General features: G+C 47.4%; 1 protein-coding gene across 1 annotated transcript; it reads right to left on the reverse strand.

The window, feature by feature from the left end:
• Window positions 1-10,567: 10,567 nt before the first annotated feature.
• GFOD1 (glucose-fructose oxidoreductase domain containing 1) lies at window positions 10,568-112,986 on the reverse strand. Its single transcript, XM_029242441.1, has 2 exons — window positions 112,004-112,986; window positions 10,568-17,615 (listed from the first exon to the last, which is right to left on the reverse strand). Exons 1-2 carry the CDS (start codon window positions 112,254-112,256, stop codon window positions 16,696-16,698), a joined length of 1,173 nt encoding a protein of 390 aa, XP_029098274.1. The 5' UTR covers window positions 112,257-112,986; the 3' UTR covers window positions 10,568-16,695.
• Window positions 112,987-144,179: the final 31,193 nt, after the last annotated feature.

Genomic DNA, 144,179 nt, shown 5'->3' on the forward strand with positions numbered 1-144,179 from the left:
AATGTAATAGGACCGTCAGAATAAAGGCTGCGTTTCTAAGCCTCGCCTGCAGGTAAGTCCGATCAGTAGGGTAAGCCCTAGCCAAAATATGTGAGGGGGACATTTGTGTGAAACTTTGGGTCACGCCCTTAAAGAGAAGGAACGCGTTCTCCCACGTCCTTTTTCCTGCCAGCTGGAATGCAGACACAGCTGTGAGCCATCTAGAACCATCCAGACAAACAACTTCCTAGGGAAGATGGAGCAACCGGGTAAAGAGACCAGGCCCTGACTGCTTGGCTGAGAACACCCACCATCCCAGCTTCAGCTGTTACGGAGAGAGAAAGCTACTCTTACCTTGTTTAAACCTCTGTTATTTTGAGCCTCTGTTTTATACACCTAAACATATCCAAATGAATACAGCATTCCAAATATGCCCCAAAGCAAGGAGAAGTTGTCTTGGAGGCTAGCTTGGTCTCATCAGGATTTAACAACAGTTAGAAGCTAAAACAGCCCCTCAATTAGTTTTTTAAAAAGTGAATCAAAGATGCAACCAGGGCTTCCCTGGTGGCGCAGTGGTTGAGAGTCCGCCTGCCGATGCAGGGGACACGGGTTCGTGCTCCGGTCCGGGAAGATCCCACATGCTGCGGAGCAGCTGGGCCCGTGAGCCATGGCCGCTGAGCCTGCGCGTCCGGAGCCTGTGCTCCACAACTGGAGAGGCCACAACAGTGAGAGGCCTGTGTACCGCAAAAAAAAAAAAGATGCAACCAGAAAATTAAACAATGTACAAAAATCTCTTTAGTCATAAAAGCAGTAGGAACTCTCAGAATTAGTGTGTAGAATCTACACATCTAAACCCTTACCAACTTCCCTGAGAAACTTCTAGGTGGCGTGATAGGACTGCAGACCTGGGATCCCGAAGACAGATCTCTTCAGCAGCGAGGGGAGCATATGGAAAAGAGAATAAAAGTGGTCACTGACCTTGATCAGAACACTTAGTGAAAAGTACGGCTCGTGGATGGCTCTAGAGACTGTCATGCAGAGAGAAGTAAGTCAGAAAGAGAAAAACAAATATCGTATATTAATGCATATATGTGGAATCTAGAAAAACGGTACAGATGAGCTGGTTTGCAAAGCAGAAACAGACACAGAAGTAGAGAACAAACGTATGGACACCAAGGAAAGTGGGGGTGGGGGGTGATGATGGTGGGATGAATCGGGAGATTGGGATTGACATATATACACTAATATGTATAAAATAGATAACTAATAACTAATAAGAACCTGCTGTATAAAAAATTTAAAGAAAAGCATGGCTCTAGGTCTTGGCCAGCTGCACCTGAGTATCCCAAATTCAAGCCTAGAAAGGGGTTCGGGGTTTGGAGCTGGCTGTCCAAGTCCCCCTTCCTGCACATCTCCTCGGGAAAAGGCAAGTTCTTGGATTATAGAAGTGGAGTAGGATGTAGACAAAGAATGGAAGGTGGATTCATATACGTTGAACACATCCAGAAATGTGCTGTCCCCAGGGTGACCCGGGCCACGGCTGGGAAGGCGTGACTGTATGTTCCGGCCACGTTCCTGGGTTCCTTTTTTAGTTTTTCTTTTTCCTCTCTGAAGGAATTCCTAGACATTACAGGTTTACTTGGCTAATTACATAGTACTGTTGATACAGTACCACCTGGAAACCATTTATCGTCTTCCCTCAGCCTCCTAATTGCATCACTTACTGTTGGAGCCAGGGGTGGGAGGAGAGGAAACAACCTATCTTGTTTTCTGGGAAGAAGAAAGCGAACATACCAGAAAAATTAAGGAAACACTTGACCGATTCACTTTCTCCAATCTGGCCCACTCTAGTTGTTTTTACAGGAGTGTGTATGTTGTCATGGGGGGCGGACAAGCTCCATGAAGATTCATCACGGGCGGATTATTGTAAAAATGTTTGCAGAGGCAGAAAAAAAAAGCGGGGGATAGGGGGAGAAGTTGGGAGGAAATGTGGGCGGCTGAGTAGAAGTGAAAAGAATCAGATGTCCATGAACACGGGGGAACTGGAATGAACATGAAAGTGGGCTGCCCTCCAGATACACTGCTGAGTGCCCACTGGAACATTCTAGGGCAGAGTAAGAATGCAAACCATTGTAATGGCTTCCTTTTTGCCATCTGTTTTTCTGAGTACCAACTCCTTTTAGACTCAACTCATTTGTAAACACTACAAAAACACAAAACTGACCAGCTCACAGTATTTTCTCCCCATCCTGGAGGGAGTAAAATCAAATATTAGCAATTCTATGCTGAAGACCAGTTCTGACCTTTTAAAAGCTCTTAGAATCTAAGATTAATTCTTCTGTTTGTTTCTTTTTTTTCTGGAAAAGACTTTAAGAGACTATCAACTAGCTCACTGACTTGAAGAAACGAAGGAATTATTCATCTAGTTTCTGTTTTAGGGATGAGGCAACTAGAGCCCTAGAAAGACGTGAGGATTTAATTCTCCTGAACTGAAGTCCAGCAGGAAATAAGATAGAGCAGGGTTTAGAAATCCAAGTTTCCCCTTCGGGCAATGCTGTCTTCCCTCCCGTTGTCTCTCTGGCTGATGAGTGATCGTGATGAGTTACAAGCAGTAAATTCCTTCTGTGCTGGGAGGAGGGAGCAGGGAACAAACAGGTGGTCACTTACAAGGCTGCTGAAATCTACAAAGAGAACAGTAGAAGCAGTTCTGGAGCCCTGGCTGTCCATTAGAGTCACCTGAAGAGTTATGATTGGGTCCTCCGGCAGGTGAGTTAAATCAGAGCCTGGGGCTTATGGGAGGAGCCAGGGTATCTATTTTGTGAAAGCTCCCCAGGTGATTCTAAGATGCAGCCAGGGCTGAGAGCCGCTGTCTAGAACTGTGATTCTTAATGGGGATAGATGGAAGACAGCCTCACCTAGGGCCATGATACAGTGAGCGTGCCTCACACTGGTCTGGAGGGCTCGCTGGGCTTAGGCCCTGTGTATCCAGGGTCTGAGGTGGGACCGAGGATTTGTGTTTCTAACAAGCTCCCTGCGTGATGCAGCTGAGCCAGGGAACACACTTTGAGAATCGCTGCTCTGCGGGTAACTTTTCAAAGTTATATGTATGTATATATGTAAAATTCATATATATGTAAAATATATATAAAGTATATATGTATGTATGTGTGTATTATATACACATCTGTCCCTAGCCCAAGAGTCGGCTGTACCCCCTAGAATGGACTTGGGGAGGACGGGAGGGGTAGAGGACAGTTCTGACTAAAAATCCAAGCAAAAATGATCACAGAGCACAGAACTCCCATTGTAGCTGGTGCCATCTCTCAGGTGTCCTGCAGGAAAACATTGCCAACTAGGAACCCAGAGCATAAAAAGCAGAATTGAATGCTGATTCTATTTCTTTTCTTAGCTGAAAGTCAAGTCTCTTGAAGCTCACCCTAGACTAGAACTAGTTAACTTTTGGGAAACAGTTCTAAAAAGGCTATAAATGGTCTATTATCAGGCATCAAGGGAAGCCAGCAACCGGGAGCAAGGGCTTTATCTAAAAAAAACCATCTCACCAGGAGATTTGGGGCCTTTTGACCTCCGTGGGGCTTGTTCTGGCTCCTTTTCTTCACCTTATAGGGTAATTGCCAGGACCTCAGTCACAGAATGAGGTCTGAGAGCAATCTGATCTCAGAGGAAAGGCAGCAGTGAAATGAAACACAGTGGATGTGTGATCACCCCCACAGTTCTCTGAATATAACAGCCAGGCCTCTGCGCTCACTGGATGCTCCAGCTCGAAGATGAACCATGCCGGGGCTGGGCAAGGCCCCGATGACTCAAAGAAATGATGTGTCAGCTGGTAAAAATCTGATCGAGGGGACATGGAATGGAGTTCGTGAATGTATGGACAGACAGTGCTGGCAATGGCGTGGGCGGGGGAAGGGCAGGGGCTGCACCAGGGGACCTTCCAGAGAAGCAGCCGTTAGTAACTCAGTAAGAAGTCGAAAACTGAAAAGAAATCTCCAATGAACTTGTAAGTTCAGAGCCGTGCCTCACCAAACCAAAGCCTCCTTCCGTGAAGTGTTGGAATGCGGATGTATGCAATGACACGGCAAAACCCTCCAGGGAGGTACAGGACATGGGAAAATCCTTATCTCCAGTACAGTCACGTCACAGGCAGGACCCTACTCATGAGGCTTGGACAAACTCCCAGAGCCAAGCTACTTGAATGTGGCAGGTACAAATGGAGGCTTTTAAAACAGAGTTTAAGTGATTCCTTCACAGGGAGAGACAAGAATTTGGTGTCACAGTAACTTTTCCAGGTGACTAAGGTAAGTGTCTGACTCAGTGCCCTGAGTCCGTCTGTAGCCAAGGCAATACTTCCCATGGACTTGATGTGACGCGATGGCCCAAGGCTCTGGGAGCATCTGCCTGGGGTGACAGTTCCAGGATGCTGTACTCTGGACGAGCTTCTGTTCTCTCTGATCTGAACCGCTCCAGAGTCCACAGACCAATGGAAGTACATTAAACCCTACGGATACCCCACACGGTGCTGAATTTCAGGGGATTTAACTTATCTGAACAGGCCACTGATGAAAAGGCTTTTTCTGAGCCCTTTAGCTGGGTCAAGGACAGCAAAACACCAGTGAAAAACAGTCCAAGGAGGCATTAGCGTAGACTTCTGGGGTTGTTTGTGACCAGGCTTGAATTGTTTGACGAGCCCTGGCCCAATTTCCACAAAGCTTTCAACACTGAGGATGAAGGACATTCCAGAGCTGAAAAGGATTCTGTCCTCACCAGAGCTGGGCCTGTCAGTGGTGATGCAGCTGTCTGCTGACTCCTGACAGGCTTAGGAAAGAACCTTTCATCCACTTACATTCTGGTAACACCCACCCGTGGAAAGGAGAGCTTTTGTTTCTGAAAAGAAATATGAACGAGAGAGCCCTGAATGGCAGCAAAGAGGGAAAAAGGAGTAGGGGTTTCCAAGATGTCGGGCTGGCCGACCTGAAGGGAGGTGGGGGGAGGAGGTAGGGTCTGGGTCTGCAGCTCAATTACTTGGGGAGCTTAACATTTTTTTTTAATTGTGGTAAAATATACAAAACATAACATTTACCATCTTAACCACCTTTAAGTGTATGGTTCAGTGGTCCTCAGAAATTCACATGATTATGCAATCATTACCACCATCTATCTCCAGAGCTTAAAAAAATTTCAGCTAGAATTCTTCATGTAGATTTTTTTCGATACATTCATGAAAAAGAATGAGGTCAGGGCTTCCCTGGTGGCGTAGTGGTTGAGAGTCTGCCTGCCGATGCAGGGGACATGGGTTCGTGCCCCGGTCCGGGAAGATCCCACATGCCGCGGAGCGGCTGGGCCCGTGAGCCATAGCCGCTGAGCCTGCGCGTCCGGAGCCTGTGCTCCGCAACCGGAGAGGCCACAACAGTGAGAGGCCCGCGTACCGCAAAAAAAAAAAAAAAAAAAAAAGAATGAGGTCAATGTTACATGCTGATATGGAAAGAGGTTAAAAATACATTACGAAAAAAAGAGCAAGACCCCGCCGTGTGTACAGTGTATATATAATACTTGTGCGGATGCTGGGATAATTTCAGGGAGAGGATACAAATTGTGGATGGCAGTTGAGCCTCTAGGAAGTGGAAATGAGGGTCTGGGATGGAAGGGATTTTAACTTTCATTGTATAATTACAGTGCGGGCTGTTTAATAGATGCCCGTGTTGTTCGCATTTAAAAATTTTCCAGCTACCTCTTCTGCCCCCAAATCAATGCAGGTGGTGAGGTGCAGAGCCCCCAGATCTGCTTATATTAAGATGACCCTTTTGGTACTGGTGCTCAGCTTTGTTTGGGAAACAGGGCTTTGGAGTAAGAACTTCCTCCAAAGGAAGACATGGGTTCGGACGCCCAGAAGGGGTCTTCGGATTTCAGAGTATCTCTTTTAAACTAATTGTGTCATTATTTAAATCGTATTCAATCACCATGGAAAAAGTTTATAGTTGAGAGTAAGGACCATGCTAAGGCTATTTCTACCATACTCGGAGGTTCTCAACTTTTTTGTGCCTTGTATATCTTTGGCAATCTGGTGGAGCCGATGGACCCCTTTTTGGAGTAATGTGTTTAACCCCACGGAATACTGTTTTGAACGTATAAAATAAGACACATATGACTATAAAGTAACAAATTATATTGTTATATGTACCCCCCAAATTTTTAAAATTGTGATGGGGCAATGTATGGGCTTTTAACTGCAGTATTAAATTAAAAGATCTGCTTATAGTATAATGATTTCCATAATTTTAGAGCAGTGATGAGTATGAATGATATTTCAAGATATCTGTAAAACCAGCGATAAGATCTGAAGACACATGTGATTCTTACCGCTGATAAAGTCACAGATACTGCTAATCGAACTGTAACTTGATACTACAATTGAAGAAAATGCTAATTTCAGGGAGAGTTAGTGAAAATTAAGATGCACTTTTTTGGTTTTTGGTTTTTTTCTTTCCATCCAAGTTCAAAGACTCCCTGAATCTATACTCTGGCCCAGGTGAAGGATGAATGGAGAGTTCAGTGGACAGGGAGAGGTTCCGGGTGGGGAATGAGAGCAGGCTGGGAAGGGATGAGATGCAGCCTTAGAAGGGAAAGATGTCTGCCTTTCCTTCCCCAGGCCAGGATGAGGAAGCAGGTCAGATACAACACGTGCTGGGTGATCAGGAAAACAGGTGGAGAGGCTCTCATCACATGACCTCCGCTCGGATGAATGGATAAATGAAAGCAAGAGGATGTTGTAAACAAGGAAGGGAAGAGCCTGGATTTCACAGGCAACCTGACGAGACCCAGGACAGATCCAAGGACTGAGCCAGGGGACTCAAGACAGCAGAAGCCAGGGCTGGATGTAGCTGACGAGCATCCGCTCCTGCTGGGCCGGGCCTGCTCCCTCGGGAGACTTTCTTCAGAAAAGCTCCAGTGCAAAAGGAGAAAATAGATTGTAGCAATGGCTTGGTGGGCAGGGTCTCTGAAAGCTGAGGAGGGATGAGAGATTCTGTGTGTGCAGAAAAAAACAAAAAGGCTACCTGGAAGATTCCTGAACGTGTCCAAGAGTCCCTGGAGGGAACTAAGGGACAGGGCAAAGTGGCAGCTGGTGAATCCTTGAAAACTTCAGGTTTGGGGGCGGGGATTGCAAATAAGAAAAGCAACGAGAAAGGAGGATGGGCTCAGGGTGCACTTGGGGTCTGGTGCTTATTTAACACAGAGGTTGGTATGGAAGTTTTTCTAGCAAATGCTGACAGTTGGATCGCCTTGAACAGCTCCCAAAGTGAGTCAGCCAGACTGTGCCAAGTTCTACAGGAATTCCTCCCTCGTGCCTTCTCATCCGCTCTCCTCCTCTCTCAAGCTGTCCTCAGAGCACAGATTAGGCCTGTCGGCCACAGAGGAACCACGTTTCAGTTATCTCGTGTAACATTTGCTTATCTACAGAAACTTCCATATCTCAAATGCATGCCTCTGCCCTTTCTCCAAGTTTTCTCCCTTCATCTCTTTTTTACCCTTGGCATGAATTTCCACTCCTGCTTCTGCTCTGTGTCTCCCCTGCCCCGCCTTGACCCCAGTTCCCTCTTCTCTTCTTTTCCCCATCTCTTCCCGCTCACTTCTTTCTTAGTGATACATGCGTGTCAGCATCTCACAGCTGTACTGATACGTAGCTGCTGGTCCCAGGCTGACTCTCTTCTGCTTCATGGTGGAAACCTGAGTGCCAAGTCAGATGCCTAAGCCCAGCACACTGAAGGGTGACTGACGCTCCAGGCTCCCTGTTAGCCACCACATCCCAGACAAGCAGCCTCAGAAGGCCTAGAAAGACAGCGGGGGCTCTGGCCTTGCTTCCCTCCCTGTAGTTTCACTAGCTATTATGCCTGCTTGGTCTTTGCTTTTTTGTTTCTTTTTTTGCGGTACGCGGGCCTCTCACGTTGTGGCCTCCCCCTCTGCGGAGCACAGGCTCCGGACGCGCAGGCTCAGCGGCCATGGCTCACGGGCGGCATGTGGGATCCTCCCGGACCGGGGCACGAACCCGTGTCCCCTGCATCGGCAGGCGGAATCTCAACCACTGCACCACCAGGGAAGCCCTGGTCTTTGGTTTTGAGGGGTCTGGAGTGAGTCACCATCCCCAAGACAGCCTCAAGCATCTTTGGTCCGGCTTCGGCCTGATTTAGACTCCTCAGGGCTCTTTAAAAGGGAGGTAGTGACTTGGATAGGGGGTGTTTCAAGACTGGGGACTCCCTAGGGCCTCGTGTGCTTTGTGGACGTGAACTCCACATCTGTCGCAGCCACTCACAGCCCTCTTAGGGTTCCTCCTCCCCCGGGTGTCCTGCTTCCAAGGTGCCGGTGGCCAATGATGAATCTGTCAGAGACAATGGGACTTCGGTACATGTAAATCCTAGATGGTAATTCTGGGATTGAGCCCCGTCAATATACAAATCATCCACCAAGAAAGGAATGAATCTGCAATTGCCCAAGAAGTTGCTTCATTTTCACTTGTGTCTAAAGGGAGAGTTTGGTTTGACCCAAGGTGATCGCAATCTATGTAACATTAGGAGAGAAAGGTGTTCCCTTGGTTAGGATATTGTTGGAGAAAGTCCAACAGCCAACTTAGATATGACTTCATCTTGTAGAGCTGTGGTTGGAGCACAGCAATGCTGCAAAGGCTGTCCTAGCTCAAGTCATCTCTCAGGAATTTACCCAGCAGATGGAGACTCAGAGATAGGATTCAAAAGGAAGCCTGAACCTGAATGAACAAGGTGAAGAATTTTGAATCTTTTGCATCACCTTCTTTGTAGAGCTTTTGGCTCAAGTAAGCTGTCGCGCTGTCTAGTTGGTTGTGACATGGCTCAGCTCTGTGAAGTGGCGTCTGTTCCATTTCTGTCCTCTACACTTCCTGGCCAGCCTTCCAGCAGGGGGCACTACTACTGACAAGTGCATGTAGGGACCGTCTAGGAATATCTAGGCAGAGGGATCTTTTCTGCTCAGGCAAGATTAAGGTAAATGTGTGTTGATAAAATGGGAGCATACAACTTAGAGTGAGGTGAAATTATTATTCTTTCGTTTGTATACAAAACTGTGCACACTTTGTAGATGCGTATTTCATTCTCATAACAATTGTAGCAGTCATTGTATCCTTCACGTTGTATCACCCAGACTTGTCAAAATAGGTGCTAAAAATGCACAAGATAAAAGGTGAAACTGGAAAATGGTCCTGTGTATCTGTGTGTGTGCGTGTGTATGTGTGTGGTGGGGTGGGAGTGGCGAGGGGGTAGATCGGCATAGGAGGAGACATAGATTCTTCTTCGTTTGACCCGTAAACTATTGATACAGCCTGAGTGACTTGCAATGTAATTGCAACTGTTCTTTTTAAACAACAGTTCAGAGACTACGAAAGCAATGTGATCATATCCTGTAATTTAGTAGGACAAGGCATAATCCCCGGTTTACGTAACAAGAAGTGAGCCTAAATTGAGAGAAACCAGCATCACGAAGAGATTCCAAATCTGTGAAGGAACAACTGGATTGAAAATGTACATAAAACGCTCAGGAGCGTGGAGTCTTCCATCAGGGGTTGGCTCGCAGGCCACTTGGCTGGAAGAAACTAGAGAAATGGACCTCATCGCAACCATATCTTACGTTTGGGCAAGTGGGGCTTTCAGCTCTGACAAAGCACTGTCTCTCACAGCCTTCTTCAGAACTGATCTTAAGGTGTGAGAATGTTATGTGTGCATTGTCATAATCCATGTGAATGCAGGGATTTGCTGCAACTTTGAATGGACAGGCTGTGTTCTGAATGCACTAACGTCGTGATCTGCTCATGAAGGAATGAACCATGGGATCTCAGCTTTTGTATTTTTCTTCCCAATTCTTAACTGTTTTTAAGTGAAGGGAAAGCATGGACCAGAAGAATTACCTGTGTGTTGTCTAAGACAGCAGAGGGTGGAAAGGAAAGACCTGCCCATCCATGAGAGACTTCATCCATGCGAATCTCAAGTTCGGCTGAGCTCAGTCCAAGATGCTGGCCCTTAAACACCGCTAAGAACGACATAAGCAAAGATGCTCTTCTAAAGAGGCAACTGAGCCTGTCTGAACGTGTCTTATAGGGCTTGGTGGGAGGTGTTAGGTTAAGATCCTGATATAATAGAGAATTCTAAAATGTGCTCCTCAATCTAAAGTCTATGTTATCATCTTTGTCTGGACTGGGCTTTCACACAGACACACACACACACCCGCAAGTGGCCTTAGGCAGGTTATTTCCCCTCCATGTCCACATTTCCAAAATTTGAGCCAGGATTTGAACCAGACTGCTCTAAAGTGCCTCCAGTTCTGACATTCAATATATCTACCATCAAAAAGCAGAAGGTCAGTGGATTCCATTGCTCTGTTTCATGGATGCTGACACAAGAACAGATTCCCCGCACTAGGCACACACCCCCCCGCCAGATGCACCACCATCATTCCCACCCCCATTCTTAATTCAGATCCCCCAAACTGGCCAGCTACCTAACTCATCAGGTAGAGCACCCAGGTGTAATAAACAGGGAAACGGCTGCAATTATATCTTCTCTTCAGTCTTTATTTGCTACTTCCATTCCTTTATCCCACCAACACCAACTGGGGAGGACAGCAGGAAGCCACATTTGAAGCGGCACATGCCCGCTGGCGGGGTGATGGTAACCATGGCCCCCTGAGCATTGCAGAGGTAACACGAGGCATCAGCAGCTCCGGGCCTGGAGCACAGACTGTACAGCCCGAGGGCCTCGTAGGGAAGGCCACCTCCCACAGCAGTTTGGCTTTTAAAACACTAAGAACAGGTGCGTTCATTGTCTTTTTTTTTTTTTTTTGCTTTAATAATAAAAAAAAGAAAACCCAAACCTTCTATAATTTATAAGCTATTTTTTGCTATCTACATTATATATAAAATATAGACTCTGTTTACTTTATAACACACATCTTTTTCCCTTGATAAATAACTCTTTAAAATATCTAGTATACATGCCTTGACTTTTTATATGTTATGTTTGTTTTTATACATATACATACATATATATACTCATGTTTGTAGAATAAACACACACTCGACATTGACCAAACCAAACAAATGCAATTTTTGGTTAAAAACAACAACAACACAATAAAATAACAGTAAAAGCACCAGGCAACCAACAGAAAACCATAAGTACTAGAAACTTCTCCCTCCCCTGGGCAAGGCACAGGGCAAGAATACTAAATATGGTTGGATGCCTGATGGGGAAGGAGGGGAGCAAAGGAGCGGGCAGGTCGCTTCCTTGGGTTCTGTTTCTTAGCCTGGGACTAGAATCAAATCAGTCATGGAGTTGCTGGGGAGAAACCATGGGGCTCATTCAACAACGTAGCCCTTGTGATGGCTGCAGGGGACAGCAGAGACCTGGACCTGGGTCAGTCTGGGGGCCCCGCTCACACCACCCAGGCAAGCATGATTGCCACGCCAAGCACGGAGCCACTGCATGTGCCAGGGCCTTGTTATTTGTCTACTCACTGCTGGTGTAAACAGAAAGGGGCAACAGATTCAAGAGTATTCAGTAGTGCAACACTTGAGGAGCCTGACAGAGCCAGACGCTTGGTGCCCCTCTCAAGAGCTCCAGCAAGTAGGGACCGTACATGGGGAAGAAAAGGTCAGTAGGCCACTGCCTTTCATTGCTAACTGGTGTGGAACTCAGGTGCGCGGTACTTACTGGCTGCACCTTCACTAACGCAGCACAGAAGGTCTACACTCCTCTTGGGAAAAGTTCTGAAGCCCCACTCAGGGCTCTTCCCTCAAACTTGGGGTACCCCCCAACCGCCCGCTTCTCTGCCCAGGATGCAACAGGCTGGGGTGGGCCCATGGGCTGCAGACAAGCACGGCTTTTATTTCATTCTGCGTCTCCCTGTCCCCGAAAGGGAATTGAAAGGCAGGGCTCGGAGAGTCGATTTTAAAAAAACAAAACAAAAACCTCCCCAGTGTCGTGACCTCTGCCCTATAAACTTCAGGATTTGGATGGCCGAAGAGGGAGGCGGTAGGTGGGGCAGGAATCCTAAACTAGTCAAGACCTAGATCTGTACGCAGAGGGCAGGGTAGAGCCCGGAAGTAGAGCTGGCCTCAGGAAATCCCAAAGGTGAGCATCTGAATGTATGTCCCCCATCCTTGCCAATAGAATACAAATTAGAGATAACTGTTCACATTACAGTCACAATGGGAAATTTTAAACAGCTAGTTTTCTGAGTACATTCAAGACATAATTGAGTTTTTAAAAAATTGATTCAGCTGCAACATCTCAGGGAATACTGTCAGTTGCAGGTCTGAGTTCTAACCGCAACTCTTGCACCAACTAGCCCTGCGATCTGAGACAAGTCATTTCACCTCTCTGGGCCTCCCTCTCCCCATCTGAGAGCTCTGAAGATGCAGGATGGGACTTGGAGTCAGAAAACTGGGATTTTAGTCCTGGCTCTACCACTAGGAAGCGGTGTGACCTTGGTCATCACTTAACCTCTTGGGGATGTAAAAATAAAGGAACTGAATATATTGGGCTCTGAAGTCCCTCCAGATGCAACTGGCTTTACTTTCTCCCCAGGGTACCCTTATCAACGCTGAATTCCTCCCCCGCCCCAAACCCACCAGAATAAAAGTGATGCAATCAGAAACCTACTTTGTGACCACAGGTCGCATTCAACAGCTGCCCCTCTGAGCCAAGATGAAGAGTTAAGAGAGTCTAAAGGCACAAATGCAACACACAGCTAAAATCCGAGTCACAAGCAAACGAACTGTCAAAACCCCACTCCCTGAGAAAAGACATTTTCCTATGTTATATACCGTGAGAGCAAAACCCAAGGCCATCCATAGTAATCGGCTAACGTTCTGAAAATCCCCAACTCTGTGGCTTGCCGCATCGCTTACGATCAGAATCAACTTAGGACGTTGATTTGAAAAGAAGCCGAGTGCTATTTCCATTTTGGAAGAGGAAGAAAGATCGACCCCTTCTGTTTGCAGCTCTACAAGGAACCTTCTGGCAGAACATCAAACGTGGCATCCTGCTCCACAGGCAGGTGTCGACAGCAGCAGAGGGGCACCCCCACGCAGGTCACATGGAACTCTAATCGCTGTTGCTCCACACACCCCGACAGGGTTCGACAAGAAGCGCTTTCCTGCCCGGGAGGAATAGCAGAGGCTCAAACCTTTCTTCGTGGGAGGCAACGTGGTTTGGAGGAGAAGAAAGGTTTGGATTCAGGTGACCCCACTTCTACTTAATAGTTTTGTGACTCTGTGCGAGTTCCTCTTCCTCTCAGCCTCAATTTTCTCACGTGTAAAATGGGACCGACAATACCCAATGCTACAGGGCTGTTTTTATGGATTAAGCGAGATAACGTACTTAAAATACCCTGCACACAGTAGATGATCAAGCAATGTGGGAGCGCAGAGGGTACTGGCGTGGCTCTCTGAGGATGGAGAAAGGGTCTGGGAGAAGTTCCCCTTGAGCTGGAGTCAGCCAAGCTGCCCTTAGAGTCCCGAGGTATCTGCTGCCTGTTGGGCTAAGGAGCATCTGTGGTCCCCTGCCACTCCTCTCCACCGGGGGGAGAAGTCGTAGGGGAGCTGACAGTGGCCATGAACTCTCTCTCCAGGAGAAAACTCAGAGAATCCAACCCTTCCAAATAAGCCCAGAGCATTCCCAAACACTTGTGGTTACCCTGACTTATACCCCCTCTCAGAATTTGGAATTTGGAACATTCTGCAGAGGACATCAGTGGCATGAGCCCAAATGTTCAGCATCAGAGGCCCCCTCACAATAACAGGAACAAATCAGGCAAGTGGGGACTAAATGTGATGACCCTAAAATGGAGCCTCCATTACTCTGGGTCCTTGAAACACATTAAACAAGGCAGAGAGGGCTGGGTTACTCCAGACTTCATCTGAGCTAAAACCCAGCTGATGGTACCCAGTCCCCTGAGGGGACTATTAGGGGTGCTGGCCTGGGACAAAGTCCTTCCATAGAATGTTGAAAGCTTCAGATTTCAGCTTTATATTGTGACTCCTAATCAAGTCTTTGCAAGTGATAGGACTGGGGCCCAAGGAGTGCTAAAGAACCCATTTACTGCAGATTTTACACTAAGAAAATGAACTATGTCTTTTCTTCCACTTGTTCCTGCATCTACCTATACATGCATTTCAGTAGACAGAATTTAAGAACACTTACTAAAATATTTTTCATGCTTCTTTTTAAGAATGTATATTCTTTCCATATACCCCAGCCTCAAATGAGAATTCCTGTTTTAGACACTAAATATTTATCACGGACCTCAGTGATCTTTGGGGAGAAAGTAGTCCGAAGTATTTTAAGTACAGAAACAAAACTGAAACCCCAGGAACAGCCCTACTTAGATTATAAATGACTTAGAAAAATGAGACTCATAGAGTCACTAGTTTCCTTTCTCTACATCCTGGATCACAGCCTTTCGGGGCCAACTAGAAAAAGAAAATATTCTTTCCACTCAGTTTCCACAAAAGCTATTTATCCAGAGGGGAATTTAGGAGAATCTGAACCAAAACAGTCCATGGCATGGCCCTCTGCTCAAATTCTTACTGGGAGACTTCCATTCTACCAAATCTCTAGTTTTGAACTGGTAGCTAGGAAAGCTGGCAGGCTGATTCTGTGAACGGAGCAGGGACCAATTGTACGATGGAGAGTTTTAGCTCACTAACCTTCCCACATTGTGGTAAGGGACCAGGAAGCAGGGTAATTCTTTCTAGGGAGGCGATCCCTACCCCTCCGTGCTAGAAAATACCATATTCCCGTGGTGTTTGGACACGGCCACGCAGTACCCACGGGCAGCCTGGGATTCAGTGTATTGGCCCTGGGAGGGGGAAGGAGGAAGCAACTGATCGCACGGTTCATTTGGGGACTTTGCCCACTCAGAGCCTGGGGTTCACCCTCAGCCCCTTAAATTCCCTTCCAGCTCCAGTGCGGGGCCATCTGAAAAGATGTCTAAATGTCACTTGTGTGCCAAAGACAACGGCTGGGTTTCTGTGACTGTGAACAAACGCTGTGTACATTTACAAGTAACAGTCTCCACAGCCAAGCTCGACAAATGTCCTATGTGGGATGAAGGATTAAGAAAAGATAACAAAAGGATAATTCCCCATTTTCAAAATGTATTTGACTTGGGCTTTCTTTCAAGACTAGGTCTGAATTTTTAAGAGCGATTTTAGTGACAATGGTGGTAGTGAGCATTTATAAATCCGTGTGTGTGTGTGTGTGTGTGTGTGTGTGTGTGTGTGTGTCTGGTTGTTCCCTTCTGGCACTGCCTACTCCAAGCCTGCAGTTTGCCATCTCCAGTAAAAGCCCTCCCTGTAAGCAGAGGATGACAAGACAAGAGAGACAGGAGACCAAGAGGAAGAAGATGTTTTTTCCTACATTAGCCTTCTTCAGCCTATGGGAACTATACACCTCAGAGGGTTCTCAAACCCCATTTAGAAACGCCGAAAATTATGTTGCTTGCTGTCCTTTTGTTCAATACCTATTCAAAATTTTTCTTTTTTTGATGCGTGAAAGCGAAGGTCCAAGCTAAGGAAAAGAGCCTTGACTATTTTTTTTTTTCTTTTAAAGGGGAGAGGATTATATCTGAGTGGACCTGAAGGCTTCCCTTTTAAAATCTACAAAGCTGGGGAGTCTCCTAAGAGCCCTTCCCCAGCTCGCTAGGAGAGATGGGTCCAGGGCTCACTTGCCCTCCTGCTGGGAAGTGCCACTGTGACCCTGGGGCGCAAGGCTGCCCCTGGTCCTGGAGGATAGCACAGGAGCCTGTGGTCAGACGCACACCTCCTTCCTGCTGTCTCCTCGTCCCCGTGAAAGGACAACCTCAACGCTCCAGTACCGAATCCCTCCTTCCAGGCCATTCCACTCCACCGGAAATGGGCTTTTAATTGCTGGCAGATCCGAAGGGATATTTTCTTCTCTGCCTCATCTGTCTCAGTGCAGGCTGTGCCCCTGCTCTCTCCTTTTGGCTCAAGGGAACCCGATTCTCTGCTTGCTGTTCCTGGCCCTCCCTTACCCTACACCTCAGGCCAGGAAAAGGGCACTGAACCAGTTAGGAAGACACTCCCTCCCTCGGGCTTCCTGGGAGGAAGACCAATCCATCCAGAAAGCTGTACACTTTGCTACCAAGTACTTTTTCCTTCAGACACTTGAAGTGGCTTCCTGGAATCTGAACTTTCTCTTTAGCCACTGGCGCCCCCCCCCACTCCCGCACACACACCTGCAGGCTTGCGTGGGCACGTGAAGATATGCCGTCTCCCGCCAGCCGAGCTCGCCCCTGGAAACAGGGCTCAGAGCACGCAGGAGTATTTGGCTTGCCAAGGGTGGGGGGGGGCGGATGGATGAGGGGCGGAGGCCGGCAACCCCTCCCGGCTTCTCACAGTAAAGGGCAGCTGAGGCGGCCGACCGCCTCTGTCTCAGCCGACGCCAGCAGGGACGACCTCAGGGACCGCGGGTCACCGTCCCAACAGTCTCGTTCGGGGCCCCTCACCGGGACAGGGGCTCAGCCTCCCAGATGCCATTTTCTCACCCTGCCTTTCCACTTCCCCACCCCTACACTCCTCGAGGCCACCTCTCCCCCAGCCTTTCCCCCTCTCTGGGCCCCAGGCGGGAGCCCTAGGTCGCGCTGGGTCCCCAATCCGGGCTAACAGTACAGGGACATCCGGCTCCGGCGCATGGCCTCGCTGATCAGGTAGGCGGGGCTCAGCTCGGGCTCCTCAGTCATCACCGCGATGTTCTGCCACTCGCCCGTCTGGCTGGACCGCTTGATGGTGTCCACCACGCACAGGGCGTACAGGCAGTCGTCGAAGGTGGCGGCCATGGTGAGCGGTCGCCCGTCCCATGTGCGCCGGTCGTCCTGGTCCTGGAAGGCCTGGCGCACGGCCTGCATCATCTTGATGGTGCCGCGCAGGTAGGGCGAGGGGATGTCGCTGAAGGCCTTCTCGGGCAGCAGGGAGTTGCTGACGGGCGTGGCGTCCTGCACCAGCAGCTCCTGCGCCGGGGCGCTGTTGCGCTGTCCGTACAGGTCGGTGCCCACCGCCAGCAGGCGCCCGGCTGAGCCCACCACGGTCACGTCCTGCTTGAACTCGCCGGGCACGTTGAAGTTGAGGGTGACGGTGCAGCACACGCCGCCCTCCAGCACCATCTGGAAGGTGCAGAAGTCGTCGCTGGTGATCTGGCGGATGCCCTTGATGTGGTCGGTCTGCTTCACGAAGGTCTTGAGCAGCCCGTGGACCTTGACAGCCTTCTGGCCGGTGAGGAAGGTGAGCAGGTCGATGATGTAGGTGCCCACCGAGTGCAGGCCGCCGCCGCCCATCAGGTCGTCGCAGCTCCAGTTGTACTTCTTGCCCAGCAGGCTACCGCCGTGCACCTGCACCTCGCACACCAGCAGCTCGCCCACGTAGCCCTCCTCAATGAGCTGCTTCATGCGCACGAAGGCCGGCAGGAAGCGCAGCACGTTGCCCATGATGCTCATGAGCTTGGGGTAGTAGTGGGCGGCCGACATCATGCGGAAGGCGTCCAGCGGCGTGGCCGTGCGGTCGCAGATGACGTTCTTGCCGATGCCTGCGGGCGGGAGGACAAACAGCACGTCAGGGCGCTGGCGCCGAGCGAGCGACAGGGGGCGCTGTGGCCCCCAAATCGTAATTTATGGACCGGGAACCAGACCCGACCGGCTACCCTTACTACACTTTTAAAACATCTTATAACACCTTTTACTTATACAAAAATAACATATTCTATACATTTCAGTGTTACTTTAAATATTTATGTCGAATTACTTTAGTATTAAACCATCACATCGATTTAAATATTAAGATTTATTTTCATACATTTAAAGTCTATATTTTAGCAATTTTTAAAATGTTCGCCAATATAATATCAAATGCTTCATTTAATATTTTATTTATATGAATCTATAACATTTTATATACAAATATATTTTACTTGTAAAGTTAAAATATTTAAATACAAAATGTAAGTTCTATTAAGGTGTACAATATCACGTTCTACATATATTTTATTGAAAGTTATCTTACATGTGAAACGTTTTATATGTTTTATTTTATTTGTAAAATAAAATTTTTATTAAAAATATCACATGTAGAGAACAGTGTCTTTATCTGGACAGAACTTGAATACATAAGCTGAAATCACGGCAACGCGAGTCTGATTAAGGATGAGGAAGAATTTCTTAACCATATACTTCAAAAGTCTAAGCTTTTAGCTGTCTCTCCCACAACCAGCAAGCTTGTTTACTGCAAGCTTGTTTATTGCTTGCAATAATCAAGCATAACCAAGGATTATGTTTTGAGTGTTTTCTTGCTTGTTTATTTTGCATTATGGATTAGAGCTGGCTGTGCTCACAGACGTGTTCGTTTAATGTTTTCCTGTTCCTTACGGGAAGAGCGGATAGTCCTTATATCTGAGGGATGGGCAGTGACTCAACCCTCATCTGTCTCACAGCCTGGGAGGGTGGGGACGTTGGTGCCTTTGGCAATGGAGCTGAGGCCAAATAAGAATTAAGCTTATGCGATCACTCTACCGAGTGCCTAAGTTATAGGTAGGCGGAAACCCTTTAGGAAACTAAGTGGTTCTGGGTCAGGAGAAAACAAAAGATCCAAGGATAGGAGAGTGACAGGGAATAAGAAAAGGATTTATTCCAAGATAAAGCTAAGAGGGAAGAAAGACAACTCAGCTGAACCTGGAGAAACAGCCAGTTGGAACTCAAAAAAATAATCATTTTTTAAAAAGTATACCAATTTGTTAGCAAGCCAGATTGAAGGATGCCAGATTGGGAAGCTTCGGAGTCAAGCCACATGCCTGCCTATGAGTTCTCTGCTGTCCGGTCATGTTCTGCATGTAGACCCTCCTATGGAGAGCTGAACACTCCAGCCACAGACAAGGGACATGCCACAAGGGAGATGGGGTGACGAGACTCGCACCCATCCCAGTTGTCCTGACCACAGGCACCTGACTTGACAAAATCCATGAACACCGTGGAAGCCCTACAACTGTGGGCGTCTGTCCAGTGGAGATGCCTGGGCAAGGCCACAGGCACGTGGTGCTCTCATTTTCCCATTGGAAGAGCTCACCGGGCAATTGAAGTGGCCAGAACAGACTGGAGAAAATAAATACAGTCGATGGCTGTCAGTTTCCAGGTGCACATCGAATTCCAGCCCCGAGTGAAAGGCCTGGAGCCACGCAACAACCCCATCCCCTGGCCTCCTCCACACTGGCAGAGCTGGGCTGGCTTTCCTGACGACCCTGAATGAACAGTAAGAAGCTTCTTTACCTCTGAGTAACCAGGTGAGGACTGAGGCTCTGGAAGAGGGGTGAGGAAGCATTGGTTTGTGTTACCAAAAGTGCCGCGCACCTGTGTGACATCGTGTTCTGATAATATGGTCCTATCGGCATTAGGCTCATGTAACACGGGATAATGCCGGCAGGAGCAGATTTCTCTGTAAACAGATGGGTAGGTCACTACAGGTCCAGGTGACAAATGTTGCCAAAATCTGCCTCACACCTGTTGGGTATAGGCTGTGGCCTCTCCTACCCTATTCTCAGGGTCCACAAAGCCAAGACCCCTGATGGCCATCTTCTGAGTACACGCTATTGTCATATTAATGACACATGAAAAAACAAGTTTATCTTGTTTTTTTCTATTCTAAGAACTATCAGATAAAACAGTAAAAGAAAAAATAAATTGAGAAAAATAATTCACTCCCCTCCACATACCCAAAGCAATCATCGCATGGGTAATTCTTTGAAGCTCTGTAGATGAAAAGATACTGGTGAAAGCTATAGACTCCCTTTCCAGAAGAATGCAGGCCTGCCTCCCCCAAGATTCTGAGATACAGGCATCTCTTCCTTTGGGCTATTTAAGTATGTTGTGGTCCCACACTAGACAGCAGCTTCCTCAAGGATCAAGCCTGGGCCTTCTGCTTTCTTAAGTCTCCTCTATGCCCACGGCACCTAGAGGCATGCGATGTGTGTGCAGGAAGCCAGAGGTCGTTGCTGCCTGACACCACCGCTCTGCCCACAGTCCTCTGCACCGTCCACACTTTACAGATGGGTCTTGGCAACGTCTTAACACACAACATCTTCAAAAGTCAAAAGAGACTTCTAGGAATCTAGCATAAAGGAATCCTCTAAAATGTAAGCACAGCTTCTCGCCCAAAGATGCCGTCACTGCGTGATTTATTACAGCAAAAAGCTAAGAACAATGCAAATGCCCAACAGAAGAATGGGTAAGTAGGCTGTAATACCTCCATATAATGGTATATTGTGCAGCCATTGAAAATGATGTTTATAAAGAGTTTTTAACGGCACGCAAGATGATTATGAGGTCATGTTAAGTGAACAGGGCTCTATTCATAGACATGCTATGATCTCAACTCTCTCTTAAAAGGACACAAGAAAAAAACCTGGAAGGGAATACCTCAAACTGTTTACAGTGGTTAATTGATTAGTAGGATTAAGACTAATTTTTATTTTCTTCACTACCTTTTTCCATATTTTATGAGTTTTAACTTTTACGGTCAGAAAAACATTTGTTTTTCTTTTTTAGGTCCAAAGGAGACACAAAGACTTAACATGATGGCAGAAGGGCCCTCCAAAGCCACGGAAGAGCAGGCAGGTTCCGGAGCTCATGGACCTGCCCCAGTTCCTGTGCCCAGGGAGCTGATGAAAGCCCCTCTGACCCTAAACTTGTGATGCTTCCAAGGCTCAGGTCTTCCTGTTCCAGTTCCGCAGGACTTCTTCATGATTCTGGCAAAGGCTATGGACTCTCTTCAGAAGGTCAATTCACACGTACACATAAGACTTTACCCACATCCCCAGCTTGTGCAGGGCCCCCTGGGGCTCTGAAGAACAGGCAGCTCCGCTGTAAGTTGTAAGATAACTCCTAGAAGCCCAGGTAACGTATTGTTCAAAATGAGATAATGCTTCCAGCTTCAAAGGAACCCAAAATGCAGAGCTAGCAGACTGCTCACAGATTTATAAAGCAGAGTTTGTTTTCTCTGTTTTACACAATCTTCCCTCAACGCTACCTCTTGGTAGGGCTTCTGCAAAGCGCTCTCTGGGACCATCCCCCAACCACCAAGATCCTTAGGTTCTCTTGGCCCGCTTTTCCCCACCAAAATCTGCCCTTCCAAAATGCCCAGAACCTGAAACTCCAACGTTCTTAGCAGTTTAACAAGAACCAAGGGCTTAGGCTAAAGAATACCATTCTAATTGTGGACTTTCAGTCATTGGATACTGGGGTGTGTGTGTGTGTGTGTGTGTGTGTGTGTGTGTGTGTGTGTTGGTGCATCAGCGTGGCACAGAGCATTCCCCTCACCCCTAAAATCACATGCCATATAAAGGGAGCTTGTGTTGTCTGCGCAGAGGGGTGACACAGCCCACAATCCGGGTGTGTCAGATGCCACTGAATATATGTGGGGATTTTTCCCGAAGAAAGCAGACAGATCCCTGCCTTCCAAATTGCCCCTGTCGGCCTGGGCTTTGGGTCTGGTTCTCCAGAAATATCATAGGTCTTTGGTGTCTTCATGATTTTCATATGTCTTAGCACCATGCCTTTCTTGCCACCTCCAGAGAAAGTGCTGGAATGGGCTCTTCAGAGAAAAGCCCTCTCCATTTTGTGCTGGAAAGGAAATAATAAGTAGGGGCATCCTCCCCAAGCCCATGGCTCTGACATTCCTTTGCTCTGAAGATAAGTCGATTCTCCCAAGGAGACAGGAACTGAAGAGCTCAGGGAGAGGCAGAGCCCGCCCTCAAAGCAGCCATGGCTGACCCCTAACAGGAAAATTACCACCCTGGTCTCTGCTCTGCAAACCCTAAGAGGACAGCCTATGCCCTGTCACTCCTGGGTGTACAACTTTGCCAAAAGTACAGCAGTGCCATCTGCGCTGCCCTGCATCCACACGTCTCTCAGGCAGACAGACAGACACAGACACAGACACACACACACACACACTCCCTTTAGGTTGGGGGTTCATATCGTCTTGTGGCAAGATGTGTCTTCTAAGGCAAGAGATCCAAAACTTTAGTGAAAATCGTGCGGCAGAGAATCAAGCAAAGGGACTTGAAACATACGGACCTGATTTCACTCCAAATCCACAGGTAGTGCGAAATGGACCGGGGGAAAATCCCAAGTGCCCGAGGAAAAGCTGGAGGCTCTGCCAAACCCCAAACATCTCCCGAGCAGCTGGACAGTGTCAGCAAAGCCCACTGGCTCTCACAGGGATGCAGAAGAACAGTGGGAGCTTTCTTGGTTCTCTGGGCTATGGCAGCCGGTGGTCACCCTGCCGCTCCCTCCGGGGACACCACTGCCCCACGCTCAGCTGGCTCCACCCAGGGGCCTGTGGCTGCACCAGAAATGGCTGTCTTGGGACCTTGCTGCATTTGTCAAGGGGGTACAACGTGACTCTGGTGGGTGGCAGAGGACGTGTGGAGACTGGTCTGCGTGTCCTGGGGAGTCTTCCTAACCCACCTCCATGCACACCGTCTGCCCGTTTGCGTGAGAACAAAGAACATAAGTTGGGTCTCTGGGGAGCCTCTGGGCTGGAACGAACTTACTTTATCAAGACAAGAACCCCTTGTCAGCAAATAAAGTGAGAGCTCTCTGTCCGGAGGATGGTGGGGTTAATGCCTTCTCACCTATGTCACGGAGCTGAAGTGGGGGAGAAAATGAGATCATGGGAAATTTCTGGAAGGTGAAAGTGTCATGTGCAAGGCAGTATGCCTGTTCTTTGTCAGGAGTTTTTACATGAAATCATTTCAGAAGGAGTTTTACTGCCCTCCTGAGATTCCCTCGTAGGGAGATGGAGAATATGTTTCCTCCAGAGCCTGCTGAGTGTGTGCTCTCTATCTGAGTCCAAATATCCATGGCCCTCCGAGGACTCAGTGCCACAGGGAAGGAGTTTCCAATCAACAGACCCCAAAGTCGCTTTCAGGCAGCTGTGCCCCTCACGCCCTCCAAGCTCAGGGTCTCCAAGCTGTGGCTGAGAACCCACCCATCTCTCCTTCCAGAGACTGGAGCTTTTATGAGGGCTGATACTCCAATCCAGGGACCCCAGGAGCAAGGCAAGGGGCTTCCCACTGACACCTCTGGGGAAAGACATATGCTCTCTGCTGTCCCAAAGAGCTGCTGTCCTCTCTCGCCCTTGATCAGGTAGGTGGTACCTGGAAATATGGATGCCACCCAGCCACCCAGAGTCATTCTTTAGCATAATCAGCCTGGAACTTCAAAGCATCCCTCCCTGCTAGCACAATTCCAATTACACACTCCCTCATCTAATCGACAGTGGCGATCTATGAGGCCGATGCTACTTTCCCACCAGTTCTTCCCCATCATTCCACTTGTGTTGACAGCCCCTTATCTTCTGAAAGCCAAAACGGATGCTGGTCCCGGAGGCTGGCTTGCGCTGTCCCGGCGGGTTGGCCGAGCCCCACAAGAAGTCCCATCAGATACAGCTTCCTAGTTCCCCACCCCCACCCCATTCACCCAAGGCAGAGAGGGCTTTCCCTGCATTTCAAGCAGGGAACGCATTATCTTCCTTTATAGTCCATTCCTGCAACATTTCTGTGCTAGGCACTGGGACCCAATAAATGAGTAAGAAAGATGAAAAGGAGCCCACAGTTTAGTAGAAGAAACCAACCAGGAAATGAGTGATTATGGGATCTAATAGATATAGGATCTAATAGAAGGATAAACGATGAGAGCACAAAGGAGGGGCTGCCCAACTGACTTGGGCGTGGTAGGGAGCTCTGCTGAAGAGGTGACATTTGGGCAGGGTTCTGAAGCATGTGTAAGAGTTCACCTCTTCATTCAGAAGCTTTGGGTCCCATTTAGAAAATGGTCTAAAACAAGGGTGTTTTAAAAAAAATTCCTTTATTTGAAATGCAATTTGAATTTTAAAAGATTTGCACTGTTCAAAAAATAAAATAAAACAAGGGTGTTTAACCTGGGTCTGAGAAACCACTAAAATTGGACTATTTAAAAAAAACTGTGTGAAACCTGATGTTCATTTTCTGAGGAAGAAGATCATTAGAGTCTTAAAAGTGTCTCTAATTCAAAGGGAATCAAGCAGAACTATAGTTGAGAGTGAAGAAAAACAACATTTTAAAGGCCAAGATAGATCTCTGGTTTCAACAGAACTAAGTATCTGAACAGACAGGGCTGTTTGTGATCGTTCCTTCTCTGCTCCCGGAGACATGGGACATGTGGTCAGTTTCACCCCCTCACTGTAACACTCCACTCAGTCCAGCTCAGTCCCTTCCTTCCTTTCTTCCCATCCCACCCCTGTTATCTCCTTCCCCTGCTCCCTGCCCCCCTGGCCCCAACACACACACACACGTGTGTTCTTTCAGCTGAGAAAAGCATCAGCAGAAATGACCTGTCTCAACCCTGCTCTCTGCCCTCTGGCCCTTCTTCCATGTAAGTTGGGAGAAGAGCCCCTTTGGAGAGATTAAATCCCTCATCTTCAATCCCCATGACAGTTCCTGACAACTTCGTGACTCACAGCCCTAATCTAATGCGTTCACTATAATCCTGACATAATTTAAAATAGCAATCACCACCACTCACGGAGCAGCAACTCTGTATCAGAAGAGGCTGCATATTTTACATTCCCTTCCGTTTTTGTGCGTGCACACAACCCCACAAGGCAGGTACTAACCCTGTCCCCATCTCACAGACACGGAAACCGAGGCTCTGAGAGGGGACGCTATTTGCCCATGGCGCCACAAAACTCAATGACCAGGACGGCTGGGATTTGAACCCAGACACATGCTCCCATTCTGGCCAGCCCCACATGTCAATGCACACATGTGCAATGCCCACGGCACCACAGGAGGGCTCCCAGGAGGTGATGTAATGGGCTGGGGTGAGCACCAGAAACCGGGCCAGTGGGGGGCAGGTGTGCCCGACGCTCAGCTGAACGACCACCCGCAGTCCCACAGCAACTTCTAATTTCAAACCTGAGATGGAAATGGGTCAGCGTGACCCATATTCAGCCCCTTTTGTCAAGGATGCCCTCTGTGGGCTCTGAAAGAGGGGGGACAGCCAAACAGAGGAAGTCAGCATGGCTAACATGGACAGGACCTGATCTTGAACTGACTGAGATGTTCAAGTGCTTTTCTGTATACAACCCGCCCTTAAAGGCCAGCCCCCATCCCACCAACCCTTTTTATGGACTTTCCTCCACTACTCGGGCCTGTCATCAGAGCCCTCCTTTTGCACAGGAATCCCTGTCGGTAGCTAGATTTTCTCAGATGGTTTCATGTATAGTAGTATCATCTAATCATTGAGCCTGTAACACCCGTAACAGGGACGGCACTCCTGAAACACTTTTCATTTGCGGTTTCCTTATCGGTCGATCGCACACACCTCCACCGCTATGGCTCATACAGGTAGAGGTTGAGGATATAATGCTGGGAAGTTTCTAACCAGCTCCTTCCAGCCTAGGCATCCCCAGGAGAGAAGAGAAAAGCTCGCCACGTCTAGCCCAGGGAAACCAAGAGGACAGGTTTAGAAACAGCAGTGGGTATGTGGAAGCCAGCTTCCCAACCTCCGTGCCTAGACGTGGCCCACAGAGAGCCAAGTGTCGAGAGGGGCAGGGAGGTGGTGGGAGGGCGCCTTGGAGGACAGAGGTCTGGGGCTGGATGCAGTGGCTGCAATGATCGGGACGGGACAGAGGAAAACGGCCAGGACCATCAGTCCCTCTTTGTTGGGCCCCAATGGCCAGATGACACCTACCGCACCTCAGTTATTCTGGGGAGTGGCCTGCACTGCCACCGCACACCTGGACAAGCCAGAGTCAGAGGCACCACCTGGATCCAGGGAACACAACCAGTCACTCAAGCCTCACTTTCCCCATAGAAGCCGCCACCTTCTGCAGCAGAGGCGGGCAAAGGGTAGAGTCCTGAACAACTGGGCCCCCAGACTCATCAAAAAGAGACCGAGCTGCTTACAAGAAAATGTAAGCGACGGCGCTGGTGAGATGACCAGACTGCACGATGACTCCGTTTCCTACCTACCACCTAAAGATGGAGCTTAGAATGGGGATCGGGGTGGCTACAGAGAAATAAAGAAATCTGTACTTCCTTGTCCTATTTATAGTGGGAATTCTCATCACACATCCCAAAGGGTGGGAGACTCGCGGTAGCTCCCAAAGCCTCCCCGGAGTCCCCGACAAAACCTCAGTCCCTGTCAACGGCACGTTAACACGCTTCAGAGAAGTACTCTCCTCACTGTACATCTAATATGAACGTAAGACAAGACTTAAAACTAGGTAACTTTTCAAAAAAAAGTAGGAAACTCTTTCCATTCAAGAGGGGTTATGCTTTAGTGAAGGGATCATAGGTATATTCACCAAGCAGGTGTTTTGTGGGTTTTTTTAATCACTATATTTCACACAGTCTAGCTTCTTATAAAAAATAGAAAAATGCAGAAGTATTGGGTTTCTTCCTCCAGAGCCTCCCCCACAACAATAAATCAGCTGGAGCTGAACAGTGGCCTCTGCAGACCACAGTCCCCACCAATCCCTATTGCTCGACTGTATCAGTTTTCTGCTGCTACCCCAACAAACTACCAGGAATGTGGCCACTTAACACAACACCCATTATCTTCCACTTTTCTGGATCAGAAATCCAGGCGGGCACAGCTGGATCTCTGCTCAGGGTTTCACAAGGCTCCCGCCGGAAAGAACGTCCTTCCCAGCTCATAAGGTTGTCTGCAGAATTCAGTTCCTTAGGGCTGCAGGCCTGAGGTCCCCTGCTGCTTTCCGTGCTGGCTGTGCAGCCTCTAGAAGCACTTGCATCTCTCAGGAGTGGCACCATCTTCGGGAGAGTATCAGCATCATGGGGAAGGCAGTCCTTTCCACGCTTGGAATCTCTCTGACTTGCCCCTTGGCCAGCAGCTAGAGAGAACTCTGTCCTTAAAGGGCTCCTGTGATTAGATTAGGTCCACCCAGATCATCTCCCTTTGGCCACAACTAATCACAGGAGTGACAGCAGGGGGCGAAGGTCATCTTCAAATTACTCCAGCCCAGTCCCTTCATTTGCCTGTGAGCCCTAGAAAACTCTGCCAAGAGGAAGATTCTCGAGTATTCTCCCAAGTAAAGCGCTTCAGACACGTGTCAACATCCCTTCCAGACCTCCCTTTGCTTCTATGTTCTTGTAGTAGTTTTTACTCCATCAAGCAGGACTCGATGAGGTACTCTAGGCTTTTTAAAACCTATTATTAGTCTCCTCATTACCACGGAGATTGTGTCCTCAATTCGGGGCTCCCTGTAGGCAGTGGTAATAGGAACAGGGCCAGGAAGGTGGCAGACTTGGCCTCTGGGAGCTAGAATGAACACAAGGAAGGGAAGGGGAGCTGAAATTGTTATGAACCCACCAGGTGCCCGGGCTTCCCGTTGGTTCAGTTAAGCATCATACAGGCATCGTTAACCCCATTTGTCCAGAAGAGCGAATGGAGGCCGAGAGAGACCACGATTGCCCAAGATCATAGACATACACAGGTCCAGCTGCAAATTCAGTTCCGTGATCCCAAAGCTCTATGTTTTCCATTTTCCGTGTAGGGAGTTGCTACCGGTGGGAGGGTGGGAGTAGCGTTAGATGACTGAGCCTCAGAGCACCAGGCGGGTTAATAAAAGAAACCCAAACCCTTTGGGCCCCGCTGGACCCCAGCACTGAGTTGAGAAGTGATTCAGGAAGGTGACGGAGGGAGGGCGGAGGCCGGTTACTGCTTGGAGGGGGAAGAGCTGAAAACCAAGAAGGGCTGGAGGCTCCACATGGGAGAACCACAGCCACTGCTGTCCTTGACAGGTCGACGTCGTTGCTCTACACCTGTGGCAGTGAACTGGCCAGAGCAACTGAAAGATTATCATCAGGAAGGAGAGTGGCCGTGGAAACATGGTGGTGACTGTGTTCCCACATTGAATAAAGGAAGCCCTTAAGGGTCTGGCCTTCTGCATGCAGGCACCTGCTACCTTGGCAGAAGGAACTAGGTAGCAATGGTCTTGCCTCACACTTCACCCCTAAAAAACAGTGTGGCAGCAGGAAAACGACGGCGGGGCCACACTCCTACCCCACCATGATCCTTGGGGGAATAAGTACCTCGGTGTGGCCAGAAAGCAGCCTGATGCTCTAAGCTTCCTCATGTAGAAACAAGGGATCTTGCCCCCATCCAGAAGCAAAGGGAACAGAAGTGCAACGTTTCTGCCGATGTGACCAGACAACAGTAACAAACCCTTCCCACAGCCTGGAGGCAAACCGGATCCAGGGCTGTGGATTATCAGGTCGGGGTAATCATTAACAAACCACCTCCCAGAGCACCTTCACCTACAGCATCTCCACGTGTTAGACCAAATCTGTGACGAGGGGAGGGGAGGGGAGGGAGTGGTGGGAAGGTGGTGGTGATTAGAAACAGAGAAGTAACCTAGAATTAACTAGGTGTTTGTGTATGTCTGGGGGGGGGGGTGCTGGAGATTTGTAATGTTCAGGGGCTGCCCAGCACCCACATCTCCCTGCTCCATGTGGGAATTTCCCGTGTGGGCATCATGGTGGGAAGCAGAGCTTCTTCCCATTATGGAAGCCAAGCCAGGGGTTCCTTTCCCAGCAGCCTTTGCAGTGAAGGCACACCTGGGTTTGGCCAACCAGGGACACTGCCTGGGCCTGGAACCCGAGGAAGCAGAAAGGTGGGGAGACCAGGCTGGCAGTGGGGATAGCAACATCGGTCCCCAAGGGCTGCGGTGGCAGTGATGCCAAAGATGGCACCTGCGGCCTAGGGCCAGCATCGTTGCAAGCAACGGCGTCCCCGTCCACATTGGCTGGGTTTCTCTGTGTGATCTGGACCGATTCCAGCTGCCAAGCCTTTCTTTGTTCTTCTTGTTTTCCAAGCCTGCTTCCCCAGGCGGCCGAACATTTCTGTGACGAATTAATGTCCTTTCAAAAAATTCCATTCTGCTAAAATCGGCCAGGCAATTTGTGTTGTTGGCAGTTAAAATGCTTCTCTAGTACAACAGGTTTACAAGCTTTCTGGACGCCTTTCTGAAAAGATTGATTTGGGGACAGAGGAACCGCTGAGGGCCTATAAATAAAGCAGCCCAAGATCTGGCGTGATTTATTGGAAAGGGAAGCGGAGTGGGGGTCGGGGGGACGTGGATTGAAGTTCTGATTCTGGCATTTGGAACTGTGTGACCCAAGCCATTTGATGTTGAGGGAGCTCAGTTCCCTTATTATAAAATCGGAAGAATACCAGCTTCTTCAAAAGGCTGCCTTGAGGATGAAATGACAACACATGAAAAGTGCTCATGAATGTCTGCTGAATTCAATAACACATCCAAATAAAAACAGCTCATGTCAGCTCTGAGAGAGACAAAAATTCAAAAGAGATCAGGGGCAGGGAGGTAAGTGCATCATAGCAAGGGGTGGGCGTGGTGGTGTGTGGTTTTGGCAGTGGTTAAGGTACCAAGACTTGAAATCGAAATGGGTTCTAAGTCTGGCTTTGCCACTGATGCGATGTGCAAAAGCCGTCTGTGAAATGGGGCTGATACCTGGCCCCGCCAGCTTCACGGGACTCCTGAGAATACGAAATGAATAGTTTTGAGGAACGTCTGCTGGAAGGAATAAGCCTATTGCAAGAATGAAGTTACTGCTGAGATGCAGTAGCAAAAAAGTCCCCCGAAAGAACAAATCTGCTGCAGCGTGCTCTGCCTGGAATCCCCGGGCTGGATGCTAGATGCACCGGCTGGGGTGCTGAGTCACTTGACATGGGGCACACCCCGGCAGGGACTTCTGTTGGCATCACTGGCTATGTGGGGTGGCCTGGGAGGCGAGGCTGGGCAGGCGGAAGGGCAAAGGCAGCATGAGACATTTGGCTGAGCACCTTATCAGCTGTTCCTGTAAATAACTGAAACTCAGCTAGTGACCGAGGCTGCGGATTGGAAGCCCTTTGCTGAGAACCACCCCTCACCCTTGGCTGCAGCTGGTTTCTGCACGGATCTGTGCTACCGTCATCACCAGGACGAGGGCCCTGTCCACAGAACTCAGAACCTCAGAAATGGGCAAGACTCTGGGAGGGTGGGGTTGGCAGGGGGACGTTACAAAGCCCCTAACTGAACACAGAGATCTGTCGTCCTCCCCGGAGCAGAGGCGGGCGCACAAGCCAGCTACATCCTCCCTCCACCAACCTTTTCTCTTAAAGAGACAGTGTTCGGTTTTCCCTCTCTGGACCAGATGACAATCCCCTGCACTGAGCAGGTGAAGATTCAGCAAATTTAGCCAACCGTGGCTGAAAGGCCCAGAGCTTTGGCGGTTTTGTTGCTGTTGTTTTCTTTGGGCAACAATTTGCAAACAATGCAGGTTCTTTGTAAAGGCCAAAACCTAGCTGGCAGGAGCTCCCAGAAAACTGGGCGTACCTGGGTCTGTGTTTGCCTGAGCAATGCTAGCTGAAAGCCTGAAAAGCGAGAAAGCTCGTGGGCTGCCTGGTGATGTCGGGGGGGGGGGGGGGGGGGGGGAAGCAGCCCCATTGTGCAGATGCGGAGACGGGCTGAGTCAAGTCTTAATGCTTTCTCTTCCACACAGTACTACTGTGAAGCCCTGAAGGAGGCGGGATACAGGCATACAGGTGATAACGGCTCTTTATACATCCGGAGGATGCTCCTGCACGGAAGGGGCTCTCTCTGACTCCCAGAAGAGGGCTCTACATGGGCACAGCGCTGGAATAAGCCTGGCCTGGGGCTCGTGAACACCCGGCCACACATCAGACTTGCACAGAACTGTGGGGAGATGTCCAGATATCTTAGACACAGCAGAGCCCTAAAGGTGTGCCGAAACAGAGAACAAGGACAGAGACCCAGGCTTAGTTTGCTCTGTTCCACAGTGGGGCGGGTGTCGTTAAGGGCCCTGGAGAGCAGGCAGGTGTGGCTTGTCCCCGTCCCTCCTCCACGACAGCCCTCACCCACCCACCTCTCATTAACCCCTCCTCCTGAGAAAAGCCTGTCGTGCTCAACCGCAGAAAGTCTAAATGTCCACCCCAGGAGGAAGGGTTACGGAAACAACTACCACGTAGTGACTGGCGAGTGCACTAGGTACAAAGCACCCGGCGAAGCGCGGCTGCGCTCATCAGAACCTCCCGACACCCCGGACAGTCACTGTCGTCCCCATTTCACGAACCATGAAGCCAAATCCTCGAGAGTCAATGCCCAAGTTCACATCCTAGTAAGTGGTAGAGCCGGGATTCAAACCCACATATTCTGGTTCCCTCCGCGTACCCGTGACTCACCTTGTGATTCTAAATACAACTTGACAGGCAGTAAAACATGACTGCCGAGGAACCCAGCTGTAATCATGGATTTTCATGTAATTATTCGCTCATCCCACAAACACTTAGTAAGGGCCTCCCGGGGAAGCAGTGGGAGGGGGGTGCCCAGCCTCTACGTGGTCTTGTAATTTTCCACTACTAGTTTCTGTGCTTTAGAACCACAGTTCCCAGCCTGAACGTCTCGGCACCCAAGGCATCCAGGGACCCCATACCGAACTCGCAGGGGCACTGCGGTGTATTTTTCATTTCTGAGGAAAACATAGTGGTACTCGACGTCTATCGGATGCTGCGGGAGATACTCGCTCTAAAAAGTTCAGTTTCAATACTGATTTGCACTACACTCCTTTCGATAACATGCCCTCTCTGTGAAGCTCGGTTTTCGGCAGTTGCTGTGATGAAAAGCAAATAAACCAATCAAGGCAGGACGGGAAATGAGGGCGGTGCGATCTCTCTGATTCTGTGGTTTGAGAAGCTGTGCAGTGCCCAATGGGCACACATATCCCAGTGTAACCCATTCTGATCATTTAAGAATGCAATACAAATATTTTTATTCCTTCAATTTATGTGTTATTTTTTCAAGTATCTGTTATGTTGTTGAGACACAGTATATATGTCTATTGGATACTACTTGGATCTTATTATTTGGACTTACTAAATGGAATTGCCAGGTCTTTCTTGTGGCCTAGGAACACCATGAAAAAATTACTGAGACATTAAGAGCACCATGAATGAAGAATGTTTGGGAACCTTTGTTCTAGAACATTCTATGTACTCTCTCCCCTAACCCACGGTTAGAAGTTCTTTAAAGGCAGGAGCCATCTTATACTGGTCAATACTTTGGTTTCCCCTTGGCATAGTTCTTGGCTTGCTGTAGATACTTTTTAGTACCTGTTCACAGTTTACAACAGAAGTCTGAACCTGAAAAAAAAGTCTGAATCTGGCCTGCAGAAGCCCTTAAAGATCTACAGAGGTCCAGCGAGGTGTGAGTGATACAGGGGCTGCTGATACTCCAAGCTCACAGGTCCCACCAGCTAGGGGGCAGAGACGTGTAGGGCACCTTCCTGATCTTAGAGAATAAATAATTTTTTCTGAGCTTTCTGATGCAAAGTAACACAATCAACTGCCTCTGAAGGGTTTTAAGGACTCATGGAGATATAACCTTTAGGTATACATCACTTTAAACTTCTGAGATTCTGTTTAATTTAAGCTGAATCTATGATCATGTCAATGATCTAGATTACTTTTTCTAGTCTCGAAAGGCAAACCCACACCTCTGGGAAGACGGGCCCCTCAGCACAGAGGGGAGGGTCAGCAGCAGAGTTCAAGTCCAGCCCTTGGGTATCTCCCAGCTGGAACTCTCCAGCAGGAGTTGCAGGGCTGCTTCTGTATCTGCTGACCAGGAGAGCCAGAGTAAACTGGTTGCTTAGCAACAGCTGCAGCCACTTCCCTGGTTGGGGTGGGGGGAGAGCAGAGGAGGTATACGTCCACAGGGAGGCTGACGTTCTCATCTCAGGCCTGTGTCAGCATCTCCAGACAGGACTGGCAGGAGAGGACCCACCCAGGCACCTGCTCCCACAGGGCTCTGGTCCCAACCAACGAGAGATGACATCAGCAAGGTAAAAATGCCGATGGAGCTCATGGAACGGTCTTTAAACGGTCTTTAAAACTGGCAAGTGATGATGGTGGGAACCTTCTGTAAAAACCAATCGTTCTGCAACAAGGAAGCGTTGCTGTCCTGCTTGGGGCTGGGGAGAGGAAGATAGGGGTCTGGGACCTAGAGAAGATTCCTCTCGTGCATTTCTGCCAGGCTGGGAACGGAAAGATCAGAATCATTTTTCTTTTCTTTCGGTGCATTAAGGTGAAGCAGTCACCAAGGGGCTTTTGAGTATAACTTATGCTATTAGCTCACTGAATAGCTGAGTGCCTTTCTTATGCAGGTCAATTTCTGTTGAGGGGGTGGGAGGGTGAGAGAAGAGACGTAAGTGTTAGTGGAGTAGTATGGGTGAGGGGCAGGTAAAGCACCGTGCCTGAAACAGAGCCATTCACCCATTTTTCGAGTGTAAAGCCTAAAGAATGTCCTCTGTGAAAGTTAAAGCACTCATAGAGCAGAATAATAATAACATATAAGAATAAAGTCATGAACTATTCCCTCCTCATTCATGCCTGCTCTGTCTATGCAGCTCACTTCTCCTTTAGATTTCTTTTCATACCTCGTTTCCCTCAAACACCAGTTTATAAGACTCTCTCTCCTTATCGGTTGGTTACCTTAGGGTAGTGAGTTTGGACAATTATCCTTATTTTTTCAAACAGCTTTGTGTTTATGGACCTCTGTTCTCCTTTTATTCCCAGGCCCTACAGGGTCCCTACACTGATGTCCCAGAGAGTCCCTAGCTCACCCCAATCCCCCTTGTTAAATCCAGGCAAACAAACCTGCACTGTGCTCACGCTGGACACACGCCAATGAATCAGCAGTTCTAGGGCCACTGCCTGGAAAGCTCCGCCCACCCTGAGGAGGAGCCTTGCTCTGCTTGGAGGACACGGGGCTGTCCCTGCTATCCAGAGCCAGCAGAAGAGTCATTCACCTGGCAGAACCTGCTCTCCAGGGCCGTCATCCACTCCCCCACCAGTGCGTTGGCAGCACAAAGCTCCCCTCTCCAAACACCCTTTATCCTGCTGCTCTGCCTGGTGGTGGTTTTTTTTTTTTTTTTTTTTTTTTGCGGTACGCGGGCCTCTCACTGTCGTGGCCTCTCCCGCTGCGGAGCACAGGCTCCGGACGCGCAGGCTCAGCGGCCATGGCTCACGGGCCCAGCCGCTCCGCGGCATGTGGGATCTTCCCGGACTGGGGCACGAACCCGTGTCCCCCGCATTGGCAGGGGGACTCTTCAACCACTGCGCCACCAGGGAAGCCCCTGCCTGGTGGTTTTGAACAGGCAGTGTCCCGCTCCACACACACCTCGCTATCAGAGGTTGAGTAATCAGTATCTGTGGGCACGAGGCCGGGGACAGGCGGTGGAGACTTCCTGCGGATCCTGTACCTATGACCCGGCCCCAACTCTGACCCCGTGCATTCCCTCATCCACAAAGTGAGGGGCTGGGCTGAAGCCCCTCTTCCGCGGAACACTCGCCCCACAGGGTGTTCATCGCCCCGCCATGCACGAGAAAAGGATTCTAGGGTTAAGAAGTATGGGAAGTGCTTGTTGAAAATGCAAACTAGTTGCAATTGTTTTCCATCCCCAGCCCCAGCCTAGATCTCACTCCTCACTGCCCCAGCAGAGATTCGACTTGCCAATCACCACCCTCGCCCCGTATGCTTCTGTGTGTTCCTGTCTTGATGGTTTTTAAAGCAACGTTAAGCACCCTGTTACACAGGCACACACACAATAAATACAAGTTGCAAGCACCCTCTCCATCAGCAAAAGGTTTCTCTCATATAGTACTTCTTTGAACCATTAATGACTGCGCGCATCTCCAAGGAATCAACGACACTGGAACAATCCCCCAGCGATCCAACCTTTCCCCCTTTATAGTAAAGCATGTTGGAGAGAAGAGAGACAGCTAGTGTTTGGACTAGATGTTCCACAGGGGGGCTCCAAGTATAACATCCACGATTTATATTCTTTATACCGTGATTTGCTAAGCGAATCACAAATCTGCATTTATTTGGGGGGCATAGAGAGAAGATGGGGAGCCAGAGGGGCTGTGGTGCTAAGTCAGGGCTACCTGTGGTGCTGCAGCTGGCCCTCCACACGGCCTCAAGGGAGGAGAGCACTTTAGTCCTTCTAGAAGCTACAATTCAGGGGTGCGAAAGCACTCAAGGACACGTTGCAGAGCACATGCTGCCCAACCTCCATTGCACACACACCTTTAGGTTGAATGAGTTGAAAAGAAAGAGGTTTGGTAAACTGTTTAGAAAAATTCTCAGCAACTGGACATCTAAACGACTCACTGCAAAATTCAAATAGAGGAGCTTCTGCCAACTGCTGATAGGCAATGAATTTTTTAAAGGTCCATACCATGTCAATACAGTGGCTTTAAAAAATGTTTAACATCCCTTTTCCAATCTATCTTACTATTAGTCTTTTCCAAACAATGATACGCATATCACACACACACACACGCCCCTCCTGTTTAGAAACTTAATCTTTGCCATTGCCCATCGTATGGCCTTTGAGGCTTCCCATGCCTTGGCTATGATTTATCCCTCTAAAGGGATTCTCTACTTCCCCTCTGCTAAGTCCTCAAGTTCAAACAGGTTTAGCCTCACCGTACACTTTCCCACCCTCAGACCTTTGCCCCCTTCCTCTCCAGTCTCCAATGTGCCAACCCCCCCTCCAAGGTCCAACTTAAGCGCTGTGTCCTCTGAGACATCTTTCCTGAGGACTCCAAGCTTCAGGTATCTCTCCATCTCTAATTTGCTGCCTGCATCAGGTATATCTTTCTGAACCTTCATTACATAACATCTGGGACTCTTAGCCATATTTTCACGTGTAATATTGAAGCTGCCAACCATCTGTGAATTCTACAACTGTAAGCAAGATTCCCCCAAACCTTCTGGGCTTCCGTTTATATAAAATGTGGGTAACAATAGTATCTACCTTAAAAGATCGTTATGAGGATTAAATGAGATAATGCATGTAAGCTACTTCACACAGTGCCTGGCACAGCAAGTGCTTAATAAGTGCTATTATTAACCAACCAGTGAAACCTTTGGAACAACCAGGAACCATCTCTATTTCCTGGTGTCCTCCAATGGCCTAGCACAATGACCATCTTCAATAAATCCTTACTCCTTGAAATTAACCCAAGGGGGAAGGAGGAAAGAATTCAGAGGAAATAAGTTTGAAAGGATACTTAATTATGGTTTTCAAGGATATAAAGGGTTATTTTTACAGAGGATGATGAACATTAGATTTTCTTTTTGTTTGTCTCCTTGAAGGCAAAAGATGACACTTGGACTTAAATTTTAGTAATCTTGGCTGAAACCTCCTGATGACAGCAGTGAAGCTGCAGCAAGGGACACTGATGAAGGCCACATGTAGGGGAGCCAGACCAAGGGCTGAGTCTGACCTCACAGCTCTACCACTTATTTGGACAAGTAACTTTATGCCTGTAAGCCTCAACTTCTTTGTCTGTAAAATGGGGCTAAAAAGAGTACCAGCTTCATTGGAGAGTTGTAAGAATCATCTGGAACATAGTAAGTGCTCAATAAACAGTAATGATGGTCGTTATTGTACCAAGGGATGTTGTGGAGTTTCTTTAAAATGGTTATAAACAGTTACTTTTAGTAGATAGCTGGGGAACAGGCTGGCCCATTGCTCACGTCTTGTAGATAACTACTTGAGGTTCTGAAATTTGGGGGTGGGAGGCTGGCGGGGGTGGGAGGCAAAACAACTCTGCTGACCAGGTATGCAGCGTACTTCCATCCTCATTATGAACTGCTTCTTCTGACATGGAAGCAACCTAAATGTCCATCGACAGATGAATGGATAAAGAAGATGTGGTATATATATTCACAATGGAATACTACTCAAGAAGAATGAAATAATGCCATGTGCAGCAACATGGATGGACCTAGAGATCATCAAATGAAGTCAGACAGAGAAAGACAAATATGATGTCACTTATATGCGAAATCTAAAAGATGGCACAAATGAACTTATTTAAAGGATGGAAACAGGCTCACAGACATAGAGAACAAATTTATGGTTACCAAAGGGGAGGGAGGGGGGCATAAATTAGGAGCTTGGGATTAGCTGACACAAACTACTATTTAGAAAACAGGTAAACAACAAGGTCCTACTATATAGGACAAGGAACTGTATTCAATATCTTGTAATAAATTATAATGGAAAAGAATCTGAAAAAGGATATATGTATGTATATGTGCGTGTGCGTGTGTGTGTGTATAACCGAATCACTGTGCTGTACACCTGAAACTAACACAACATTGTAAATCAATTACACTTCAATTAAAAAACAAAATTGCTTCAGTGTGTTTTGCCCCTGGGTCCTCTCAGATAATTGACTCATTTCATATTGGGGGAGAGAGGGTAAGTAGATGAGGTGGATAGATAGGAGAAATGAAGTCAGGGAGCTTTCCAGGGAAGAAAAGAAGTGACACGGGCTTTCTGTGGCCATACTCCCTGGCTCACCATCTTTGCGGAAAGGCCCCCATGGACCAGTCCCATGCAGCCCTGCAGGAACACAGTGGCATCAAGGCTCTCCATCCAGGTGGAGCAATGGGGTTCTCCCAAAACACGTCTCTCGTTTCTCTGGAATCTGGTGACACCAAAACTTACTGAAGCATTTCTTTATAATAATGCCAACTCGTGCTGCTTGAGTTTCAAAATTTTTTAAAAAATTGATTCAAAACAACTTTTTTGTGTGTGTAGGCATCATTACTTATTCAATTAATTTAGACTCTACAAGAATAGTACATTATTTTCCTTGGACAGTTTCTTAAAGGAATAATGTATAGGTATTTTGCTAGCTAGCTAACTGATAAGTATATAAACTGTTTTTAAAAGATTTACTTTATCATTAAAATGATCTTTTTCATGATTCTATGTAAATTTTGTTTTCACATAAAAATGAGAAAGCTCTTTATATATGATATGGAAAGTTATACAAAAAGGGCAAGGGGCAGAAAAACGTGCCTGCTATATTACCATCTGTATAGAAGGCTAAGAATAAATGTATATTTGCTTGTATTTACGTAAAATATCTCTGGAAGGAAACACTGATAACCAGTAACGCTGGGTGCCTCTGGGTAGGAAATGGATGGCTCAGAGCAAGAAATGGGAGGGGGGCTTTTCAGCATGTCTGCTTTTGTTCTCTTTGAATTTTAAACCCAGTGAGCGCATTACAAATTTTAAAATGAATAGATAAAATTACAATTTTTGTTTGAAAAGGAAAAAAAAAAAAAAACCCTTACGATGTCCTTTGGATGGAGGTAGGGGCCTAAGCTTCAGGAGGGAGGGTCATGGGCACATCCAGCAGTGTGACAGCTGGGCCTTGGACAGGGCCCTCTACCAAGAGGCACTGGGTACACGATAACGAGCCTATAAATCACTCGATAAAACTCTCATATCATGGCTGGCCTCTGAAAGGAGAATCTTGTTTTTCCTTTCCTGTAATACAAGAGATTCATGAGTTATCCAGAAATTCAGAGACTGCGGTGTCACCGGCTGGTCGGCTTAGAAGTTGGGCAGAAGCCAGGCCTGGCCTTTAGTTGCTGTGCGAACTCAGATAAGAGCGTTAGCCTCTCAGGGGTTTAGCCTCCTCAGCAAAATGCAGGCAGTCATATCCTGAGGAGCAAATAAAGATAACTTATGTAACGTGCCCAGCTATCAGTCCTCACTCATAAATGAGCAATAAAGGATCCAGAAGCCACTGTCACTGGGATAGCCTTCCTGAGCTCCCTGGGCTTTGCTCCCCACTAAAAAGAAACTTTTGGGGCATAAATACCAGCCATCATCACTCCCACCTGAGTGAGTCCTCAGCCATGAGCAGGGGAAGCTGGGGGCCTTCCCTTGGGAGCGCCCACTCTGGCTTGTGTTATCCCTGGTCTGGGGGACTGGGACAATTCCAGGCCCAGCTTGGGGTTCATTCATTCCAAAAAGATCTGATCCTGGGACTAAACGCGCCGGTCACTGAGCCTGGGGTGAGAAGGGCAGGCGGAGGGGAACGCAGGAAGGTAATCCTAGGAGGTCACCATTGCCTGCCCTTTTCAAACTTGCAGAAGAGGATTTAGAATTTGGGAGCCTGGGGAACAGCATTTGTATGCTTAGTATGTTTTTCACAACCATAGACGTATCTAGGAAACCACCCGATGTGCAAACTAAGCTGGGGAACTGTATCAGTCCCACTTCTAGGTAGTTCACTAGAAATTCTCCAAATAATTATAGGCATCATTTATTGGGCACCTACTCTTTGCAGCCACAGTGCTAGATGCTTTGTCTTTGATCTTTCCTGCAAAGTTAGGTTACCGCCTACATTTTACAGATGAGGAAACGAGCCTCAGAGATAGTATATTTCACCTGCCAGAGGTCACAACTTCACTACAACAACAAGAGGGTCAGAATTTGAACTCTGGTCTGAGTGGCCACCTTCTTTCAAATGCGCCTCTCAACGTGAGTGCCATGCTGAGTGTCTGCTAGCTGTACCAGCAGCACTGTCCCCTACAGGACAGGTGGCCTTTCCCAAGGGTGGGTGCTAAAGATTCCATGTCCCCTGTGGTGGTAGGTTAAAGGTCAACATCCCAATCCCCAGAATCTGTGAACGTTCTCTTATATGATGGCAAAAGGGACTTGGCAGATATGACGAAGTTAAGGATCTAGAGGTGGGAGATTAGCTTGGATTATCTAGGTGGGCCTGATGTAATCACAGGGTCCTTATCAGAAGGAGGAAAGAGATCACAATGGGTGGTAGGGGACGTGTCACAAAAGCAAGAGGATGGAGTGATGTGAGAACATCATCAACAAGAAACACAGCCAAGGCAGCTTCTAGAAGCCGGAAAACATAAGGAAAAGGATTCTCCCCTGAAGCTGCTAGAAGGAACGCAGCCCTGCCAGCACCTTGAATTCACATTTCTCACCTCTGAGAATAACTCTGTATTATTTTAAGCCACTAGGACTGTCATCATTTATTACAGCAGCCATAGGAAACTCACACACCAGATGTTTCATGTCAGAGGGAGGGATATTTCCCTCCCAGAAAGAGGGAAAAAGTTCTGGAGTGGCAGTGATCACAGGAATGCAGTGATCCACGGGAAGACCCACCTTCAGAGCACGGAGAGGCCTGGTGAGGAAAGTGCTCAGGGAGAGACAAGGGCACCCATGACCGTCACTTCGCAAGCTCGCAGCAGTAACCGGGGAGAATTCCTCAGGGGAGAATCCAGCAGTGACTGGGGACTGTGGAGCCCCGCGGAGGCTGGCCTCAAAGGGAAAAGGGGTGTCTGGCTTCAGGTCCCTCTGCTCTCCATCGGAGGACAGCCAGCCTGCTGTGAGAAATTCATCTGCACTGCCACTACCTGCTTTCACTTCCTCACTTCCCAGGCCCTTCCTCATCTCGGGGGCAGCCCCAGCCATACCCAGAAGGATGGGAGACAGAACATATCATAAACCCCAGAGGGGGACCACGGGAGAGACCGAGGGCCCCGACAGCACCTGGCAGGTCAAACGTTTGCCTCCATCCGTCAGGTCAGAAGCCAACGCAAAACAGGAGAGCAGGTGGGGAATAGGAAATATACTTGGCCAGACAGCAATTCAGCCCTAGCAGTTGTGAGAAGACGGTGGTGTCCTGCAGTGGGCGTGTCAGGACACACTGGCACACGTGCATCCCCCCGGAGCGTTTTGACTTGACCATTGGGTCGGGGGGGGGGGGGAACATTTTTTTTTTTTTAATACAGGGAATCTTTTTAAAATTTATTTAATTTTTGGCTGCGTTGGGTCTTCATTGCTGTGCACAGGCTTTCCCTAGTTGTGGTGACCGGGAGTTACTCTTCTTTGCAGTGCGCGGGATTATTGCAGTGGCTTCTCTTGTTGCAGAGCATGGGCTCTAGGCGTGTGGGCTTCAGTAGTTGTGGCGCACAGGCTTAGTTGCTCCGCGGCATGTGGAATCTTCCCAGACCAGGGCTCGAACCCGCATCACCTGCATTGGCAGGTGGATTCCTAACCGCTGTGCCACCAGGGAAGTCCCAAGGGGTGAACATTTTTATATTAAGTATATTTTATATTAAAATAAACACAGACACATGTGGAACCAAATACAAATTCTGCATTAATTTTTAGAAGAAGAAATTTCCGACTATAGGCCATGTCCCCAGATACTCTCTCTCCTTAAGTCTGTACTCCCTTTTCTCAACAAATAACTCAGAAGAAAGTCTGAGAAGCCGAGTTTAGGGAAAAGGGCCAACACTGGAGCCTTCATAGCTGTGTTTGACTCCTGGCACAGCTAGCCACTAGCTGTATCATGTTAGTTACTGTACTGTGATACTTTATGTGATATAATGTTTATTATACATATTATATATATTATATATAACATATATGATGTTATATAACACCATATATCATATACAGTATAACACGTTATATAATATTATGTATTATATATAATACACAGTATATGTAATATATGTTATATACTATTATATATTATATAATGTTATGTGTGTATATATATATACACATATATACATATACATATATATGCACACACACACACATCTATCTATCTATGTATATATAAAACTTAGCCCTCCTCTGCTTCTCAATCAATGGCACCTTCTCTCTTTCCTGCCAGCCAGGGTTCAGGCCAGCCAGGGTTCAGAGCAGCACCCCAGAACAGGAACTATCGAGGGCCATTCAGGGCTCAGGGTCTTTGTAAAAAGCCTCTCTATTGACAAAAATGCTACGGACACCAGTTGACTCTGCTCGTTCTCTTTATTTCTTCTAGCACAAAACACGAGCTAGTTAATAATAATGTTGGGCATTTAAAAGAAAAGGGCTATACAGGCACTTTGGAAAACAGGCAGATTTTTAAGAATGTAAAACATATATAGAGGGCTGCCCTGGTGGCGCAGTGGTTAAGAATCCACCTGCCAGTGCACGGCACACAGGTTCGAGCCCTGGTCCGGGAGGATCCCACATGCCGCGGAGCAACTAAGCCTGTGCGCCACAGCTACTGAGGCTGTGTGCCACAACTACTGAGCCTGCGCTCTGCAATGGGAGAAGCCGCCACAATGAGAAGCTCGCGCACCGCAACGAAGAGTGGCTCCCACTCGCTGCAACCAGAGAAAGCCCGCGTGCAGCAACGAAGACTCAACGCAGCCAAAAATAATAAATATAAATAAACCAAATTTTTAAAATATATATTTAAAAAACCCACATATATCGACCCTAAAGCCCAGCAATTCCATTCCTAGAAATGTACTGAAGAGAAATAAAAACAAAAAACCCTGAACATGGGGCTTCCCCGGTGGTGCAGTGGTTGAGAATCTGCCTGCCAGTGCAGGGGACACGGGTTCGAGCCCTGGTCTGGGAGGATCCCACATGCCGCGGAGCAACTGGGCCCGTGAGCCACAATTACTGAGCCTGCGCGTCTGAAGCCTGTGCTCCGCAACAAGAGAGGCTGCGATAGTGAGAGGCCCGCGCACCGCAATGAAGTGTGGTCCCCTCTTGCCACAACTAGAGAAAGCCCTCGCACAGAAACGAAGACCCAACACAGCCATAAATAAATAAAAATTTAAAATCATATGGGCCTCTAAGAAGACCTCTGCTTAAAAAAACAAACAAACAAAAAAACGAACATGAACATTCATAGCAGTTTTATTTATGAAAGCCCCAAACTGGAAACAACCCAAATGTCCATTAGCAGCTGAAGGGATAAAGGAATTGTGGTACATCCATAAAATGGAATCTACTCAGCAAGAAAAACAAATGAGCTGCTGAGACATGCAGCAATGTGGAGAAATCTGAGACACGCTACACTGAGTGCAAGAAGCCAGGTGGAAAAAGGCCCATACTCTATGACTCTATTCCTATGAGATTTGTTCAATAGGCAAAGTAAGCTATCACGACAGAAAGCACAGCAGTGGGTACTGGGCTGAGGCTGGGAGGGTAGAGTATGGACCCCAAGGTAAACTCAGGAAACTTTCTGGAATGATGGAAATATTCTACACCCTGGTGTTACATAGGTATATACATTTATTAAAACTCATCAAACTATACACGTAAAACGAGTGCATTTTATTGTATATAAAGTATACCTCCGTGAAGTAAAGAGAGAGGGAAACAGAAAGGGACAAAGAGAGAGAGAGAGAAAGAGAAAGAGAGAGAGAGGTGTCTGATGTCTTTGATGGCACCTTCCCTTTCGAGAAGGTCAATGCATTGTTTCTCTTTCTCCTAAAATCCTCCACAGTAAATCACTAAGAAGCTGAGTTCCACCCTTAAAGGGATTATTATCTATGAAACCATGAGAATGCTGATTTTTGTTTTTAAAAGGAGAGACCTCTGGTCTTCTGATATATTGGGGAGAGAGTAAAGATTTGATGGAAGGCGGAAGCTCTAGAATGGACACAGCACAGGCTGTTACGCAGAAACGTGCACAATGCTGGGGCCGAGATTTAGCCAGTACTCAACCAATTAGAGGTGGAAAAAAATTAAAACGTGTATTTATCAATACAATATCAATACAATACAATATCAAGGGCAGAGGTCAATAGCCTCTGCCCTGAGATTTCTGAGCATCTCCCCATCATCCAGGACGCCTTCCCACCTCCCCAAGGTCCAGCAACTTGAAGGCTGGCAGCTACACAGACAAAACCCTATTCCAGTTGTGAGGTGGCTTCTGGGCTGATGGGCCGGTGTCTGGCCACCCTGGAGGGGAAATATTTTTAATGCCTCCCCTGCAAGAACAATATGAATTAAGAGTAATCCACAAGCATCTAGTGACGAGAAGAGCACACTTTGTCAGGATGAACTGCTGCCAATGGAAAAAACACAAAAGTGGGATTTTGTTTTAGGCACACGCCATGTAAAAACTCTTAAGGGGCTTTTCCACTTGTAAGCCCAGCTTTGACCCTAATTGCAGACTTGTGTCTCGCTTCCAGATAAACATTTTAAATGATGAGAAGAGGGAAGAATCTTGGAAGAACAGAGAGAAAACCACATCTGATGACTGGAGGCCAGGGATGAGAAATGGGAACACAAGGGGCCCTGAGTGAGTAACTCTCCCGCAGGGCTGGGGGAATCTAGCTCTCCACCCTACTAAATAAACTGAGAAGAGTGAGAGCCTTCTTTGTCACTCCTTAGAACAATTAGTCTTTGTTGCTCAAGTACGGGGGGGTGGGGTGGGGATAGGAAACAATGGTGTTGTGTCCAGTATCTTCAGCAGAGATTACTTCTCCTCAGCAGGTGCTTGGAGAGTTAACAACAGCATCATACACTGTGTAGACCAATGGACCTACTGCCAGAGGAAGTAATTCTATGTTTCAAATTTTTTTATCTGAAATGAAGCAGGAGGATTCTGATTCCAGTTAATGAGGATTATCTGACTGTAGATGTTAGCTCTGTATGAGGTCAGAGACTCACTGTGCCTGAATTATATAAATTTAAATCCTCAATGCACGAAAAAGAGAAAAGAGGAGCCGTTAGAAAATGAAGGGGACTTGAAAGATATCATTGCCAGGTTTAAGGGGAGGGCTTGTTTGGATCCTGATTTGAGAAGGCCAACCATAAGAAGACACTCTAGAGACAATCAAAGAGATGTGAATCTGGGTTGTGTAATGAATGAGAGCAAGGAATACTTGTTAATTGTTATGGGTCCAATAGTGGTCTGGTGGCTAACTGGAAAGAGAGGGAGGGAGGAAGGAAGAAAGAAAGGAAGGGAACTAACACATGCTAACTCAGGTATTTACAACACGTGGAATGTCATATCAGTATTTTGGATGGTATTTAAATATTTAAAGTTTTGCAGAAAAATGAATAATCTGAAAATTAAATTAGGAAAACAAGTCCGTTAATAACAGCACCAAAAAGGATAAAATATTGGGTTGGCCAGAAAGTCGTTCGGGTTTTTCGTTACTTAGAAATATATTTAAGAAATGCAAAACTTGTACTCTGAAAACTCAAAAAAATTGCTGAAAGAAATTAGAGAAGACTTACATAATTGGAAAGATATCCTATGTTCATGGATCAGAAGATCTAATATTGTTAAGATGTGATACTACCCAATCTGTTGATCTACAGATTCAACACAATTTCTATCAAAACTCCAGCTAACAACCCCCCCTTTTATTTTTTACAAATTGATAAGCTGATCCTAAAATTCATATGGAAATGCACCCAGAAGAGCAAAAACAATCTTGAAAGAAAACAAAGTTAGAAGACAAACACCTCATGATTTCAAACTTAAGGCTACAGTAATCAGGATGGTGTGGTGCTGGCATGAGGATAGACAAATAGATCAATGAAATATTTCGAATTGAGAATTCAGAAATAAACCCTCACACTTATGTCTAATTGGTTTTCAACAATGGTGCCAAGACCATTCAATGGGGAAAGAATAGCCTTTTCAACAAGTGATGTCTGAAACTGGATCTCCATATGCAAAAGAATGAAGTCGGACCTTCACTTCATGCCATATGCAAAAATTAACTCAAAATGAATCAAAGCCCTAAGTGTAAAAGCTAAAATTATAAAACTTTTAGAAGAAAACACAGGAGTAAAACTTTGAGACCTTGTGTTAGTAGGTTACGACTGTGGCATCCAAACTCCATGGACTTGAACCTCAGTCTGCCACTTCCTTGTTATGGCCAAGCGGGCGGCTTAATTTTGCTTAGTTTCAGCGAAAATGAAGATACAATCAGCCTCACGAGGCTGTTACAAGAACTATATGAGACAACACTGGCATCTCCCAGAACGTGAACTCAGTCTATGTGAGTTCATTGTTAGCCATGTTCTTAGTAAAAGAACATGTAAGCCACAGAGTGAAGCCTATGTATGGACTTGGGTGCAAAATGTAAAATGCCATTTCCAGATTTAAAAAAGAAATTCCAATTTACAAAGCTTGGTGTGAATTCTCTACAATGGGTAATTTTCATGGGATCTGTAGTGTAAAAACAGTTTGTTTCAAAGGTCCCAAGAGTAGCATGCTGGAGTCCTCTGGGTCAAATTCCTCCTGAAGACATTGCTTATGGAGGAACCAGCATTTAAAAGTTTTGAATTTGGATGCCTTTACATGGGGCACCTCCTTCCAGTGACCCACAAGTCCAACCATTCCTTATTGTATAACCTCAGGCATATCGTACTTGTTTACATCCTAGTCTGGTTCCTGAAGATGACTGTTTCTACCCTCTCTCAAATGCTGTGAAATCTTTGTTGGCTATCTAACTTTCTTCTTACAAATGTTTGGAGAGCCTCTTCTTTTTTTTTTTTCTTAAAAAAGACTTAAAATTTTGGAAGGTTTTAAGGCTCTTTTTAACATTTTCAATAACTTAAAAAATATGGTGCTAAACTATTTTAAAACATAGACCAGCACTGTCCCAACAGAAGTATCACGCAAGCTACAAACGCAAGTCACTTGCATAATTTTAAATTTTCTAATAGTCACATGAAAAAAGTAAAAAAAAAACATATTTTATATGCTTCCTTCAAACCAAGTGCTTGAAATCCGGTGTGTATTTTACATTTAGAGCACATCTCAATTTGGAACGGCTACATTTCAAGTGGTCAATAGCCACAGTTGGCCAGCAGCTTGCGAACTGGATGGCGCAGATATAGAAAACCAATGACAAACCATGCGCGGTAAGACCTTAGAGGAAGAGGTGGGGGTCTACAGGAAAAGAACATTGACATTAGAAACTACTGAAGGGGCAGGTTCTGGGGCTTTGGCGGTCACGGTGGTGACAGTGGTCATGTTGAAGTTTGAGATGGAGTGAAACTGAGATCATGTGATTCCAGTGCAGGAGTGGGAGAAGATATTCAGGGCTTCCTTTTCTGCTGTGGGTTCTACTTCCATCCTCCCTACTCCAGGCATATTGGGGGTGGGATAGGTCAGGGTTGAAGAAAAAGCAAGGAAGAGTAGATGGGGTTGAGAGAGGACCACTCCTAATATTTAAATCTGCTTCAAGCTCAGGCCCCCACTCAGCGGTGGCCCGAAGGGTCCTGGGGAGAGGATTTTCCAGCTACTCCTGACCTCCCCTCCCCAGCTTCTGAGGCAGCTTCTCTAGCTCCAAAGAACAGGCGTTCTGCCTCTGCTCTTCAAGGAATATTATGTTCTCCCAACTGTGATATTTTGGGTCTTTTTGGCAGGAGGTGGGATGGGCAGGGGTGGAAATAACTCACGAATGTTCTCTGAACAAGAAACCAGGAAAGTACAGCCACCTGGCCTCAGGATTTTGCTGGCTCCAGGGACATCACTGTAAACCCACTAACACTAATTGCTTTCACATCTGCTCCCATTTCTAGTGGAAATAAAATGCCTCTCCCGCTAATGGGAGACGGAACGCCCGCGTGCTGTTTGTTGACCTCATTACGTAAGAGCTCTGGCTCCCACCACTCCTCCCCCGGCCCCCAGCCTGAAACCCTTGAAAGGGCATCTTGCGCAAAGCTGGCAGGAGCCTCACATGCACAGAAAGGACGCCTGCGTTCCTGCTAGGGCTGCAGAACTCCCTAATACTAGACTAAACAAATGTGGGGTGTTGGGGGAGGCAGAAAGGAAAGAGAGAAAAGAGAAGGAATCCTCCTTGCTTTTAATTCATGCTTCCTGGGATATTCTGGATCTCTTCATTTGACATGAAGTACCAAGATCTGAACCTCAACTTCTGAATTCAGACTTCTGACTGCCAAAGATGGGAAAAATACAAGTCCAGCTGAGATTGGGGTTTAAGCAAATGGACTCTCAACCCACTGGGCCTAACACAGTTGCCCTTTAAAATGATTTACGGCAGCTCACTGGGAAGCCATCTTTGACAGTCCTGTTCTAGCTGGGCTGCCTGTGTTTACCCCTGTGGTAGGACTTGTTACACAACATGGTCTGTCTCCCCACTGACCGTTGGCAGGACAGCATCTTACACACCCCTCTATCTTCAACGCCGAGCATGGGTCTCGGCAAAGCACAGGTGTAGCTCAGAGCCCTGGCCGTCCCTCCCCTCTCCCCAAAGATTCTAGTAACAGAACCATTCATTTTTAGCTGGACCCACAGTTGCTAAGAATAAAAACTACATTTCCCAGTCTCCCTTGCAGTTAAGTGTGGCCATGTGACTAAGTTCTAGCTAATAGGATATGAGTAGAAGTGATTTTATATATATGTAATATAAAGTTCCCATGGTGCAATTCTCCATCTCCCTTCTTCCTGTGTGAATACTGACCAGGGTGAGGTCATCTTGGGCCACGTAGTCAAGGACAACACCCTAGGGATGGTGGTGTGATAAGACAGGTTCCTGGAGCCTAGACAGTGTGGAGTGGCAGACTGCTTTTGGAGGGGCTGCTGTGTGAGAACGAAATTTATTTTGGAACTGGGTTACGGTAGCTGAAATTACATGCTTAGGATTTATTTGTTGAAGAAAACAAAGGATGGTACCCCTATAACAGAGAACCCCATTGTGGTAGTTATTTTATGTGACTGGGCCACAGGGCACCCTGACATTAGCTCAAACTTTATTCTGCAGTATCTGGAAGGGTGTTTCTGGATGAGATTAACATTTGAACTGATAGACTGAGTAAGCAGATTGCCCTCCCTAATGTGGGTGGGCCCCATCCAATTAACTGAAGACCTCGGTCTGAAGGCTGAGTAAGAGGACCTCCTGCTGCCCAACCGTCTGAGCTATTAGTCTTTTCCTGCCTTTGAACTAAAACTGAAACATCAGCTCTTCTTGAGTCTCAAGGCTGTTGGCTTACAGACTAGAACTTACCATTGGCTTCCCTGGTTCTCAGGCCTTTGGACTTGGACTGGAACTACATACACCATTGGCTCTAGTGGGTTTCCAGCTCACCGACTACAGCTTTGGGACTTCTCGGCCTCCATCATTGTATGACCTATTCCCTTATGATAAATCTCTTTCTTTATTCTTGGCAAACATGGGTTCAGCTGAAAGTTAATGGTTCTGTTACTAGAGAAGAGGAGAACTGATTTGGGGGAGCCAAAGAGAGAGGGGCAGCCGGGGGTCTGTGCTACATCTATAATTTGCTGAGACCCATGCTAGGCGCTGGAGGTAAAGTGGTGTATAAGATGCGATCCTGCCAGTGGTCAGTGGGGAGACAGACAAGGCGTTGTCTAATTACACCATACTGTGAGCTATAGAGAGATAGATATAGACATAGATCTAGATATATCTCCAATTGGTTCTGTTTCTCCAGTGAGCCCTGAACTAATACACTCACTCTTTGGCTCTCCTTCTGGACAGCCAGCCTCTGGTTCTTCCTACCTCTCTTACTGATGAAGAATCTTACATCCCTGACTAGATTACATGCTCCTGGGCTACAGAGATTCATCTTTCTCATCACCTTCTTTTGTCTCCACCTCCCTCTATATGCTGCCTACTCTAGGCTGGAACAGAGCAGCACTCCATGACCAGACACTTGAATAAAGGATGATATTAAAAACAAAGCCCTTGGGGACTTCCCTGGTGGCGCAGTGGTTTAAAATCTGCCTGCCAATGCAGGGGATACGGGTTTGAGCCCTGGTCCGGGAAGATCCCACATGCCGCGGAGCAACGAAGCCCGTGAGCCACAACTACTGAACCCACGTGCCACAACTACTGAAGCCTGTGTGCCTAGAGCCCATGCTCCACAAGAGAAGCCACCGCAATGAGAAGCCCGTGCACCGCAACGAAGAGTAGCCCCCACTCGCCACACGAGAGAAAGCCTGCGCACAGCAATGAAGACACGATGCAGCCAAAAATAAACTAATTAATTAAAAAAAAAAAAAGAAAACAAAGCCCTTTGTCTTGTCTCTTTGGAGCGCTTTTGAAACACCCTGTTACAACGGCCAAGAAAACTGTCCAAGATGGCCAAGTTCAAATGGCTTATCTTAGCATCGAAACCTTCTTCAAAGCAGAGACTGGGTTTTTGTATAAACATCTTCCGTGTAGCCATGATGTTCTATGTAGTGAAATGAAAGTGGAAAATTGGGGGGAAATTAATTTGGGGGGAAATTACGATCAAATGGGGCTCAGAGAATAAACTGTTGCAACCGGATGTAGTCAGATGGCTTTTCCTGAGTCACTGAATTTCATCAGGAGAGAACTGCAAACACAAACCCTTTGTTTAACGTAGCTGGTGATGAAATAAATAGGGTGACTCCGACTCGACCCCCTCGTCTCCTCACACCCTTCCAACCGACTTTCCCAGATTGCCCAAACAAAGAGCAGAAGTTCAAAGAATCTCTTTTCTTGGGTCAGCTACCAGAGGATGCAGGCACTTGCCTTTGCTCCCAGGAAAACCGTGATCGGGTGAAGGTATGTGAGAAGCGTGCCCTTCCCTACGTGACACTGCAGAAGGGAGAGTGGCCTGGGGCCTGTCACCGGACTGTTTGTCTCCATGTGGAGAACGTTTATGAACTGACACATTCGCTCTCCAGCTCAGGAAATAGCAGACTGGTCAGAACACAATTGAACCTGACCTTGGGCCCCAGCTGTGGTAGGCAGAGGTTAATTTCCTTTCCTCCTCCGGCAGGACCCAGGGTTGATTGTCTTCTTGTGCCTAATTACATTTTCTGCACAATACCGCATGCACCTTATCTCCGGCAGCAGGCAGCTAGGCCAAAGCTTCCCCTGGTTCCTCCCTATGGTTTGAAGTAGAAGTTTGATAAGGGGCACATTTCACTTTAAAAAAAAAAAAACCAAAAACACGCTGTTAATTGTGAGGAGAAAGTACTTTTTCTAAGGGTACTTTCTTCTCCAGTAAAAATGTACATGTGCCTGTGAGAACCTCCCCATGTGACCTGGCAGGGAGAAAATAGAAAGCAGCCATGAAAAGGAGCTCAGGTGAACAACTTAGGACCTGAAGAAAAGTAGGCCAGTGGGTTGAAATAAAATGCTGCCACAAGCAAGCAAAAGATTTAATAAGCAGGAGACAGAGTGGCGCTGGCACAGGCCTTGGGCCCCCAACTTTCAGTGTGTTCCTGGCCATCGGTGCGCAATGGCCATCTCGGTTGGGATGATACACTTGTTTATTTAAATGTTCATTTATTTGGGGATGACTTTATTGCCTTTTGGAGAAATCACACATATCCCTTTGTTTGCTTTTTTACTTAACTCAGAAAACTCTGAAGAGGAAAATGTAACTTCTAAATCCCACCAGCCATCAAACAACCATCCTTAAGTTAGGTGACCGTGGTCCAGTTATACCTTTATGTACCTGTACGGGTACATGTACAAGACGGGTAGATTTATAGGTAAGAAATAATTTAAAAGGGACTTTACCACATACTATCCTTTCAGTATTTGAACTTGACAGATAAGAAAGAAACTGAAATGAAACAGAATCTGCTGAATTTCTGAAAAGATACAGATTTCAAGCCTGGCAGGATTCTGAAGGTAGGGTGAACGTCCAAGGCCAACCGAGGTAAATGACGTCAGAAAGGCAGGTAGCACGGGGAAATAAAACCCCAAGCCCTAAGAGATTTGAACTGTTTTCCTTGGCCCTCTGGAGAGATGCGATCAGTTGAGATAGGGTGGCCTGCTCTGGACTCAGTTCTCTGGAAGCCCAGGGCCTGGCTTTAACACCGCAGCTGGCTCACGCTGCATTTGCGTAGATGATCTGACCTCTACGCAAGGGAGCATCTACCTAGTGCTGGTAAATTCTGACAGTTAACAATGAAGGTGGAAAGGAGGTTGCTAGTCAGGGTATGCTGGCAGGAGAAAAGCAGGCAACAATGTGAAAGGTCAGAATCTGTATCAGGCGACTCCCAGGATAGACCAACGGAGGTCTGACCAGTTTGGATGAAAGATGAAAAAGAGAAGAGAAAGAGTGAGGGAGGAAGGGGGGGGGAGAAAAAGACACATCTGGCAACCCTGACGCTGAAAACCAAAACCTTATCTACCCCCAACCCCACCCCTTATGCTCTGTCTGGGCAGCGGAGGGCACATCATTATTCAAACAGCGAAGCAGTTTAACCTCAAGGAGACAGTGGGAAATGCTTTCACAGTAACCAGGGCCTCGTACCCAGGTGTATGATAAAGCCTCAAGCTCAGGAAGAGCCAGGGCCCTACAAAAAGCCAAGTTCACGTGTAGCCCTGTCGGCCATTGTCCTTCCCCCCAGCACTGCCAGAAGGAAGGAGAGGCAACAGAAGGAAGGTTCCAGGCAAGGGAACACCTTAAGTCAGAGACGCCAGCTGTGAAAACAGCGGCTCCAGGCCCTGCAGGAATCAAACCTCTGGCTGTCAGCCAGAGGCCACTACGAGGGGAGGACCCAGAGAGACTCCAGCTGTCCGTTCTTATCCAGTTGCAACGGGCGGCCTGTTCTCCTCAGATGCAGGGACAGAGTGTCACCTGGGAGACATCCTGCCCCCCACACAGAGGTCAGCAGTTGGCCCCCAAGAGGAAGGCCTGTCCTCCCAGCCTGTGACAGGAACCAGGCCTGAGGGTAAAAGAGCACATCGGCATTTTCTTCTCTCAACGAATCGAGATTAGACGTCTCCTCAGCTGACGCTAGCACAGTGCCCGGTGAGAGACCTGGGCTAAGCCTTTGCTTCCAAGGCTGCGTACAAAGGCTCAGCGCATGAGCTTTGGAACAAGGATGCCCAGTTCTGGCTCTGCTGCTTTCTCAAGTTCTTTGTGCCTCTGTTTCCTCATCTGTAAAATGGGGGGAATATTCATAGCTACCTTAGAGCTACTGCAGGGATTAGAGGAGTTGGCCCACGCAGAGCGCCGAGCACAGTTCCAGGACACAGGAAGGGCCGTGAGGACCATTACTACCACTGAGCCCTTAATAAGTGTTAGGGGCTAAATTGTGTCCCTGGAAATTCATATGTTGAAGTCCTTACCCCCAGTACCTCAGAATGTGACTGTACTTGGAGAGAGGGTCTTTCAAGAGGTCATTAAGGTAAAGGAAGTCACGAGGGTGGGCCCTGATCCAGTATGACTGGTGTCCTTATAAGAAGGAGAGATTAGGACACAGATGTGTATAGAAGAAAAGGACCACGTGCAGACACAGGGAAAAGGCGGCCGTCTACAAGCCAAGGGAGAGGCCTCAGAAGACACCAACCCTGCCAACACCTTGATCTCAGACTTCTAGCCTCCAGAACGTGAGGAAATAAATTTTGTTGTTGAAGCCACCCGGTCTATGGTACTTTGTTATGGCAAGCCCAGCAAACTAAAACACATACAGGTTGACTCTTATTTTAGCAGAACTGACATTCAGCCAGTGTGAACCCATGGGGAAGTAGAGCCAGTGTCACATCTGATTGGTGATACCAGTTATAAAATATTTTTAACATCTGCCCCCTCCCCACTTCCTGTTGGTCTTAGCCCAGTGCTCAGCCTTGTGTGAGAGAATCAGCCTTTTGCTACAGAATCAGTGAGAATGTGTCTGCTTTCTACCCCCCTCATCTTGCCTCCCCTTCTGGGCTCACACAGTCCAGGGCCCTGCATCCTCTGAGCAGCTCTGCCTCCCTTCTTTGAAGCGTGAAAGTTGCAACAGTGAAGGGGTGAAGGGGGCTCCTCTGAGCAAGGCCATCACCAAATCCTCATCTGAGGAGCCCTTGGGTTCCTGTCTGCTTCAGAGAGTGTAGCACCTGAGGGATGTGACAGGGTTGCTATGACAACAAGCACGCACGCACGCTGTTTGCTCAGCACCTTTCACAGTATTCCAGGCGGTCTCGGTGCCACCCACTGTACACGCAAGAAGCCCAGGGAAATCTGAACTGGGAAGGAAGTTGTACCAGAGCACTGAGTACACCCAGACTGATGGCCCCCCTTGCTCTGTCATCAAGTGAGCCTTGGCCATCACGTCCCCCAGAAGGTCTGCACCTGAGACTATGTTCTACTGTCACCTGGCATTCTCCTCTTGTAAGGCTGCTGGCCACACGATTTGGTGGAGCATTTGCCCACAGTGCCCTGACCCTTTCACACTCTCTCGGGCAGCAGGAGAAAGGAGCAGAGGTGAACTTTCAGTCTCACAAATCTGTCTGGGGGTGGGCGGCGTGGGGAGTAGGTCACCACTTGCTAGGGATTATTTAGCTGTTACTGGTCTCCACTCTCTCCTGCCACCACGGTACGTGAGCCCAGGCAGAGTCGGCAAGGATGATGAGAAGTGGCAAGCATGCGTTCCTCAGCCAAGGTAATCAAAAGAGGAGGTCTGGCCCACGAAAAACGAATACAATCTTTTTCTAATCGAAGGTACCCACAGGGGCATTCAGTCCAGAAGGGCAGGGAGCTCCCACATGGCTGGAATTTAGCTCTTTATTCTCCTCATCTAAAGTAAGCCAAGGGTGAGGAAACCTGAAAAGAATGCCTGAGCATTCTTTGGCCAAATTGGGAGTGGGAGGAGGCACCGCTCTGAGGCATGCATTGCCCCCCCCCCCACCAGGGCCACACCAGCTACCACCGCCTGGCACGTCAAGCAAAAGCAAACAAACAACCTGGCAGACCAGCCCCCAAGACTGCTGAGCGAACCAGGTCCAATCTCATAGTTCAATCTGGTTCTGTCTCTTGAACAGATAACTGAGAACAGCAATGCCTTCAGGAATCACACAGCACAGAGATGTTCGCTGTAAAGAGGCCAATAGAAAATGCATGAGATGGCTAAGCCCCGAAAACCATCACAGAAATCAGGTTCTGGAGTCTACAGGTCATGTTTTCCTCTGCTTTACAGTTGCCAAAGCAAACCACGTGTGTTATACAGAGAAGGGCTTGTTAATACCAGTCCAGTTGTATCCACCTGTAGAAGGCTGCCACTTAAGAGGAGGTGACTCTGTCCCCTAGTCAGTCTAAGTGTTACTAAACCACTCCTAAGCACCCACTGATATGCCACGTGCTCTGGGGAGACCACGGGAGAAGCACAAAGCACGGCCCCTGTCCATTAGCATCTTGCCATCTGGATGGGGAGAAAAGATGTGCATCTTTGGAAATGACTGGAGATGGCAGTGCGGTCACACAGGATCGAGGGCCAGATCGCGTGACACAGGTGTCAGTGCTTAAGAATTTGGAGAGTGCCAGAGTCACCCAGCCCCACTGCACATCCAACCAACTACACAGAACTAGTCAGCAAAGACTGGAGAGGCCGAAGAGCCGAGCTGCTGGTCGGAAATGGGGCAGGTGGTGTATTTGGTGGCTCAGGGTGGGCAGGGCTGTCTCTGGCCGGACACGCTGCCCAGCACAGAGTCGGAGAGAGAGAGCCTGCGGGCAACTTCTGGCACCACCGCTTGCTACGTGCATGATCTTGGGCCCCTCACAGGATTCCCCCGGGCCTCCAGAGCTCCAGCTGTAAGTGGAGACTGATAAACAGCACCCACATCACTGGGCTGTGGTAGAAAGAGCTTCTGCACAGTGCCTGGCACACAGGAAGTGCCTGATAAGTGTCAGCTGTCACTACCATGGGTCTGGGCTCCTAAAGGGCTTCCCTCCAGCTAATGGCAGGAGTCAGCACATTCAGTCTAAGGTAAAAGACAGATTCGTTAACAGAAAGCGATTTTAATTTTAAACAAGACAAGGGAGGGAGATTATTTACGAAACACAAACAGACTCACGGTCATAGAAAACCAAGACAAGAAAATAAGCTATGGTAACCAAAGGAGAAAGGGAGTGGGGGAGGGATAAATTAGGAGCTTGGGATTAACAGATACACAGCACTATGTACAAAATAAACAACAAGGATTTACTGTAGAGCACAGGGAACCATATTCAGTCTCTTATAATAACCTACAATGGAAAAGAATTTTTATAAAATGCACACACACACACACATACACACACACACACACACATATATATATAACTGAACCACTTTGCTGTATACCTGAAACTAACATAATATTGTAAGTCAACTATACTTCAATGAAAAAAAAAGGGGGGGGGAGGGAGAGGCCCTAGAGTGCCATGAATATGGCGTTAGTGAGAACAGGCTGTAAGTCAGAGTGAAGGCCACTGTCACCCCAGCTCGTGGTTAGGAGCAGAAGGCTGCCTGCTGTTCCTGCGGGTGACCAGCAGCTGCAGCGTCCAAGCAGGGAACTGAAGCCAACCCTGAAGGCAAGGGGCATCACGACGACGTCCCAGAACACCTAGCGGCAGGGAACGAGCCCAACTGCCTGCCACAAGGACTCACTCTTCACTGCCTGGATTCAGGTCCCTCCCCAGTGCTGTCACCCTTCTCGGTGAGAACACACAGCATATTCCTCAGAGGCTAGACCCAGACACCGTCCCTTTCTCATGTCCTCTTAAAAGTCAGTCCCCTCCCCTCTTCCACCTTTTCCAGAACTTGAACATACAAATCTCCTCATGAGATCATTCTAGAACATGCCTGATCACAGGAAACATGACCTTAGTCTGCCCTGCCCTTCCGCCCACTGAGCCCCTTCAACACTGACATCCCCTCTGAGGGAAGGCATTCTCTCTCCTGAAAGGAACGCAGTATGGTTGAGTCACCTCCTCCCCCCTACCCACCTTGTCTTGGCCACCCAAGCTCAGAACACAAAACACAGCTCTCAGAACGTGGATGCTACAGGGCACGGTGCAGCCCCGAAGGTAGCTACAGATCTGGGATGCCTTCCTATCCTCATGTCTCCTCAAGGTGAGGCATCTGTCCAAGTCCTGGACCAGGGCGGACTGGGGGTGGTGATGTTCCGGCTTCACCTCTGCAGGGCATCAAGTAACAGACCGGGACCTGTGTGGGTTTGGCTTCAATATCTGGGCAAGTTGACTTATTTGATGGCTCACGAAGATCTGTTTTGGACCGTGGAAAGGGCTAAATGAGATAATGAACACAAGGCACGCAGTTTAGCGTTTGGCACACGATGGCCACTCGCCTACCCGATCATTAGCGTTATTATCTGTATGTTTATTATGATTAGCGTTCAGTTTTCTATTCATTCACTCAACAAACATTGACCATGTTTTTTTAGCATCAACCATGTGCCAGGCACACATGGTCCCAGCCCTCCTGGAATTTAGAATCTAGTTGGGGAGACAGCCAATAAACAAGTAAACAGAGAGAGACATCGTTTCAGGTCGTGGAAGGGCTCGGAAGGAATCAAATGGAGTTTGTGACAGAGAATAACAAGAGGGAACTTACTGTCGATAGTGTCACCAGGGAAGGCCTCAGTGAAGTGACATTTAAGCTAAAATCTTAAGGATGAGAAAAAGCAAGAGAGGAGAGACCGGGCGCTCTGAGTGGAGGGAAAAGCACATGTGATGGCCCTGGGGTGGGCGGAAGCTTGGCAGGTCCAAAAAATGGCGCAAAGTCAGTATGGCTGGCATGACACCACACGGGAAAGTGTCACTGGGTGAGATGGGAGAGCTGGGCGGGGTCTAGAGCCGTCGGCCTCGAAAGGACGTTTGATTTCTATCCTAAGGGACTGAGAGTCTCTGAAAGGTGTTAGCAGATGTATTACACTTTCTTCACTTACTCACAGCAAACATTTATATCTGTCCATTATTGAGTACTCAGTATGTGCCAGCCTCTGTGATAAGAATTTTACTTGCGTTATCTAAGCAACATAGCAGTGATGGGTACTAGGGTGATGGAGACGGACAGAGAAGTGGACAGATTTGAGATGTACATAAGAGCAAAGACAGCAGTTAGGCTTTGCTGGTAGAATGAATGGGGCTCAGGGAAGAAACTAGCTCAGACACGGCCACTGGCTTCTCCAGCTACGGCATCATCATCGTTATCATCTCCCAGGCACGATTATCATTTAACCAAAGGACAAGATTAACTCAGTCAACTTATTTATAGAGCACCAACTATAAACACGGCACTTTGAAGGGCAGTGTGTTCCATTAGAAGCACGTGCTAGGTTATCCTGCACTCCAGCGTACTCCAGTACTCCGTGCTTTACTTACTGCCAATGGCTGAGTCTAGAAATAATTTCCAGAACAACCTGACAACTGCTCAAATCAACTGTCCAGTTGATTTAAGTCAGCTCCAAGAGCAAAGCCAGGGGACAAACCTAAAGACACAAAGTACCAGTGCTGTTACCAACGCAACGGTACCGCCGAGTACAGATGGCGTCACTTAGCGTGAAAGGCTTCTTATTGCGTCAAGCAGCCTGTCAGACAAAGACCCGGAACAATGTCAGCTCAAAACAGCAACAAAGCCCTCAGCCCAGGGATAGCTTCTCAAAAAGGCAGCAGTAAAGAATCACTGGGACACAGGGTTCTTTCAACCACAGCATGAATAACGCCATCAGTAGCCAGATCCTCACTGAAACAATAATGCATGTCTGGACTGGGAACCTGCTGGGAAGTGATTAAGTTGAAAGAGTATAATCCACCCTCAGTGGGGTGAATCACACACACTCATTTTAGTAAGACTGCATTTGGGAAGACGTGGACCACGTTCATCAATGGACATCAATGTACACCACAGTATACAGCAGGTGTACTGAGGAAACGAAAACAAAGTGAGAAGAGAAAGGGACTTTCTAAAGGTGAATGCCCGAGCCTGGAAGGATGGGTTAACTTGTAGGTAAGGAGAGAGAAAGGCATCAATCAGACTTACTTGACCTGGCTTCCACCCCACACCTTGACTAAGGCTGTCATTGTTAGAAGCCAGCCACTCCCCTACTCTAAAGTCTAAACCAAAGCCACTGCAGGGGACAGGCAAGACTATATAAATCATAACAAAATAGGGAACGCACCTTCCAAAAAATGAAGGCTGGAATTGCAGTAAACAGTCATCTCTTGGGTGGGTAATTGTCCCTCCCTCGTTAATTTCTCTTCTGAGATGCAAAAGTCCAACCCAGACGCGCAGTCTGATTGACACACAGCTCATCAGACCAGAGTCCGCTGCGTTACATGCAGCCCGCTGGATGACTGCCCTTGCATGGGAGAAGTTTTATTTTTTTATCCCAGCCTTCAGTTTGTTCATCCTTCCTTTAACAGAACAAGGCAAGGCATGCAGCCCCTGACATCTTGAAAATTATGAATGTGGAGGCCATAAAAAGTGGCACAGAGAAGTCTGCCCTAAATTCAAACCCAGACCACCACGTGGAGTTTCTCTCTAGAAGCCCAGAGTATTGGTTTCACCAGTCACTGCTGCTCCTTATTTCTTATTCAACTCTTCCTTGGAACTGTAAGATGTTAAAGCTGAAAGGCGTCTTAGAAACCAAGCTGTCTAGGGCTCACGTTCAAGATTAAGCAACAGGGGACTTCCCCGGTGGCACAGTGGTTAAGAATCTCTCTGCCAGTGCAGGGGACACGGGTTTGCGCCCTGGTCCGGGAAGATCCTACATGCCGCGGAGCAACTAAGCCCGTGCACCACAGCTACTGAGCCTGCTCTCCGGAGCCCGCGAGCCACAACTACCAAGCCCACGTGCTGCAACTACTATAGCCTGTGCACCTAGAGCCCATGGTCCGCAAGAAGAGAAGCCACCACAATGACAAGCCCACGTACTGCAACGAAGAGTAGCCCCAGCTCGCCGCAACGAAGACCCAATGTAGCTAAAAAAAAAAAAAAAGATTAAGCAACAGACCTAACAAGGAGGATGCTCCCAGGCACACATCTAGTAGAGCTAGAAGGAAAAGTAAGGTCTCCTGAGCCCTGGTCTAGTGAGCGCCTTCCTGTTATACTGGGAAATGTTTCTCAGCCCTTTTTACTAAACTTATCAATAAAAGTAATAAACTTATCAAAGCCCTAGAAGGAAGTCCAACAGGTGTTGAAGCTGATGAGACATTCAGAATGCATCCTGGCGATTGTCTGTTCAGTGCTTCCTGGCTGGATTGTATGGTTGCAGAGCTCTGGCAGGTGGTTCCTGGTTTTGTGGGGTTTTTTCTTAAGTTCCCATCCAGCAGAAGGCTTGGCATGGACGGAAAGAAACAGATGGCTCCGGCTCAAGTGTGGGCTGCCATGTTGGACTTCTACTGCATTTCCTGTTGAAGAAAACTTGGAAAGAAAGATTCGTGCCCATTTGAGAGGAAAGCATCTTTCCAAAAAGAGGCGGATGTGATTGAGGCTTGGAGAGCACGATTTCAAAGAGGAACAGACTGTTTTAGAAGTTCCTGCTCCTCCCTGCGGGAGGGAAAGCTTTCAGAGCCCTACTCCAAGGAATGGAGGGAAGGCAAATGATGTCTGACCTCCCTGCACTGTGTGCTCCTGGGGACCACTCCTCACGCCACGCTCTGCCACCATCTCCTGCCCCTGGACTGTGGCAGGACCTGCTGTTCCCCTTCCTTCCCGCCCCTGTCTTCTGCTAAACCAGAGCCAGAGCCAGAGCCAGCTGGGGGAAGCAGAACCTCAGGTCACATCGTCATCCTGCTACCAACACTCCGGTGGCTCTGCAGTACATCTAACACAGAATCTGAGTCCTCGCTGTGGCTTCCCGAGTGTCCACGGTGCCTCCCTGCCCTGACTCTCCCCCTGCTCTGCCCTTCATGGTCCCCTGGCCTCCCCCCGTCACAGAACACGTCCAACTCGCTCCAACCCCTTTGCGCTGGCTTTCCCTCCACCCGGAGCATCCAACCTGTGAATGTCCCCAGATGGTCACCGCTTCCTGAAAATCTCTGCTCAAACGTCAGAGGACCCTTCTCTGGCCACCTGAGGGGAGCCAGCCCCTCCCGCATCCCTACCTGCCCCATCCCTCTCTGTCCCCTCCCGACTCTGCTCCCAGACGACACGCTCACCCCAGCTGTGGGGCTGCAATCACTCCTTCGGTGTTTCTCTTCCCCGCACTGGAAGCTCTGAGCACTATGTGGGCAGGACTTGGTCTGTCCGTTTGCTTTCCTGTCTGGGTCAACGGCAGGCACACAGAAGGAACTTAATACATACTTGTTGGCTTGCATGGAACTGAACCCACGCCTTTAAACTTGGTCTGGATGGAGAAAACACCAGTTCCGCTGGAAAACCCAAGGCCAGTTGGACCCTCTGGCTTCTTTGTACACATAGATTTGTTTCTGAATATATACCCTTCCACCCGTCCATGTAGCCCTGCTTTTGAAGAGTGACAACCAAGCCTCAGGGAGGCCTGGCAGTGAGGCTAAGAGAGCGGCATCAGCTGAAGACTTCCCAGAGGGACGGGGCCACCCCGGGCTCAGATCTCAAGCACAGCCCCGACTCTGAGGCATCTCTCAGTGGAAGATCCCATCCCACCTCGTTCTGAAACACAGCTAACTTACGTGTGGAAAGCAGAGGAAGTTAAGAGAGGCAGAGAAGAGCAGAGGACAGCCAGAAGCTGCCATAAACCAAGACGACCCCAGAGCCCTCCTGCAAACATCCCAACTCTGTGAGAACAAAGGTATGTGGTTTCTCTTTCCGATATGATGCCTCTAATTTGCATCACATGGAAACGCAATAAAAGCGCTGCTGTCTTGTTTTCTAAGTCTCTGGAATAAACTTGGTCAGGTGTCTATCTTAACTTCTGGGGCTTCTATTTATGAAGCTGGCTGATGTCTCTACTTCAACAAAGGACTGATTTTCCAAGTCTAGGAAGAAGTAGGCAGGGGCTGCCCTCCTCTGTGTGGGAGCGTGACGTGGCACTAAAGCTACGCTGCCATGTGTTTTAAGAGTGGTTGTTTTAAATTCCATGCTCAGTAATTGTGTTTAGAAGAATTCACTCTAAACAGGATGCCACAAATCAGGCAAAAAGTTACTTGCAAAGATATTCATCTCAGCACGATAATAGAAAAAAGCTGGAAGCAACTTAAATATCTCAAAATAAGACTGATAATGCATGTAAAATTCTTAGCCCAACAGGGAACTCTGCTCAATATTCTGTAATAACCTCATGGGAAAAGAATTTGAAAAAGAATAGATACATGTTTATGTACAACTGAATTACTTTGCTGTACCCGAAACTAACACGACATTGTTAATCAATGATACTCCAATATGAAATAAAAATTTTTTTAAAAACCGTAAAAACAAAACAAAAATTCTTAGCCCAGTGCCTGTCACACAGTGAGTGCTCGGTAAGTAGATACAACATTTTATTGTGAGTAATTAAAGAAAGTGCGGTACACTGTAGGATGGATACTTTTGAAAGCTTTTTTTCCCCTGTTGTATAGTCACATGCCTATAAAAATCTAAGGAAAAGAAAAATTACCCTTCAGCAGGAGACCGTCTATCCACCCGTATTTTCAGAAAAGCCCCATCTATCTTTTCCTACCACCCCAAGCCCTGTATTTGACAACTGCACAAAAGGCTATGCCACCCACAAGCTCTGTTCCTTCTACCTGAACTGCGGCATTACCAGTCTTTTTCAGCCTTCCCTCTGAGAGACAGATGGGGGGGAAAAAAAACCCACCATTCTGTAATTCAATCAGCATTTTTCGCATCTACCACGTTTTGTGCTTTCACTGAGATGAATGTCACAGGAGGGACTATGTAGGTTATTGGGTCAGAAGCCCTTCCTGTCTAAGGAGGTTCTCCAGTGAGAGTCCAGAAGGTTTGCTGGGCAACTATGGCCTTTCTCCACAGCTGTCAATCAAACAGACACAGAAACCTGTGATGGATACATCAATGACTGGTTTCTTCCTCTGGGGAGCACCAAGGGGCAAAATCTGAAAAGATAAGCTGTACTTCCTTTGAGGAGAAATAGTTCTAAGGAAGGAAGAATGCAACTCAGTAGGCTTTCAGAAAACTAGGGACTGGTGGGGACCCCTCTCCTTCACCTCTCTATATACACAATACAGGAACACACACACTCACACACACAGACCCACTCACCTACATGGCAATCACACTTGCAAACATACACACAAACACATGTGAATACACAATGCACACACATGCACACATATACACATGCACATGATCTCCCTTTCCTCTAATCATACCCTTTGCAGTTAAGGCTGCGATTCAGTCCTTAGGTTCCAATGACAACAAAAAGAACAGGAAGTTCACTTTTATGGTTTGTGATGCTGTGAAAACCCCAAGTGGAACCAGAGGCCCGTGGAACTCATACCACCCAGCTAGGTGCTCCGAAGAAAAAGACAGCAGGTGCGGAGAACGCGACGGCTGGAAGGGACATAAGAGACCCCCCCCCCCCCCCCCCGCCGCCCACAGAGGAGGAAGCTGAGGCTTACCAAGTGACGCTTAGTGTCCCCATGCCATGCCCTCCCCAGCTCCAACCCCAGTCGCCACCCAATAAATCCCCTCCTTCATCCTCCCGCTTCCCCACTTGCTCCGGACTTGGTTTAAATAATGCCTCCATTGGACAGAAGAAGACACTTCCCAAAAAGCAGGCGTGCTTCCACATCTACACTGAGACCCTTCCCAAGTAAGTCACTAGCTGTTTCAGGTGGATGTGAACACAGAAAAAGACAGAATAAAGAAATCCACCTTCCTTTTGACTCAGATCATTTCCATCTCAGTAGGAAGCATGTGTTCACCCAGATACCAGCGGGCTGGTTCCTTTGTTTAAACAAAGGCTTTCCTGAAAGCTACAGGGAAGCAGAGGCAGAGGCTTCTTAGCAAGAATTTTTCTCTTAGTTAAAGCAGGAGGTGCTCTGGTGGGAACGCCTTACCCTGGTCTGACAATTCTGGACTTTCAGCTAGCCGGGTAAATCGTGAGAATGTGTGTGACTAGCGGTTTTACCCGAGGAACTAGTTTACATTCAGCTTGCTTTAGCTGCCTATTTCCTCTGCATCTAATGCCCTTTTAAACGCAGATCCTCCCAGATGAAGCATATGCGTGGGAACAGATGTGATTCTCACACAGAAGTGGTGTCTGAGGGGCCACGATACCCATCACAGCTGATCTACTGAAACAGTCTTGAAAACCAACCAAGAGAATGCCTTTGAATGTCTGTTTCACTCCCAAAAGAAAATAATGCAAGGAAACCCCAGACAGCATTACATCTGAGAATAAATCTAGAGCCCAACATAGTACCTGGCAGACAGAAAGTGACATAAATCTCAGTGTTAAGTTGAGAACATATTCCCATCAACACCTGAAATTCACACACGGTGACAGTGACACTCCTAAGAGGACAGGTTCCTTTACTGAGAACCTGTTATGTGCAGAGCTATAAGTGTCTGTCCAGCTATAAGTGTCCTTGTAAGTGTCGCATGTCTCCCCAACAAGGCAGTCAGACCCACTTTACCATACAGAAGAGGATGCCAATGTTATTCATAAGTAAGTAGCAGAGCTGGGACTGGAGCCACTGGGATCCAGGATGCACTCTCTTCCCGCTCCGTTCCACTGCCTCACATGAAGGACCTTCTGAAAGTATCTCAGGGATGGCTCCTTCCTTGGAGATCCTTTACGACTTACCTCCCACCCAAAGCAGGAATGTCCCCAGCAGACGGTCATTCACCCTTTGCTTAAATAATTACAGTGACAGTGGGCTCAGAGAGTTGCCACTCCATGGCTGAGTTGTGAGCCAACTGTCAAAAGTTCTGTCTCTACACTGGGCTGAAAGCTGCCCTCACATAACTTGGGTCCATTGGTCCTGAGTGTGCTCAATTCTGTAACAGATTTTGCAAACATCAGGAAGATGATGTTGACAATGATGATGGCATCAATGTTCGTCTTAAATCCTCGTTACACAGAGAAGCCAGCCGTCAAGGGGTTCCCTTTCAAACCTAACACCCTATCCAGTACATATGGGATATATTTGGATGCGAACAAAAGAGAAAACTTAATACATTATGTCATCTGAATGGTGGAATATCATAATACCATTAAAATCAGGTTTCAAAGGACACTCCAAACCATAAGAAAATGCCCACCACATACGGTTAATGAGAACATTATAAAAGTAGTATAATCACAATTCTGTAAAAAACAAACAAAAATAAAACTGTAGGGGCTTCCCTCGTGGCGCAGTGGTTGAGAGTCTGCCTGCTGATGCCGGGGACACGGGTTCGAGTGCTGGTCCGGGAAGATCCCACGTGCCACGGAGCAACTAAGCCCGTGCGCCACAACTACTGAGCCTGCGTGCTGCATCTACTGATGCCCACGCGCCTGGAGCCCGTGCTCTGCAACAAGAGAAGCCACCGCAATGAGAAGCCGGCGCACCACAACGAAGAGTAGCCCCTGCTCGCCGCAACTAGAGAAAGCCCGCGTGCAGCAATGAAGACACAACACGGCCAAAAAAATACATACATACATACCACTGAACTGTACACTTAAAATGGCTGAGATGGTAACTTTCATGTTATGTATATTTTACCACAAAAAAAATTCTGAGAGAAAAGTTCAAAATGAATGAAAACCATCTGAAGATTGTGAGCTTGTGGGGCTACTCAGAGACAGAAACTAGGGTCACAGTCCTCATTCAGGTCTGAAAGCTTCTGGGTCTCCACTCCATGCATCTTCCTGACCAGTACACGTGGCCTGAGCACTCCCACCCTGGCCCCTGCCAAGACAAAGCCAACCAGAAGTAGGCTCCATGTGGTTCTTCTAGAAATTAAGCTGAAAATGACAGCCATGTTCACCACTTCTTCCCAGAAAAGAGGAAAAGGGTCTGAGATGTCCCGCTCACATAGCTGTGGGCACAGGCACCTGTCACCAAGTTTGATGGGCGCCATCCGATGGGGGAAGCAGGTGAGTCAGGCTGAGGCTGGGTCTCCAGCTCTCTCCCTCCTACCTGCCTCCACTGCGCCTCCTACGTGAGGGTTCTGGGCCGAGAAGGCCACATACAACAAGGCAAGCCTCAGGTCCAGCCTGCCTGCTCCTGCAAGGCAGAAGACACAAGCAGCAGGAAGCCACAGAAACAGCCAAGGATGGGGCTCGATGTCCATGGACCTCAGGTCCATCCTCCCCCAGCCCCTACTGCGTCCTCTGGGTGACAAGGTGGGATGGGAGCTCAAGGTGTGCTCCGGGGTGCCTCACAAATGAAACACGGAGAAAGACCCAGAAGAAATCAAGGCGGGTGGGGGATCTGTTCATTCCAGGAATGCAAGAAAGGCAGAGGTACCTCCACGCAGGATGCAAGGCTCCGGCCAGACACACCCCACCTCCCAGTCACCGGCCTCGGCTGCCCAGGCCGGGAAGCGACAGAGTAGGCCGCAGGGCAGAGCTGGTCCCCGCGCACCAAGCACGGCACTGTCAAAGGGCTGAGTGGCCCCAACACGAAAGGGTGGCTACATTTGGGAGCTGGTTCCTTCACATACCATCAGCCAGGACATTCCGCCAGTTGTTGCTGTTTCAAAAACTGCCCGACTGCCTATTTGATTTGAAGGAGGAAGATTCCAGAGACTATGAGGGGTGAGTTCCATGGTCCTCGCAGGCAGAAAAGTATGTGTTTCCTGCTGGTCAAGATCTTGGAGTCACTCGGGTACTGCTGATACAAAAAGCTTGGCCAGAAACTTTGGTGCTGCCTGGGGACCCTGGGCATAACTCAGACACTGGGCTTCCTAGAAACAGCTCTCTGCCCAGGAGTTTCTGGAAGAACCAGACCAGGGCACAACACGAGTGTGCCGTGAAATTGACTGAGTGGGTTGGTAAAGAGCATCTTTCTTAAAAGAACAGAATAGAAAATAGACTGCTATCCTGTGTGATAAGTTCATTCATTTTATATATTCACGTATTATATGTATGTAATATACATGTCACTATGAATATGCTATTATACCTATATTAGATATACACATCCATGTATATATTGGTGTGGCAAATTGTATTCTTCAAACGTGACCGCAGTATTTATGATCTCACATATTCCTCTAGAATCTTGTCACTTCCTGATGAAGAGGTAGAATCTATGACCCCCCCCCTTAGATTTGGGTTAGTTTTTGTAACTGGCGCAGTGAGGAAAAAAAAAAATGCAGTGGAAGTGACGCTATGTGACTTCCAAGGGTCAATTATAAAAGGCGATATGGCTTCCAGATGACTCACGCTCTCTCTGGATGCTCACTTTTGGAATTCAGACACCATGCTGTGAGGGAACCCAAGCTGCACACAGGTGTTTATGCCAACAGCCCAGCTGAGATCCCAGTGAAGAGCCATGTCAGTTACCAGACAAATGAGTAAATGAGCCTTCAGCTGACTCTAGCCTCTCTCCATTTTTAGAGCCACCCAGATGATCGGCGTAGAGCAGAGATGAGCTTCCCTACCAACCCTGCCCAAATTACAGATTCAAGAGCTAAATACATGACTGCTATGGTTTCAAGCTGCTAGATTTTGGGGTGACTCATTATGCAGCAACAGAGAAGCAGAATCACTGAGTTGCAATATAAAATGTAGCTCCTACATCTATCTCACACCAAAAAAGTTTGGGAAACACTGAACTAGACCATCACTCACTTTATATTCATTCATTCACTTATTTACTCTACAAATATTTACGGAGCCTGGTACAATGCTGGACATATTACATGCTATTCATTCAGTCTTCCCAGCAACCCTGGGAGAGCCCACCTCATTATCATTCCTATTGAACAAGTGAGAGAGAACAAGTGAGGCCCCTGACCCCAGACAACAGGTGAATTCTCAATCGTGCTCAGAGCAACAGCAAGGCAACGGGAGACGAGGAAGAAGAGCCGACCTTTCCATGGGGAGATGCAACAGAGAAGGCTGCTTCCTGGAGAAGCTCTGTCATAAAAGGCAAGCTTTCAAGAACTCATACAACTTATCAGAGTTTAGAGTTGGCTTGAAAAATCATCCAACCCAAACCCTCCTTCTACAGATGAGAAATCGGATTCTAGAAAACACAAATTTACGGAGCTAATACATAGCCAAGTTGGGACCAAAATCCCAATACCCCAGTCAGCAGCCTGGTCCTCTTTCCAGCCCGCCACACTCCAACAGCCCTGTCTGGGATTTAGTAACAGACCAAAATAAGTTTATTCTGAAAGGAATGGGAACCACAGTATGGGATGGTGGCCTTCAAGAACAAGCAGAGGGAAGGGATTTGCCGAGTTGTTATCTGCATTGTCATCCGTATTCCCAATGCTCCTATACAGGGCTCCCAGGGAGACTGGCAAATGGTGAGCAATAGAGAGGACACCAGTAATGAGAGGAAATGAAAGGAGCTCTTGGAGCCCACGTGCTGCAGGATTGGTGGGGCAGCAGGTGGGGAAGGAGTGGTCCTTCTGCCCATCAGCCTTGCAGCCTCCAGCACAACCTCCAGACGGTGGAAACCAGGGCCACTTGCCAGTCTCAGGAGTGCTCGCCCCACCTCCACCTTCCAGGATCGCTACCAAACGCCACCCTCCCACCTTCTCCTGCCTCTCCAGCAGGACCCCTCCCTCCCTAAGGAGTCTCAATATCCAACTTTTTCAAACCCTTACTTCTGGTCATTGTGCTAAAACCTTGTATATGCTTTACCTGTTTAATATTCACAACCCAACTTATATACTTAAGGAAGCTGAAGCATGGAGAAAGAGGTTAAGACATTCGCCTAAGGTCAAACTGCTAAGTGATGGAGTTGGGACTGAACTGGGGCCGTTGGGTTTTGCATTGCTTGTTTTGAATCACTGTGTGAAAAACTACTCCACGAAGGAAAGTGAGCTGGAGAAGGGAACTGACACCTTTAGTTCCCAGGGGTGGTGACGGTGGTGACAATGGTGGGAGGACCAAACTCTGTGGTGAGGCTATTTGGTCACGGTTTCCAATCTTCACCACTCTAGCCAAGGAAGAGGAAACCGAGGCTCAGAAACTTGAAGCAGTTTTTCCAAGTTCCCTTAGCCAGACCTCCTTTTCTTTCCACATTTCTGCTCACATCCTCCTATGACTCAAGAAGAGCACGGTTCGACCCCACCTTGAGCAGCTGCACTTTCACGTTGCTTGTTCAGACCTTCATGTCCTCTGTGCTCTTTCTTTAATGTCACATGTCCTAACCTCATCTCCTGCCTTCTCGTGGGCTGCCAGACCTCTAAACCACATGGCGAATGGACCTGCCCAGCCTCAACTCCAGACTTCCTGAATCCCAGTCCTACGCAGAAAGAGCCCTCCTTCCAGGTGATTCCCACCCACACCAATAGGGCCACATGCCTTTTAACCACAAAGCTTGGTGGCACTTTTCTGGTGGTACCAGAAGACCCTGCAGTCACTCTTTTCTCCATACGACCCTACTCTAAGTAGCAATATGCAAACTGCATCTTAAGAATAAAGCACATCATTAATAATGGGGAACATCCCCAAGCAATAACCCAGCATCTCAATACAAACTTGAATGACCATTTATATTTTGTTCCGAGGTTGCCACCAAGTATGGAACATCGCCAGCTAAGAATCTCTAATTAAACTCCTTTCCCCCAGTTTCTGCCTCCCTTTTGCCTGCCTTCAAAACCCAGAGCTTGCCAGAAACAAGTGATCATTCAGAATCTGTGCTTCCAATAGCAGATTTCATGGAAAGAGCAGCTCTCTCCACACTCAATATTCACAATCACCAAGACAAAAGTTGTTTCCCCCAGTAGCATCCTCTCTCTGCTCTCTTAATGTAGCTCAGGGAAGAGAGGTCCTCACCCCTCAATGACTCAGCCCCAGCCAAGCCCCCCTGCACACTCGATGGCTTCAGAACCCACCCTGAGCAGCCAGTGTCAAAACAGCAAGCTACAGGTGCAACCACAATGATCAGTCCAAAAACAGAAGACAGCCAGTGCCACACAATGGGTAACCAGGTTTCATCCTGGCTGAATGTTGTCCAAAAGAAATAAGAATCTTGGGAAGAAAACAGATGAGGGAGACAAGGCAGAACTCCTATTTCTATGTCCACAATGACACTTCTGCCAAAGGGAAACTCAGGGAAGGCAGGGTCATAAAGTGTCCCCATCCAGTCCTTTCACCTGCTGTCAGTTTGGGCTGCTACTACAAGAAACCATACACTGGGTAGCTTAAATGACAAACATTTATTTTCTCACAGTTCTAGAGGCTGAAAGTCTGAGATTAGGGTGCCAGCATGGTCGGGTTCCTGGTGAGGCCCCTCCTCCTGGTTTGCAGATGGCTGCCTTCTCCCTACATCCTCACATAGGGGAGAGAGATCATCCCTCTCCTGTCTCTTCTTTGAAGGGCACTAATTCCATCATGGGGCCCCACCCTAATGGCCTATCTCAACCTGATTACCTCCCAAAGGGCCCACCTCCAAATACCATCACAATGGCGGTTAGGGCTTCAACATAAGAATTCTGGTGGGGCACAACAGGCTGTCCATAGCGCCTTCCTCTTATCAGGACACCCTCCTACATGGTCCCCCTTGTGCATCCACTCCTGTCAAAGGCATGATGGGACCGAGCCACCATGGTTGTTTCGGGAGTGGGCAGCACAGAGGATTTGCAGGCTGTGCCTCCTATGCATCTCCCTCATCCCACTCTCTAACCATTTATCCCACCAAACCTGGGTCCTCATAATGAGAGGCAGAAAGCTTCAATGAACAAAGCAGCCACGTGCCCCCAAACCCACTTCCTCTCAGGATCTCTGGTCATAAAACACTCCCTGTACCACAGCACTGGTCAGATGGACAAGTTAACTAGAAACATTTAACACTTACTCACCTGGCCTGAGTCCACGTAATCAACATGTGGCTAAGCCACGGTCCACTTAACTAGTCAACCTCCCCAACTGGGACAAACAAAACTGTCCCCAGACACTGCCAAATGTTCCCTGGGGACGAAATCTCCCCCAGTCGGAGACCTGGGCTGACCTGCTGGAGGGCCTCCATGGGGGAAAGCCCACAGGGGAGTTTTCACACCGTGCCTACACTTCTCTCCCCCACAGCTCCACCGCACATCACCTTCTCTCTCTCTTCAGTGCGTTTCCACCGCCTTCACCCAGGTGCCTGTGGCTTCCTTCTCACCCTCCCTCGAGGGTCAGCAGAGAACAGATGCCTCCCTTAGAGTCGTACGGGTCCCTCCAGTCCACAGAGCATCACCTGCTCTGGTTCCTAAAGCTGCTTGTCTGCGAACCATTCACTCAACAAGCATCCCTGGAGACTTCTTGTACGGCCACTCCAGGCCTTGAATGCCAAGAGGAAGCATGTGCAGCTCTGAGAAGTACCACGTCCTGGGAGAGCATGGAAGTCACAGGCAGCCGGCCTCACAGAATCGCGCAGGGCAAGTGCAGGGCACCATGGAAACACAGGAGTCAAATGCCCAACTCAGCTTGGGGGAGGAAAAGGGAGGAGTCAGCATCCCCCAGAGAGGCGATGTTCAAGTCAAACCTTAAAAGACCAGTGGGAATCAGCTAGGCAGATGGAGCGGGACGGGATTCCTTAAGACAGGGCGGAGGGAAGTGCAGTGGGTTCTCGGAAGAGCAAGCTGGAGGCTAGTGCGCATCAGAAGCACCAGATGCAAACAAACAAGGCAAAGTGTGGCCGGAAATCCAGAGGCCTGGAGAATTGGCCACACGTTCACCAGCATCTGATTCACTTCAACAGGCCCCTTGTAACAGCAAAAGGTCTCTGTATAAACGCACACATCCTGAGGGAGGGGCACATGTCTCCAACCAAACACCCCCCAGGGCAACCTCAGAGCTGCCCCTTTCTAGGGCTTTCTCTCTGGGGCACCTCCAAGCACATGCTGTGCTACACTCATGACCACCCTCCCCGTTCATCTAAGGGGCTGGGGGCCTGCAGCCTTGGGCTACAATCTCTATTTACCTACCTGGGAGGACAGTGCTGGTAAAGAAAACCAAGGGCTAAACTTGAACGTAGAGGAGCAGATGGCCCTTGGAGAATGTAATCTTGATTTGTAAAATGATAGTTGTGCTAAGGGTGCTATAAATCTTCTCGTTGCATCATGAGAAAGTTACCTTTGCACATGCTGTTCCCTCTGCCTGGAATGCCGGTCGCCCCCCTCCCCCCATCCTCACTTCTTGAGTTATTAGCAGGTACAAAAGAAGTTCCTTAAAGTAACTTTCTAGGGTGTTTCTAGTTATTCAATATTATAATGCTGCAATAAATAATTATGCTAATATAGCTAAATAAATCCCCAGAAGTGGAATTGTAGGGGTGAAGGGTGGGCATGTTTTGAACTTTGATTACCATTGCTGAATTGCTGGGCACATCACCATTCTGTGGCTTTATCTTCTCCATCTGTAAATCAGGAAAATATTAATGGGCTATCAACTCAAAGGGCATGAGTTGAGCTTTCACCTCCATCCAAAGTGGAATCCTGTAGATGCAGTACTGACCTCCCAGTGCTGGATACCCCTGCACCTCCCCACCCCTGTCCCACGTTGCGCCTGTTCCATTAAAGCCCAGGATAAAGAAACTGCGCACACAGTGTTCACATAAGAAGGGGCAGAAAAGAAAGTTCATTTCAACACGAAGGCGAGGCAGTGAAAATGTTGAGGAACTAGGATGCAATAACCTTCTTCCCAAGGAAAACCGCTTGCAATCACACATGGACTTTTACTGTATCTTGTAACCATCCGAGACCAGTTCACAAGCCTCTGAGAAAATTCAGCGCCACCTATGAATATAAAATTACATCTTCTAGGGCTTCCCTGGTGGCGCAGTGGTTGAGAGTCCGCCTGCCGATGCAGGGGACACGGGTTCGTGCCCCGGTCTGGGAGGATCCCACATGCCGCGGAGCGGCTGGGCCCGTGAGCCATGGCCGCTGAGCCTGTGCGTCCAGAGCCTGTGCTCCGTAACGGGAGAGGCCACAACAGTGAGAGGCCCACACACCGCAAAAACAAAAAAACAAACAAACAAAAAATTACATCTTTTCAAAAATGAATAGGACATAATACATTTAAATGTAAAAACAGGTATGACTTGTTGCAATGAGTAATATATTAATTATAATATATTAGAACAAAATATATGAAATATATATTTATTATATATATTAATAGATTTGCCTACACTACTGAGCATTTATTATGGACCTGACATATAATTCATATAGTTTCTAATCTGTATCGCCAGCTGTCCTGCGATATGGGCACCACGGTCACCCTTTTACAGATGAAACCGAGTCTCAGTGGCCCAGTTCTGACCTAGGATCCTTACCCAGACTTCCTGAGGCCTGAAGCCCACGCTCTCCACACTCCTCATGGCCTCACTGACGTGTTGTCCACTCTTATTTCACTTGAGGAGGGAGCCCTCGGCTCTGCAGCCTCCCACACACACCCCAGTACCACGCAGGTGCCAGTTAAACCCCCTGAACCAGTGAATCTGTGTCAGAGCCAGTACTAAGGTGAAGGCAGGAGCTGGTCATGTTCTGAGAGCAGAATTAACCCAGACATGATGAATTAATTTTATAATTAATACTTATGGAGGTGATAAAGACACAGATTAATATTCTATAAGTAGATGGAATTTCTACTTAAGTAGAAATAAGCACTTATTCCATAAGTAGATGGAATTTCTACTTAAGTAGAAATAAGCACTTATTCCATAAGTAGATGGAATTTCTACTTAAGTAGAAATAAGTACATCACGTAAGTAGATGTGATTTTCTATCAGTGAGTGAGAACGACATCACAGAAACAGAGGGTGATTTGGATTCTTGACTTCGAGAGACATCCATCCCTGCAGTCCCAGTACTTGGGAATTAACTGCTCCAGATGTGCCAGGCAGAAGCTTTGAGATACAGGACCCAACCTTCCCTCACATTTGGCTTTCTGGAGACCACTGCTGGTCAAGCACATTGCAGGATTGGTTTTCAAGCAGCCATCGCAATGCCGAGGCAGAGGAGAGCAGAGCATAAACAACTGAGAATAAAAGAAGAACGTGCGTTTCTGTGATTTCCAACGGATTCGGTGTGCCTGCAGGTCTAAGAAAGTGAGACCACAGCGGCACGGCCACCCTGTGCAGACCTAACCCGGAGGGGCTCCGACACTCAACAGTCCTCTGCTGCTGGCGCCAGCTTAGAGCACGCCTGTCTGTCTGTCTCAAATAAGTGCAAGACCTGTCATCCGAGCCTTCCTTTGTGGATGTGAGAAGTGTCACATCTGCATTTCAAGAGTTCTCTTTGCAAGGAGAACAGCTGAGCTACTGATGTAGGCTGTCCTTTACTGATCTCTGACTACGTCCCGGGCGCTGGGCTCAGCACCTGGCTTGCGTGTGTTCTCTCCTTTTATCTTCCCAGGAACCATATATGTTAGATAACGTTATCCCCACTTCACAGGCAAGGAAACACAGCTATTGAGCTAGTAAACTTCTCCACGGTCTTACTTGAGCCGTGGTTCTCAACACAGTTATCCATGATGGGGGGAGAGGGCGAATACTTTAAAAAATACTCGCGCCTGTTTTCCACTCCCAGAGATGCCTATACACCTGCTCCAGGATGCAGCCTGGGCATCCAGAGTTTTAAGAGCTCCCTGGGCGATTCTAACGTGCAGTCAAGATTGAGAACCACAGCACCAGGGTGAGTAAGCAGAGGAGGCAGGATACGAACCCAAGTCTCTCCAATTCCAGAGCCTGCAATCCTAACTGCTTACCTAGACGACACTCCATGGTGAAATGAAGACCATTAGGTGCTAGCAATCAGTAATAATTGTTACAGGAAATCCAAACAAGACCAACTCCACCATTCCAGGCTGTCCAGGTCTTCCATGCCGTTTCAGGTCTTTCAACTGCAGGGTTAGCACGAGTTCTCTGTGAACCGCGCCCACCTCCTGGACTGTATTCAATCAGTCTTCGACGTCTGCTCTCAGAGCCGCCTCTGGGCAGCTCTCCTCATTTCTAGAAAACCAAGAGCTCAGACTTCCTCCCATCCCCGGACTCGTTTGGTCTCCTGGCAGCAATGTTACCAACAAATGTTTTCAAAAGTCAAAACCAGATCTGTTTGCTATTAAGTCAGAGAACAGCCTTCTATGTAAATAGTCCTTGGGTTATTACCCAAACAGCCCTGGTTCGTTTTAAGAAATAAAGAGCCCTTTAAATACTTTAAAATAAGTGCTTATGTTGTTATCTTCCAAAAAAGCTTCAGCTTTGTCGAAATGGCCCGGGTGTATGTCTGCCCTACTCTTGAAACACTCTCTCCTCTTTTCTCCTCTCTACTGCACCTCCCCACGTGACAGACAGGAACCGCTGCAAACCTTTGGGTTTTCACATGGACAGGAATAAAAAGAATACGGCTTGGCCCAGTACACTGACTACTGCATCAGCTAATCAGAAAGTAATCAGACCATTGCGAAGAAGTCATTCCACGATTGATATCATTACATGATAAGCATTTAGCATTAAGTCCTCCTCCCAGAGCCCTCCCTACAGAGGCGAGGGCAGCGATGTGCGCACAGTGGCGCCCTCAACATCAGAGAGCAACACGTTTGATGTCAGCTCCTAGGACAGAGAGGTGAGCAGGCATGTGTCTGTAGCCCAGACCAATACTGCCCATCCCTGGGTTCACATGTTGTGCCCTGTTCACCGAGAACCGGCCAAGTCCATGGTGTCACAGAATCTACTGGGCTGTGAAGCCAGGAGGCTTATCTCACGACCACTGTGGTTTTCAACCAGCTGTGACCTCAGGCAAGCGACCTAAGACCTAAAGACTCTCGGGGCCCTCATTTCCTTAGGTACCGAGACCCCCGCCAGCTCTGCAGGTCCATGGGCGCCAGCACGGGCATCTGCTCTCCCCCTGTGTCCGCTCACAGGCGTGCTGCCACCACACCCCTACGTGCTTTGATCTCCCTTGTTTCTGAACTGGTGGGACTTTTGGTGAAAAGCTTCCTGGAAAACGACAAATCTGAGATCACTGCCAACGACAGGTCTCTTTCAAATGAAATGCGGCCCTCATCACGGACACATCCCACAGAAACACACTTACCCAAGGGCAAAGGGGCAAATACTTGAATTTAGAGTTCTCCTCAATTTCATACTTTGTGCAAAGAATTTATCTTTCAATCTTCTCAGCTCCACTATAAAAGTCACTCTGACTATTGAGTGAACCCCCCTAAAAGGTAACTAAATTAATAATACAAGTAACAGTCCTCCTAGAACAGCACGTTTATCACCGGTAATGCAGTGGCACCCTGTCTTACACACACAGCGAGGGCTCTAAACAGGCAAAGAAGCAGTTCAGCCTCTGGCGGAGGGTGAAGTGGAGGAAGATAGGGAGGGGAGCAGAATTCTGGTAAAGGCGACGGCTGGCAGCCATCCAAGCCTGAGAATGCTTCATAGCTCCTGTCTCTATAAAGGGCCAGATTCCCTGAAGTTCACGGAGCACCACTTCTTATATTCATATGTGAATACTGGGGAGCTAATACACATTTCAATGAGATCCAAGACCACCTGATCATAATCTCCTATTTGACCAGAGTCATCTAAAAGCAGCAGCTCCAAACCCACCTTTCCTATCCGATTCACCGTAGAATTCAAATGATTTAGGAAAACAAACTCGCTCGACATTGTTCAGAGGCAAAGACAAGCAGATCTTGTCCTTCGGCAATGCCTGGATTCTATCCTCTCAAAACCACAGTCTGAAGCGGAGAGAAGATTCCTCCGCCCACAGAACAAGCAGGAATGACAGGTGGGTCTGGCATCTCTGTTCCTCCTAACAAGCTTGCTTTCAAAAGAAAGCTTTCTCCCTTATTCCTTTGAAATCAAGAGATGTACTCAATACGAGACATCCTAATGCTGCAGCTCACAGGATGCCCCAACATAATAAAGTGCACATCTCATCTTTAAGAGGCCAGCAGCCTTAGGTCACGTGTGGCACAGCCCATCCTGCTGGATTGCACGGTGCACACGTCCAACCTGTGGCCATCCTAAGCCTCTCGGGCTGGACACCACAGTGAGGTCTGGTCTCTTAATACAGCATCACGCCAAGGACCCAGCCAAGTATGGCAGCCTTGATTAAAAGAAATGCACAGGGTGGCAGAGGGAAGGTTGGAGAACGTCTGTTCAATTGCTGGCAGACCAAAAAAGACTAGCAGAGGGAGAGGGGACCACAAGCCATCATGCTGGAGTTTGAACCTCCCACTTTGCCCACTTTGCTACCAAGCACAGCCCCATTCCTAGCATAATGATGAGGCCAAGAACGGAGAGTTAACGAAGCCACAGCTCTGGGGACTGTGACACAACAGGGGACAGGCTTTAGAAGTATCCATATCATTAAACAGGATTTATGTCAAATCATCTTTAAAACCTCCAAACACAGATCTATTCACCTATGATTCCCAAAATTGAATCCTAAAAACCAGCACTCCCAGGCCACCCCAGGAGAAGGAGGCTGAAGCATCCAACTAGAGGCTGTATTTGTTAGAACTCTGAGGACCACTGGTAGGGTGATTAGTTACATCACCTGGTAGCCTTGATCTCTAAATTGGAGGCAACACTGTGGGGAGGACCATCCTTCTGGAAAAACCACTCAAAAGGAAGAGTCTGGGTGCGCAGCCCCAGGAGAGGAGGAAGATGAAGCTGGGAGAGTGTGAATGACAGGCGACGGTCAAACCAGGCCTGTTGTGGCCCCTTGTTAATCCCAGAGTGACGTTCTCAAGCAGTGTCAGCAGACACGCCCCTGAGATTGGCTATGAGTCACATGTGCAGGCTGCATCCACTCCCCCAAACACAGCTATCCAGGTGGTAGCCAGTTACAGCAAGCCTTGCGAGGACTGGGGGTCCTAAGAAAGAGGAAGAGACCAACATGATCCCACTAACTGGTCTGCTGATGGTGAAAAGGGCTTTTAGAGGCTGCAGGTACACATTTGAGCTTTTCCTCTTTTGACCAGCCCTTATCCTCACCAGACCCCTACCTCCTAGGGGCCCAAGGCAGAGGTGGCATCCCAAATTCTGGGTCCATCCACGCTAGGTGTCAAAGTTTTTTGGCAAAAATTTGCTAATCAGGAAGGGAGTGTTTAAGGGATGTTTTTGGAACCTCTATGCCTTCCTGGATGTTAAAGTAAACAAACCACTCTTTCACCATCACTGCAAAAGATCAAAGATTCAGGTTGGAGGGTGTATGCGTTTGCTAGGGTTGCCACCACTAAGTAGTACAGACTGGGGTGACTCAAATGACAGAAATGTACTGTCTCACGGTTCTGGAGGCTGGAAGTCAGAGAACAAGATATTAACGAAGCTGGTTCCTTCCGAGGGCCGTGACGGAGGATCTGTCCCCTGCCTCTCCCTGGGCTTCTGGGGGTTTGTGGGCAACTGCTGGCCTTCCTCGGCTTGTAGATATATCCCCCCAATCTCTGCCTTTATCTCACATGATGCTCTCCCTGTGTACGTGTTTCCAAAGTTCCTCTTTTTATAAGGACACCAGTCATACTAGATTAGGGGCCACTGAATGACCTCATTTTAACTGGGTGACCCTATTTCCAAATAAGGTCACATTCTGAAGTATTGGGGGTTTTATGGAACACCAGCTTTTAAAACTGCTCTGCAAAAAAAGAATCCTTCCACAGGTATATAGTTATCCCCAAACTCACTGAGTTGTATACATTAAATATTATAGATTTTTACATGTCAGTCGTAAGTCAATAAAATGCTTTAAAAAATAAAAGATAAAATATATTTAATATATGTGGAGATATGTATATGTGTGCGTGTGTGCGTGCGTGCGTGTGTGTGTGTGTGTGTGTGTGTATATATATATATATATATATATATATATATATATATATATATAAAAGAGAAAGGATGAATCCTCTGGTCCAGTATGTTTGAGAAATGCTCCAACCCTATCCTAAAGGTTCATTATTACAAGACACATTTAGGAAATGCCTCCTCCATGTCAGGTACTGACTATGGCTCTGAGACTCCAAAAATAAATAAGACCTGAGGAATCAGGTTTGGCGGGTGATGGAGAGTGGATGGGAGTGCACTGTGATAAGTGCTATGACAGAGCCCACAGGAGAGAAACTTACCTGAGCCTTGGAGAAGGGGAAGGTGTAAGAGAAGGCCTACCAGAGGGGAAACCCAGCTGGGTTGTTTTTTTTTTTTGCGGTACGCAGGCCTCTCACTCTTGTGGCCTCTCCTGTTGTGGAGCACAGGCTCCGGACGTGCAGGCTCAGCGGCCATGGCTCACGGGCCCAGCCGCTCCACGGCATGTGGGATCTTCCCGGACCGGGGCACGAACCCGTGTCCCCCGCATCGGCAGGCGGACTCTCAACCACTGCGCCACCAGGGAAGCCCCCAGCTGGGTTTTGAAGAGTGCATAGGGGTTTGCCAGTCAAAGTCATCAGGAAAAAGGCATTCTGGTCAAGAAAGCAAATAACAGTAATAACCCAGCACACATTTGAGGCAACATCACAAGCCGAGTACTCCTAGATGATAAAGGACAAGGCGAGTGAGGCGGAGGTGAAGAGGAAAAGGTAAAGCGGGCTAAAGGGGGCTTGAGGATTACCCTGAGGGTGAGAGAAGCCACTGGAAGCACTTACGCATGGGAGTGATGGAACCAGAACAGACAAGGGGTGAATGAGTGAGAATGAAGACAGGGCTGCCCGTCAGGAGGGCGTCTGTCTATTTCACTGATCCAGGCAAAAGATGACAGTAACGCTGGAGTCAGAAAATCATCATTTTGCAGCCATCATAACACAGACTGGATGAGGTCCACACCATTGATGGATGCGGGATCCCGGGAGAAGTGTTGATGGTAGGCCAAATGGTCTTCAAGAGTCTCCCCCAGATCACTGCTCAGTTGCAGTGGAAAAAAGTAGTCACACACAGAAGAGAAATCGGGCATGCCTTTACCAGGTGATCAAAACTAACACCGCCAACGCTGGGCAGATGGGCATCATGCATCTCCAGACGTGATCCTGCTGAGAATGTGTAACCTGAATTTACCCATCGGGAGACCCAGATGAACCTCAAATGAGGGACATTCTATTTTTAAAAAACAACAAAAAAGAAGAAACCGTATTCTTCTAAAATATCATATCATAAAAGAAAGGCCTGACCATGTTCCAGACATTGACATTGGCTAAAGAGACGTGACCACCCAATACAGTGCCTGACCCTAGACTGGATCCTGTTTAGAGGAAGAAATGTCATAGAAGACATTATCAGGTCAGCTGGCAGAACTGGAATATGGAAGGTAGATTAAAGCATTGTATCAATAATTAAAGTCACTGCAGTTGATAAATGTATTGTGGTTACATAAGAGAACGCCCCAGTTCTTAGGAAATACACACTGAAATGTTTAGGAAGTTAAGGGCCATGATGTATGCAACTTATCCTCAAATGGTTAAAAAGAAGATGAGAGGGGTGGGTGTCTGTGCAGAGAGAAAGAGAGTACAAGCAAGAGAACACAAAAGGGATGTTAACAGTCAGTGAATCTGGGTGAAGGGTCGATGCTCTTCTTTGCACTATTATTCTTACAACCCTTCTGTAAGCTTGAAATTAATTCCAAATAAAAACTCGGGGAAAAAGATGATGCTGAGGGCCTGAACTGGGACAGCTCTGGCAGCAATGAGGAGAGGAGGGGGTAAAATCTGGGGTGATTGGTAGGCGGGCACGAGGGAGAGGGACAGCTAGAATGACTTCCAAGTCTCCGGTGTGTGAGCCTGGGGGGCCTTGTGGTGCCCTGAACAGAGCCAGGGAAGGGATTAGAGCCAGCTGGCCTGGCAGGAAAAAGGAGATGGTTCTGAATAAATGTCTGGCTTTAACGATTCCTTCGAAAACCTCTTTCTTAATAACATCTCTAGTTGGCCACGCCTGACTCTGGCTACAAGCCATCCTATGTAAGGGAATGTGCTCATGTACACAGGTATTTTCCATTAATTTATACTTTTGCTTTGCAAGTGCCCATCAATCATTCCTCCCAGGTAATGGAAGGAGCTGCAGGGCTGCCCCCTTGCCCAGCCCAAAGGGAAGCCCTGGAAGGGAGAGAAGCCTGGTCTCCCCGGTGCCCATCCCCAGCCCTGTCAGGCACGTGGCATAGCGTGTTCTCTGCTCAAAGCAGATGCTCAATAAAAGCACTGGCAACAGGTTCTTATTTTGTCATTTTAGCCCCAAGGAGAGGGCGTTCTTATTGGTCTTCCACCAAATAGGGATCATGTGAACAATTCTGAAAAGAAAATGAAAGTTTCCAAATGCCATAGCAACACCCAGCCTTCCTCACCAAAGCCAAGAGGAGCAGAAGATCTGCCTCCTCCTCGCATGTCATTTGCAGTAGCTTTTTGCATGATTCAATGCCTTGAATCCGCTCTTCTAAGGATAAGGAGAAACGTGCTTACGCCACATGCGGGTAAAGTCAGTGTCTCAGCCCACTGAACTGCCAGGGGATTTACAGACTCTAAGTACTGCTTCTGACAGCCATGCTTCTAGCCACCACGCTCCAGTGGGCGGAGGCCTGGAGCACCTCCTGAGATGCTCTGTTCCTACAGCTGCTGACTTCCAACGCTGCCTCTACAGACCAGGCCAAAAGCATCTCTGAAGCAGGAGCTAATTTTAAATGCTGGAATATGAGGTGTGGTCGAGTGATCTTCTGCCCTCAGAGGGCCAAATACTCAACCACCCAGGCTACCTGCAAGCAGAAAAGAGAGCTGCTTAGAGAATAAAACCTGCGATTTGGGTTCTCACGGTCCATGAAAGATATGACAGCCAAACACAAGAGTTCCTACTCTCCTCCATTTGCTTACAGACTCACAGTTCTTGCCATTAAGAGTGAAAGACTTGACTTCCCCGGAACAGAACTCTATTCTAAACAGAATGCTTTCCGAAAGCGTTCAGGAAAAGCGATGTGGTTTCCATTCAAAGTTCACATAAACAGTCTAAACGTGCTAAGGTTAAGACCTTGCATTTCCTCTCCAATGATCTTTCCCCCATCCAGGAATTTTCCCTAACATATCAGACTAACTGGCTTTCCTGACTTGGCTCTAGAGAACCTATAACCTCGTTTGATGAAGAATCTTGCTGCCAGAGTTACCCTGATAAGCCGGCGTGCCAGCCACATCCTGTTTCAGAGAATTCCCTCCTTATCCTGGAATGTCTGGCTGAGCCGAGAGGGCCTGGCTGACTTTTTACACCTGGACCACGCATGACCTGGCCTCTCAACGGACGGTGCAACGTCTGGGTTCTCCGTGTGGCTGGAGGGGACCTTAGTGCTTAAGGAGGCAATATTTACAGATTTTAACAAAGTGAAGCTCCTCTCAGAGCAGGTAGAGGAACCCAGAACCGGTGTGCCATGAGTTAGCACTGCGGGGGGGGCTCCACTGCAGTGTCGGGCTTGTCTCTACTTGTTTTCAGTCACTTTAAAGTCCATGAGTATGGGGGTCCCCAAGGCCGCCCCCAGGCTTGGAAAGAGGTGAATTGGTAGGAAGATTCCCAGAACTCAGCATATAGTTATACCCACATCTACAGTGAACGAATACAGAGCAAAACCAGCAACAGGAAAAGGCACGTGGGGTGAAGTCTGGGGGAACCAGGCACGAGTTTCCAAGAGTCCTCTCCCTGTGGAATGTCACGGGATGCGCTTAATTCCTCCAGCAGCGAACGGTGACCACAGGCAGGAAAACCCATCAGAGACTCAGCGTCCAGGGTTTTATTGGAGGCTGGCCACAGAGGCACCCTCTGCCTGGCACGTGCCAACATTCCAGACTCCCAGAAGGCAAGCTGGTGTTCAGTATAAACCATACTGTTTGCACAAACAGGCACAATGCGCCACGATTATTCCTTAGGGAAAGGTTTTTTTTTTTTTTTTTTTTTTTTTGCAGTACGCGGGCCTCTCACTGCTGTGGCCTCTCCCGTTGCGGAGCACAGGCTCCGGACGCGCAGGCTCAGCGGCCATGGCTCACGGGCCCAGCCGCTCCGCGGCATGTGGGATCCTCCCGGACCGGGGCACGAACCCGTGTCCCCTGCATCGGCAGGTGGACTCTCAACCACTGCGCCACCAGGGAAGCCCAAGGGAAAGTTTTATATCGGCGTAGGGAACTGTTTACCAGTCAAGCTCCCAGAGGCCGGCCAAGGGTCAGCCTTGCGAGCCGGCCTTTCTAAGCGGAGCAGACTCAGGCCTGCGTAGTGAGTAAACTGAGACTCAGGCCGAGGTATGTGAATCCCAGACCACAGCTGCCTGGGCTGCTCCTTGTTAAGGCTCCTCCCAGCCTTGGCGTTAGCAGGGCTCTCACCTGAGGGCCAGCCCGCCTCCGCGCGCATGCCTTCCTCTCCATCAGCTGTGATGTCCGTTCTTTGTGCAGCCTTGGCAACTCCAGAGTCCCTGACAGACATCACAGAATTTCTCAGAACAAGAAGGGCCCTGGCAGAACATTGGTTCATTCCCCTCAGGATACAGATGAGGAAAGAGACCCTTAGGGAGCGTAAGTGACTTGCCCAGAATAAGTCTGCATTTGAAAGCCTTTCTTCCTCTGCCAGACTCTCCCGGCCTCTGACACTGAGCCGGCCCTGATCCATGGCCCTCAGCCATGACCCATGGGCCTACATGGGTAGGTGAGAAACAGATGGGCAATGTGGAGGCCTGAGCCCAGGGAGCGGCCTGGTTGTGTGACCAGGCCTGGTGAGGTCTGGGAGGGGTGCCTAGCAGTTCAGTCCTGGTGAACAAGAGGCCACGGAGCACGCAGCTCAAGCCTAGTGTATCCACATCAACATGGGGCCCGCCGGCAGGTGTCTTGAGACTTTATCAGCAAAGCCCTCCAAGCAGTGGTGGTGTGACAGCTCCAGAGACCGCTCAATTTGAAGCCAGGAGCTTGGGGGTCAAGGGTGGCCAAGGCCAAGCAGCTCCCCCTGGCCCCAAGCAAACGGGCGGGACTGTCACCCCAAAGCAGCAGAAATGCGCATCAGCGACAGGACAGACGGCATCAGACCCGAGCAGTAAGGACCAAGGTCAGGGCGATGGTCCCCCGAAGTCGCTGATAAGAATCCCAGATCAAATCCACCTGGAAGGAGGGCGCCTACGTGCTGTGTTTTCTTAAACAGACCCCACCTCCCCCATACTTCATTCTCACACATGGAAGGGAAGCAGGCACGTGCGGATGTGAGTAGGACTGAAGAGACTAGCTCTGCCTGGCTGCTGCCTTAAATGGACGAGGAATAAAGGCAGGTTTGGGTGGTGGCCGCTGCTTTCTAACCTGCAGATCGGGAAACAGGAAAAGTCAACGGCACAGAAAGCAGCTCCGATGGGAAACAAGAAAGCTCCCTGGTTCCTAGGCCCCTGGTTGGACCCCTCCCCCAGGCTGGGCCACAGCTCCGTCTGGGGCTCCGGGAGACACCGTGTACCCGGATCACACCTCACCCAACCTGGCCCCTGTAGGCCTGCTCCCGGAGCTGCTTCTGGGACCTGCAAGCAACACAGGCTTAAGGAATCTGGGCAGCAACAGCTGACCCAAGCTTGCAGAGTTCACTATGATAAAGAAAGGCTGTGGGAATGTTCCAGATGAAAGGAGTCTAGAGATGGGGCCCGGGGGCGGCAGGGCCCATCAGGTCAGACATTAGCCCTCAGCGCTTCCCCAGTCCTGATTCTCCCGCTCAGAATCACGCGGGACCCAGCTCAGGGCCCTGGAGCCAGGCCGTACGGCGCTCAAGGCCGACTCCATCCCTTCGAAGCTTGAGACCTGACCACAGAGTTTAACCGCAGCGTTCCTTGTCCGTAACGCGTCTAGTCGTACAGGCCCACCAGCCCTTTTCCAAAATCCCTGGCCCCAGATTCCAGGTTTTAAAAAGGTAATATGGTGCGTCTGCTGGATGTTACATATCACCCCCATGCTTTCCTGCAGAGAAATGTGTGAATGTTCACGTGATGTGGGAAAATAATTAAACAACAAATTGCCTCACAGCAGTTCAGCTCAGGTAATGTAATCGAATGAGTTTGCACCAAAGCAAGGACAAAATTCAATTTTCGGAGTTGAGGTTTTTGGTTTTGTTCTTTTTCCCCCAGAATTGAGGACTGGGGACCTGTATCCACTTCATCAGGTCCCTGTACGGATTACACGGGTTAATCCGGGTGCAGCTCCATGCAGGACGTCCGTTGCTGCCTGAATGCCTTGCTTTATGTCTCTCTCACTGGCTGCAAGTTCCTGAAAACCCAGAGACAGCACCCTAGTCATTTTTTTTTTTAAATCCACCTTAGCACATAGCAAAGTATTCTGTGCATAGCAAGGCTTGAATAAATGTTTGTTAAGTGAATAAACCTAGTTTCAAAGACGAATTTTTTTTCAGTATTCGAAGCACAATGGATCCTAGCAAATTCCCTGGAGGGGACAATTACTTCGTCATCTGAAGATGTATGAATCTAGAAATTCAGGGGCTAACATCCGTAACTCTTTCAATTCACCCTTTTGAAAGCATCTTCAGTAACACAAAAGGCTCATAACTTTAAACAAGCAAGTGAATAGTAGAGGTAATAGCAGAAGCAACTTACGTAAGTGAGAGCTAAATGTGCCATGTGCTGTTTAAAGAACCTTATGTGTATTAACTTATTTGATCCGTCAACCACCTTTTTCTAATTTGCCCAATTTACTGTATGGAAACAAGGCAACAACTTGCCCAAAGACACACAGCTACTTAGTGGCAGCTTTCAATCCCAGGCCATCAGACCCCGTAACTCACACTCCCGTGGCCTCTCATGTAAGGTGAGCACAAAACCCCTTTTGCCCCTCTTATGGGTTGAACTGTGTCCCCCCCCCCCCCGCAAAAGATGTTGAGGTCCCAACCCCCTGTACCTGTGAAGGTGACTTTATTGAAAGGAGGTCTTCCCAGACCATCCGGTTAACATGGGGTAATTGAATGGGCCCTAGTCCAACACGACTGGTGTCCTGGTAAGAAGGGGGACATTTAGACACAGAGACACACATGCAGGAAGAACACCATTGAACTTGGGGTGCTCTACGAGCCAAGGAATGACAAGGATGGCCAGCGACCCCCCAGAAGCTGGGGGAGAGGCCTGGAATGGATTCTCCCTCCCGGGCCCCAGAAGGAACCAGCCCTGCTGACACCTTAATCTCAGCCTTCCCGCCTCCAGGACTGTGAGAAAATTAATTTCTGTTGTTTAAGCCGCCCAGTTGGTGGCACCTTGTTAGGGCAGGCTCAGGAAACTAATAGAAGCCCATCAAGCTAATAAAAGGAGGAGGCTGGAGCCAGCAAGGCTGACGTCTCCTTCTCAGGGATAGTCCTGCAGTAACAAAGTGACTGACACGGTGGTGCATGCTTGTGGGACCGGAGAGCGAGAGATGCTGGATGCTAGCGGAGCTTCTTGCTCGCTGGCACATCCCCTAATCCTACTTCCTGGCCTTTCAGTGGCTACATCTTTTAAAACCAACCAAACAGAAACCAAGAGAAGACATTTCCATGCTACCCACTGGCTCCCTGGAATGAGTAATAGCGCACGCGCCCCCTTCCAGGAGCACACGTGCTGTCACACCCACATCACACCCGCAAAGCAGCACTTCCCTCTCCGCTGTGCAAGGCCACTGCTGAGCTCTCCACCTCCCACAGACCACAGCCTGTGGTGATTCAGAGGTGACAGCTGACAGCCGGGGACGGATGCCAATGCCTCGCAGGCCCAATGGGGGCTGCAGGGAGACAGAGGTGGCCCCCGACAGAGGACACCGGAGCAGTGCTGGGGAAGAGCGAGAGGGGTACCTCAGCCCTCAGGACCTGGCTTCATCCTCTGGCTGTCACTCACAGTAAACCTCCTATCGGCTGCCCCGATATGAAAAACCTCAAGCAGATTATAAATGCACTTGGGTGAGATTTTATACCATCTGATACTGTGGCTCCCACTAGAGTTTACGGTTTAGTCATGTGAGGCCCTCTGATCTGAATCTCTGTTCACGTGTGCCCGTCACACGGGGGTTCTGCACACACACATCCCCCCCGCCTTCCCCCCAGGCCCCTGCCAGCATCCGAGCCAAAGCACGCACCTCCTTAGGCATTCTGGAAGCTTGACAGTGAGCGGGTACACCCCGAGAGGTGCCCGGGGGGTCAGGTTTCTGACCTCATCTGGACTGAGTTTTACGCTGAGGGTTAGTTCTTTCAGAAGTTCCTATCGTTAAATCACCTTGGTAATTCCAGACGCCCATCAGGGTTTTGTTTCCTGAGCAGGAAGCCAGGCCCAGCTCACAGAAGCTGTGGGGAATCGTCCCAGGCAGGGAGGCAGCCGTATGTGGGAAAGCAACCTTGTCTCTGGTCTGAATTTGGTTGTAGAAACGCCCGAGATGCAAACACGTGTTATTTCTAAAGGGAAAACCCTCAGGACACCGCACCGCAGATTGACAGGAAAATTTCTGAAATTGCAGGCAAAGGGCTATCCTTAAGCCCAAACAGGAGCAAACCAGAGGCCCTGCTGACTGCCCATCAGCAGTGCCCTGCCCGGGCCGCCTCGCCTCCTGTTTGAACCAAGGAAGCCCGTGCAGAAGAGAAACGTCTCGGCCACATTCAGCACAGATACCCACACAAAGAGCCACATTAGATCAGGAAGAACACAGAAGGTCAAAGTGCCCCATAGCCTTCCTGCGCATCTTTGTCTGTACACCCTCCCGCTGGAACCTGCTCTAATGGCGAAGGGAGGCTGACTACCCCAAGCACCCTCACCTGATCCCCCAGTTGGTCGTGGTGTAACGTCTGCCTCATCGGCCCTCTGCGGACGGCACTGCCAACCAGACTCCACGCGAGTCCCATAGGACCGTTCTTCTAGCTTGACTACTGCTTACTCCTAAAGCAGTGCCAGGCGAGATTTGGGCAGAGCAGGACTGAAGGCTGGTAACTCCCGTGGCTCAGCCTGGGGAGGCCCTCATGCCACAACAGACAGGGGTGTCAGCGGTGGCCCAAAGTGCAGCCTCCCTGCCTCGCAGCAAGATCCCAAAGGGTCAAGAGGAAGCGAGGCTTCTCATAGGATGTTGTAGCTTTTAAAACACCGTAATGAAGAGCGCCATAACAGAGGAGGCTTATTCCACTTTCTTTTGCCCATTTAAATACACATTAACTTTTAAACTACATACTGCAGCCACCCCTCATCCTTTCTAGAATAAGCAAGACTCGAAATAAATATGTAGAAAGAGCGCAATGGCTCTCTTGCTGCCCGTGATCAATCCTGAACAGAATGTGAGGTCCCGTGCCTCCACCCCTCCCCTACCCCCACCCCCCACACACACCAGGCATATGGTAGCCTCCTGGGAATAAAAGCTTTCATATTCAATCACCGGGACACTACTGAATAGAATGAAAAGTTTCCATGGAGTTTTCAAGTAAGGACAAGAGACCTCAAAGAGACCTGACTGTCCCAGCAGAAGGTGCTGAGCTCTGCCCCTCCCCCTACCCTGGGGGACCCGAGCCAAGGAGTTTGGGAAGCGCCGTGCAGGGTACTCGGCCTGCTGACACATGGGGGAACCTTCCCGCTCCTCCCTGTTCCCATGACTAACAGGCGACTTTAGTGACCCACATGGCAAAGTCAAAGATGGGTCTTTCCAACATAACCACGAGGCAGAGGGGCAACACTGCCTACAGCACACAGCTGTGCAGACAAAAGACACAGCTGCCCGAAAGGAAAGTGGGAAGGACCAAGGGGGGCTCAACCTCCCACAACATGCTCCCTCCCATGGATCCTGAGTCAGACTTCCCAGAAGCAAGTGGGCACCTGCTAGGGATGTGAGAGGTGACCTGGAAGTCCCGTAATTTTCCCGAGCCTAAAAGTGGAGAACGGTTTCTAGAAAGTTCTACCGCATGTAACACTACGCCCAACAGGTAGCAGGTGCTCAGTCAGTGTTTGGAGATGATGATTATGAACCTGCCGCCAGCAAAGAGCCAACCAGGAACCCGGCCCTCCCTGCCACCAGTCCCCATTACAGCAGAGTAGGGGCCAAGGGTCTCCATTTTTAACAAGCCCCTCATCCACCCCCAACCCAGGATCCTCAGAAACACGTTGAGAAACTGATGCAGAAAAAAAGAAAGTCACATGCCCGGGGAATGACAGAGCTGGGACTAGAGCCTGTGTCTGGATAACATTACACTTGATACTTCTCCTACGCCAGGAACATTATTGATTATTGATGGAGAGCAGGTATTTCCCACTAAGTGTTAGCAACCATCTGTAACAAATGCCTGACAGCTGGATGTGATTCAGAGTAAGCAAGACAACCTCAACATAGTTCTGAACTGGACTCTATAACTTATGTTCTTCGGAAGTGGCCGCTGGCCTGTTCTCGCGAGAAAAATGAACACAGAGCTTCACTGGCTCCGTCCTCAGTGCTCTTACATCATTCGCTTGGGCTCCTTCCATGACGACCTTCAGTGGAAAGCAAGAAGCATTTTCTATCCAGGCAACAGCAGAGGTTCCAGACACGATTCCTGGAGGTCACACTGGGGTTCAAAGGGATGATTTCACTCCTTCCCAGCAGCCTATCCCATCCTACAAGCCGAGGGACTGTGAGTTCTTTGGGGGCAGGGACCCCAACTCACTCTGTTTCCAACAGATTCGAAATAAACCATTTGCTGAGTCGTTGCTGAGCCCAACTTGAGTAATTCCAGTGGGTCTCCCCCGAGGCCACAGATGGCTGGTATTGGATGGAGAGAAAAAGGGAATTCCATCACTCCTCTGGCCGGCCCCAGAATCTGCCTTAGGTTTCTGTTTCCTGCCTCTGGGTGGTGGGCACCAGCGACGTCCATGTCGACGGGTTCCAGGGATGTCAAAGGTACACAGTGAGTCACAAATACCTGAGGCACAGCGGGTCACCTTGAACTTGTCATGCCTGAAGTTGAGAGACAGCTCAGCTGAGCAACCTAAGAGGCCAAATGGCAGCTTCAAATGTCGACTCTGACAGTTTCTCTTTTGTTCTGGTTTCTTCTGTTCTGTTGTTGTATAATGTCTATTTTTGATCTCCCAACTTGATTCTTTGTTAGCAGGGTACCCATCTCATCACGTTCTGGGTCTCCTCTGCAGCCACTGGCCGAATGTCTTGTACATGGTGGGCCACCCCCGCCCCGAGCCCATCAATGCTGCTCCCGTGGCAAAGATGTCACAAGGAAAGAAAAGTACAGGCCAATATCACTGATGAACATAGATGCAAAAATCCCCCTCGTGTTTTTCCATCCACTGTCAGCTCACACCTTCCACCCTCCAGAGCAGGGCGGTGCCACTCGGCCCTCGCATTGCCATTCCTCCTTCAGCTGCTTCCTGTCAGCTGGATCTGATAGGGGTGTGCTGCTGCTTTCCCCTTTGTCTGGTATGCACGAGGTATACTCTCTCCTTTACCAGGAGCTCCCTCCCTCCGCCTTCAGAGAGAAAGAAGGCTCCTGGCTCCATCACTCCACCTCGCCCCAGACTCAGCTCTTCCCAGAAAACACACGAGCCAGGCTCAGTCTCCACCAAGAAAGCCAACGAGTGGAGGACTGGCATTCCCAGCTCCGGAGTGATGTTCACCAAGGACGCCATCGTGTGCCTCACGCACCATCTGCATGTACCATGCATGGTGCAGTGAGTCATCAGTGTTCTAGGGCACAGCAGGCCACCTTCAGCCTGTCAGGCCTGAAGCTTAAAGCCCCAGCAGCAGGTCTGGGTTCTGCGTCTGCCAATTCCTAGCTGTGTAACATTGGGCAAGTTACTTAACCTCTCTGTTTCTCCATCTATAAATGAAGACCATCACTTCCTCAGCATGTGGTGGTAAGAATTAAGTGAGATGCCTGGCACGTGACAAATATTGTACTTTTAACAAAAAGGGATGCATTTATGTGTAGTGGCATTTGATATAGCTCACCTTCACTGCTGTCACTGCACCCTTTTAAAACTCCTCTCATTACCTATCCACAGAGAAAACAACAAGTAAACAAGATGAATGCTCCTAGCAGCCTGCACCATGTAATCCCAATCAGGGGCCGGTTCTTTTGATCCCAGTTTCTGAATGTCACGAGTTAGGGCTCTTCCGAGAATTTCTGTCCCTCTTTTGACCCTCCCATCGGAGCCAAAATGAACTGGCAGAACATCTCAGCTCAAATCCGGGCTCAACACAGAGCAACAGGCTTGAGCTGCTCGCTCAGTTCACCTTCAGTCTGGTCAACTGTGGGGGGACCTGCCTGGGAGAAGAAACCGCTTTCTGCCAAGTCAAATAAGCTGACTTAGGTGCCCTGCAAAGCCCCACCGCAGTCAAGGTTGACTCTTAATTACTGGAACTTTTTGGAGAGTGAGGAAGACATCACTCCTCCCCCCATCCTTTCCCAGATCCCTTCATCTTTTCTAGCAGTGCCCTGAGGTCAGTGAAGTAAAGGGTCTTTTCCAATCCCAACTGCTTGAATTTAAACAAATTCTGTCCACCAAACCTCAACTGTAACCACTAGCTTTGCAAACCACATACAACAAAAAAGAACACAGCCTGAGGGTTAACCTCTGCACCCCAACTCCCACAGTCCTCTTGCTTTGGGCCGGGGACAGGTTTCCTCCACTCGAGAAGAAAGCCAAGAAAGCAACCAGTGGAAGAAAAGCACCTCGTGTTCAGGTAGCAAATGCCACCCGGAGCCCAGCAAGTCGGTGAAGATGGGTTGCTAAGAGTTCATTAAGCAGAAAGCATCTCTCTTTTCAAACTGCCAAGTCACACAGGTGAGCAATTAAGCAACTGAAAGGGAAGAAGGGAAAGGTTTCCTAAGGACCATTTAAAAATGCAAAGCACGTTATCTGTAACACTGTGCAGGGCACTTAATTAACTACGTGCCCCAAGTAAGCATCTAGCCTGGCTTTCCTGACCACCAAGACTCCAGAGAGGTGGAGCTGGCCAGCCTTTGGGTGTGGGTGTCCCAGGGGTGTGGGTGAAGGTGGGCGCTCACTGCCATAGAGCTAGTTAGAAGCAGGGGCAGGGCAGTCCCCCAGATCTGGGCTGTCCACCACTGGAGCCACCAGCCACTGGCGGAGACTTTTTCAATTTATTAAAATGGAATAACATGTAAAATTCAGTTCCTCATTTGCACTGGCTGCATCTCACATACACAATAGCCACAAGGGGCCAGTGGCTTCCGCACTGGACAGCGCAAAACTGAATGTTTCTGTCAGCACAGAAAGTTCTACTGGACAGCACCCCTTCCGATCACGAGACTCCCCAAGTTCTTTCCAGTCCACCAGGGTTTGGGTCTCACTTTCACCGCAGGTATGCATCCATCGAGCACTGTGAAACTGGGTCAGTGGGACAGACCAGCTTTTCTTCTTAATGCAACAGCAGAGAAGAGAAAATATCATGTCAGCATCATGTGCTGATGACATAAGGGGAAGTGCCAGGTGACAAAACATTTTCAATTTGATTCCATTTCATTTACATACACACACGAGCGCATGTATGCTCTGCATATCAATATGTTTATAGTTTTATATCTACTGGGCCACTACGTAAAATATATTTCTTCCTGTGGTCAGGGTCAGAAAAAGTTAGACCCTCTGCACCAGAGCATGCTCCTTGTCCGTAGGTATTTGGGTGCTTTCATCCCCACTCACCTTCCCCTTTTTCTGGATGACTCAAATCACGAGAGAGTGAGGTCGAGTGTCTGCTGCAGAGCGACACACATGAGTTTTCCTCCAGACCTGATTTACCCTGTGTGCTCTTCCCTGTTAATCCATTGCCCCTGGGCACCGAGCCAAGAAGCTGGAAGGCCCAGGCACTTGTCTGGGCTCCAAGGCCCACACACTGGCAGGGGCAGAGGGCAGGCTGGGCAGACAGACCCACAGCGAAGCCGATGCCAATTCTGTGGCTTGTGAAGTCCGGCTCTGCTACATTTACAGCCGAACAAAGAACTGTCAGATCATCAACAGCAAAGCTTAAGAAATGCCCAGAAATCATTCTTGCTCCCTTAGACCACACATTCCTCCCACTCCAGCTGTAGTTCTATTGTTCACAGAGGCCAAAAGAAACTAGAATACCCTTTCCCTCGTTGAGGTGGTTAATTTTATGCATCAACTTGGCTAGGAAATGATACCCAGATATTTGAGCAAACATTATTCTAGATGTTTCCGTGAAAGTGTTTTTTAGATGAGATTAACATTTAAATCAGCAGACTCTAAGCGTATTATTCTCCATAATGTGGGTGGGCCTCATCTAATCAGTTGAAGACCCTTACTAGAAAAAGACTGATCTCCCCTTAAGAAGAGGGAATTTTGCCAGCAGACGGCCTTCAGACTTGAACTGCAAAACTCGCTCTTCTCTGGGTCTCCAGCCTGCTGTCCTGCCCTGCCGGTTTCAGACTTGCCAGTGTCTACAACTGCATAAACCAATTTCTTAAATCTTTCTCTCTCCCTCATTCATACACACACACACACACACACACACACACACACACATATACATATATACACACATACAGTTGACCCTTGATCAATACAGGTTAGAATTGCGTGGGTGCCCTTACAGGCAGATTTTTTTCAATAGTAAATACTACAGTCCTACACAATCCACGGTTGGTTGAATCCATGCAGGCTGCAGATACAGAGGAACTGTGGAGATGGGCGGCCGACTATGTGTTACATGCAGATTTTCAACTCTGCGCAGAGTTGGCACCCCTAACCCTCACGTTGTTCGAGGGGCAACCGCATACAAACACACGAACACACATCCTGTTGGTCTGCTTCTCTAGAGAAAGAGAAGTTTCCCGAACTAATACACACTCAATATTCTGCCCCAAAGAAAAAACCCTCCTCACTGTTCAAGGCATTCTCTCAAATGCCACCTCCTCTGTGCAGCAACCCCTGATTTCCTCTGCCAACACAACTGCTGCTGCTTCTGTGCTCATTTCTGTAGTATACTCCTTGTGCACATTTTTGCAAACATAATTCTTAACTAGCCTTGTACCAACATTAAGATTTAGAATCTAAATCCTGTCATTCAGAGCTTGGTCCATGGGGCTTCCCTGGCGGCGCAGTGGTTGAGAGTCCGCCTGCCGATGCAGGGGACACGGGTTCGTGCCCTGGTCCGGGAAGATCCCACATGCCACAGAGTGGCTGGGCCATGGCCGCTGGGCCTGCGCGTCCGGAGCCTGTGCTCCGCAACGGGAGAGGCCACAACAGTGAGAGGCCCGCGTACCGCAAAAAACAAAAAAAGTTTGGTCCATGAACCAGTGGCATCAGCATCCCCTGGAAACTTGTCAGAAACGCAGAATCCCCATCCCAGACCTAGGGAACCAGAATCTGCCATTTTAACAAGATGCTCAGGTGGTTTATATCACATTAAAGTTTGAGAAGCCCTGTTTTAAACAAAGCTCCGTAACTTTGAGGAGCTTTTAAAAATACCAATTGCTACCATCAGAGGCTCTGATGTAATTGGTCTGGGACGCAGGCTGGGTACCCAGGATGCTGAAAACCTTCCCAGGGGTTCCTACTGTGTAGCCAAGCTTGAGAACCATCATATAAAACAAACCCCTCATTTTATAAGAGGAATTGAGACCGGAAAAGTCAAGAGACGGTCAGGCTGCAAAGTGAGTTAGCATCAGGAACCGGCCCCCCTCAAGGTTTCCTGTCTCCCTAAAAACGTAAAGGAAAGAGAAAAAGATCCATATGCACTGTCAGCAAATTTAAAACGAAACCTGGATCATACAACGCCCGGCGGACGCAAGACACTGCCATGACGCCACGCAACTCCTCTGTAAAGAGGCACCAACAGGATCCTCTAGGAACACAAAGAACCACTCGGTTTAGGCTGGATCTCAGGAACCCTTCCCATTTTTAATGACTGTCCAACATTGAAACCAAGTGTAAAATTAATGCTGGGAAAGATGGAGTCACCCTGCTCTAGGGTGACCCAGAAATGTCCTACGTAGACACAGATCCTTTCTCTATTGGCGCCTTTATCTTCCCCCGGCCCCTGATTCTTTGCTTACGTAACTCCTGTGGAAGGTACAAGATGGTATTATTGCACTGCCTAGTGTTCCCATATGGCACGGATTTTTCATCTGAGTTGGGAGATGACAGGAAGAAAAGATGGGAGGAGTAAACAGAGTGATTTTCCTTTCAAACCCTCTCTGCGCTTATCCTTACGCCGACCAGGTGAAGCCCACTAATTCCTCTGCCAGGGTTATGATCAGTAGCACCAGGTTTTCCACCCAGTTTATTCCCATCATGTGCTCTACCTTTTAGGAAGGGTGACTGAGGTGCAGAGGGAGCCCGTCTCGGGCGGACACCAGCGTGAAAAGTGGCTGCACCCAGACGACGGCTCATGAATGACAGGGTGACATTCTCTATAACCACCTCCTATAAACTGTCCCCAGAACAAGTTCTGGCCTGGAGTTGCCTGGAGGGAATGTGCCTTTGATCGGCTGCTGACAGAACAGTAGTTCTTCCTGGACAAAACTACATCCTCCCTTAGTGCCGTGGAGGACGATCTGCTGCACGAGGCACCTGCAGACAAAGCCAAGCCAACCTACTGCGCGGATACGCTTGTGCCCAGAAATCACACCAAACCCACTGAATTACTAGCTTGGCAGCTGGTAGTAGCAGCTACCCCTACAGATGTGCTCTCAGCAGTGATAATAAAGGAAAAAAAAGAAACCCACACCATCAAGGGCACAATGCGCACGGGCGGGTGTGCACGCGCGCGCGCACACACACATACACACAGAGGTGCGCACACAACTTAGGCTAACAGCCTTCCCACCAAGCCACACCAGTCGGGCCACTTTGCCCCCAGAACACATCTCCCTTGCAGATAAAGGGAAACTTTATCTTCCTGGTATAAAGGAGAGCTGTGTCTATTTGTGCAACAGATTAAAAAACAACAGGTCAGGGCTTCCCTGGTGGCGCAGTGGTTTGAGAGTCCGCCTGCCGATGCAGGGGACGCGGGTTCGTGCCCTGGTCCGGGAAGATCCCACATGCCACGGAGTGGCTAGGCCTGTGAGCCATGGCCGCTGAGCCTGCGCATCTGGAGCCTATGATCCACAACGGGAGAGGCCACAACAGTGAGAAGCCCGCGTAACGCAAAAAAAAAAACAAAAAAAAAAAACAGGTCAGAGCAGTCAACCATGACAGCGGTAGTAATGAAACAGCACTTAAAAATATTTACCAAACCACATCACTTTGCCCAATCAGTGCCATGCTTTTAAAGCGAGTTGTTGGAATAGATCTACCAGGTGGGAACTCTTATACACTTGGCTCGGGTGCCTGCATTTTACAGTGAAGGTAATGAAACCTCTAGAGAGGTGAGGTCACTCACCCAAGGTCACAGCTAATTAATTGTGCTGTCGGGATAAGAATGGCCCGTCCAGGCCCCCAGGCCAACACCCTCTGGCTGCACCACATCCCCACCAAAGCCCAGGAAGGAGTTCCAGAAGACGGTGATGCGTTTCCCAGAACAATGGTTCTGAAGCTGCTCACCGGCTACACCAGCACAGGTCTGGCTAAAGCGAAAACTTCCTGCAGAGAAAAGGGTGAGTGAAAACTGGAAATACTTCCACTGCACCATCCCTATATTTCTTTGGAGGGCTGAAGCCAATAAAGAGCTTCACTTCCCATCCCGGGGCAAAGTCAGGAGGCAGCAGAAAAGGATGGGGCTGCCCCAGCTCCTTCCAGCAGCGTTTGGCCTTTGTCTGCACAAGGTTAGAATTACAAATAAATCACCCTAGAACCAAGAGCCTATGGCTCCTCCCCAGATTCATTCACTCCCAATTATCAACAACAGCAGAGCTTCTATACCTTCATACATCCACTTCCACTTCCTGGAAGACTGCCTTTCCCCTTCAGCCAAGGCTGGACTAATTTTTACACATCACAAACGTCTGCACGTGCCTGGAGACAGCTGTCCCAGATTCAAGGGATCTCAGAACATAAGAACTGGAGGGTCATTCCAACCAAACATTTTCCCCCATGTTACTGTCTCTTTCTGTTGAAAAAAAAAAAAAAGAAAAAAGAAATCAATGTATTTTTTCCATTAAGACCATATTTTTAAAAACTGAAAATCCAGAGAAGAAATAAAAATCCATATTCCCACAGACCCATGATAACCAGCGTTAGAATTTTGGCTGATTACCCACCAGGCTTTAATTTTGGGGGCCTGTGTGTTCTAAACGAGGCTATCACCATCATACACAAATGCTTCTGGATCCTTTTTCTTTACCCACCATTACATCATAAAAATTCCCCACATTGCCACAGTCTTCCTCTACATAATTCCAATGGCTATTTAGCATTTAATCAACTATATATACCATATTTACCTAACTGCTTCCTTACTGTGGACCATTTATGTTTGTTTCTAGTGTTTCATAACGTAAACAAGACTTCACTGAACACTTGTGTGTGCGCGTTTTTTCATCGTTATTATTCGAGGTTATTTCCTCGGGAGAGCTTCCCAGAAGTCAACCTCCCATTTTTTTCATTGTTGGAGAAACACAGGCCCCGAGTGATTAAATGTCTGTTAAGGTAAAAAAGAACAGCCTCTAGGGACCCGGGTTCCATCCTGACTCAGCGGTCAACGATTAGCTGTGTGAACACCAACGAGTCGGCCAACTCCTCTGAGACTCAGTTTCCCTTGGGTGTTAGGGGATAGGTCCCTCCAAGACATGTCACGGTGTCTCTGTCCACCATTCCACACAGCCTCCCCTGAGACACCAAATCACCGGCCCGTCTCCCTTCTATCTATCTGCTTTTCACACCAGCTGCTCAGGAGAAGGACTTGGTCGAAGCCCATTGTGAGACCAGACTCGTTTAAGCAGACGGGGCGGGGCCATGCAGGCCAAGCCTACGACTTGCAAACTGCGGCAGCCACGTTGGCTGTTCCTCCCCCTGCCCGGGTCCTTGGCACTGCTTGCTGAATCCAGGTCAGCTGTGGAATTCAACAGCCCTCCCTTCATACCTGAGTGAGCTGACCAGAGGGCAGTGTGACAACAATAAACACACCCAGGCCCGTGCTTGGGGACTTCCCAGAATTCAGCCATGCAGGGGAGGGAGCTGGCCTGAGTCTCCTATCAGGGTTCTCCAGGACACTAAAGAGGCCGCTGTGCCTGCGACCATTAGTCACATCCCCCATGGGTCCCTGCAGGTGAAAACATAGCCCTCAGCCCAGAACACACGGAACCAAGGGAGGACTACCTCGCTCCTGTTTCCACCTCGTCCACACAAGAGTTTGCCATTTATTTTTGGCCTCTTTCAACAATGAGTTATAATCAGTAGAGAAGGGGAGACAATGAGACAACATTTTCTCAATCTCTCAACATCCTGTTTGACACATGCAGTTCCCCAGCTACTGTCCCCACAGCGATGGAATAGATGACGTGAGCTCCAATTTAGTCACCATTTCCCCCTTTTCATGCTACGTCTGCGAAAGCCCCAAGGACTTCGTGCATATAGTGCTGGAAAAGACGCAAGCTTCCGAGTCAGGCAGTCCTACGCCGAATTCTGATTCCACTTCTCCTTAGCCGGGTGAACCTGACAAAATACCCTGTTTCACAGAATCTAAGCCACCACTGCCAAGACCTATGATGATTTTACTTACTACCAAGAAAGAAAAGCCACTGCCAATTGAACTACGACCTGACATCGATTACAAGTCAGGTCCCTATTTTAGATGTTGAAGTGTGAAAAAAAAGGTGTCTTAGAATCAATGATTGTGACATTTAACCTCTCTCCAATTAAACTTCTCACTTGTAAGATGGAGACGCTAAATGCCCACCGTGAAGCTTGGTTGTGAGGTGGGAGTGAGGTGACACTTGTGCCTGACTCTGGACCTGGTATGAAGTACTCAATAAAGTGTTAGTTCCTCACCTCATTCCAAAAGGGATGGGTAGGTTCTAGATAGATTATAAGCTCTTTTCAGAATAGTTATCATATCTTATATGTCTTTGACCTCTTCTCACCCCCAATGACCAAGAACAATGCCATACACATTGTAGGCACTTAATAAATGGATTGTGAATACAAGTACTGAACTAGTTTGAAAACTGATAAGTGCCCCTGTTGGAGGGTGTGACCCCTGCAATCCCACTGGCTCCCCCAGCACCTGGAGGTGATGAGCACACCTGGCAGTGTCATCCTGGGTCACGGGGGCTGGAAAGGAGAAAAGCAAATGCCAGGTGCTTGGGTGCACATCCCCCGTGGAACCCCGCCATGGGCAGGCTGTGGACGGCAGCCCACTGCACTGGGGTCAGCACCCGTGGCTACGTCTCAGGTCCACAGACAAACGCGGCACTGTGGTACCCGCAGGCCTCGCGGGGAAAGCCGGGCTGCCTCTGTGCCCTCGATATGAACGGCTGTGCATATTAAGTCAGACAGGCTATGTCCCCAGGGGCTCTAAACCTGTCCCCAGGACTCCCTGAGAGCAACACCGTGCCGTGTACACAAATGTCCCATGTGGGTGGTGCTGGAAGGAACAAAAGTTCAAACAAGCAGAATCGTGTGGCGCTGGGGTTTTTTTCCCAAAATGTTTACACCTGCTGCTTTTTTCTCCTCTGGTGCCCCAGCTCTACTGGAAAAGGAGGAGAGACAGAGCAGGGAAAAACAATCTCATTTTCCACCACCCACTTTCGATTATTCATAGTCTTGTAGGAGATGAGAGCGCTGCCAGTGACAAAGTTAAATGACAAGTCTTCTAAAATCCTGACGTTGCGTGTGCGCTCACACCCTCACAAAGGCACTCACCGCTCCCTCCAAGCTCCAATTAGCTGGAATTTCACAGACCCCGATTCCCTAAGGAACACTCACACAGCTGGGTATTGCTTTCACAAAGTTAATGGGACCTGAAGGGGAAAAAAAGCAATAATAATTACCAAAATAGTAATTACCTATTCGCTGGGGCTTCACGCTTGAGTGCCTGTATAGCCTCTCCCCTCGAGGGAAGGGAGGACGGAGGGAGCCGCGAGAGGAGGAATTGAGTGAGAACGTTCATTTCGCCCAGAGCTGCAGAGTGTTGGCCGTGGAGAGGAGAGGGAGGCAGTATTCTCCCCCATGCCCAGGCCCCAGAACCGGCAGGAAGTGTTCTCTTGGGTTCTCTCGGGATTAAGGGGCCTGAATCTAGTCCCTTCCCCCACTACCCCCAGGTGCAGACTCTAAGTCCTTTGGCTTCTCTGTGCTTTGGGCTCTACATTGGCCAAAAGCAAGGAAAACCTCAGGGGGTTGCTGAGAGGCTAAGGAAGCGTCTCTAGCGAGAGAAGCTGCATTCCTGGCCTGGCATCACTCAGCCTCATCTGTGCCACCTGCTACCCAAAGCCCCTGGGAGGACCCCAAGGTGGGGCATAGTGTCACTTATCTGGTTGTGCACTCCCGACAGTTAAAGGGGATTTTAGGAGGCTTTCCACAGCACTTCTCCTTCTTATTAATAAGTCCTTACTAATAAATAGGGAAAGTGGTAGCTACACGTCATTAAACATCCACTAATTACTTATGAGACTCCAATAACCCACACTATGGACTCCCCAACATCCCAATCCTGGAAAAAAAGGAAACACACCCAAAAGTTTGGATTTCTCAAAAATCCCTGTTTACATCAAGCATCAATGGCTGCTTTGTTCACAGCCGAATCCCCAGCCTAGGGATGAGGGCTGTCCAATAAAAGTGTCTACAGTGATGGAAATGTTCCATGCTGTGGCGTCCGATATGGTAGCCTCCAGCTAGCCACGTGTGGTTTTCGAGCACTTGAAATGTGGCTAGGGCAACTGAGGACCCGGATTCTTTACTTTATTTAGTTTTAATTTATGTAAATTCATAGAGCCATGTATTGCAAAGCATAGATCCAGAGAGTGCCTGGTATACAGCTGGCGCTCAATGAAGATTTGTTCAAGGGAAGAATGAATGGACAGTAGCTCACCATAATGTCCTGATTAAGCAGGATTCCCATGTTTTTTGAGCACTCACTTTAAACAAATCCCTGTTTATGTCTACAACCTTCTGAGTTAGGTATGTTTATTATCTCTGTTTTACACATAAAGAAACAGAGGCTCAGAAGAGTTAAGTGGAGAACTGCCAGCCACGTAGAATGTGGCAAGGCCAGGACTCGACGCCAGGCCATACACAGGACGGGGCAGCCTCTTAAAACTAGTCAACTTTTCCCCTGATGACAAAAGCATCTGGATACCTCACTTTACTTTCTACAGATGACACCAAATTCAACATTTTTTTTGGAAACCTGGAAAAGGAAAGAACTTTTCCTTATGACAGACAGCAATGGATATGCAGAGTGTCACGGGTGGGGATCTTCTGAGAGCCTAGCCAGCGCGCTCACCTAGCAAGGCCCTGTTAACTGACTCTGGGTCCCAAGCCGAGAACTAACTATACATGCCATCACTGGGGCCGTTCCCTAAAACCATCGCCCACGCGGCAGACTCCTCTGCTGTGGCTTCCTGGTCATCATCTCCACGAGTTCTCACCTCCTAATGCTGCCAAGCACGTCCACCTCTCATGCACTGAGTGTCCTTCTCCAAGGAGAGTCCTTCATCCCTTCTCACACGGTGACTCACAGCCCCAGCCCGCCTTGCCCCTTGGACCACAAGGGCCTCGACCGTGTAACAGAAAGACGCCCACCATCCGACACAGCACAAAACCAGAAACTGAGCACGACCTATAGTGGTCGACTACAGGAAACATAATTTTTCCTGAGTGCTGCTACAGAGCCAGGTGGTTCCCTGAAGAGGATTTTACATCACAGAGGCTTCTACAACTCCCTTTCAGTTATTTAAATCCGACCCGCTGGTCCCATATAAGCCCCACCTCCTCCAAAGGTTCTTCCCAAACCCTTCAGCCCTCAGGAATTCCTCTGTCCTCAGCTCTGAGGCAACATCCATTATCTGCAAGGCCACCTCCTCAGGGACCCAGGCTGCCTGAGGGGACGGGCGCTGGGGACCAGTGTGGCCTTTTCTCACAGGCGCTGTGCATTTTAGCTCTAACCTCAAACTCCTCCCTCATCAAAACAAAAGCTCATCAATGGACCTGGGCCAGGCCTTCTAGAGAACAACATGGCAATACTTCACCCCCTATCAGAGGAAGCCCCTTCCAAGTCTCACTCTGTTGCGTCTCCCATTCCATCCACACAGAACTTTTTTTTTTTTCTTTTGCGGTACACGGGCCTCTCACTGCTGTGCCCTCTCCCGTTGCGGAGCACAGGCTCCGGACGCGCAGGCTCAGCGGCCATGGCTCACGGGCCCAGCCGCTCCGCGGCATGTGGGATCTTCCCGGACCGGGGCACGAACCCGTGTCCCCTGCATCGGCAGGCGGACTCTCAACCACTGCGCCCCCAGGGAAGCCCCACACAGCACTTTTTATGAAGAGAATTCTGTTCAAACATTTTCTCTACTCTTCCTCTTTGTTGTAGCACCCTTTACAGACTGGCACTGTCAGGCTGCCCGGGTAGCCAACCCTTAATCCAATACCGATATTTTGGGGTTACTCAACTGCCTTAAGCAAACACTTCCTGCCATTGCAGTATAACGATTCATACTGTACTTAATCATATGTTTTGTTGCACTGCTGTGTGCTTGTGTACGCTTATCTTCTCTCAAGAACAAAGGCCATATCTTTAAAGACCATTAAAGAAAAATAAATGAAAAAAAAAAAGAGAGAGAGAGAGAAACACTCTCCAGACACTGGACAAAATAAGTAATTGTAACTGAAAGGTCCTAGAGCACTTCTGAAAATCTTCAAATTGGGAATGTCCCTCAAAGGGTGTTCTGTATCTCATCAGGGCCCAGGGCAATGCGGGAGCGCCAGTGTCAGCATCGCATCCGTTCACATGACTGTCTCGCTCTTTTAAATACTGAACCATTCCAATGAGTATTTGGCAAAGCTAATTTCACTTGGGATGGAGAATTAGTTCAGCTGTATCTAGTTCCAAAATCAAAAATAGAGAGAAGTCTTTAAAAGCCCCCAGAAACCCCTAACTTAACAACATAACAAAATCGTAAAACCATTGCTACTAACTCAATAACAAGATGATGAACAGCCCCATTTAAAAATGGTCAAGAGATCTGAATAGACATTTCACCGAGGAAGATATGACTGGCTAAGAAGCACATGAAAAGGTGCCCGACATTATTAGTCATTAGGAAATGCAAATCAAAATCATAATGAGGTACCCCTATGCACTATCTATAATGGCTACAAGCAGGAAGACTGACAGTATCAAGTGTGGGTGATGATGTAGAGAAATGAGAATTCCCTACCTAGCAAGTAGGAATACAAAGTGGTACAGCTGCTTTGGAAAAGTCGGGCAGTTTCTTAAAAAATTAAATATACATACCATATAACCCATCAATTTCACTCCTAGATATCTGTTCAAAAGAAATGAAAACATGGGTCTACCAAAGACTTGTATGCAAACGTTCACAGCAGCATTATTCACAACAGCGAAAAACTGGAAACAATACAAATACCCATTGAATGGTGAATGGTTAAACAAAATGTGTTCTATCCATACAATGGATTATCACTTGGCAATAAACAAAGAATAAACTTCTGATACATGCAACAACACAGACTAACCTCGAAAACATGCTAGGTGAAAGAAGCCAGACTTAAAAGACTACATATTGTATGACTCCATTTATACAAAATTGCTAGGAAAGGCAAAATGGTAGAAACAGAAAGCAGGTCAGCGCTTGCCTGGGGCTACAAGTGAGAGCAGGAATTGTCCAAAAACAAGCATGAGCAAACTTTTGGAGATGTTGGAAGCATTCTAAACCTTTTTGTGATGATAGTTTCACAATCATAACGTTTACTAAAAATCATGAAATCACTTACAGTGGGTGACTTTAAGACATATAAATCATATCTCAATGAAGCTGGGGTTTTTGTTTGTTTTGTTTTTCTAAAAAGCAATGCTAAAGCTGCAACTTAATCTGGGGCTTCAAAACTGCAGTTTCAGTTTATGGATATTATGCTAACGACAAGAGCATCTCAATAGCCTAAGGGCTATTATCGTTGGAAATTGGAAATTTTAAAAACAGTTCATATCATTTTAATGTAAAGTCATTTTTCCACGTTTTTTTCATACTCATTAACAATTGTCAAGGAAAGTCTAAACCCCAAGGCATCCCAGACTTGCCCAAACCTGAGGGACGAACTCCCCCAAAGCCCTGTTGACAGGTGTAGAACCATCAGGGCGAGGGGTCAGCGTGGCTCTCAGCGGTGAGTGTGGCCAAGTCTCTTCCCAACATTCCCTCTGGCTTGAGTCTGAAATAAAAAGAACCCCCCACCCCCAAGGTCTTCTGGCTTAGAGAACGATGTTCAGTGAGTGCTCTCCTAGGGGCCCACACCCATCAGCTGAGCTCCCCAGGGCTGCTTCTCCACCAACAAGTCTCTCCAAGCCCACGTCGGTGTGACGCGTCTGCCAGGTGTCTCATGGCCCAGCTTGCCTGGCCAGGTGGCGTTGATCCAGCCACAATCTGTACTCGTCAGGATTCCCCAGAGAAACAGAACCAATAGGATATGTATACATAGAGGGGGAGTGGGGTTTATTTTAAGCCATGATGGGGCTCATGCCATGATGGGGATTGGCACTTTGCAGGACAGGCCAGCAGGCTGGAGACCCAGGAAGAGCTGATGTCACAGTTCCCAGCAGGAAAGCAGCCTGAAAGCAGAAATCCTTCTTCCTCCGGGACCTCAGTCTTTCCTGGCTCCTTAGAGGTCCTAAGCTAATACTTGAACTCAAAGGGTCTCTGTCTCCTGGTGGTCCTCTGCTGGCACATGCCACACGGGAGGTGGCACTCAACAAGGTTTGCAAACCTACAGACGACCATTAAACTCCATGGAGTGGGTCACGTTTACCTGCTCTCCCATCACCGACTTTCAACATATGCACACCCTACATTTAATAATCCTAACAAGGTTGGCATCATCTCATCATGACATACATTTTTCTCTCTGCTGTTTTACTACGGTCATTAGAAGAGCAGCAAAATGCCAAATGTGTATTTCACAAAGTAGGTAAAGAACCTATGTAATTAAGAAATGTCTACATCTGTAAAGTCTTCACGCAAGTCTATGTTCTCATAATCAACACCTTTGTGGAGTGTGGCCCAGCTCAGAATGACCACTCAATCCCTCCACCTCCACTGCCCTCCAGGAGAGTGGTCCCCCGCATTGCAAGATAATCTCCAAAAAGACTGAGCCGGGAGATAGCATCAGGCACAAGCAGGGACACCTGGGGTGGGGAGCAAGGCGAGGACTGCACTTTTCAGGTGGCTGAACCAGTAATATTTCTGTTTGGGAGCTACATGTGGACAGTGTTCTGCCCATCACACGAGCCCAGGAAGCAGAGGAGGCTGCTCTAAAGAGGGATGGGTGATGAAGGCGACACATGGAGAGGAGCAGAGCACAAAATGGTAAAATTCCAGGAGTTCATGGTTTCCAGGTACCTACTGAGACCCAGCTACATCCCTGCCCCGAGTTCCATGAGACAGCCCTGCATCCTTCCCACGGTGCTGATAAAGTTTCACAGGAGGATGGTGAGTTCGTGGTAACACCATCAGCACTTTCTAGATCACGTATCCGTGAAGCAAGCACTAGATTTTCAGCCAAGACAGCACCTGAAGCTTGGCTTATGCATATTTCCTTTTTAAAATAAAAAAAGTTTAACTGTATTCTCTGAGTCTAGCAGAAAGGAATCGTCTCATGAGAAAAATGAGGGAAAATAAATCTTCAGAAGCACCGTTTGGAATAGGCTAAATCACTGACCACAGTGGGAAGGAGGAGAACTAACATTTATTGAGTCTATGCAGACAGCTAAGGGGGGGCCATGGACTAGGTCTTCATCTACCCCCCTCATTTTAATTGTCATATCAACTCTATATGATAGTATCTTTAGCTCCATTTTATTGATGGAAAAAAATGAGGCTCAGGAAGGACATTACCTCTCCCAAAGCCACACAGTGGTAAACTGCCAAGTTTTCCCAGTTAGTTTTGTGTATCACCACGTCTTAAATCATGATGCTCTTTGCTGGACCCTGACTTCCCTGCATCAAAATATAGAACGAATTGCCTGTATATTACGTTCTCAGCAAAACCCTAAAAACATGCTATTTACTTTCACTTTTGTTGTTGTTCTTTCCCAGTTTCAGGTATCAAAATGTCCAACTTCTTCATTTGGTTTCTCCAATACAAACATGTGCAGAACTGTCCGTTTGCAAAGCCAGATACCATCAACGAAATAATCCCTCACCCAAGCCTAATTTCAATTAGATAAAATGAGGCTGGCGATGCTCGACTTTTCCTAACAGCAAATAGAGTCATTTCTTTCATTTACATAATGCCCCAGAGCTTCCTCAACTCTAAACCAAATCAGCAGACCGAAATCATGTCTCTCCACGTTCAGGGGCGGAAACTTGGAGAAAAATGCAATCACATTTACTACAGTCTTCGGACAGGCATAGATAGAGAACAGACTTGAAGGAAGCACAGGAAACGCAGGGTTTGCTGGAGTTTCCGATGGTGACTGTCAAGTCCAAATACACAATTTCGTTATCTGCAGCCCTATCTCTGCTAGTGTGGCAACCATGACCAGTGCGGCCCCGTTTCCTTCCCGCTCTCTCAGGCCTGTCCCAGCAGCCCTTCTCAACCTTGAGCAATTTGCTGACACTGTGAAGTAGGGCAGAAAAGGACACAGCGCTCCCAGTCTGCGGCTAATGAAGCCAAACAAGTTGGGGCAAGATCCGTGTGCAGCAAGGTCAGGGTTCAATGAAACTCTGCAGCCTTATTCACTATCCCCAAAGCGCCATCCATCCCCCAGAGAGACTTTCCCCAGGGAGCCTGCACTACTATCTCCAAAAGCCAGGGCAGGGACCATGAAAACAGATGTCGCCACATGACACACAAAGGCAACAGGTATTTTAACACCGCTCTCCTGCCAGGTGAACGACTCAAGGCCGTGGATGTCTTCTTTTCCCAAAGGCAGAGAGCCATCACGCCTCTGTGTCTGGCTGTGGCAGCATCCAAACCACCTGGGAGCTGGATGGAAATTCTGAATCTCAGGTCCCATCCTGGAATCTGCATTTTGACAAGATCCCCAGGTAATGCAACCGCAAATTAAAGTTTGAGAGGTACTATGCTATTGCATGCAGGACAAAAATGTTCTGTATTGATCGACACATCCTCTTGATAAGCCAAGCATTCATTCATTCGATGAAAAGCATTCATTTGGCATTCAAGAAATATTTATAATGTGCCTATGAGGTGACTCAGTGCCTGGCACTGTCTAGGGGAGATAAGGCAACTGGGTGAGCCAAGTAGACAAAGGCTCTACCCCCTCAAAGAACTTACATTCTAACTGGGGAGACAAATAACAAAGAGAAGAACAAGCAAACAAATGAAAGAGATTATCGCCAACTGTGATAAAGAGTTCACGTAGTCATTCTACGAGCACACTGGCGTGTGCAAAATGACATCTGCTCTCGATTATTCATTACAAGTTGGTATAAGCAAAAGGTTGGAAACAGGAGAAAATACTTGCAAACGAATCAATGGACAAAGGAGTAATCTCCAAAATATATAAACAGCTCATGCAGCTCGACATTAAAAAAACAAACAAACAAGTCAAAAAATGGGCAGAAGACCTAAATAGACATTTCTCCAAAGAAGACATTCAGATGGCCAAGAAGCACATGAAAAGCTGCTCAGCATCACTAATCATTAGAGAAATGCAAATCAAAACTACAATGGGGTATCACCTCACACCAGTTAGAATGGGCATCATCAGAAAATCTACAAACAACAAATGCTGGAGAGGGTGTGGAGAAAAGGGAACCCTCTTGCACTGTTGGTGGGCACGTAAATTGATACAGCCACTATGGAGAACAGTATGGAGGTTCCTTAAGAAACTAAAAATAGAATTACCATATGACCCAGCAATCCCACTACTGGGCATATACCCTGAGAAAACCTTAATTCAAAAAGAGACATGTACCACAATGTTCACTGCAGCAGTATTTACAATAGCCAGGTCGTGGAAGCAACCTAAATGTCCATCGACAGGCGAATGGATAAAGAAGATGTGGTACATATATGCGATGGAATATTACTCAGCCATAAAAAGGAACAAAGCTGGGTCATTTGCAGAGACGTGGATGGACCTAGAGGCTGTTGTACAGAGTGAAGTGAGTCAGAAAGAGAGAAACAAATACCGTATATTAACACATATATGTGGACTCTAGAAAAATGGTACAGATGAACTGGTTTGCAAGGCAGAAATAGAGACACGGATGTAGAGAACAAATGTATGGACACCAAGCGGGGAAAGGGGGAGGGGACGTGGTGGGATGAACTGGGAGATTAGGATTGACATATATACACTAATATGTATAAAATAGATAATAAGAGCCTGCTGTATAAAAAAATAAAATAAAACAAAAACAAAAGTTTGGAAACAACCTAAATGTTGAATAATAGAGAACTGCTTAAGTAAATTTTGGTTTATCCCATACAGTGAAATACTACGCAGCCAAAAACAGGAGCGAGGATACTTTTACCTTCTGAGTTTTAAATATACATCTATGTGTATATATACACAAATTTTCAAGATCATATTGTTGCATGGTGAAAGCAAAGTATATAACAGTGAGTATAAGATGTTGCTAATTGTGTGAAAAATATTTTTCAAATTCTCAACACACATATTCACCAGTCCATACTTAGAAAAGTCATCAAAAGGAGACAAAAAAACTTATAACCGTGATTGCCTCCAGTTGAAGGATGGAGCTGGGGAACACTTCCTCTTCACTGTGTACTATTTCAAGTGTGTTAGAGCACTTGAAACTTGTACCACGTGAATCTATAACCCATTTATAATAACTAAATAAATTCTACTTTTTAAGCAAATGCATTAAAGTAAGTGCAAGAAAAGATGGAGGCACGCAGTGCTGAGACTACAGAAGGGTATGGGTGGGGGGCGGGATTGAGGAAGGGGAAGGATTCCGGGAGGAGATACCACTGGGGCTGAGGCTGGATGAACAGGAATCCATCACACACACGAGGCAGAAGGGTATTCCTGACAGAGGCACGGACGCATGAAGGAACAAGGGCCTTTCCAGCAAACACCTGCAGTTTGGTTTAGCTGAAGCGCGTGGGGTTCCAGAACCACCAGCAGGACATGAGGCTGGGCAGGCTCGTCAGAGGCCAGGTCTTGCCTGTCATGCCGAGAAGCTGGGGCCTTTCCTAGAAGTGATGAAATGGGGGAGCAGTAATGTGATCAGGTTTGCAGTTCTTCAAAGTAATTCTTGGCAGCAGAGTGGAAAGTGGATAGAGGCAAGGGTGGCGAGGGGCAGACTGAAGCTTAATTCAGATGCAGTCAGGGCCTAGCTCCTTCTACGAAGGAAGCAATGATGCAGAAGAGGGAACAGATACAAGAAGGATGAGGGGTTGGCATCAACCAGATTTGGGAACTGATTCCATCAGTGGGGTAGACACACAACAAAGGATCCCTCCAACCATCTCACCTGGGCTGCCACTCTCTGACAGAAGTAAGTGCAAAAGGAGCAAGTTTAGGGGATGGGAGAGGAAGCAATGACTTGGGGGGAGACACATGTCCTTGAGCAACTCAACTCCAGCCTCATCTGTAAGATGGGGCAAACAGCTACCTTCGAGGATTATTTTAGTCAAGAAATGAAACATTTCATATAGAGCACTTACCACGTTGCACACAGTAGGTACATAACAAGAGGCAGCCCTGGATGCTGTAGAAATTATACATTGCAGAAAAGTCTCTCCAACAGAGAAATGCCTCGTTCGCTTAGGAAGGGATTTCAAGGAACTTTTAGAAATCAAAGGAGGATGTTGTGATTCAACTGACTGCAAGTTTTATGCCTCCATACTGGTCACAGCCCCTCACCTCGACAGGCCCATGACCAGTATGGATCCAGAGCCACAGATCTCTCACCACTGCCGGGCAAGCAACTCAAAGGAGGACAGGACGACGAGGCCAGGACTAGTCAAGGTTGGCTTGTTTCAACATTAGGCAACCACTAATATCTACAAACCTCCAACGGCCAGACTGGCCCAATAACTGTTCGGGGTTTTTCACTTCCTGTGTCGTATGTGTTGAACCTCTAGCTGTGACAGCACAGCACATCAAGATGACCGCCCCACCGGGTATTCGCAGGTACAATGGGAAGAAGAGCCACGTCTGGGGATTTTCCACTGAAGATGAAGCCTGGAACAAGCCTACGGTCCGGCCACACGTAAATCCAAAGCCCCCACATTTCCTACAAGCAGAGACTGCCTCAGCATCAGGTAGTCTGATCACCTGTGAAATTGGGAATTAAATAAAAGTAAAAAGCCCAAGACTTAGCACGAAAATATGAACAAACCCCTATTCCTCAGTCATGATGATTAAACCAAGGCTATTTCTTACGCCTCTGACACTTGGTTTTGAAAAGGTAGCCCACCTCAGTCTTGACAAGGGAAAAAAAAAAAATCATAGGGGTTTCTGAAAATAAGAACAGAAGAAGTTTCCAGTAATGTATAATCTGTGCCACTTCCCAAAGTCAGAGCCCCCAAATGCTTTCATGGCTAAAGTACCAGAGATGGTCAGAAAACAGGAACATCCCTGTTTCCCAAATTGCCACCCTCCAGGAGACATGCTCTAGGGCTGCTCTGGGGGTCTGACCTGGAGGGCTGTGCTGGGGTGGGGATGGGAGGGGGAGGGCGGTGAGAGGGGGGGATGTGACAACAAGGTCTTTCTGATGTGATAGGTTGTAAGCCCTCTAGCAGAGACGGGGCTCGAGACGGACCCATCTTACATGAATTGCCCTCCTAGATTTATGCTATAAGATGGTGATCATTTACTGAACATGCACAGATCCACTGTGAGCACAGACGTAAGCTACCCAACGTATATATTCGATCAAACAGAAAAGAAATATTGGCCAGAACCTAATGACATTCCATTCAAGGCCAAAGAAAACAGGCAACAAAGGTCAGAAGCTTAATAAAATTAACATGAAAACGGACAGCCTTGGACGGTCTCCTTAGGAATCTTCAGATGTCCCATTCGAGTCAACAACAGAATGGAATGGCCTGATGAAAGTGGTTTTCTAGGGAGAAAGAGTCCTACATTCTGGTCATAATTCTCAGAAGATAGAACTAAAATATATGTACATGCCACCTACCCTAAATCCATGCCTGTTTTTAAAAATAAAACATTCTTTCCAAGATTGCATAAATTACCCTTGGTTTCTGTTCCTTCCCAGTTCTTGCCTTCTAACTCTTTTGCCTTCTAAGTTTTGTCTCTTTCCTGGCCAACAAAATATTCCAACTTTCAAGGGTGGGCAATAACATTTTCTCGGGACCTAAGGAGTGAGCAGCCTTCCTGGTTCGTGTGAGGACTGCTGATGGACAAAAAAACATGCACTTCTTCCTCTGGGCACGGCAGGGACTCTGATACTCTGCCCTGAGATGGTCCAGTCGGCCTGGGTTAGGTGGGGGAACCCGACGGTGAAGGCTGGTAAGCTCACCCCCAACCTGCCTGTCACCAGGCCTAGGAACTACTCCTGCGGGGAATTAAGGTGGGACTATTGCATGCTTCCACGTGAAACTGGCAGCATGGGGCCTTTCCCCACACAAAGCATCCGTGCCTCTGGAACTACTGCGCTCATCCCCTAAAATTCTAAGATCCTACTCCAAATCTGCGCGGAAGACAGTTCTCGGGCTGCCGCACTCGAAAGTTAACTCCCTCTGCTTTTATCAAATTAGTCTTTACTAACCTATGACCACCACCACCCGCCACGAAGACGTCCTAATAGATCCCCCGCCCCCATCCAACCACTCTCACCATCCTTGCTTTCAGCGAAGAAGAAATAATTCCAGCTAACTGTCACATCTCTATAATCTCTCACTAAACTAACTCCCAGCAGGAAGAAAGAAACTATCCTAGCAGGGCGCCACAGCTGCTGACTGTCAGGCAGTCGATCGCCCCCAGGAAAACCCGAGACACGTGTGGGCCCTTTATTCCGGCGTTCCTGGGCGCGCACTCGCCTCTCGCAGGCGCGCACGCACGCACGCACACACACACTCGGGCACTGCACACTCAGCCGGCGACTTAGTTTTGTCTCCCTCAGAGCAGCCCGTCCCCAATCTTAAGAATTTCCTCAGCCTCGTCGACTTCCCCAGAACACACGCGCCTCCTGCAGCCTGGGCGCCACGCGCGTGTGAAAGCGCGCCCAGGTGGTGCCAGAAGGGAAAAGGGAAGTGTAGGTGTGGGGAAGGCCAGGGAGAAGGAAGGAGAAAGCTCCGAGTGGGGTGTGGGATCTCAGGTGCCCGGGTCGGCGTAGATGCCATGTAAGCTTCCGGGATGAAGAGAGGGCAAGAGGAGAAAAGCAGCAGGGGATGAAAGGAGCGAGGCTGGGGATAGGGTGGCGGAGGGGGAGGGGTCGCTCACCCAAGGTCTTGACTGCGATCTGCCTGGTGAGGGGCGGCGGCAGGTTGATGCACACCAAGTCCACGTCCTGATGCAGCAGCACCTCGTCAATGCGGCTGGTGTAGAAGGGGACGCTCATCTCCTTGGCCAGCTCCTCCGCTTCCTCCTGCGTGCGGCCCCAAAGCGCCTTCACCGCGAAGCCCTCGTCTTTCAGCAGTGGGATGATGACACGGGCCGTGAGGCTGGTGCCGAACACGCCCACCCCGGGAAGCATGGCTGCTCCGGCCCGCCTGGTTCTGCTTTCAGCTCGGATCTCCGGTCGAACACGCGCACGCACAGCCCTCTAGCCAGTCCCGCAGCCGGCTCGCCGCGGTGCACCAGCCGCCGTGCACCGGGCCAGGCGCCCGGGTGCCCAGAGCGCACCGAGCCGCAGGCGGAGCAGGCTCGGGCGCCTCAGTACGGTGACTGCTGCAGTGTCCGCCACGCGGGGCTCCCGTCCTTCCCGGAGGCGGCGGCAGGGACCCCCCGCGGCGCGCCTGCGGCCCCGAAGCCCCGCGGAGCCCGGGCTCAGGCGGCGTCCCGGCCACAGCGCGGGCCGGCTGCGTGCGCCCCGCCGAGGTCGCTCCATGGCCGGCTCATCCCCGCGCCCGTGCCGCCGCAGCCGGGACCGGCTCTCCCCCGCGTCGTTTCCGCAGCCTGCGAGTCGCACGCAGGAGCCTCGACACACTGCCACAGCCCGCACCGGCCGGGCTGCGGAGGTCCCCTTCCTCCCCGCCCGCCGCTCCGAATGAAATGCACTGGCGACCAGCAGGAGGCCGGCTAAGCTGGAGGCTCGGAGGGCGCCGGGCGTGGATATGGAGCTGCAGCGCGGCGGCGGCGGCGGCGGCCACGACCTGGGGCCAGCCTTCTCATTCTGCTGCCATGTTCGCTCGCCGCGCGGCTCGGGCGGCCTGGGCCCAGGGGCAGGCTAGGGCTCCGGGATCCCGCGGGAAGGCGGAGTTGGCGAGTTTTGGCTGTCAGCGGCCGGGGGTTCCTGCCCCGCCCCCGCCGCAGCGCCGCGCGCCATTGGCCGCCGCGCGCCGCCCCCGCCCCCGCTGCCGCGGGCTCGTGGTGCGCGCTGCGCCCGGGCCCAGAACACGCCCGGCTCCTTCCCCGCCCCACCTAGCTCGCCTCCTGCCTTTCGCGTCTTCCCTTTCTTCGCCGTCCACCACCTCCTTCTTCCCCTCGCCTCTTTCCAAGCCCCGCCCCAAACAAGCCAATACATCTATCGAGTCTGGGCGCGCCCTAATAGGCTAGTCATCTGTGCCTTGCAAGAGATCTGCGGGCGCCCGGGCCCCGAGAAGGCCGGGGCACGCGGCCAGGTGTGAGCAGCGGGTAATTACCACCTCCGCTCCGAGAGCGTTTCCTCCGTGCCGGGCATCACGCTAAAGAAGTTTTCCTTGCATTCTCCCTTATTCCTCGCATTCTCCCTTATTCCTCGCACCGACCCTAAGGTTATAGGAAACCCATATAACCGATGATGTAACTGAGTCCTGGGAAGGTTCAGGGACTTGCGCATGGTCGCGTAACAGGTAAGCAACAGGCCTGGGATCGGAATCCAGGCTCCAGAGTTTGGGTGGCGAGCGGGGGAGTTCTCCCCTCTCCTTCTAAGAGAGCCTCCAATCGTGCGCCACCCTCTCCGGCCGCGCACGCACCGTCCAGCCGCCTTCACCCCCAGACGGTGTTGTCTTGCTAAGCTCTCCTTCCCCCGGAGGTCGGCACGCACCTAGACGCTGCTGTGCTGGGCGGCCCCAGTGGCGTAGGGGTCACCGAAGCGGCTGCGGCACGTGTGTGTCACGTCTGGGTTTGGAGACGGAGGGGTCGCTGGGCCAGAAGCCAAGCCAGCCTCTGGCCTCGGGGCTTTGGTTCCTTCGCTGCCCCTTTCCGCGGCCTCCACTCTCCTGTCCCCCCACCTCAACCCTCTGCTGCCTTCCCCAGCCCTGGCGGAAGAGCTGCCTGGCCTTGCCGAGGCTCGCCCAGCGCCCCTGGAGCGGTGGGAACTCTGTGCACGTCTGGGTTCCTGCCATATTGGCACCTCTCATCCTGCCTGACTGGCTCGTAGTAAGCGCTCAATAAACATTTGCTAAATAAATGAATGAATGTTCACTGAATGCCTGTTTTGCCCCCACTTGGTGGTAGGAGGGGTGACTCACGCTGAAAGGCAGGGGACCTGGCCTCTAGTCCAAAGTCTCTGGAGATGTCAGACGTCCTGTCATGTGCATCTCTCGTCTTCAGCACTCAGCTCAATGTGGCACAGGTCGGCCTGAACACAAGACTGAAAAGTGTGATACTTGGAAGCTTTTAAGACAACAAAAGTAAACAAATGGGACCTAATGAAACTTAAAAGCTTTTGCACAGCAAAGGCAACCATAAACAAGACGAAAAGACAATCCTCAGAATGGGAGAAAATATTTGCAATGAAGCAACTGACAAAGGATTAATCAAAATAGACAAGCAGCTCATGCAGCTCCATATCAAAAAATGAACAACCCAATCCAAAAATGGGCAGAAGACCTAAACAGACACTTCTCCAAAGAAGACATACCGACTGCCAACAAACACATGAAAGGATGCTCAACATCACTAATCATTAGAGAAATGCAAATCAAAGCTACAATGAGGTATCATCTCACACCAGTCAGAATGGCCATCATCAAAAAATCTACAAACAGTAAATGCTGGAGAGGGCGTGGAGAAAAGGAACCCTCTTGCACTGTTGATGGGAATGTACATTGATACAGCCACTATGGAGAACAGTATGGAGGTTCCTTAAAAAACTAAAAATAGAACTACCATATGACCCAGCAATCCCACTACTGGGTATATACCCTGAGAAAACCATAATTCAAAAAGAGTCATGTACCACAATATTCATTGAAGCACTGTTTACAATAGCCAGGACATGGAAGCAACCTAAATATCCATCGACAGATGAATGGATAAAGAAGATGCAGCACATATATACAATGGAATATTAGCCATAAAAAGAAACGAAATTGAGTTATTTGTAATGAGGTGGATGGACCCAGAGTCTGTCATACAGAGTGAAGTAAGTCAGAAAGAGAAAAACAAATACCATATGCTAACGCATATATATGGAATCTAAAAAAACAAAAATGGTTCTGAAGAACCTAGGGGCAGGACAGGAATAAAGACGCAGATGTAGAGAATAGACTTGAGGACACGGGGAAGGGAAGGGTAAGCTAGAACGAAGTGAGAGAGTGGCATGGACATATATACACTACCAGATGTAAAATAGATAGCTAGTGGGAAGCAGCCGCATAGCACAGGGAGATCAGCTCGGTGCTTTGTGACCACCTAGAGGGATGGGTTATGGAGAGTGGGAGGGAGATTGCAAGAGGGAGGAGATAAGGGGGTATATGTATACATATAGCTGATTCACGTTGTTACACAGCAGAAACTAACACACCACTGTAAAGCAATTATACTCCAATAAAGATGTTAAAAAAATACAAATAAATAAAATAAAACAACTTGTAACAGCTGACAATGAGGTGGGGTGTGTGGAGAGAGCAGGTTACCAAAAAAACATGTGTATAACAGTACAGGGATGAGGCTGACCTCAGGGCCTTAGAAGAAAGGCACAGAGGACACAGTGCTGGGATGGCTGAGACAGAAGGGGTGTTGCCATCAATACTGACAGCCTTCTTTAGAGCAGAGGTTTTTGAAGAACTGAGGCAGGAACGCCCACAGGGGCAGGGGTGCAGGCAATGAGGTTAGACAAGAGGCACCTTCTCAGTACCCAGAGGCCAGGTCACGTGTCAATGATGGCACTGCTTACATGGAGCAGAGGATGTAGAATGTGGCATTGGGGCTGGAAGCAGAGCTGGAGCATCTGGGGTTGACTCCTGGCTGTGGTACTTACTAGCTATAGGCTCTTAAGCAAATTACTTCACCTCTGGGCCAGTTTCATCTGTAAAATTGGAGTAATAGTGATGTATATCGCCAAGGATTTTGGAGGATTATATGAGTTAGTTTTATAAAGTCCTTAGGATGGTGTCTGGCACATAGTAAGCTCTACATAAATGTTAAATAATTATGGAGAGTGGGTCTGTTATCAACAACATTCCTTGATGGGAGAGACAATTGTACAAGGGCAGCAACATCTAGACACTAAGAGGGAGTTGTTTCTGTTCTTTTAAAGGGAACTCTATCCCTAGCTGCAGTGTGAATAAAAATAAACCTTCCATCTACATAATATGAAAAGAAAACGATCACATTTAATTCGCATAAGAAACGTGTAAAATAAACATGATCCCCATTTCACAGAAGGTAAAACTGAATCCTGGCAGCAACTCAAGCTTACAGGTCTAAAACAGAATGCTTCATTTCCAACCCATCTCCCAAACCATTGCTCCCTCAATTATCCCCATCTCAACAAATGGTACCACCAACCCACCAGTTGGCCAAAAACCTTGGAACCATTCAGCACTCCTCTCTCTCTTATACACCCTACAACCAAGCATCAGCAGGTCCTGTCTGCCCTGCTTTCACAGTACATCCAGAGTTTGACTGCTTCTCTGCCGGGGTGGGGAGCCCGAGTCACCATCATCACTACCTGGACCACAGCATCCGTCTTCTCACCGCTCTACCTGCTTCCACTCTTGGTCACCATAGTGTGTATTCTCCACTCAGCAGCCAGAGTGATCTTTTAAAAGACAAGTCAGATCATGTCCCACCAGGCTTGACACCTACCAGTGAATAAACTCCAAAGGCCTCAGGATGGCCTGAAGAGCTCTACCTGACCTACCCACCCCACCCCTGCCTCGTGTATGTCCTACCACTTTCCTCCCCACACCCTACATCCCAGCACACTGGCCTCCTCAGAATGCACTATACAGACTGAGCCTGGGCCTTTGAACTCAATGTTTCCTCTGCCCACTCCCACCACCACCCCCTCACGTATCCACGTGGCCCATTCACTTTACTCAGGCCTCTGCTCAGATGTCCCCTCCTCAGGTCTCCTTGCCTGACCATCCTATCTAAAATGACCTCTGTCACATTACATCCCTTTGTCTGGCTTTGTTTTTCTTTATAGCTCCTCTCACCGCCTCACATTGTATTAGATACCTGTTTATCTGTTTATCATCCATTTGCCTCAATAAACTATAAACTTATTGAGATCAGAAGTTTGTGTGTCTTGTTCATTGCTGAATCCCCAGTGCCTAAAATTGTATCTGGCACCTGCTAGATGATATACATTTGTTGGACAAATGTTTATACATTCTTCTAATAACCATGTACTATTATGAGGATTGTATGAGTTAATATTTATGAACTCCTTAGAATGTGCCACATGCCACATAACGGTTTAGGCCCTGGAGAAGTAAGGTTGAGGACAGCAGAGCCCTTGCCCCTGGTGGCCTGTTGACTGGGGACATGAATTACGATGGCAATACGGCAACTCAGGCCAAGTAGGGGCCTGCAGGGGATGATCTGGGAGCAGAGAAAGGCTTTGAAATCAGAATGCGAAGCCTTTGAAGGCTTTCAGAGAGAGGAGTGAGCTGGACCCAGGCTTTGAAAGCCTTGCTGGAGTTAGCTAGAAGAAAGAGGGGAGGGAGGCTGAAAACAAGCTAACTCAAGGTGGGAGGGTCTGTGTGAAGGAGGTCAGGATGTGATGGGGAATCACTGAGAGACTAAATCAGACAGTGCACTATCAGATTGGCATTTTAGAACCATCGCTCAGGCTCTGTTATGGAGGGTGGATTGCACCCATCACAGCCCTGCAAGGAGACCACTGCAGTAACCCGAGCGTGAAGGAGACTGAGCAAAGGCGGCAGGCAGGGGACTGAGGATGTGGGCACAGGTGCCTGTGATAAAACAGGGTACTTCGGGCTTCCCTGGTGGCGCAGTGGGTGAGAGTCCGCCTGCCGATGCAGGGGACACGTGTTCGTGCCCCGGTCCGGGAAGATCCCACATGCCGCGGAGCGGCTGGGCCCGTGAGCCATGGCCGCTGAGCCTGCGCGTCCGGAGCTTGTGCTCCACAACGGGAGAGGCCACAGCAGTGAGAGGCCCGCGTACCACAAAAAAACACGCAAACAAAACAGGGCACTTTGTGCTACAGCAAGGGGATGAAATCTCCGGGGCCTCCGGCCCCGGGAGTTGGGGCAACTTCCCAGCCTGGGGCTAACAGAGAAGCTGGGTGGACGTTTGTTTCTCACCAGCTCGGCAGGCCTTGCTTGATCAGCGCTGAGCTGGGGAGGATTACACAGCAATTCTGAGCTTCTGATAACACAGACCTCTGAACCATAGCGCTTATACACACGATACCCTCCGACACATCTTATGGTTATTCCTCACGTTCTGCCTGTGAAACCCCCTTTAACCCGGATCCTGAATCCCAGCACAACCTGACATTTTGATATTTTAAAACAGTTCTGAAAATAGGCCTAGAATTTTCTTTCCCCTCAACCCATGGATTAGCTGCCAACCTCTACTGTTTGCATTTGGGTGAAGATTTCAGGCCCTATTTTAATTTCAGATAATTGTCATGTGACTCCCCAAAAAACATTGTAAACCTTCTTTTAGAAATGAAAATAGAAAGGATTTATTTTTTATTCACAGCCCTAGCATGATGATGAAATGGAATTTTTCTCATATTAATTTAGCTTTAATGATAATTTAAAATATTTTTCATTATAAAAGTCACTTATACATATTACAGAAATTTCAGAAAGTAAGATGACTCCTACCTTAATCTCTCTATCGTTACATAGCTGCTGTAAATAACTTGGTTTATTTGCTTCCACAATTTTGGAACTATTTTAATGAAAACGAGAAAGTCTTGCTATTTAGATTTGTTTATTCCTCTGATATAAAGTAGAAACAGGCTTTGGATATTTTTAGGTGAGTGTCCATAAATACCCAATATCCTTATAAATCTTAGCATTTGTGGAATGAAATCCGTTTGCTCTCTGTAGAAATAGAGCTTTGCCAAGTTGAAAAACTAGCATAGTTATGACTGCCGAAGATTCTAGAGCAATTCTACTAAACAGTTCTAATATGCATCATGCTGAAATTTATACCCAAATTTGTTTCCATCAGTAGAGTTTTTTTAAAGTACCTATTTATCATTATACTTTCAATTCTGGGTTTTTGTTGTTGTTGTTGTTAATAGCTACCATTTATTGGGTGCTTGCTATACATGAGGCAGAAGCTAAGCACGTTGTATGCTTTTACTCCTCAGAGCTTTTTCAGGTAAGTACAATTATCCCCATTATTCCAAATAAAGAAACTGCTACGTAAAAAATTTGCGATACCACGGCCCCTATTTTGCCCTGACAGTGGGGCACTTGGCCCTCTAGAGAAGATGGAGACGGACACACACTTGCCTTTCTCTTCTTTGTCCCCTTCCCCTAACAAAGGGCAACTGACCCCCAGAGGAGGGCTTCACTAGAGCTGCCATCCAGGTCAGGAGAGAGGTGCCCCACTGTGCCGCTGCTCCCGGGGAACAGGGGCAGGGACAGTACTGCCCACTGTCATCCCCAGGATGCCCGCAGTAGCCTCCTAACAGCACTGACCCTTACACTCTTGACACCTCTGATCTGTAAGTAATCAGAGAGAACTTTGCAAAGCATGTCACTGACTTGTTTCAAACCCTCTGCTGCTTTCCTCCTGCCCTTGCAGCACAATCTAAACCCCTCTATGTGTCCCGGGAGGCTCTCTGCTCTGTCCTTCCCCTCCGTGTCTGATACCACTCACTCTCCAGCTGAGTGTCAGTCACACTCGCCTCCTCTTGATTCTGCATTCTTGCCTGGTTCTCTCCTGCCTTAAGACCTTTGCACTTTCTGTTTCCTCTGCTGTCAGTGCGGCTCCTTGGCCCTCCATTCACCTGCTGGCTTATTCTCAGCCTTTTGGACTCAACTCACATGTGGCATCCTCCCCACTGCAATGATGGTAGATTCTTTCCAACCCGCTTTGGGCTGCTTTCCAACACCACCCTTCTTAATTCCATTCAGCCATGTACACAATCTTCTGGAGTTTGCTTCCTTGACCACTGCCTGTCTCTCCTGGCTGGAATATAAGCTCTTTGCACCCAAAACTCTTGTTGGCCTCATTTATTGCTATATTTCCATGGCCTAAAACAGTACTTGGTACCTTACTGATACATAATAAATCTTTGTTGAATAATTAATCACACAGTAAAATGTTCTAATACCACACAATGGCATGGAAAAATGATTATAGCATAATGTTATATTTAAAAAGCCAAGAAGACAACACTGCATATATATATTATTACAACTCTATATTTTTTTAATTGGGGTAAAATACTCATAAAATTTTCCATTTTCATAATCTTAATGTACAGTTCAATGGCATTAAGTATGTTCCCATTGTTGTGCATTCAACTACATATTTTTTTAACATCTTTGTTGGAGTATAATTGCTTTACAATGTTGTGTTAGTTTCTGCTGTATAACAAAGTCAACCAGCTATATGTACACATATATCCCCATATGCCCTCCCTCTTGAGCCTCCCTCCCACCCTCCCTATCCCACCCCTCTAGGTGGTCACAAAGCACGGAGCTGATCTCCCTGTGCTATGCGGCTGCTTCCCACTAGCTATCTATTTTACATTTGGTAGTGTATATATGTCCATGCCACTCTCTCACTTCGTCCCAGCTTACCCTTCCCTCCCCGCCGTGTCCCCCGTGTCTGCATCTTTATTCCTGTCCTGCCCCTAGGTTCATCAGAACCATTTTATTCTTTTGGATTCCATACATATGATGAACTACATATTTTTAAGAAGAAATAACCTACGAAATAAAAACTGCTTCTTTCTACATGACTGTATTTTCCTTTTTTTCTTACATTTGAAATAAAGAAAAAAAAAACATGTAAAGGTATAAATGAACTAACAGCTCTGGTCCCGTGCTCAGAAATTTCTTTCATCTCCAGGTCCAACTCTAAGTAAATGAACTCGTTAAGGGAGGGAGCCTAAATACGTCTAGCTAGTTACCAGTCCTCTGAAATACAAAAAGAATAGTTGACTCAACTAGGTGGTTTAACAACAGATTTCTTATGTGTTGCTCACCAGGCCAAGAGAAACTCAGATGCCCTTTAAAGCACGACCGCCAAATCTGTGGCTCTTGGAGGGTGGAAATGGGTTTAAAGTAAGTACGCAGGTGCTTGGGCATCGCAAGGTTAAGTGGAAAATACAGAACTTTTCTTCTTGATGTGTGAAAATCCTCAGGGCACTTAGCCTCTTCAGGCCCATGATTTCTCTGGAATAATGCTTTTCTGTGTAACTTTCGGCTACTTCTGTCAGCATGTGAAGGCATGGGGGCAGATGGTAGAATTGCTCCATAAATAAAGTATGTAGGGTGCTTTTATCGGACAGATCAATAAGTACATAGGAAAACTCTTCAGCATCCCAAATCATTAACACTCTGCTCACATACACAGATTAGCACACTGGAAGAGTAACCCTTGTCAGTCTGGCGGAAAGTAAATACTATTGGGGAGAGAATGATGTGGCCTTTGCAATTCAGATTTTAGGAACAGTTTCTGGTTTAAAGGGTAAGCACATAAAACAATATATGCTCCATTTTAAAGAAGTCACTATTTACTCACCAAGGCAACATTCAGAACCCAAAAGTCAATCACTTGAGCTATACGTATCGGGACAGAGATACCATAATGTAGACTGTGGCCCTGTAGTTACGTGGTCCAAAGGGCTGAGAGACACAGGGCATGTTCTTACACAGAGGGAATCAGGGGCAAATTGTGGCCTGGGACAATAATAGCAGAAAGGACATGGCATGCAACTCAAGCGCAATAGGAGTAGAATGAAACCAAGGCCATTCATTCATTCACTCAGCCAGGGATGATAGTAAAACTATTTAATATCTGGTATATCATGGGCACGAAACTATGCAAACGAACGCCGGTACCCCTGGAGCAGGGTCTCAGAGGCCCCCTGCTAGATCAAACAGGAACAGGTTAGCTGCTGAGTCCTGGTCAGGCCCGGGAGATCTGGTGGAGAGGTCAGGGCTGTGGGGTGACAGCACTCAAAGCTCAGGGCAGCCACTGACCGTTTCCACGAGCCATACAACCAGGCTGGGTACGTGCGTGCCAGCTGACCAGCGGCCCTACATTCAATGTAGGGTCATTTCCCGCCTGCTCTGTGTGGGTCCCCTAAACGCTCACTGGGAATACAGAGCTGAAAGATGCCATCGTGTCCCTCAGGGAGCTCACGGCCTTGGGCATCAGACAGACAAGCAAACAGGCACTTGCAATGTAGTATGTGGGGAGCATAAAACTACAGTTTGTGACACACACACAAACCACGGGGGAGGGAGGCAGAGGCAGAGGAGAGGCGGTGGTCAAGTTAGTAGAAAGGAATAGGAAATGCTCCTTGCCTCAATAAAATGAATTTAGACCCTCTCTAGTAAACAATGGAGGGACAGTCCACACAGGGGTGGGGGAGCAGCCCTGATTCTTCTGGAATTTTCTTTGCCTTTGAAGTCTCTCACCAGCTACTGCTACCACCACAATAACCCGGCTGTCCTTCCCCACCCCTGGAACCCCAGGCCGCTCGCGCACACCTTTTGTCCTTCCTCTTCACACACAGCGAAGACATGACTACAACTTTTCAGCAAAACTTTGCAGAGGGCTCGGAGCTAAATCATATCAGGTATAACATGAAACTTGAAAATGCGGCTTACAAGTTAAAGCATATTTACCTTCAGCTCACAGAGCTTGCCTACCTCTGCCACTTCGTGGTACACAGATCAACGGTGTTTGACGGCACACTGGGGTAAACCAAGAAAGGCCTCATGGGGGTGGGGGTGACCTGCCTGTGGGCCCTCGGTCCCCTAGGGGAGGAGAGACCATCTCTCAAGCAGAAATTTAACTCACTGGGCCCTCTGCCTGCAGGTCGGGAAGCTTGCTTGTGCCCCAGCTAGAAGAAAGTCACCTAGCAGTGGAGTGGCACTCATGAATGTGCAAGACCACAGTCAGAGAGATGACAGGAAGAGAAAGCAAGGGAACCCCTGGCTACTGAAGAGCACAGAAAGGAGAAAAGATTGGCTAAGAGAGTCCAGCTCTAGAAAATTGGAGAGAAGTCCTGGTCCTGTTGCTGAATTTCTGGTGACAATTCTACCAGCTGAAAGAAAGAACCAGCCCCACGAGGACTCACACGGAGCTAAAGGAAGGGCTAGTTATAGGATAGAGACCTTCCCTAGCTAGAACACCAACCCTCGGGCCAAGCTAAATGAATATACAACTCCCCTTAATTTAATTCATGTCAACCCACTCTGATCTAATCAGATCATACGCCAAGTTAAGGAACCCCTATCAGGCATCGGCAAAGGAGAAATATCCGAAAGAGGAAGGGCCCGATTAACCATGGGTCCTAACTGTGCTGTTTGAGCAGAGGCCACTTCTGCATCAGCCTTTCTGGTTGTTAGGAGCGGGTCACAGCGGCGGTGACACAGCTGACATTCACACCATCCTAACGTGCTCTGGCATGTCCAAGGGCAGGAGCGTTACACTAGACCTGCGGTGGCAGGGCTGGTTTCTCCAGGACTAGGTGATGCCTTTGGTTTCCCAGGCTCTTCCTCAGGTTCTGCTTCTGGAACCCTCCCTCCCTTTCTGATGAGAGGAGGTTCCTGAAAGACAGACTCTTTTTTAATCCTATTTTCCAAACAAAGTATATATTTATTATGAAAACAATACCTCATATTTAGAAATAATAATAGTTATTTAGAAAGAATCTTCACCCAACAAATAAAGAGTACACATCCTTTGTAAGCCCACCCAGAGCATTTACACATTTGACTATTGGTTAGGCCACAAAGGAAATCACAACGAATTCCAGAGGAATGATATCATGCAGGATATGTTCTTTTACCACAATGCGCTGAAAATAGAAACCAACAGTAGACATGTATTCTCCCATCCCATAAATTTGACAATAAAAAATACTGTTCTAAATAATCTCTGGATGAAAAAAGAAACCGTAATGAAAATGAAAAATATTTAGAAATAATACACAATGAAAACATGCACATAAAAACATTTGAGAGACAGCTAAAATTATACTCAAGGGAAAACTGAGAGTTTAAATGTATGTTGTTTTTTTTTTTTAGAAAACAAGAGAGTTGAAAATTAATGAATAAGCACTCAACTGAATGATTTAGAAAGAAAATAATAATCTAGAAAGAAAGAATCGAAGGAAAATTAATGTAAAGCACAAATAATAGAATCTAAAACCAAGAATATAAAAATTATCAATAAAACCAAAATATCACGAGTTAAAATAATAAAACACTCTTCCAGAAAGTGATTAGAAAGAGGAGAAAAAGCAAAATAAACAATATTAGGACAAAAAATACTATAGCAAAATTTTGCCTACAATTTAAAATTTTTTCATGAAATGGTCAACTCTACAAAAAAATATAAATTACAAAAGTGACCCAAGAAGAAACAGAAAGTCTGAATATACCAATAACTATTAAAATAATTGAATGGCTAGTCAAATCTCTCTTCTCAAAAAAGGTAACAGATTCATAGCTTGACAGGCAAATTTAACCAGACCTTTAGGGGACAGATAATTCCTATCTTAGCCAAACAGTTCCAGACAGTAGGAAAAAGGGAAAAGCTACCTAATTCATTTTATGAGGTTAATATATGTAAAAAGAACAGCATTTTTTGAAAAAGAAACAAAAGTATAGACCAATATCATTTATCAATATAAATGCAAGAATTTTACATAAAAAACTAACAAATCTAATTTATCAGTAATAAAAGTAATCATAACTAAGTAGATTTTATCCTGTAAAAATATATGACTCAACAGTAGAAAATGTACCATATTACTATAAAATATGAAGATATAAAAAGGATAAAAACCATATGATAATCAACAAATATAGAAAAATATAGAAAATGTAAGCAATAAAATTCAGTTAAAATTCATTAAAATAATAATAAAACTTTTAAAAATCAGTAGAAACTTAACTTGATAAAATATTTCCCCCAAAAAACCCTATAATAATATCATACTAAGTGATGAAACTTTAAACGAAGTCTTTTTAAGTTCAGGTACAAGTCAGGGTGCCCATTTTCACCCTGACTTTGCAACATTGGATAGGAAGTCCTTGCCAATGAAAGGAGACAAGAAAAGAAGAGGCAAAAGAATAAGGGAGAAAGAGATAGAATGCTCATTATTTGCAATTTGTCTTCATTGAAAATCCAAGAGAATTTTCAGACAAACCATAAGAAAAACCAAGAGGGTTTAGCAAGATTGCTGCAAACAAGATCAACATAAAAAATTAGCATCCCTTTATACCTTCAATAACCAATTAGAAAAGGTAGTAGAAAAACTTCTCATTCATGATGGCAATAGAAATGATATTAAATCTAAGAAAAAGTTAAGCAAATGATATTCTGGACTTTATAGGGAAAATATTCAATATAAAAAGGTGTTTAGGGCTTCCCTGGTGGCGCAGTGGTTGGGAATCCACGTGCCAATGCAGGGTACACGGGTTCGAGGCCTGGTCTGGGAAGATCCCACATGCCGCAGAGCAACTAGGCCCATGTGCCACAACTACTGAGTCTGTGCTCTAGAGCCCGCAAGCCACAACTACTGAGCCCGTGCGCCTAGAGCCCATGCTCCGCAACAAGAGAAGCCCCCACTCGCCACAACTAGAGAAAGCCTGCGCACAGCAACAAAGACCCAACGCAGCCAAAAATAATAAATTAAAAAAAGGTGTTTAAAAAAGAAAAGCTGGGGGCTTCCCCGGTGGCGCAGTGGTTGAGAATCTGCCTGCTAATGCAGGGGACACGGGTTCGAGCCCTGGTCTGGGAGGATCCCACATGCCACTGAGCAACTAGGCCCGTGAGCCACAACTACTGAGCTTGCGCGTCTGGAGCCTGTGCTCCGCAACAAGAGAGGCTGCGATAGTGAGAGGCCCGCGCACCGCGATGAAGAGTGGCCCCCGCTTGCCACAACTAGAGAAAGCCCTCACACAGAAACGAAGACCCAACACAGCAAAAATAAATTAATTAATTAATAATAAACTCCTACCCACAATGTCTTCTTAAAAAAAAAAAAAAGAAAAGCTGAATACATTGACAAAAAGAAAGACTTAATATTCCTTCTCCAAATGAATCTATAAGTTCAATATAATGCAATTTTGAAAAAGAAGTGTAAGGATGGGGAAAGAGCGGTATCAGTAATCTACTGACTTATAACAAACCTCTGCAACACTTAGTGGTTTAGAACAACTACTGTGACTGAAGCCTGGGATGAGCTCAGCTGGGCAGTTCTGCTGCCCTTGCAGGTGGTCACTTAGGTGGCTACGTTCAGCTGGGGGCTCAGCACAGGGCTAGGCCCAGCTGGCTTGCTAAGAGAACTAGTCTTTTCTCTTTCTCTAGGGAGTCTCTGAGTTTCTCCCTCTCTGCAGGATATCTCCCTGTGGTGTCTCTCCAGCAAGGTAGCCAGACTACTTAAACGGGTAACTAGTCTGGCTCCCGAAAGCACAAGACAAAAGCTTACAGGACTAAGGTTTAGGCCAGGAACTGGCATAGTACTACCTCTATCCCATCCTAAGATAAGAGCAAGTCACAAGGCCAACCTATCAATAGATTTAAGAGTTGGGGACTACACAGGTCTGTATACAGGTAGTGTGGTTCGTCAGCTACGTACCACAAATGACCTATCGTGCATCGAGATTTGTAAAGTTAAAAAGTGTAGTGTTGGTGTAGGACCAGATAAATAAATCAATGGATTAGAACAGAGGACCCAGAAACAAATGTCTACTTATGTGGAAAACTGATAAATTATAGAAGTGTCATTATAGATTAGAAGGGCTTTTACAAGTTAGTAGGGTTGGGACAAATGACTTTTTACACTTATAGTGGGTTTCAACTGCCACACAATCTCTGATATGCCTCCCTGTAAGATGTGGAGTATAAATTCCCCTCCCACTGAGTGTGGGCTTAACTTAGTGAATAGAAGTGGGCTCACTTCTGATGAATAAAGTAGAAGTGACAATGTGTGGCTCTAGAAATTACGTCATAAAAGGCATTGCAGCTTCCTGCTTACTCACGCTTTCTCTCTCTTTCTCGAATGGATCTTGTGCTCTGGGGGAAGCTAGCTTCCGTGTCATGAGGACTCTCAGGCAGCCTCGAGGAGAGTCTCTATGGGGAGGAACTGAGGCCTCCTGCCAACAGCCATGTGGCTGAGCCATCCTGGAAGCACAGCCTTCAGATGACTGCACCCCACCTGCAACTTCTGAAGAGACCCTGAACAAGAACCACCAGCTAAACTACTCCCACAGTCCTGACCCTCAGAAACTGTGAGGTAATAAATGTTTGTGGTTCTAAGCCGCTAAGTTTTGGAGTAATTGGTGATGTAGCAATAGGTAACTGACAAAATCTCTCACCCACAAAAAGAAATAAAATTGGATCCCTCCTCACACAAAATTTTAGATTTTTTTAGAAGATAATATGGGACAATATCTATGATTATAGAAAAGATTTCTTAAATCAGGCACAGACATGCAGACACATGCCATAAAGGAAAAAACACCATAACCAAGGTTAAAAGATAAATGACCATCAGGGAGAAGATATCTGCAACCTCTAGTATCCCGAACAAATAGAGAACCCCATTAAATAAGTAACTAAAAGACAAACATCCCAATAGAAAAATAGGTAAAAGTAATAAATAGGTAATTCATGGAAGAGGCAACCTAAGTGACCTTTAAACCATCTCACTGGTAACCAGAACAATGCAACTTAAACCAGGATGAGATTCTATTTCTCAACCATCAGACTGACAAAAATTAACAAATCTAAAATCATCAAGGGTTGACCAGGATGTGGGTAAATGGGAATTCTCATACATTGCTGGTGGGATTATAAATTGTTAGAGCCATTGTGGACACAATATGGCAGCCTGTAGTAAAACTAAACATGTACATACACTGTGATCTGACAACTCCACGTATAGCAATTGTAGACTTTCCAGAGAGAATTTCTGGCACCATTGCACAAGAAGACCCATACAAGGGTAGTTATTACTGAATTGATTATGGTAGAGAAATATTTGAAGCAACCTAAATGTTCATTAATAAAATGAATAAATAAAAGATGGCATATGTAAGCCAAACATTACCCTAAACTACAGTTATAGATATATATTTCAAGAATGGATGAAGATGTATCAAGTTAATACCATCTATATATATTTATATATAAATATTTAGGGTTGCCCTCAGGTCCCATTTCCCCTTAGCCTAATGAAATTTCCTCTTGTTTTGGGAGTCACGTATTTTAAATTCAAACATTCTTGGAAGGCACCCAGAATTGCTAACCAAATTCTGGTTCCTTTATGAAATGAGACCTGCATTCATGGAAGTCACAGGATGGGCAAGGTACCGAAGGTGGCATCTGTGTAAGTTACCAGGACCTGCTGCTGCTGGGTTCGTCAATCAGTGAGCACCTAAACTAAAGGCATGTCCCAGTGGTGGCATTACCAAGTTACTCAAGAGTCTCAGAGGCAGAAGCGCCAGTTTCATTTTTAATTATTTGGCAGTCACCTGCTCAGGATTTCTTCCTTCTATGGCTAACTCTCATTTTCAGTCATTTTCCACTTGCAAAGGACTCTGCTTGGGCTGAGTGCTGAGCAGGTGACCTGCCTCTTTTTGCTTACATAAATGAGGGCATATTTTTGTTTAGTGTTGTAAAGAGAATCAGTAGAATAGTTCAGAGTAGCCACTGAAGCATCTTAGGACCGGTCCAACACTGGGGAGAAAACCCTCACTAGAATGTAGACAAGTAAGCAGTCAAATGGAAATCCCAAAGTTTATTTAGAACTCCCAGTAGAGATATGAGTGTGGGGCTTTTATGGCAACATCTTGAGAGGGCAACTTGAAAGCCAAGCTTTGGAAATAGAGGTTCAGGTAGAGCCCTTGGGATGGAAGGACGAGGTAACAGGTTTCTAACGCCAGCTATACCATGGACAAGTGGGCAGCGGGTGACAAGAATTGAGAAACCTGCTGCTATGGCCTCCGATTCTCAGATCAGCTTCCCTACCCAAAGTTCTGCTACATAGAGCCGCAGACAGCAGCCCTATTCTACCAGCCGGAGGGTAAGAGAGAGTAGACAAGACAAAGAAGGACACACAGCCATTCTCCACCTCAACACTTGGTCACTGTTGGCTCCGCTGGACTGGAGCCTCCTTCCCTGAAAAGTGAGAGGTGAGTAAGTGACCAAGGTCCTACCCAGTTTGCATAAACTAGTGTCCATTATCTTGTACCCGTTCATTCCATGAACCTGTTCATCCCTGTCAGGTACTGCACTGGACCGTTCTAGAAGTACTTGTGCCATAGGGGAAAAGAGAAGAGAAACTGAAAAATAACTGTTCCAATAGATTTGTTTACAATGTGCACACAAATAAGTAGACTGTGGTATAACTACAGACCAGTCCAAGTCTGGATGTAGAAGGCAGAATGCTACCTTTACTTTTCTTCCCTGTGACTCTCATTAACCATAGCATAGTCGGTATAATACATGTGGGTAGGTTTTGTGGTTAAAGTAGAACACTCCTTGAAAACTGGCTCCAAAACTCAGTAACCACATTTTTCTCTGAGAACAATGGAAGTACTTATTACTATATCCATTGCATGAAGATCTAATACCCAAATACACCCATACTAGATGCTATGCCAACCCCATTAACATTCATAAGATGTTAAAGACACAGGGGCTTTGAAAGGAAAAATTGGGTGGTTCGTTTTAATCCTTCAAGAACTCAAACAAATTAACACCACACTGTAAATCAACCAAACTTTAATAAAATAAAATTTTAAAAAAGAACTCAAGTAGTTACTCTTAGCAGGAGCATGTAGCTCACCAGTAAGCAAACTGAAATACACAGAAAACATTTTTTATCATTTGAAGACTTGGAAATTTTCTATTCATATGTTTGAGCTCCAATCCCATGTCAAGATTGTGTCAGGATTCAGAAAGCCATATTGCACTAGAAAAGAGTTGAGCTCTCTAAAGGTGAATCCTTTTTTGTTTTTTTCTTTTTAGCTAATAGAGACATGGATATTTTTAATGAATTATAAGAAAACTGCAGTTTATCTGTAAAGAGAGCTATGAGAATCTTTATCAGCTCTATAAACTGATTATTTTTCTTCTAACCTAAACTGTTATATGATGTCCATTCTGGATTTTCCAAATGATTCAGATATACAACTGTGTACTTCATAATGGAGGCTACCTTCTAATTAGGTGAAGCAATGGGAATAAGATTTGGGGAAAAAGAATATATTTTCTCAGATTTAGATTGCTCTCCTAAAATATTAAAATTTATGAGGTTTATAATGCATTTTTTTACTTTAAAAAACTCGTTTATTAAAAAGTTCATTAATCAAAAGTGGGTAGTGAATTATCCCAAGGTGCTCACATCTGTGTAACACCTGCCAGGTCAATAAGTAGAACATTACCAGCACCCCAGAAAGGCCCCTCTAACCCCCTCTATTGCTATCCCCTCCCCATTCCCCAAAGTTAACCACTGTTCTCACCTCTAACAACAAAGATTAGTTTTGCTAGTTTTAAAATTTTTACATAGGGCTTCCCAGGTGGCGCAGCAGTTGAGAGTCTGCCTGCTGATGCAGGGGTCGCGGGTTCGTACCCCGGTCCGGGAAGATCCTACATGCCACGGAGCGGCTGGGCCCATGAGCCATAGCCGCTGAGCCTGCGCGTCCGGAGCCTGTGCTCCGCAACGGGAGAGGCCACAACAGTGAGAGGCCCGCGTACCGCAAAAAAAAAAAAAAATTTTTTTACATAAACGGAGTGATATAATATATATATTTTTGTATGACTTCCTTTATTCAACATATTGTTTTGGAGAGTCACCCAGGGTGTTTTGTAAAGCTGTAGTTCCTTCATTTGATTGCTATGTAATATTCCATTGTGTGACTATACAACAATTTATTCGCTCTTGCTACTGTTCATGGGTATTTGGGTTTGCTTACAATTTGGAGTTGCTAGAAACTGTGCTGGTATGAACAGTCTGGTATGTGTCTTTTAATGCATATCTCTGCAGGGATTTCTGTTGGGTATACACCCAAGAATGAAACTGCCGGGTCATAGGTTATATGAATGTTTGATTTTGAGAAATAATGCCAAACCGTTTTCCAAAGTGGTTGTGAAGTTTCATTTTTTCTTGGCAGTCACTCTTTTTCTACTTCTGGCAACAGAAAGTAGAGTGAGAAGGATTTTTAATGTCTTACAGGTTTCTTGGAACAAAGTATCTTTTTATAAACACTATTTGAATGAGTCAAGTTTAAAGTAATTAAGGGTTCAGAGATTAAATTTATTTCTACGCTACAAATATTTTTTTAAAAAGAAGTGCAGAAGTGCTTGGGGCAAAATACATTTGGGATTTCCTTGCTGTCAAAATATCTGAAAAGTGATTCCAGCTGCCCAGCTCAAATCATCCACAGCTGGGCTGGCCAGTTTCTGACTTGATATTAACCTGGGGTTTTCAATAAAAGAAACAAAACAGAAGCTAGGATCCCCAGTATAAAAGCAATATCACGCCCATGAACTTAAGCAAATAAGCAAACAGTTTCAGTATAGCCATAGCTCCACCAAGAAGTGAGGCAGCTTTGAAGATTTTTTTTTTCAGGTTTCTGAGGTTGGAAATTTCCTTCTCCCTGATATGGAAGACAGGCAGAAACAAACAATTGTAGTTGGAAACAGAAGTTGTTTTTCAAAAGAACACTGCAAGGCCCATTGGGCTGTCCTCTACCAACTTGATCATTCAGTGTAGAACTGTCTTTCTTCCGGGTAAGAAGTTTGTATTCTCTCTGGCAGGACTGTGAGAGAAGAGGTTCGCCAGTGCACCCGCTGGGTTCCTTAATCAATTTCTTGCCAAGATCAGCAAGGTCCCAGTGTAACAAATTAACATTTTTGTGTGTACAAGTTCATAAAGGCTAAGTAGCCAGTTAAGAAAATTGTCCAGATATCCTGCACTAAAAATTGTTCAAGAATTTGCGATTAAAATAGGTAAGTTGTGAATATTAACACAATGGAATACTATGTAGCGATGAGAATGAAAGGACTACAGTTACACGGAACAATACCGGCAAGTCTCACGGACTTCACGTGGAGTGGAAGAAGTCAGACACAAAAGTTCAAAAACAGGCAAAACTAATTTATGGCGACAGAAGGGAGAATAACGTGATGGTGGTAGCGGCTGGCTGGGAGGAGGACCGAGGCGGGATGCTGGTGGGCTGGTCGCGTTCCATCTCTTGATTGGACTATTGTTTACATGTCGTAAAAGGTTAACAAGGTGTGTACTTACGATGTGTGCACTTTTTTGTTATGTTTGTGTATTTCAGAATTTTTTAAAAATAAAGTTGAGAGAAAAGGTAGGCTGACCCTAATTGTGATTTTTTTTTTTTTAAGCAGTCCAGCAGTTTATGGTAATGTTAAATAGCCCACTCCCTGCTCAGGAGCACAAAGCCTTCCTAAATCTTTAGTAGTAATTTTTTAAATTTTTAAATTTTTATTTTTTAATCTTTAGTAGAAATAATTACCAATTTATGGAATAACAGCTATGTATTAAGCTTTGTGTAAGGTCTTGTACATATGTTATTTCCAGGCGTTCAAACAAACACTCAAAATAGGTAACATTGTCCCCAGAGCACAGATAAGAAAACAAAGTTCAGAGAGGTTTAACCATTTCCCTAGGTCACGCAGCTAGTCGGTGCCAGGGCCAGACCTGAATGCTACCTTTTTCCTCATCATCCAGCCTTTTAGAAAGGCCCCCTGACTCACCGTTGCTGCAGGGCAGAGGAAGTAGGGCCTAGGGCAAAATTAGGGTGCACCGTGCAGTAGAGGCTTGCCCACCTGTGAGCTCACGAGGAGCCACATCAGACAGTGTCCAAGACAAGAGGTAAATTCACCTCGGGGTCACTTTAGTGATTAAACCCTGATGAACCGCAACCGTCTACCCAGCTGCTATGATCACAGCTTGGAGCATCCACTCCTCTTCAAACCAAGCACACACATCTCCTCCTCCATGAAGCCTTCCCAGATACACGAGGCCACAGGCTCTCACTCTTTCATCTTAGGGAATCCCTTCCACACACACCGTTTAATTTCATCATCACAATAAATTGCCAGTAAGTGCTCTCCCCTTTCCTCAAACGAGGAAACCAAGGCTTAGAGAAGCTAAGTGGTTTTTCTCAAGGTCAAAACAGTAGTAAGAGGGCTTCCCTGGTGGCGCAGTGGTTGAGAGTCCGCCTGCCGATGCAGGGGACACGGGTTCGTGCCCTGGTCCGGGAAGATCCCACATGCCGCGGAGCGGCTGGGCCCGTGAGCCATGGCCGCTGAGCCTGCGCGTCCGGAGCCTGTGCTCCGCAATGGGAGAGGCCACAGCAGTGAGAGGCCCTCATACCACAGAAAAAAAAAAAAAAAAAGAATGTAAAAACCATCCCTGTTTCATAAGGTTGTTCTCTTAGTCAGTTCAGGCTACTACGGTATGGACTGAGTGGCTTAAACAAGAAACATTAATTTCTTACTGTTCTGGAGGCTGGAAGTCCCAGATCAAGGTGCCAGCGGATTCAGAACCTGGTGAGGCTTGCAAATGACCAGCCACCTTCTCACTGCATCCTAACTTGGTGAAGAGAGAGGGCGCTCTGGCGTCTCTTCTTCTTATAAGGGCAGTAACCCCATCATGGCGGCTCTAGCCTCATGACCTCTTCTGAACCTAATTACCTTCCGGTGGTCACATCTCCTAATAACATCACATTGAGCATTAGGGCTTCAACATATGATTTGGGTGGACACTAATATTCAGCCTATAATGGCTGTTATGAGAATTAAATGAATTGAAATATATTAAGTGCTTAGAGCCATACCTGGTACAGAGTAAAAGCAGACATACCTAGTACAAGGTGAAATTAGCCAGGTTACCTGGGCAGCTTACAAAGAAAACCACTGTGGGAATACAAGGCAGAATTGTCAGCTATTCTTGGATGTGCACCAGATGCCAGGTACTGTGTTCTACATGGCTGTTCACCACCTCGATACTGTGTGGGAGGGATATTATCTCTGTTTTACAGATGAGAAAGCAAAAGCTTAGTGAGGTGAGAACACTCACCCCAAGACACCCAGCCAATCAGCGTGCAGCGGGCTGTGAACTCAGGTGTACCTGCCTTTGCAGTCCGTGCTCTTAAACGATGGGCTATAGTAAGGCTGGCTCAGGGCACCTGGGGATGGCTTTAAGGGTGAGATAAGATGTGACATGAATCTTGAAAAATAAGTCGGATTTTAAGAAGTGGAAATGTCTGTAGCCCTCATTTTGGCACTTGATGTTCAGCACGGTGTCCTGGATAATGGCTTTGGTGGGGTCAAACCAGAAACTCAGCACTATGAACGTTTGCTGCGGTGGCGGTCCCGTGCAGTGTAGGTTATTTAGCAGCACCCTTGACCTCTACCTACTAGATCCAGTAGCACACCCCTCTCTCCCAGTGATGACAAGCAAAAATGTCTCCAGATTGTTCCCCCTACGGGGACAAAATCTGTAGTTGAGAACCACGGGTCTGTGTGTATATGTGGTGTCGATAACACAGCTGTAAGCAGCATGAAGCCAGCAACATATGGTGCCTTTTTGCATTCTCCAAACTAATAACCCAATTCTGGAAACAGAGCAATTGCTCCCCAAAATACTCACTGAAATGAATTCAGTTGTCATTACAGCCACCTTACATCTTTCAGAGTAACTCCCATCTGTCCTTCAGATCTCACCTCAAATGTCTCCTCTTCAGGGATGCTTTCCCCACATCTGGACTCGTTGTCAGGTTCTCTTTTTTGTTTTACTCTCGGTGAGGAGGTATTGTTATCTGTATTCTCTAATTCGTTCCTCCAGCACCCTGGCGTGGGAGTAGCAGACAGGGCTGTAGACCCAATATTTTCATTAAGGAAACTAAGGCCCAGAAAGCTAATGAGGCATGTTCAAGATCACACAGCCAGTAAATGATAGAGTAAAACCTCAGTCACGTGACAGTGGGCTGGTCCCCTAGAGGGACAGAGCTGAGCAGAGCATCAAGGGGGCTGGCGTTTGAGGCAGAGCACCCATCACAGAAGAAAACTGGAGTTTAAGGAGGGAAGTTGGTCAGAAACCAAGGACCAATACTGTGTGAGTACAAGACTGCGTGGGGATGGGTACCTCCAAAACACATTTGACACCAGCCTACAGCACCTGACTAACCCAGGATGAAGGGTTACGCTCCGTGGTTAAGCCAACTGGTGAATCTGAGAATAAATGTCTGTCCTCGGTTCAGGTTTGAGGGATGCTGAGCTGCAGGTGGAGAAAGGAGGAGTCTGGATGAGGCAGTTGACCCATCGCGTGTGCCCAAATATGTTGGATTCCTAGTGTGCTGAATTCACTGTCCTCTCCTGGGGAGATGCCAGTCATTCATTTAGTCACTGATGTCAGTAATTGGCACCTACTGTTGTGCTGGGCCTGGGATGGGCACAGAAGATATGAAGGTAAGCACAATACAGGTGGTCCCTATCCCTCAACCTTAATCTAATTATTACACAAATAAATGTTTAATTACAAACTGTGACAGGTCTTAGGAAGGAAAGGCACTGCATGTCATGACAACATGTAACAGAAGGACATCTCACCCAGTCTGAGGGCTGGGGAAGTGTTCCCTGAGAAGGTGATAATTGAGCTGAGATCTAAAATATGAATAGAAGGTAATTACGTTTGTGTATGTTGAGGGGGGAGATGGCTGAAGAAACAGCAGGGCAGTATCTCTGAGGCAGAACCATGGAGGGATGAGGTTGAAGAATGCAAGGCACAGAACATACACTTGAGCCCAATGGGGGAAAAAAAAAAGTTAAAGTGATTAGAATCAAAGAAAATAAGGCTAATGCCCCATTCAATCTTCTTGATGGTGAAAGGTTCCCTTCCCAAGAGGACAAAAAATAAAATAAAATAAAATAAAATGCTACTTCAAAAAGAGAGGTAGCCTGGCTTTGCAGGCGGGGCTTCCCTCAGTGATGGGATTTTGGTGGGGTTGTTAGTCCAGAGTTTGATCTGAGAATGTCCAGCAATTCCGTTTTTTCAGTTTATCCAGTCAATCAGATTCTGGGGATTGACTCACATTGACCAAAGTCATGGAAAACAGATGTGTAAATCAAAATGCCTATATATAATTTTGTCATAAGAAATGCAACTGCCTCCTAATTGAAATATTCATGTCTATTGGTCAGTGAACACTCCCTTCCCTATAAAGTGGTCCACGGAGGAGGGCAAATACCCATCAGGTTAATGGGGGAGAAGGGATTGGAACAAAGCCTCCTGGTCAAATAATGCAGCTGACCATTGGACACATCATTCTCCACTAGAGATGAGCATATATTCTGAGCCCAAATTCAGGATGCAGGGCTTAACAAAGAACTCTAACCTGATTTACGAGTGTCATTCATCTGCTTAGCTGTCTCTACTGGACTTTACTAATTAAGTAATGATATTATTAAATAATGATATAATGATATGATTAAATAATTTTATAATGTTATATTATTGTATAGTAATATAATTTTAAAATTATATAATTAATGTTATGTTATTATGTAATGATATAATTAAATAATATTTTTATATTGAATAAGCCACCATTATTAGAAAGAATTAAATAACATGAAAAGAAATACAACCAATATAAATTGAATATTTGTCATCATTTTTATAAAACATTTATCTATCCAACTTGATAGTTTGATTTTCCACTAACACTTATTTTCTACTAATATTCAGTTTTCTCAATTATTATTTTTTCTCTTAATTAAAAAAAATCTCTGAAAAAGCCTTTGAGTAACTTAATTTAAGAAATGTTTACAGTTTCATTCATTATTGAAGATATTTTCAATATAATATTATTCATCAGAGATGGAAGCAATGACAATTCAGTGGCAATGAGCAATTCTAGCACCAGATATGGTTTCTGAAAACCACTTCTCACTAAAAGAAACCAGGGCTCCTTGGAGAAACAACTGATTCAAGATGTGGGGCAGGAATTGTTCAAGATAAGGCTGGAACATGTTGTTATACCTGAGAGCAAAGCCACTATCAAAGACTCCTGGCAAAAGGATATTGAAACTAACTTGAAGGGGCTCTTGCCATCCATAGTTGGGTCAATTTGAACACCAAAGAAGGTGATAATCATAAAAGGTTGAAATACATCAAATATAAAAAAATCCAATAGCTTATACAATGATAATTTAAAAACAAACTAGTATCTCCTTTGAAGGTTGTTAAGGCACCAACTCCCTGACATGATGTGAAATAAAAGGATCTTATTTTGCCTTTTCTGTATAAATTGTATTTCAGGGTAAGCTAGTTGTTGTTATGGGAAATTCTTTCTTTATAGCAAGATCCCAGCTAATAAAAGCAAAACAAATGACAGATTTAGAAAATCATCACTTTCAAATACCTGTTGAATTAATGGATCTAGGCCATAGACATCAATGGTTGCTAAAACCATTAGGTGAAAGGTCCATAGGGATCTGTATTATGAATAGGTCAGGCTGACAATTTCTAGAACCACCAGTCAACTTAAAATCATGAAAAATGGAAATGCAGGACATCATATTTTTCGTGATATGATGTAATAGGAATACACACTGAACTACCTTTCCTTTAAAGGATTCTAGCCAAATGAAGTTGAATCTAAGACTCTAGGTTTCACTACCTGTTTACAAGAAACACAGGGATAGAGGAACACGTTAAATAACATCAAGAGAAGACAATCAGTGAAATCTGGAATGTGAGAATTACTACAGGACAAATGACTTAATTTCTTTCACAAGTGAATTGCATAAAAAAGGCTGATAGCAGGGGAGTGTAAGAAACTTTAGAAGTATATTATATGAGTCATCTCAGGCTGCCATAACAAAATACCATAGATTGGGTAGCTTAAATAACAGAAATTTATTTTCTCACAGTTCTGGAGGCTAGAAGTCTGAGATCAGGGTTCTCATGAGAACACTCTTCCTGGTTTGCAGATGGCTGCCCTTTTGCTATGTATTCATATGGCCTTTCCTCACTGTGTGCACACGGAAAGAAAGAGAAATCTCTTTTCCTGTTCTTATAAGGCCACCAATCCTATTGGATTAGGATCCCCACACTTATGACCTCACTTAACCTTAATTACTCTGAGAAGTCTTATTTCCAAATACAGTCACACAGGGTTACGTCTTCACCATATGAATTTGGAGGGGAGACACATTCAGCCAATAGCACATAAGGTAAGCACAATAGAGGTGGTTCTGGTCTGAATCCTGATTGCAACAACCCTACACCATGTGTGGACCTTGTTTGAATCCTGATTGCAACAAACTAACTATAAAAAGACATTTATGGGACAATCAGGGAAATTTTAACATTACCTATTAGTTACAAGATGATGTTAAGAAATCATTTTTAACTTTTGTAGATGTCATACTTTTTAAAAATAGTCCTTATTTCTTGGATATATATACAGAGGTATTTACCTTTGAAATTATATAAAGTCTGAGACTTGTTTTAAAATAATATATAGGGGTGGGATGGAGGTGGGAAGGGGGTATAGATGGAATAAGATCACCCATATATCAATAACTATTGAGACTGGGGCATGTGCAGTTGGGGCTTTACCACTCTATTCTTTCTACATTTGTGTATGTTTGAAATTTTTCATAATAATCAAAATATTTTTACTGCAAAAGAGAGAGGGAGAGAGACTCAAGAAATCTATCAGCCACATACAATGTGTAGCTCTTGTTAAATCCTGATTCAAATGCACCAAATGATAAGAAGCCATTCTTGAGACAGCTGAAGCAAATGGATCATGAAATGTGTGATGTATGATATTACAAATTGTTAATTTTGTTCGATGTGATTGAGAGTTTTTTTAACTTTTTGAGGTCCTCCTTGTTAGAGATACATAGGTACATATTGAAGTCTTTACAAGATCTGTCGCCAGGGTTCTCCTGAGAAACAGAGCCAATAGGAGATTAGATATAGATATAGATACAGGAGATATATATAGATATAGATATGAAAGAAAGAGATTTATTTTAAGATACTGACTCACATGATCTTGGAGGATGTTAAGTCCAAAATCTGCAAAGTTGGACGGTAGAAGAGCTGCAGTTTGAGTCCAAAGGCAGTCTGCTAGGAGAATTCCCTCTTGCTTGGTCTTTGTTCTATTAAAGCCTTCAACTAATTGGATGTGGCCCATCCACATTACGAAGGGCAATCTCCTTTACTCTGAGTCTGCAGATTTAAATGTTATTCTCATCTAGGAAAACACCTTCACAGAAACATCCAGAATATTTGACCAAATTGCTGGGCACAGTGGCTGCTATGGACTGAATTGTGTCCCCCCCCGCTCCACCCCCAAATTCATATGTTGAAACTCTAATCCCCAATGCAACTGTATTTGGAGATAGTGCCTATAGGAGGTAATTAAGGTTAAATGAGGTCATAAGGGTGGGGCCCAGATCAGTAGGATAATTGACCTTAGTAAGTGGACACGAAGTAGAGGTCACATGAGCACCCACAAGAGGGTTGCTGCCTACAAGCCAAGAGAAGAGCCCTCAGAATCAAACCCATGTTGCTGGCACCTTGATCTTGGACTTGGCCCCCACAACTGTGAGAAATAAACTTTTGTTGTTTAAGCCACTCTGGTATTTTCTTATGGCAGTGCTAGCAGACTAATACAGTGACCCAGCCAAATGGACGCATAAAATTAATCATCACACAAACAGTTGTATTACCTGGAGTTTGCTTTAAAATACTCAAAAAACAATTTTTTTTAATTTAAAAACTAATCCAGGGCTTCCCTGGTGGCGCAGTGGTTGAGAGTCTGCCTGCTGATGCAGGGGACACGGGTTCGTGCCCCGGTCTGGGAGGATCCCACATGCCGCGGAGCGGCTGGGCCCGTGAGACATGGCCGCTGAGCCTGCGCGTCCGGAACCTGTGCTCCGCAACAGGAGAGGCCACAACAGTGAGAGGCCCACGTACCGCAAAAAACAAAAAAAAACTAATCCAGGGAGAGTAGATGAAACATGGTTGGCAAAATGTTGACAATTGTTAAAACTGGGTGCTGCAGAAGTGGAATTTCATTATATTATTGTCTGAAATTTTCTATCATGAGCCATTTAAAAGAAATATTCATGAGACTACCATGTCCCAACCCAATAATGACAGGAAGAATTCACACACCTTCTTTATACTTTGGAAGATGAAGATTTTAATAATGAAATTCTTTAACTACTTTTGTCCTGCTCTGATCTGTAGCTTCCTTTTCTATTCAGCCAGCAAGTTCTTATTGAGATATGACTCAAGGACATGGAGTTCATTAAAATGATCGTCATATCACACGGTGGGAAGAACACTGTCAAAAAAAATTCCCTGTCTCCACCAGAGCATGTCATTCAGGGTTTCCTGCAATTGAAACCACAGTAGCTGATGAGGGTTTTTGTTTTTTTTTTTAAGTTTTTGGCCACACCCCACGGCATGTGGGATCTTAGTTCTCCGACCAGGGATCAAACCCACGCCTCCTGCATTGGAAGGCGGAGTCTTAACCACTGGACCACCAGAGAAGTCCACTGATGAGGATTTTTGAGATTTGCCTTCCAAAGATCTAGATAATATACCACATTATCGTATAAATCCCTGTTACTAGATTCAAAATGCATTAATTACCATTGTTATGCTTCTGTAGTTCTCCCACTTTGCCCGGGAAAAGCTTAGAATATTTTCTACTAAAATCATATATAAATGCAAATATTTGCATCCAGCTTTCTCTGACTACATTTCTGTTTAGCTAAGGAATGCTAAGTGGTTTCATCTGTAAAAAAGAAAAAAAAAAGAGCCAGAACCAAGGGTGTTATTTAGGATATTTGATTTTTTTTCCTGAAGAATAACAAGAGACTTTTCACCTAACAATAAATGCACTTTTGAAGGTTGAAGCATTTTGATTATTTTAAGAATAGGCGTTTTCAGAAAACTCATACTCTATTGGAATCTGCAAACAAAAAAAATCATTAAATTTTTTCAGCACCGGCAGAACTGGGTCAGAGAACTTGTTGAAATGGACACAAAGGAAGAAATTCCCATCTGCTCTGTTCCCCAAATAATTCATCAGTGGGGCCCAAGCAGGCGTGAAGGACGGGACTCAGCGTAATGGTTTCTAAGTGAAAGTAGAAATCAGGTTTTTAGGGAAGTTGTTTGGTGCGAAATCTTGACAAGTATAATGAGAGCCTTGTCAACTGGGTGCCCTGATTTGACGTTTCAGTCCAGGATTCCAGACCTCTGACTGTCCTTTTCTGTTCTGAGAGGAGTGAGCTGGACAAGGAGAGAGCCAAGCTTCCCCTGAGATGCCAGGTCCCTTGTCAGTCTGTCCAGGCTGCTGGGAGGGGCCCCGGTGCTCTGGGTCTCCCGGGCCTAACAGCAGTGAATCCCAAACAGTGTGGACTCACTGGGGCTGAGTGATAGGCGAGGCAGACAGGACACCAGTGCCTGCAAGTGTCTCTGCAAACTGAAGAAAACAAAACAAAACCTTCAGCAAAGGGGGAGTGGGTCAGTCTGTCAGCATCTACAAATACCCAAGCTGGGGCAGAGAAACACCCCATCACCGCAGGGCAACCAAGTCAAAGTCACAGAGGAGTAATTTGCTGGGAAAAGAGGACAACGGGAGAGGAAAGGAGAGTCTGGAGACAGAGAAACGTGGGTCCCTCAAAGGCTGGCACAGTCGCCCTTGGACACAGATGCTGGGAGGGCCTCAGAAAGAGCCTTTGGGTCACTGCCAGGGGAGCGTTTGCATCAGGCCGAGGAGGCTGGCTGGGAACACTGGAGTCTGCTGGGCCTCAGGCCGTGCCACAAGGAGCAGCGAGGTCAGAGGGGAGACACGCGGGCTCTGCGGACGCTGAGCCAACAGGATTTTCCAGAAACCGCCTAGAGCAAGGAGCGCTGGGCATATTACATGGGGATGGTCGGGGTCCAGGTAATCTGAAACAAAGTAACAGCAATCATCATTCTGCACTTTTCAACCAGAAATGCCTAGGGACAAAGAAAGGACCACCCTGGAGAGGAGGGAGCATCTACCAGACGGGCAGCGTCCAAAATACTGGCTGGTATAGATGGGCCCAGGTAAGCGGAAACACAAACACAAGTGTCATGTGACAGCCTCAGGCTCCCATAGGCTTTCAGGGTCCACTGGGCTGGGCCCTTTGGTAACCAGCAGTGATCTCTGCAGCCCCCTCCATCCCAGCCAGGCTGTGCCCTCTCTATCCTGATGGCCAAATATTCCAGGGCTTTTCTGGGCCTTGTCCTTCCTACTCACCCAGGTTTCCAGGCACACCCTCACCCTTAGCCAAGGAGAGCTGGCCTTGGGCTCCTGCAGAACATGGCTCCTCTGAAAGCTGAACAAGTATCACACACACACACACATGCACACACACACACACGCACACGTGCGCACACACACCCCACCATACCCCTCATAGATTCCCTCCGTAACCATCACCCTGCCTTTCTCTTCTCTTCCCTGGATAAAAATTCATTCCCCACAGATATCAGATGGGGAACAATGCCATTTCTCTCTTGGGAATCCCTCCTAGCAAGATGGTAACTCATGAACCAGAGCAAAGACCCACATATGACATGAGGGAATCTTCTGCCACCATGTGGTTAGACTACCTCGTATTTGTATAGTGCTTGCAAGTTTACAAAAACCTTTCCCACTGAGTGAGGCAATTATGAATCCCATGCTAGGAACGTCGAAACTTTGACTTGAAGAGCTTAAGGGATCATTCCAAAGTCACCCACTTACTCAGTGACAGAACTGGAATCCAAACCTTGTCATTTAATTCCGAGTAAGATCCTTTCTCTAATAAGGTAATGAAAATAGCTCCCATTTACTGAGCACTTACTCGGTGCCATGCCCCATCCTATGTACTTACACACGTCAATTTAGTTAACTCTCATGAAAACCCTGTAAGATACGGTGATGCTAATACTATTACCCATTTTAGTAATGAGGAAAACTGAGGCACAAGGAGGTTGTGTCATTGCCCAAGGTCACACACTATACCACACTATCCTATAGCTGCCTACAATTTTCCTATTCCTACTTCCCTACAGATCATGAACTCAGGCTAGGAAGCAAAGCAATAAACGGATAATGACCCAAATAGAAAACTTGGGAAAGGCAGAGCCAACACTTAGGACCCTGACGGGGGTGCACAACCAAGAGCTCAGCCCACAAGCAGTTAGCCGCTACAGGTGTTTGCTACGAACTCTGGATAGACAGGCAGCACCAACTTATTTTAAGCCTAAAGGAAAAGAAGGTCTACTAACAGTATCAGCCAGGGCCTGGCAGGAAACAGATGGCACAATCCAAAGTGTTTAACTGAAAAGAATTTAATGAAGGGACTATTTACAGAGGGTAGGCAGGATTAAAGGAAGCAGCAAGGGGGTGCTGAGGCCCTGGAAACAACAAATGCCGGAAGTTGTCACCACCTCTCGGACTGTGGGGTTGATGGAGGGACCGGGTCACCAGAACTCAGGGAGCGCTGGAGCCACCCATGGGACGGCCCCGCCCCTTCCATCTCCTGCAGGTGCCCAGCATTAGCAGGAAGCCCCGGGGCCGAGGGACCTTGGTGAAGCTGCCTATAGATGCTACGGACCACGGTCAGGGCGGAGGAGGGCAGAGGATGAAGACGCCGCGGAAGCAAGGGGGGCGCATCAGCCAGTGACCCACCCTTCTCATCCTGACCCCGCCCACTCCCGGACGGTTGGATGCCTCGTGCCTCTCCAACCCAGCAAACGGGGAGTGGCTCGTGCTTCCTGGAAAAACACGACTGTTTTAAGTAGACCGGATATTGAAGGGACCGTCACCGTCTCCTGTGTTTCTTCTTCCAGGGACGGGCCCCGGGGTTCAATCACCAGAGCCTTCCAGCCTAGCCTCCCCTAACAAAGGAGAGTTCTTTCCCGACTCCCCAACCTTTATCAAGAACGAGCAGAATCAATACCCAAGGGCTGTTTTTCTTCTCTGAGCCGGTCTTTTAACCCTTGGCATCTCTCTCTTTTTTTTTTTCTTTT

This window comes from Monodon monoceros, unplaced genomic scaffold (genome assembly GCF_005190385.1).
Source record: "Monodon monoceros isolate NGI ecotype Baffin Bay Population unplaced genomic scaffold, NGI_Narwhal_1 Super_Scaffold_3, whole genome shotgun sequence".
In the NCBI taxonomy this organism is placed as follows: domain Eukaryota; kingdom Metazoa; phylum Chordata; class Mammalia; order Artiodactyla; family Monodontidae; genus Monodon; species Monodon monoceros.

Bases quoted from the DNA above. Each gene is read 5' to 3' on its own strand.
- GFOD1 (XM_029242441.1), bottom strand. From the start codon at position 112,256: ATGCTTCCCGGGGTGGGCGTGTTCGGCACCAGCCTCACGGCCCGTGTC. The intron at 17,616-112,003 runs GTGAGCGACCCC...TCCCGCCCGCAG, and splicing joins GATCGCAGTCAAGACCTTGG to GCATCGGCAAGAACGTCATC.